Source organism: Meleagris gallopavo, chromosome 2 (assembly GCF_905368555.1).
Source record: "Meleagris gallopavo chromosome 2, MGAL_WU_HG_1.1, whole genome shotgun sequence".
Taxonomy (NCBI): Eukaryota; Metazoa; Chordata; class Aves; order Galliformes; family Phasianidae; genus Meleagris; species Meleagris gallopavo.
The window spans coordinates 76,575,646-76,717,379 of record NC_139405.1 but is presented as its reverse complement, the minus strand read 5'-3'; the positions used below and the strand labels follow the sequence as shown (position 1 = coordinate 76,717,379).

At 39.8% G+C, this 141,734-nt stretch overlaps 2 protein-coding genes across 11 annotated transcripts; one reads left to right on the top strand and one right to left on the bottom strand.

The window, feature by feature from the left end:
• The first annotated feature begins 34,357 nt into the window (after window positions 1-34,357).
• Window positions 34,358-45,023, top strand: MRAP2 (melanocortin 2 receptor accessory protein 2). The gene is made up of 3 exons (XM_010707659.4): window positions 34,358-34,504; window positions 39,812-39,911; window positions 44,426-45,023. Exons 1-3 carry the CDS (start codon window positions 34,378-34,380, stop codon window positions 44,817-44,819), a joined length of 621 nt encoding a protein of 206 aa, XP_010705961.1. The 5' UTR covers window positions 34,358-34,377; the 3' UTR covers window positions 44,820-45,023.
• Window positions 45,024-50,211: 5,188 nt separating this feature from the next.
• On the bottom strand, window positions 50,212-99,944 carry CEP162 (centrosomal protein 162). 10 transcript variants are annotated; one of them, XM_085217695.1, is made up of 29 exons: window positions 99,716-99,944; window positions 99,218-99,304; window positions 98,325-98,434; window positions 87,146-87,284; window positions 83,550-83,660; window positions 77,841-77,987; window positions 77,436-77,622; window positions 76,638-76,687; window positions 75,310-75,377; window positions 74,615-74,642; window positions 74,121-74,243; window positions 73,281-73,472; window positions 73,041-73,122; window positions 71,894-72,155; window positions 70,538-70,802; window positions 68,700-68,842; window positions 67,682-67,912; window positions 67,109-67,246; window positions 66,161-66,273; window positions 65,231-65,336; window positions 63,960-64,086; window positions 62,875-63,038; window positions 62,212-62,319; window positions 61,213-61,437; window positions 59,199-59,869; window positions 58,182-58,323; window positions 56,461-56,559; window positions 53,283-53,417; window positions 50,212-50,883 (listed from the first exon to the last, which is right to left on the bottom strand). In XM_085217695.1, the coding sequence occupies exons 3-29, from the start codon at window positions 98,382-98,384 to the stop codon at window positions 50,665-50,667; spliced, it is 4,335 nt and encodes a 1,444-aa protein (XP_085073821.1). In that variant the 5' UTR covers window positions 98,385-98,434; window positions 99,218-99,304; window positions 99,716-99,944; the 3' UTR covers window positions 50,212-50,664. The 10 variants fall into 10 exon arrangements, with proteins under 10 accessions (XP_085073821.1, XP_010705960.3, XP_085073813.1 ...); XM_010707658.4 differs by lacking the exon at window positions 83,550-83,660; XM_085217687.1 differs by lacking the exon at window positions 83,550-83,660 and having other exon boundaries at window positions 76,641-76,687.
• Between the last annotated feature and the right edge of the window lie 41,790 nt (window positions 99,945-141,734).

The following is a 141,734-nucleotide window of genomic DNA, read 5'->3' as shown; positions in this document are numbered from 1 at the left end:
AACGAAAAAGTAAAATAGCTGCCACCGTTCTAGATGTACCAGTAATATCTATTTTCAGATTGAATACCAGGAAGAATTTCTTCTCAGAAAGAGTGGTGAGGCAGTGGCACAAGCTGCCCAGGGAGGTGGTGGAGTTACCGTCCCTGGAAGTGTCCAAGAACTGTGTGGATGTGGCACTGAAGGACACAGTTAGTGGCATGGTGGGGGTGGGCTAATTGTTGGACTAGGTGATCTTCGAGGTCTTTCCCAACTTTAATGATCCTGTGATTCTGAAAAAATGGCTAAATATTTTAATAATAGCAATTATAAAGGTTAAGTTGCCATCTGACCATGACTGGCTATCCTAAAATGAGCTGCCATGTTTTCAGTGCCCTTTCACCTATTAGACTAGAATTTAGAAAAGGATTGGCAGTCATTGCCCATAACTTATGTAAGTGGTACTGTCACTATTTTGTCATCTAGAAGGATGAAAATGCTTTGTTTTCATTCTGCAGTGTTGCTTATGGAGAGATGCGCTGCAATGCCCGGTTGCTCTGAACAGGTTTCTTTTTCTCTGAACAGAAACATCAGTGCTGTGTTGGAAAAACAAAATTACTATTACATTGAATTTTATAGCTTTTTCTCTTACAAATACAAGATTACTGAGTCAACATTAAAAATTACAAGTTGCATTGCCAATGGCATGCCTTTTCTGCTCTAATTGTTCTTATCTGCATTAACTTGAAAGGACAAAAGACACTGTTTTGGATGAGCAGCTGTTGTGTTACTTTACTTCAGTGATTTTTATCATTTGAACTGAAGATTTAGGCTGTATCTGTCAACAGGCTGTGACTTTCCGAAGGCTTTGTGCAGTCCTTCTGGTGCTCATAAACTTGGAACTCTATTAGAGTAGGTGAGGTGTAATTACTGTGAATGATTTCTACTCTGGTGTACTGGATATAGTTGCTGTTTACAGTTGCAGTTCAAAGGAGGTTTTGCTCCTATAGATCTCAGGACTATCAGGAAGGATGAGGAGGCAGACCTTGACAAAATCAGTTATACTCAGAAGGCAACCACGCCAGAAGGTGTCAGCCAGCGCTGGAATGCAGGTATGCTAGAATATTTTTTGGGAACTTCTACAGTGTTGGAATTCAGAAGTGTTTTTGTTTATAATCGGAATGGAATACGGGACATGCACAGCTGTGTCAGGTTGGATCAGGCCCTGGGCAACCTGATCTGTCTGTGCGTGTGTGTTCATGGCAGGGGAGTTGGACTAGGTGATCTTTAAAGGTCCCTTCCAACTGTAAGAACTCTATATTTCTATGATCTAAGTCTGATCTATGTATGTATGAGGTGCAACATACTGAACATTAGACAGTGAGAGTTTCAGTTTTCTTTTGAGGTGAATGATTTGACTAATTAAATTACCAATTTTAAGTCATAGAAAACTAGTGTTCTTTTGTGGAGTTTCATACTTGAGTGTTTTGGCTATCAAAAATTCTAATCATTGAATTACTGCGGGGAATTCAATTTATTCTCATTTGTTTGAAGTGTTTGGTATTGGGTTTTTTTTTGTGTTTTCTTTTGGGATGGGGAGGGGTGGAGGGTGGTGTTGATGTATCTGCACTGAGTTTTGTTGTGGCAACAAGTTCTCAGAAAGTACCTCCAGTTATCTTGTAACATCGATGGGTTTACTCTATGATTAATAGAAAGGAAGAGATGAATACTGAAGTTTAAAATATATATAGAATAAGTATAAAATTAATATCTAGTATTAGTAATTGATATTCCCTAGATGAATGGTCAGCTTATGGCATAGTTTTATATGCTTGTATTTTGTGCATATCTCTGGGAAAGCAACATGTTAATTACCTGAAAGATGGGTTTTTATTATTTTTTTCAATACTTTAACACTATTTTGATGATACGGTTTTGCCTTTGATCTTCCTATGATCATGCAGTTGGTTAAATTGACTTTTACACAGTGCTCCAAAAAATAACAGTACCCAGCTGCAGTTGAAGCTGGCTTGCAGATTCAGAATTACTGGCTAGGAAGAGGAGAGAAGGAGTGAGTAGGCTCTCATATACTCTGCAGAAATTGACTGTAAGAGCTCCATTTTCTTAAGAAACAAGACTTGAAATGGAAGATGACACTAGAAAGAATATTCTCCTCTACTGCTTTTTATCAGTTACCTGGCTAATGTCTGATAGACAGTCTCTGAAATTGATGCTGCTCTGTACCATCTCTGAATGGTAGTTTGCCAAGAAACAAACCTGCTTTTGTTTACCAAAGGGAACTTTGAAACATTGATCAGAACATTTGGACTTAATTACTGTGTTGTCAGTCTCAAATAGGGAAAATTCTGTGGGAAATCTTTTGTGGGGAGAAAAGGCCATCTGCAACCTCTCCTTCTTGGGAATTTGTTCTTGACAAGACCCGTCATGCAATTCTTGTTTACAGCTGTACATATATGTGGTGTGATTAGAAAAGGAGCTCGAATAGATAAATGCTTCAGTGCCATTTATTAATGATGAGTCTGCCAAGAGACTATTCATAAAATTCCTTCTCATCCATACAAGTAATGCAAAATGCAGTAGTTAATGTTATACAGTATTTTATATCATAGTTGATTGTCGAAGATATTTAGATTGAAATCCTAATTATACGCTGTAATCCATTGGTGTTCTATAGTTAGCTGTTGTGTACTGCTGATTGTGGAAAGGAATGACAAATTGTAAAAATAATTTGTCAGTTGTATTTTAAAAATTCAGCTGCTTGGCTTTTATTGCCTTGGTACATGTGAAGAAAAACACATGTACCATTGCTTAGTTTTATAGGAAAACTGGCTTGCAAAGAAATCAATTCTAGTTCTGGAATACTTGTATTATTCAGAGTTTGATTAAAACAGGTTCTGAGGAACCAGCGTGAAGAGAGAGAGTTGATTGTTGTGCTGCTCAGGTGTTTGTATGTTCATTAGGAGATAATGGTTTATTAAAACAAACAACAACAACAACAACAACAACAAAAACCACCTTAATGAAACCAAAGAGTAAATAGAAGGAATTTGAAGAATTTGGGCATTCAGTAGGTCTTCATTAACAGCAATAAAATTAAATAATAATAATACTGTTTTGCTTATTCTGTATCAGTAATTCTAAATGTTCTGGAGGAGGTTTGGTAAGGCAGAAAAAATTTGCTGTTATTTCCTCCCACGCATTTTTTTCTGAGCAAAATTGAGTTTCAGGGAGAGCCCCAGAAAGCTGCTATGTTGATGGGTCTTTTGTCATACTGAACTTTAGGCATTCTTCTAGAAAATTCCTTTTTTTGAAAGATAGTCATACATTTTATAGTTGCATCGATGATCTCAACATCAGAGGCTCACCCTACATGCTCTTGAAATAAACAGTTTGCTACCCTCCTACACAAGGAGACATATTACCAATATCTTGGAAGTACATCTTCTGCCTTTTACCTCAGATTGCTATGTCCTGGTTTTGCTGTTTTAGACACCAACCAAACACTGCACGGGTTTGTGGAAGTTACAGCTGTGAAGTCTACACACTAAAGCAGCATTTGAATGCAGAGTTTGAATGGAAATTTTCAGAAACTTTTCATTATGAGAGTGGTGAGATGCTGGCACAGGCTGCCCAGAGAGGTTGTGGATGCTCCGTCCCTGGAGGTGTTCACAACAAAGTTGGATGGAGCCCTGGGCAACCAGATCTGGAGGTTGGTGGCCCTGCATGTGGCAGAGGGATTGGAACTTTTGATGATATCTTTGAGGTATTTTCCAACCCAAGCCATTCTATGATTCTATGAGCCCACTTCACAAGATAGTGTTGTAGAATAAGACGTTTTCCCACTTTTATGCTTTTCTTGCATATAGTTCTGTAATGTTGTCCTCTGAGCTGGGTAGTTTGGAAAAAGAGGAACAATTACCACATTTCAGTTCCATCTGCAGTCTTCCTGTGTCTTATGAAGGATAACACGATAAAGTCCCAACAGTGATGGTAGCCCTTCTAGACTATATCAGGGGAGCCTCTTTAAGCATGGCAAGCTGCATTTCCAATTTGGGAAACACCTGTTTAAGCATCTTTTTGGGACCACTGAAATCCAGATCAAGCCAACTACATAGCTGCAAGTAGTCATAATTCAACATCTTCACTGATATGAAGGGATGCTGGTTTGCAAGTGGGCTTAGATGAGCGGAGTTGTTCCTGTCCCCTAGGATGGGCACTTGAAACTGAGGGCACTTCAAGGACTTCTGCAATGTAATTTAGAATGAATTGTCATAGTTCTAAAAGCCTCTGATTTCCTTTGTAGTTTTGAGTAGGGCTGATACTACTCATAACCTGCTTTGCAGAGTAGCCTAGCAACAAATGGCAACTTGACGTTATTCCAGATTTCTAATGTACACATGCTACTGTGTTAAAAGTGGCTGAAGTTTAACTTTGAGTTTTACTTCTATTGTTTGAATACTTGAAATACTTGCTGCAGATTTCAAACTTTATAATAAATTCCTGAGGGAATGAACATTGGTCTGAATATCTAAAACTGAGATTGATTTCTATCAAAAATTGAAGGCAGCGATGCTCATAATTTCTCTGTTTGTGCCTAAATGGTGGTGCAGGTTTTTTTTGCCTGTTCAAATGGTGCTGCTGACAGGCTAGTTTGCTTCTTTATTTTTACCTTCTTTATTGCTGATGATGTGGTCAAACAGCCACATTCCTGGAACCATTCCATTTTATTGTGTTGGCTCATGTTCAGAAATATTTAGGATTTTTTTTAATTGTTCACAACTCAGGCCATTTTCTCTGTGTTGAAAGTAATAGAATGTAGGTGCTGGTTATGTATGCCTGAAAACTACAAAACGCTGCTGAAAGGATTTTACAAGAGGAAATCCTAATAGAGCAGAACTGAATGATGAGAGATTATAGAGAAAAGCTGCAGAGACAGTAGTAAACAAACAGGATGGCTGGAAAGAAATACATTGCTTTGTTTGAAATCATACTCTTATTATAAATAAGGGGAGACAGCCTCATTAGCAAACTCACTGGCCTCAACTGAATGATTTTCCTTTACAAAATTTCCTTTGCAGTAGAGGGCAAATGGTGCATGCATTTGTTGAAAGATTAAAATCAAGGTGGTCATTAGTAGGAACCCATGGCGATTCGCTGCAGCAGCTGAGTGCCTGTGTTTGATGCAGGGGCTGAGCTGGGAGCTGAGGGGGTGTTGCTGTCCATCTACTTGCTGGCCAGTTGCTGGCTGGGTGCTCTCAAAAGTCTTTGTGCTGATGGACCCTGGAATGTGGTTCTGCTCACCTCTTGTAGTGCAGCTGACCCGTGGTCCCATGTGAATACTTTACAACATGGTGCATTGCCACTGAATATTTGCAGTACGTACAGAACATCTCTTACAATATTCTCTGCATGTTTGTATGTTCCTTGGTCTAATGTTGCTGTTTCTTTAGGAACAATTTCTATTAGCTGTTGACAAATGTCTCACCTATGTACAATTTGATTGATTCTGCAGCAGGGACCACCCTGGATGTTAATCAGTGCCTTTCAGAGCAAAAACCCAAGTACAGCTCTCATATCCTGCTCTGCTGCAGGTGAGCAAAAAGTGAATTTGATACTCATGCTTAAAACACAGAACTGAAGTGCTATAGCTCTTGCCACCCTTTGCTCACATTGAACCTTCCCTCTTGCCAGCAGCTGATGTTTAGGCAAGATGCACTCCTCATCTGAGGCTTTCCCAGCCACAGGGCTCTGTGGCTAAATTCTGTCTGATCTGTCATGAGTTGGGCAGTGTTTAATTCCCAAGGCGGCAAAAAAAAATGGTGGGGAGACAAACGCAGTGCATCTTTTGCTCTCTTTTAGGATGAGAGGTGATGGCCTCAGGTTGTGCTGGCGGGGGGGGTGTCAGGTTGGATATTAGGAACAATTTCTTGTGTCTGCAGCTGAGTTTCTGAATTCCCTCTGCAGTCAGACCTCCAATCCATGCAGTCTGTGCAACCCTGCATTGTGTCTCAGCTGAGCATCTTCTGGCTGCGGAATTTAGTGTGACCCAGACATATATATAGGATGGGCAAATACATCACAGAGCAGCTGGGAGGCCTTCGTCTTTAGTCTAGAGTGGCTGCTGGAGGCCAGGAAGGCATTTTGGGTTCCCACAAAGGCACTGAGCCACTGTGCCTGCTGCTGTGCATACAGAATGAACTGCATTGCCCTGTGGGTGACAGTGGGAGTGCAGACACCTGAACTTTGGTGACTTGTGCTGGAGCTGACTCAGTGTGCCACCAGGCACAGAGTTAATCCAATACAGGATACTTTTGCCAGAGGTGTGGAAGCTTTGTGATCTTTCATTTTTAATTCACACATGCCTGCCAGGCAATGTTTTCTACGCATCTGAAACACAGTTGGCTACCTTGGAGATTTTTATTTTCCTCTGAATGTACATAAAAGCCCTTCTGTGTGGGGAATGCAGTTTTTACAGATTGACCATTAGAGCAATGCAGTGATGCAAAACTTGTGAATAACTGTGATTGCTGATCCGAGCTACTCATATTTGAGACCTAACCAACCGACACTTAATTCCACAGATTTTTAGGCTAACATGAGCAGTCCTGGGCTATGGGTTTACTTCAATTTGATTTGGGTTTTGTCCTTATTAGAATCGAGCACAGATGAGGGAGGGATGTGTTTGAGATGGAATGAGCTATCAGCTTCCCCACATATTTTGCTGTCTTTGACAGAAGAACTTTTCAAGGCTATCCATAACCTGGTGCTGAACCTCTAAAGCGGGCATATGGCCATCCCCCACGTGTGCATGCGAAAGTTCCAGTGTATGTCACTAAAAACCCTGTCTCTTTATTTAGATCTTTCTGAAGCAGAGTTTTTTGCAATTGTAGCTGTGGTCTGGATTCATCTCCTTGGAGATTTTTTTTGACAACTGTTGCGATTACTGTCTTTGAGGCATTTTTTTTTCTGTATATTTTTTGTATAAAGAAACATGCTACTAAAAGATGGACACTTTTGTAATGTTCTTGATCTTATGGGATGATCTTATTAACGTAACTTTTCACAAATTCAAAAGCAAGAATAACCTTGCTTCATTTTATTCCTTTCTAAGCTATTAGAATCTGCTTTGGGGCTATGTGATTTTCCTACGTTGATTGGAGAAATTCAGATTTAAAATCTCTACTTAACCCAGTCTTACATCTCAGCTATTCAATCAGATATTGCAACTATTTAATTTGTTGATAACTGGGAGGGGGAAAAAATCTCAGTTCAGGTTTTAATAAAGGTGCCTTCATGCTGTGGTAAATGACTTATTCTCATTAGTCCAAATTCAATCAGTCATGGGCCAGAGTAAATGTTCTTAGCTTGTCAATACTACAATGGTATCATATACATTTGTAATACAGATTCTCTTCTCTGTTAACAATCTGCTTTTCAGATTTTCCTTTTTTTTTTTTTGGCAAAATTTCATGTTTTAACGAGCAGAAGTTTCGAGGCAGGCCTAGCTGCTTTGTTCCTATGGAAACAAAAGGCTGTCTTCAAACAAACTGAGTTGCCGTGGCAACAACAGATGGATACAGAGGTATGCTGAGGTAGTGTGGGGCCATCCTCTTGCATCTGGTGGGAGCCAGTTCTGGATGCTCCAGGAGGGAGAAAAGGGTTCCCCGGGAGCAGATAATGGCACTGAACACTTAAAAGTTCAAACACATCTCCAAGCCCCAGCTTGCATCTCCTTTTGCTTTTAACCATGAAGCACTCTATTCTGTCACATTTTGTCACTTCTCAGTAGATTTACTGAATCTGTTACTGATGAGTGGCTTTGAAGAAGTTAAAAAGGAGTTCTTATTATTTTTAAGTCAGCTTGCAAATATTTCTGATCAAAACACATGTGATGGCAGTTTTAGGATAAGATGCTGGAAAGTAGCCCTGTTGAAAGAGATTTGTGGGTTCTGGTTGACTGCATGTTGAATGTGACCCAGCAGTGTGCCCTGGCAGCCCAAAGGGCCAACCATGTCCTGGGGTGCACCAGGTCCAGCAGTGCCGCCAGGTGAGGGGAAAGATTGTCCTGTTATCTTCTGCACTGTGTGGCCTCACCTCCAGCACTGGGTGCAAATTGGGTGCCACAATGAAGAAGGACATAAAACCATTAGAGAACATCCGAAGGAGAGCTACGAAGATGTGTCTGAGAGTAAGGTGTATGAGAAGCATCAGGTTGTAGATTAGAAAAAGATTCTTCACCAAGATGGTGGTCAAGCAGTGGGCACAGCCCTAAGCTGCCAGAATTCAAGAAGCATCTGGACAATGCTCTCAGACATAGGGTTTGAATGTTGGGTGATTCTGTATGGAGTGAGGAGTTGGAATCAAGCAGCTGGTCATGAGCGGTGTTCCCCACGAGTCGGTGCTGGGGCCAGTCCTCTTCGATATCTTTATTGATGACCTGGATGAGGGCATCGAGTGCATCCTCAGTAAGTTTGCAGATGACCCCAAGTTGGCTGGAAGTGGTGATCTGCCTGGGGGTAGCGAGGCCCTACAGAGGGATCTGGACAGGCTGGATAGCTGGGCTGAAGCCAATGAGATGAGGTTCAACAAGACCAAATACCAGGTCCTGCACTTTGGCCACAACAACCCCAGGCAATGCTACAGGCTTGGGGCAGAGTGACTGGAAGACTGTGTAGAGGAAATGGACTTGGGGGTATTGATTGATGCTCGGTTGAACACGAGCCAGCAGTGTACCCAGGTGGCCAAGAAGGCCAATGGCATCCCAGCTTGTATCAGAAACGGCGTTGCCAGCAGGAACAGGGAAGTGATTGTCTCCCTGTACTCAGCTCTGGTGAGGCTGCACCTTGAGTACTGTGTCCAGTTTTGGGCCCCTCACTGCAAGAAAAATATTGAGGCCCTGGAGCGGGTTCAAAGAAGGGCAACAAAGCTGGTGAGGGGTCTGGAGCACAGGCCTCATGAGGAGCGGCTGAAGGAGCTGGGATTGTTCAGTCTGGAGAAGAGGAGGCTCAGGGGAGACCTTATTGCTCTCTATAACTACCTGAGGGGAGGTTGTAATGAGCTGCGGGTTGGCCTCTTCTCTCGTGTAACTGGTGAATAGGACTAGAGGGAATGGCTTCAAGCTGCACCAGGGGAGATTTAGGCTGGATGTTAGGAAATACTACTTCTCTGAAAGAGTGGTCAGGAATGGGCTGCTCAGGGAGGTGGTGGAGTCACCAGCCCTGGAGGTGTTCAAGGAGCATTTGGACGTTGTGTTGAGGGACATGGTTTAGTGAGTACTATTGGCGATGGGTGGACGGTTGGGCTAGATGATCGTGTAGGTCTTCCAACCTTGGTGATTCTGTGATTCTGTGACCTGATCCTTCTGTCTCCCTTCCAACTTGGGATGATCTGTGATTCTGTGGCAGTCCTGTGTGCATTTGCAGGCATAAAACAAGGTCCTGTTTGAAGTATTTTCTCCTCTTTAATGTAAAAATCCATGTAAAATATATAGAAATGATGTGGGAAAAATGTAATCATAGCACAGAATAGCAAGTAAAAGGGGAATTCTGACTCAGTTGTGGGAACGTGAAGAGAGATGTATATGCCCACCAGGAAGGAAATGTCAGGGAGGGTTGTAGCAGAGCAGCAACAGCATGCTGTGCAACCTGAGTGGGCTGTTAGTCATGCAGGAGGAGCTTTTTGTCATGCATATTTAAAACCAGGTATGTTTGATGAAGCACTATATGATGAAAATGTTCTCTTCGTGAAGTCAGAAGAAATGCCTACCTCTTTCCCTTCTGAAGATGCAAAAGCTGGTAAGTGACTGAGCAGCTCTGGGCTGGCAGAGGAAGGGAGCATCCTGCTTCCCCTTCCCACCTCACTGGCCTCTACTTTTAGCCCTGTTATTCTTGGCCAAGCCTTGAATGGCACAGGCAAACACAAAATTTGGGGTATCAGCTCCAATAAGGATAAAGCAGCACAAAACCACTTTAGAAAGGAATCATCTGCTTCTGTTGAAGTCATGATAAGTACACCCTGAATGGTGAACTCTGCAAGAAAATGTGGGCAGGAAAAGCAACAACAGTGCTGCTCAGGTGTGTGCTCAGAGGTGCCATAAGGGACGTAGGAGTTACAGCTCTAAATGTGAAGCATTTAGCAGATGAAAGGAAATAAATTATAAACAGGAAGGCTGTAATTTAGGGATTTAGGTGAATTTCAAAATGGGAAATGCCTTTACTATATTGAGTGGTTTATGCTGTAAGTGATCGAAGTCACAGATACTCTTAGACCACTGGGAGGAGAGAGTAAGAACAGTGTATCAAATATAACTGTGCTTTAAATTTTTGCAACAAGACTTTTGAAAAATAGGAACCTTCAAGTAGTTTCCTGAGTGTGGAGGGTGGGAAAGCCAACTCTTAAGAAGTACGAGTGGCAGCTGAATGCCACAGTGCCCATTAGATGAGTAATTGCAATTTGTGTCTAATGCAACAGCCATGTCCTATATCTGTTAGGGACTGATACAGAAGTGTATCCAGTGCCTCTGGTAGTTCAGACTGGAGGTTTGATGTAAGGCAGTCTTTCCCTACCCACCAGCCTCAGTCTTTCAGCAAGACAGGGTAAAAACAGACTAGGTTCTATATGGTAGCATGCTTGAGTAACTATTTTCAATCCATTTATAATCCTGTCAAGATTCTGTGCCACTCCTCCTGGGACAAACAAATCTATTAAAGGGACTTCTCTCGCACACTTGCTAAATGGACAGTGTTCTTCTTTGGTTCAGACTATCCTGTGAAATTATTTTCCTGTAGAGAATATCAAAGACGAAAGTCTTGAATAATAGATTTCCTGAGCGGAAGGGCTTCCTGCTTACACTACATATTCTTAAAGCAGAGAAACAAGCTTAATAATTTAATGTCTTCCCTATTTTTCCCCTCACAAACCATACAAAACTTGCCATCAGTGCTCCAGTTTACAAGGTAAGCTACTGCAGGGTCCTCTTTTTGCAGGACACCAGTGCTTCTTTGGAAGCAAGATTATCTCTGAGTTTTAGCTTGGATTGAAATGATTTCTTGTATTTGATACCTCTCTCTAAACACTCTCCTTCGCAGGGTGTTTGATCAGGCAATCACAACTGTGTCCTGCAGAACCACAATGATCAATGAATAAGGAAATGCTGTGTCGGATAACATACCCAACATGCCTAAGCAGTAGGTTTTGGTGAATTATTTTTCAGACTTACTGCTTATACACCACTTTGTTCAGTGAGACTGATTGCTGGTTTAGCTTACCTCATCAGTGCTATTGTCCCTAGATGTATTTCTCCACCCACTCCCTCCAGTTTAAAGACTCTAGCCACCTACTGTACACAGGCATAGCTTAGTGCTCCATGGCACTATGCACTTGTGTGTGTGTCCATCTGTGCCCTGTGCTGCTCTCACCACTCCCTCTGGCTCCTCTCTGTGCCACTGAGTTCTCCTTCCTTCTCTCAAACAGAGTGACTGATGGATGTAATCAGCTAAGATTAATCCCGTTTCTATTTCAGTTGTAAAGTTGGTGTGCCCTCAGTGTTTCCTATTTCTGTTTGTCTAATAAGAAAAATAGCATCTCCCAGCAAACCGTATCTTAAGTAAGAATTAAAAAATTAAGCCAATAATTTATCGCATGTTGAGGACATTATGTCTTCTCTGTGTAAGGAAGAGATTTGCCAATCTCTCTTGATAATGCATTGTAATGAAAATTTAACTTGTTAACTTATCCTGAGTTGTTCCCCTGCATTCTGACAGACAAATAAGAGTAAGAATTGTAATAAAATGTCAGTATGTACCTATGGCTAAAGAAGAGCTTTTCCCAGCACTACTCTAATGCTTTAGAAAATGATTTCTTAAACTTTTGTGACTAATGAAGATCTGATAGGAAAGTTGATGGGTAGAGATCAAATTTTTACGTAGTCTATTTCTGATTATCATTATAACTATTTCAAAGGTCATAATGAAGTAGTCATTATGTAGTAGTAAAGAAGAATTGAGTGCATCTCCTTTCCCTTTTCATTTTCAGAAGTGAAGAGAGCCCACGAATACTGCATGGAACTGGTGCTTTTTCAATTAGAAAAATCTTTTACTGTGAAGGTGTCTTGGGGAACCTTAGGAGAGAATACAGCTGGAACATGCCACGGGTGGTCTGCTCATCACTTAGAATGACACTTGTTTTAAATACTCCTTGCTGGGAATAAAGTCAACAGAAAAATGTTATGCTGGGTGAAACGGGACGCTGACAAGCCTGGAGTATGTCTCAGGTTGGTGAACTCCTACAGAATGAGCACATAATGCAATTTTTGTCTGTATTCTGTGCACAGTTGCACTGCTAGTGACACACGGTCTTCTTGGCACTCCAGGCAACTTCCTTAGTATGAGTGTGTTTGCTTTTATTTCCTCTTCCACTGACGGCTGCTGTGGCAGAGTTTGCAAATAAGTTTTGTTTACTTGAGGGAGTACGAGGGTGAGGTAAGTTCAGAATTTGTATTCTTGTAATCTAAGCTGTGTGCAGTGAAACCTGAAGTCTGAAATTTTAATCAATAAATAATGATTGCATACTTCTTTTTAATGCGGTGGAATCTCTTCTTTGCAAAGCCAGTAATAGCTAGTCTAATTCAAAGCACAGTGACAATAGTTAAGAATTGTGCAGAGGGATATGCACACAACCTGAATGCTAGAAGAGGAGCTGACAGAACTAGATACAGAAAATAAGGATTACATGGGGGTGTCGCTTAGTGTGTGCTTCTTGATAGGTGAGCATGTGCCTCATGAAGGATGAATCCATTATCAGGGCAGGAGTGTCTTTACAGCTACACACTGGAGGTGCTCGATATGCAGCTGTAGAAAGTCCCCTCCTGATTCAGGCTGAACTCTGTGCACACTCAGCTCAATGCACATTGGGGTAGGAGAACAGTGCTTACCTTGCTCTGCTGGGGCTGTCCAACCTCACTGTTCTGTGAGGGCACAAATGACACTGCTGCCAGCATGTTACCCTGTCACCCTCAGGACTGATCTCTTACGTGTATCTCAGATGTTAAACCTAGATTTAGAGCTCTGTTTAATGAAGCTGCCCCAGTATCTACATGCTTGCCTTGTCAATCGAGTTACTGCTTCCTCATAAAGTGGAAAATTGCACGTTAGGTCCTGGTGCACCTTGCTGGGATGCTAACAGTAAGTCGTCCCTTTGACAGAATAGGACCTTGTCAGTGAACTTCCACCAACATCTTTAGGAATGGGCACCAGGCAAAGATAGTAGGAAGACAGTAGAAAGGAGACAAGTTGGTCTCTTGGGAAAAGGGCCCTCAAAAACAGTCCTTTCCTCAGGCTTTCCCTGAGGCTTCCTGAGATTAGTTCTGTTGGCCCAAAGAAGACTCTAGATGTTGTTGCTCAGCAAAGTTGACAGTTCATTTCATGCTTGAAATGAGTGCTAAATGAGACTTCTCTATGGCAGCTGTATAACTCATTGCTCAGTATGAAGGAAGATGAGGCTGGCCCACACTTGTTTGATAGTGTTTTTTCAGTGTTTTCAGATCCTGGCCTCACATGGTTTCAGCCTATGTTTCTTGTACCTCAGCAGAAGCTTTGTTCTTGTGCTCTTGGAAAAGCAAATTGAGAATAATTGGCGTAGTTCTATGTCTGCCTGTCATCCATCTCTTTGGAACTAAAAATGGTTCTTCTGACTGTAAGGTTCAGTAAGCACGCTAATTTTGGTAAATTTTTTTAGAGACACATTGTTGTATCTGTGTATGTTTGTGCTGACACTGAATGTACTTGCCAGCCTGTCTGACAGATAGTCTGATACAAGGATTGCTGCAGTGCACTTGTCTAAGGTTGACATAGGTTCTTCTGTATCAGTCACTTAGAAAAATACTGCCCATTGTCCTATTACTGGTTTAGGGTAATTTCATGTGTTGGACAAAAAATGCTGCATTTCTCCTCCTTCTCCTCCATCTCAACCTTCATTGAAGTCCATGAGTGACAGCATAACAAGGAATAAAGATACTGAGGAAAACATGAACTTGACACAAATGGCAATTTCAGAGTGCTTCAGAGCATTTCTTGAAAAAATGCCAAGCTCAAAAACCAGAGAAAAGAGCTGAGATAAATGTAAATGCTTTGACCAGTGGGTGTTAGTACACAAGGGTGTTTGAAGACAGGAATATGATACCCTAAGAAGTGTTTTTAAAATAAAATAAAATTGGCTTGTAATTCTGTAATGTGCCTGCATGGATCAAGGGGTGGTGTCAGATGCTAGCTTCTTTGCTCCTTCAGTTTCCATAAGACTGAGTTCAGCCTCAAAGGCATAATCTTTTTTGTCATCTGGGTCTGCAAAGGACTGATTTGATGAACGTATAAACATATGTCTTTTACCTCTCCTCTTCTCACTGGGGAAAATCATTTTTGGCATGGCAGAACTTATTCAAATGTCAAGTTTGTTTGAAATCTTCCTTGTTTCTTTTTTAAGACTGGCATTTTTTCTTGTCTAGGTCGGTCTTGAAAACAAATATTAAATATGGGCTGTAATAAAATATTACCTCGTCTGTGAAAATAATCTGTTCTGTGTAATTACTGCAGGTGCTGTCAGAATGGTATAATTTAAGTGCTATTGGTTTTGATTTCTTTTTTCAGTGGAAGAAAAGGAGCTAATCATTATAAGAACTCCCATTATTTAGGAAGTACACTACTCAAAATGAATTCAGCTTTTTGATGACAAGTGATTTCTCTCACCCCAAGGAGCATTTCAGAGTGTCCACACAACCACCTGCATGAACCCCAGGAGGTGAAGGTATGGGACCCTCCTTTCAGCTGTGGTACAGGTAGGTGCAAGGATCTGAGTCCTATTTGCAGTATTTGCAGAAAACAGTCCTTATAGAATGGTTTAGGTTGGAAGGGATCTTAAAGGTTATCTATCATCTTCTAAAACTGAGTCTCTGAGTGAATTGAGATCATAGTAAACTCTGTTCAGCTGGAGAAGAAGCACTCAGCAGTTTAGAGCCACAGCCCCTGTCTGGTAAGGTGTAGCTGGGGAGAGAGATGGAAGATTTCTTCCTCTGGAATAGAGATAGAGAATGTTCTACTTTACTTTGCCTTTAAACCAGTTTTTCAAAATGTTATTTCATTGCTTCTGCTAAGAAAAAGCTACCTGTTAAAAGTTCTGGAAGTCAAGGTAAGTACTTCGTATGTCCTTTCTGCCTACACTGTTTTTTGTCTCACTTAATTTCATCTGTGTTTCTGCAGGAGACAAGATTCCAAGTGTCTTTACTCTGCAGTGCAGTCACAGCTTCCAGAAAGCTGTCTTATGTTTATTCCCACTACTCTGCATGACTGAGTGATTCTGCTACATTTTTCTCTCTCAATAAGATACTGTAATCTTAACAGATTTGAGCTGTTAAGTAATGTTCTTTGCTTTTGTAGCCTACTGCCACATCTTTATGGCTGGTACCATGCACCTCCCACTGCCTAATAACAGTAGGAGGTATGCAAGAGACTTTATGAAAGACCAGCTTGATATTTGTATTTAAATTGCTATATTCAGCAAGCAGATGAAGAGATAACTGCTGGTTGTTGTTAAAATCAGCAGAAGATCTTTGTGTATGGAGCTAGTAGCTCAAAAGACAAAAAATGTAAAATTTAAGTATCTGGGCTAAACTTGCCTCTTGTGGGGCAGGCAAATAGGATAGGTTACTCTTATGAAAGCAAAAGTTTAACAGAACTGCAGCTTCTTTTTGTTTATGTCTCAGAATCAGAGAATGACCAGGATTGGAACGGACCTCAAGGATCATGAATCTCCAACCCCCCAACTTAAGCCTCAACTTAAGTCTCAACTTAAGAAAAAATTTCCCTCGTACTGGGAGGGGGAAATTGTAAACTCTGCAAAATTTCCTGTTCTATGACAAGTGCTATGATGTCCCTAACTGCACTACTTTTTCCCTTCTGGCAAGGAAGATTGAAAGAATCATAGAATGGCTTGGGTTGGAAGGGACTTCAAGGATCATGAAGCTCCAACCCCCCTGCCACAGGCAGGGCTGCCAACCTCCACATTTAGTACTAGACCAGGCTGCCCAGAGCCCCATCCAACCTGGCTTTGAACACCTCCAGAAACAGTTAAGCATATTGTAGGAAAGAATATTTTCCCACCCCTATGTATATGCTTTTTTTTTTTCTCTTTTCAGTAGATGGTATTATTGCCCTGCCACAACAGTTGTTGTTTTGCCTTCAAACAAAGCACCAGTGAATGGAAGGGTATTCTGTCTGTATATGTAACTGGGGCTGATGGAATGGTGAGAGGAATTATTCACCTTCCTTAACTATTTAGATGCCAATTTCAGGTTTCCGCTAAACTCTGCTTACAGTTAAGGGACAAGAGATGGGAAAGGGCTCCTGCAGAGCATGTTAAAACCAATTGCAGAGGCATTTCCTTTAGGCATAAAGCCTCATGTTTCCCTCCACTTTCCCTGGAAAGAAAACCTGGATGAACCATGCAACTGTTTACCTAACCGTAGGATCTAGATGAACTCAATAAAGAATAGAGAAGTATTACTGCTTGCTAAGCTCCTATCAGTTTTTGAGAAACTTAATCTTAGAAAAATATACACTTCAGAAGTTAATTATGCATTTACATTTAATTCAGTGTTTCATTCTCCTCTTTGACCTTTTTTAGGATGAGACAGTAAAACAGAAGTCAGAGGCACCCAGTATGGAGAACAGTGGGCTGGCCAGGACAACATGTGAGATCTTTTGGTAGACTAATGTTAAAAAGCATCCTTCTAGTAGACTCCCCGTAAGGTAACAATCATCTCCCAACGGAAGAAAACTAGGCCAGTTAGACACACATTCACACACTTTTTGTATGCAAGCCTTCCCCTGTCCCAAATACTCTGTCTGCACACTAAGTTGACCAGAAGTCATTTGGCTATGACAATGTAAGATAGCAGCTCCAAAAGTAATGCCTCCTATTTTTATTACTTTGGCCCACAGTGTCAGAGGCAGATGCTTGGGTATGGCAACAAAGCTTGAACTTCCTGCCAGCGTTCTTTTCAATTTTGTTGCTGTGTGACAGATGGCAGCAGAGGGGCATGTGACAGAATAGCACCTGATGTGGAAGTGCATATGAAGCAATGTTGTGAAATTCAGTTCCTCCGTGTGGAAAAAATTGCACCCACCGACATTCATTGATGCTTGTGAACATGGCGCATTTTAGCAACAACGCTGTCATAGCAGCTGTGAAACAGTAGGTCAGCTCTGCTTGTGCAGATGTTTATGAGCATGGCATGCAGGCTCTTGTTCATTGTTGGCAAAAAAATGCAGAACTAATAGTGGTGACTGTTGAAAAATAGTGTTTAGTAGCTGAGAATTTGCTCAATCTAATAGTGTTAGTGTGCTCTTTGTATCTATTGTAATTTCCATGGAAATAAATAAGAGGCAACTTATGTATCAATAGACATGAACTGGTATCTGTAAGGAAGTATGTATACATACCTTAAGTGATTAGCTCATGTACAGTCCGCAGGACAACATTTAGCATGGACTTGAGTCTAACATATCTATCAATAGTAAGACCTAAAAGCAACTCTAGGTATTTGTTTGCAAGTACAGAGACTTTTCACAGTTCTGAAGGCACCTGTAGTCAGCAGGGATACAGCCAGTTACAGAATCCACAGAAATATTCTTGCACTGAGACATAATCTGAACTTATTCTCTTTTTCTTTACCTGCATCTTTTGAGATAATATTTGGGATCAGTGTTTTCAAACCTTGCTTTCAGTGTCATAAAAGAAACAAATGTAGTGGCTGAACTGGCAGCTCTTGGCTGAGAATTCAGTAAGCTATGGTGGTTCCTCAGTATTCCTATCCAGTTTAGCATACTCTAAGGTTTCCAAAATTAATGAATGATATCAGGAAAAATGTATGAAATGAAAGTTATTCATAATCAAAATACTGGACAACAGTCAAGGAAGATGGATAAAAGGTTGTTGAAGCTGGGAAATGCAATGTGTGCTAAGCACTAAATACCCAGAGAGTGAAGAGAGAAATCAAGTCAGAAAATAAATATGTGGTAGGTGGAGCCATAAACAAATTTAAGCAGAGAGATAGTGAAAGCCATAACAAATTTAAAAGAAGATAGAAATGGATGAAATGAAAGTGCCAAGAGGCTGGACGTGAAATACATAGAAATTAATCAATTTAAAATAGCCTTCATGTAAAAATGAAGCCACAGGGGAAAGAATTTATCAATGTATATGGGGGGGAAAAAAAAAAAAGGTCTTTATACTCCCTCATTCAGCATGCTATTTGGGCAAGTTTTCTTCTTCTTCAAAGCATAGAAGAAAATGATCTGTTGCTATGATGTGTATGGTTATTTGAGCCTTATATTAAACTTTCCTCTGCCATGGCAGAGGAGCAGATATGGTACTGAAGAACAGATTTGGTGTCTTGCTCAAGAAATCTGTGGCTGAGCCAGAAACCAAAACTAGATGGCACTTGAGGGCATTCTTTCTCTCTCCTGGCCTCCATATTGGCATTATTGGACTGGCCATGTCAAAGCAGTTAGCACTAGAAGACCAGGGCTTTGAGAGTCACTGCTTACACATCTTCTAGCTGTAGGTGTCCCTGTTTATTTCAGGGAGTTGGACTAGATGACCTCTAAGGATCTCTTTAATTCAAACAATTCTATGATTCTACAATTGTTAGCTTACAGCTGTGGGTGGAATCCAGAGCTAGGCATGTATGCCTGTGCCCACTGTTTTCTGGAGCACTGTGACTTTTATCAATGGCAGATATTTTCTACCACCTTTGAAATGGTGAGACCCAATTCTATAGGAATTGATTGTCTTAACTGGTGAATTTTTTGGTTTGTTTTATTATTTATACATGCTCAGGATTAGTATAGCATCAGATGCTGCAGAGATCATTGTTAGGTGTGAAATTAGTTACCTCTGGGACAGGAAAGTCTTGCAGCTATGTTGGTATGGCTCTGTGTCAGGAATAATGAGCCTTGTAAGAAATGTGGCTAATGAATCAGCTCAGTGCCACTCATACACAGCTTTTGGGGAAATAAACTAGCACTACTTGTAATTACTATCTACTTATAAGGGATACTAGCTGAAATATGCTCACAATAGGCATGACAAACAATGATTGAGGGCTCATAGATCAGGATCAACATTGTTAGCTTCCCTATCCTTTCTAGTTATTTCACTCATTGTTCGTGTACAACCAGAGCTTAACACACAAAGCTTGACTTCAAGAGGAAGCTGCCATTTCAATACAGCCATGTTGATGGTGAAAGTTCAGGTGAGGATTTGACAGGATAGCCAAAGTTTTCATTGTCCAAAAAGATGCTTAAGGGAGTTTGAGGCAACACTTCAGTTGTGGAGAATAAATGTCTGTGACCTCAAACCTAAGGTACCTAATTTTCCTGAAACATCAGGCTTGGCCGGCAGCAAGGGTAGATATATTTGCCAGCATTTGGATGAGAAAGAATGAAAGGATAGTTTGTCTGCCTCCAAAGTCTGCAAGGTGTTGTTGATCATAAGACAGTGCTGGTATCTTTAGCTTTATGTCAAGTTTTTGTGCCCTTGTGTCAAGTCTTGTTTCGTTAAAAACAAAACAAAGCAACCAAAGAAACAAAGAACAGAATCTCATCAACTTAATTTGGAGTTGCTTAGCTCTCTGTTCTTGGATGTCAGGGTTTTTACTCGATGTTGTACTCTACAAGCTCAGAGAACACAGTCAGTTTTCATTATCATTGTAGCAGACTTATTAGAAGATAATTACTTATTCACTGGGAACTCGAATTGTAAGAACAATTTAAGGATTTTTTCTGTTTCATTTTGAGTCCCTCTCATGCAATCCAAAGACTGTTCTTTCTCAAAGATGCATGAAAGGTAGAAGAAGTTAATAATAAGTTCTTGCTGGAGAGAAGCACTTCAACAATAATTGTGTCTTTCAGGAGGAGACTTCAGGCATATAGTTTCCACCCACTCTGTTCATTAAACCAGCACTGAATTGTTTCGTAGTTGCATCCCCATCAGATTGATGCCTATTTATGACTGTTATGTTCTTTTAAGTACTAAAATCTGATTTTCTTTTCATGAATACAGATAAGGTCTTTTAGTTTTATTATGAGATGTGTAGTATGATTCCATAAATCTTCCTATTATTTATATTATTTGAGCTGTTTGAACTTCAATCCCTTCTCACAAACCAGCTCAGTACAAGAATTAGCCTATCACGGTATCACTGAAGGATTTTTCATGTCTGACAGCTTAAATGTACTTGCATTCTATTTGTAGCTTAGTCTTCTAAACCCCACACTTGGCTCTAGTGTGTTCTCGTAGTCCCGGATGTTGTTTTGCTCCTCCTTGGGAATAGCTGTGAAAATGTTTGTCTGGAATACAGAAGGCTGAATTGGTCTTGAACCCTGTGGCATCTCCTTCTATCCACTCTTTTCCACTCTGTTAAGGTCCAGTTTAGAACAAGTTGCCATTAAGCACCTCAGAAACAGTATTGACTAAGAAACACAGACATGGTGTTTTTATTAGCTCTGGCAAAATCAGCAAACCTAAATGAGCTGAACAGAAGTGGCTTTTCCCTATCAAAGAAAGACCTTGGATGGATACAAAATCTTATTGGACTTACAGATTTCATACTTGCATAGTCTCTGATTAAAAAAAAAAAAAAGAAGAAGATACTTTAACTGAAATAAGGCTGCTTGCTGCCTATTGCATAGGAAAGTTTTCAGTTCTTTAGGGCAAACTTTTCTAAACTGTGAAATAATATTTGTACAGTTGGATGATCGCAGTGCCAAATCTTCAGAGGAGAAAGGCCTGCAGGTTAGCCAGTTAGGTCCATGACAGGACCTGCCTTTTTCAAAGGAGCAGGAACAAATACTCCCCACTTAGTTAAAGGTCAGAAGTTCTGACTTTCTGCCCTTGTACTGACCAGCAGGATCGTTCATCCCTGTTCTCCATGCTGTCCTCTTGACAAGATTGCTCGGCCTTTGGTGAACTCTGGTTTCCATCACGCAGAAAATAAAACATTGTAGTCCTCTCTCTGGCACAGCAGGCAGCTTAAAAAAACTCTGCTGAACTCAAGAGTCAGATCTGAACCCATCCAAAAATCCAAAGCCTTCAGACTTCAGCATGTACTTTAATATTAAAAGCTGTTTCTGAGAACTATCCTAGTCCAAGCTGAAAGATTATTTCTTTGAAGAAATATGACTCACAAGGATTAGAGGCTAAAACCCCTATCGTTGTGGAAGAATATAAAAAGTTTTACCAAAGAAAACTTCCAGAAGCTGAAGGTGGCTAACAGTCAAAACGTTACATTCAGAACGTGGTGAGCTGTGGTATTGTATCAGATGAGGATTTAAAATATATATATATATTTTTAAACAGTAAAGCTGTTAGAAAGCAATATTTTCATTGGAGGTGAAAAGAGGTATGAGTTCTAAGGTTATGTTTGATATTTTAAATGCCTAAAATAAATGAAAACTGTTAGCAATTTAGGAGTCCCTATCAATCACCTTGAGGCAGGGAGGTAATTTTTCCCCTCAAGAGCTGTTTCTTTCTTTATAGATTCTGATTCACTTTTGCATTTTTTTTTTCACGCACCTGCCAGTAGAGTCCAAGATCACAAGTGCACATAAACAGGGATTATTTTGTAATACAGAAAATGGTATTTAAGGGCCTCCCCAGAAATATATTTCCTTCCTAAATGAATGTAATCTTTGCAGTGCCTGCTCGTAGTGTCTGTAGTGGTGATGTTGGCCAATTGCTGTTTTTGTAGAAGTGGTTGCGTGTGAATGCGTATGAATTTTGAGGAAAACAAATTGCCACTGTGCAATCAGTACAGAACAAATACCTGCTTATTGTCATATTGTCAAGATTTTCACAAAGTGCTCCTTTCACTTCCCTCCTGACCCTCAAGGTATTTACTACAATCAGATGAGTCTGGGAAGTGTAGTTCATAACTGTGCTGTATACTGAAAACCACAGACTGAAAAGAACATTGGTTTTGTGGTATATTACTGTATCTGCCTACTTCCTGTCCTGGTTTATCCCTCAGAGATCTACAAGAGATTAACCACTACTTGCTGGTTGGTTTTTTTGTTTTTGTTTGTTTGTTTGTTTTTGAGCTACCAACCTTACAGCCTCATCCCTTTCTAATATCAATCCCTACTTCACAGGTATCAGCCACCTTTTTTCCTAAACCATTTAACAGATTAATATCAGTCAAAGTAAAATCCTGCTCAGCTAGTCCTTAACTTTGAGGATATAGCTTCTATTTCAGTCCAGAAGCAGCACTTTGTGCCTGTTCTGATGATATCAGTTTATCTAACAAAATAAATTCTCTCTTTCACCTAATGATGCCTCACAAAAAGTATTGTAATGATTTTTTTATGGTGAATTATGTAGTGGTTCAGCTATTTCTGAGGATGCAATTTCTATGGCAGTGAAGAGGTTAGAGTGGATTTTCTATGACCAAACACATTTCTGACAGGGAGTGATACCTGTTGTAGGTTATATGCTCTCCTCTACTAAGGAGGAGTCAACAACAATAGCCAGCAGAAAGAGAAATACTCTAGATTCTAGGCTTCACTGAAACTTCACACCCTGCCTCTAGTAAGGGGTGACTGGGAAATGACAGCTTTTTTTAGAGGACCAACAAATGAATGAATGAACATAATCTCTCTCGTGTCTGAGAGAATGAAGAAGCATTTTCATCTCTTGTCTTTGCAGTGATCCATCTGTCTGAGAACATTCCTGTATATCCTCCAGGGAGAGAATGTACCACACTCAGGCCTGTCTGAACTGTGATCTCAGCTGCAAGAGACAGAACAAGGACTGAACAGGGAACTGGGTGAAATAAAGTCAACCTAAACTGATGGGTTAATTAACACCTGCATGGCATGCCAATATTGATGTGCCAGACAGCCTTTTCCATCAAAGTGCAGAATGTGGATCTGTGAAAGGAGTACAGAGAGCTGCAGAAAAATCTGCGCTCAGAAACCTGATGATACTTCCAGTGGAAAGATTTCCTTCCACCAGCTTTGGCACAGACAGCTTCAGGGACACCTGAATATCAGTGGCGCATTCTGTGAGCCTGAGCTGATGTCTGAAGGCATATCTGAAGTTAGGGTTCCTGATACCTTTCCTTTTTAGGGAGTTCTGAATCTGAAAGATACAATGGCTTCAGATTCTACTGCAGAACTGGTCCTCTGCACACCACAACAGATTCAGTACAAAGTGAATCACAACAATGTTTATCTGATTCTCAGTTTGTAAAATAAAGCATGAATAACCTGGAAGAGCTATTGCTTAGGGCAGTTAGCCACGCTTGTGACTTTACCAGTTATTGTGGTGTATCAAATACAGAGGGTGAACATGACATTCTGATAAGGCTTTGAACTATATGCTGTAGCTTATAAATTTCAATGCCATGGAGCATATTTTGGTGCTGTTGCAAATTGATGCAGTGCTGTGCGGGCATCACAGATTATTTTGTTGATGTATAACAGAATCATAAGAACAAACTAGGGTATAATGCTTTTGATTCATGAATAGTTTTGTTGGAATAAAGCTTCTTCATATCAAACACAATATTTAGAAAACAATGCCTAGGATTTCTTGGAATGAAATCTTCTCGTCCATCCCCTCCCTCTTTTACATGGAAGAATAGGAAACTATTGAGGTTTTTTTTTCCTCTGTTTCTTCAAGAAAAAAAAAAACAAAAACAAAAACTGTGACTGGAACAAGGAAAGATGCTCCAAAAGTTTGGGTGAAATATGCCAGATGGAAAGATTTTATGCTGTGACCAATATGCCAAAGAAGAGCAATGTTGTGCTAACAAATTAAGAAGAGGTCTGGATGAGATAATGTAGGCTAGATAGCTTGCCACAACTAGGCAAAAGACCATGAAGGCAGTACCAGGACTAACCTGGCACAGCATTAAAGCACAGACTGTAAGTATCATGGGCAATTTATTCTTACTTTTCATAATTTGAAATTGACTGAGAGGTAACTGCAAGTGCTGAAGATGAGGGAGCTGTTCAAGGATTCAGTTATGGATGTTTAATGTCTGTCAAAGAGAGCCGTATGCTTCAACTACTGACAGTAAAAAGAGATGCTGGTTTCTTCCAAGCTTAAGCATCGCTAGAAGAATATTTAAAGAAAGTAGGGTAATTCAAACAACTGTATTTAATTCTTAAAATTCGATTGCAAATTTGGTGCTTAAATATAACTACAAATTACATGTAGTATTTGCATTGTGTTCATGTAAGAAAATTAATCAAATTAAGATGCCAATGATAATTTAGACAGGGTCAGAGCTGGTTCAAATTTTAAGCAGCTAAGAGTGGCAAACTGGGCATGACATTACTTGATGGTCTTTTTAGTTATTAAAAGCTAGTTCAGAACATTCAGGTTGCAGAGAGAGCACAGAATGAAGGTCATGCAAAGAAAAAAGGAATGCATGCTAGAAATTTATTATTCTGGATAAATTGTGGAGCTTGAGGTACTTTGAGAGAAAAATGAAAACAATTTTTTGTTGACCTTGAAGCCTTGAATTTGCTACGGTTGGCCATCAACAACATTGGAAAGCTCACTAAGGCAGCCTTTTCACAGATCTCTCTGAGAACTCTGAGAAGTTTTTTGAATGCAGTACAGAAAAAAAAAAAAAAAGAAAAGAAAAAGGTAAATATGTTTAAGTTTGTTTCTTTATAACTTGTTTACAAATATAGAAATACATCCAAACAACTTTATTCTTGCAACATAATACTAATTGTAAGTGATCCTGGCAAGTCCCACTGTTGCTTTTCATTTAAACCACCTGAGAAATGTGAGAACTACAAGGCTCTTCCTCAAGACTGCTTTTTTTTTTTTTTTTTTTTTTTTTTTGAAGTGGTGGTATCAAGTCTGATTAAGTTCCAGTGTTTTTGTTTGTTTGTTTGTTTACTTGCTTTTTAGGTGGCTGCTAAAGCTCAGGCAGCTACTGACTACATGAATCTAAAAATCTGGCAAGCAAGGACTGGTTGACAACCTATCTGCAATTTGTTCTTTAATTGTAAGTGCAGTCTCTTGTTGTATATACTGGACTGATGCCACTGTTGCAGAGCCAGAAGAGTGCAGATGCTGCAGATAAAGCTCCATCCTCATTCTGGTCAGCCACAATCTGAGTGCATGCAGATCTCCACTTTCTCTCAGAAGAATTCCTTTGCCTTTTAGAAAATCCCATTGGTTTATCTTCACTCAAGAGTTTGTGCCTCCGGAGTTCTGCATCTCATCCAGAAAGAGAACGTTTATTTTGTTGCTGTTACAGAAAAATAACAAATTCTGTATTTTCACCAATAGTAAGAGAAACTGACAATAAGAACATGAGAAAATACTACAAATCTCATTATTTATCATAGAATCATAGAAATCATAGAATGGCCTGGATTGAAAAGGACCACAATGACCATCCAGTTTCAACCCCCCCGCTATGTGCAGGGTTGCCAACCACTAGACCAGGCTGCCCAGAGCCACATCCAGCCTGGAAGTCTAGATGCTCTTTCATGTTGTTTGGCATCTGCTGCATTTGGCATTTAGATGCCTCTAATCTTTCCTTGAAGGACCAAATCAAAGGAGATGAGGTGGAAGTGAGGCATTGGCTATGTGGAGCTTCCTTCCTGGAGGAGAAATTGAGTGCTGAGTTGTTTTTAAGCCTAGGAAATACAACAAAATCCTGAGTCATGCCGCCTTTTAAATGTCAATGAAATCAGTAGAAGGGAGGTTCCATTGTATTTATTCTATTCTGATAGTGATGATGCATAAGCATTGTTTTCTTATTTCTGAGATGAAGATGACAGAACTGTCTGAGATCACAACTTTGCCTGGAGAGAATACGAGATGAAAACCTGAGGTTTCACCAATGTCCTTACTTGTAGATAACCTGTAGTGAAGTGCAGGAAGGCAAATGGATCTGAACGATAAAGAGCGGCTGGTGCTAAAGAATAAATGCCTGAACACTTGCAAGGACTCACTAGGAAGTTCAATGGCAAGTACAACAGCAGGGTGAGGGCTCTGCTGGACTGCCGTGCAAGACCACTCGATGGCTGTGAAGATGATTAAATGCCACAAAGATGGAGCAGCTGATGTCTGAGGAGAGGCTGCTTAGCCTGGAGAAGGCTCTGAGGTGCTTACTGGTGTGCCCTTACCGGTGGAGGAAGAAGGAGCCAGACTCTTCCCCATGGTACCCAGTGACAGGACGTGAGCAACAGACACAAACTGAACTACAGAAACGCCCGTCAAGTATAAGAAAAACGTGTGCCGCCCCTCCCCTCCTTCCCTCGACATCGCGGCTCCCGCCCATCCGGCTGCCCGCGGCCGCCCACGCGTCGGTGTGGGCTCCGCGCCGCAGCAAGCACCTAGGACAGCTCCCGCCCGCGCCGCCTATTGGTCCGGGCGCGTCACGTGCCCATGCCATGCCGCCGGGGGGCCGCGGCCGCTGCTGATTCATTGGCTGTAGCGGGGCGCGGCTCGGATCGGCTCGGCTCGGTGCGGCGTTGCAGCTACTGCCACCGCCGCTGGGCGGCGCCACAGCAGGTAGGGCGGCGGCGGGGGCTTCTCGCGGCGCTAGCAGCTCTGTGAGGGGGCAGCGCTGCGGCGGTGGGGGAGCGTGAGGGGGAGCCTCCGGATTACTGCCTTCTTCTGTGCAGAAGGCTCGGGGCAGCTTCGGCGCTGTGGGATGCGTTGGCTGCGGAAAGGCTGCTGTCTCGCTCCTCCAAGCGGCTCCTCCAGAGCCCACGTCTGGAGAGGGAAGCACCCGTTGCAAACCTACCGCTTCCGTAGGAAGCTTTACCGCTCGGATGGGATATAAAAGTTTTGTCCTTCGTACTGATGAGCGTGTGAGCGAACTTTAAAATCTTACCTAGAATGTTTGCAAGAAAGAAAGAGAGGGAAAAGAAAGTTTTCTGGTCCAGCAGTGGCAGTGCCGTCAGAGCGGCCGCCCGGCTCTGCGCTACAGCACCGAGCAGCTGCTCCGGGCGCTTCGCAAACGGCTGCTGTGCTGTGCTCTGCTCTGCTCGGGAGCGGTTCCCTTTGCTCTCCTCCGTCCCTCAGAGATGGAGATTTACATAACCACGGCGGAAATAAATCGGTGTTTTGCCCAGCGAAGCTGTGGGTGTCCCCTCCGTGGAAGCATTGAAGGTCAGGCTGGATGGGGCTTTGAGCAACCTGGTCTATAGGGAGGTATCCCTGCCTATAGCAGGGGGTTGGAACTACGTGATCTTAAAGGTCCCTTCCAACACAAACCATTCTGTGATTCAGGTTCCTAATCAGAGCATTAAGTCAGTTTTCTACCGCAGGAGCCAACCCCTGGAGGCGGTCAGGCAGGCAGCAGACCTACAGGCTGAGGGCTTCCATCAGCCTCAAGTAATGAGGCAATCCGGTGCATCAGTTGCAGGCAAAACGGTGTTAAATACATCAACCAAAAAATCCAGTGTGTGAGAAGAGCTGGGCAGAGTTCTGTGCTTATTCTATCACTGTTCATCTACCACACTTGTCGTGGTAGAAGAGGTTTTAAGGTTAAGCTCAGATGACACTCTTGCAGTTTAAATCAAGTTTCCAATCCCCAATCCAGTGGTGTGAGCCATTACCGGCGAGCTTTGAACACAAATAAATTAAAGCTCTGTTGTGCATTCTCACTGCAGTGGTCCTGGCTGTGCTGCTGTTTCCTGGGGTTCTCGTTGCTTGTTTGTAGCCTGGTGCATCACTGGGATGTGATGGGGAGTAGGATGAGAGTGTTTGGATGTGTGCTTGGAAGTATTTACCTGAAATTATATTTGTATTTGAGGAGTGAAGGGTTAGATATAAAGGCAGGTAAAAACAGTTCTGGCTTGGAAAAACTCCGAGCCAGTCTGCCCTTTGGAAACATTCCATTTCAGTGGCTGCTGGAAATGTTTGCTGATTGCGTTGGTGGTAAACTGCAGGAGTTCAGAACACATTCCACATCCCAGTGTGGAAGTTTACAAGAGAAGCTGTGTTATTTATTTTATTTTGTTCTTGAAGAAACATAATACCTCAGTGACTTTTCAAACTGAGAAGCTCAAGCACTGCTTCGCATCCCAGAGATGATGGCTTTAGAGACCCACTCTGCTTTTCAGCTGTGGTGCTTCATTGATCTTTCTTACTGATGCACAACCAAGACAGAGCTCTGAGCTGACGGTGAAAATAAGCATTTATTAGGAGAAAAATGAAGACTTCTTTGCTAAGTGAACTTAGTTTTGAAAACTGAGGAAAATAATGCTTCCCAAAAACAATGCATTCAGGGCAGGTCCTCTGCAGCCTTCCTGCATGGCTCACTCTGACCTCCTTGTTGGACATGCTAGAGTTGTTTTGCTCGAGGCTTTTCTGTAACAACTCAGTCTGGGACCTCTATCTATGATATTTACTGAAGGGTTAAAGCCAAACAAGTTGTAGTGCAGAAGATTAAAAGTGAGCAGAATTCTAAGCTGCTGAGGGACTGGCAAGCTATCCTTTCAGGGAGGTGTTGAGCGACTGTACATTTCTGTCAGCATTTGTAAAAATGTAGGAATGAAAAGATGTCAGTGATTTATAGCTCCCTGGTAGGGCTTTTCCTAGTCTGACTAGTGTTGAAGAACTTCAGATTGTGGAGCTGCCATATGTGTAGGACTGAGAGGATGGGGACACAGGTGGACCTGGAGCTCTCCTCCAACCACAGCTGTGCTGTGTTTGTGAGTCTGCTGCTCCTGGTAAGGTCAGTGCTGTGCAATGGTGGGGTTTGGCTGTCAATGAATAGCTGAAAGGATAACCCTTGCTCTTTACAGCGGCTCTGAAATTAGAACCTGCTGTTCAGATATAGTTTTCTTTCTTTAGAAAAATAGCCTTTGCTTAGAAGGAAGATTTAGTCTTGTTCTACTGTGACTAAAACAGCTGTCAAACTGTGTGTTTTTTTGTGGAGATTTATTATTTGGGTGGAAGTGTGAACACTTGTAATACTTCATTTTGGCAAAATCTGATATGGTTTTTGAACTCAACTGAAGCTAAGCTTTGTAGCCTGAAGATAGATTGAATGTAAAATCCTGTCCTGGCTGCAGGAAATACATGGAATTATGGCTAGTATCTCTTTTTTTGTTGTTGTAGATAATGCTGTCTTAGAATTGTCTATTCTGGCTGTAATTTTTCAGGCTTTTGGTACCACATTTAAATTAAGCTAGCTGCTTCAATGCGTGCTCTCTGCTAACTCCCTATACCTTTATTATCAGCTCAGGATTGAACCTTTTTAAGACTAGAAGGAATATATAGCTTTTATGATGTCTCGTTAGGTACAATTTAGCTTTCTTCAAAGACAAGACTTAAAAGTGAGCATGCACAGTATGAACTTTTTCTCAAATCCATTAGTTGCCTGTGAGGGCAGCGCAATATGATTTTGTATGTTTTTTCTGCTCATCTTCAGGTGGCCCCTACTGAGCTGAACTGATAAATGGGCACTGGTGTTTGCATATATGTTTATGATCTTTTAGGAAAATACTTAGCCAACTGTTTTTGTCTTTTATATGTTAAACTTTACTTTAAATTCATACAGTAATTGCTTTTAAACTAGGCACAAACGGCAGCAATGCAATTTGCATGCAAACTGTACACAGCGGTGTGGAGGCCTCCTACGCTGCAGCAAAGCTACACAATACATGAAGTGTTCAAGGAAAACTAGACGTATTTGTTGGTAATTCATATGCATGTTCTATGAGCACTTTTTTGTTGGAGTCTAGTTTACACTTGACAACAGTAAGGATATTAAAATGTATGCTATGTGAGGTATAATACAGCAGTACGCGGTACAGATGTCTGCAATTTTTCATTTCTTGTCCTTAGTTCCCTGGATAAGTGACTAAAACAGTGATTTTCCTTACCATTGTTAGAAAGTCCTCCTGAGATGAGTCCAATACCATTCTTACTGCTTTCATGCAATAGCTCGTGCAGATGATGCTTTTCATGAGCTATTAACATCGGTTCATTTCCTTCAAAGATAAGTCCCAGGTGCTGTGCACTTGAGATTAGCACTGATTTCTGATTGTACAGTTTTCAATTATCTTGGGTTTTTTTCTTACTAAATTTTGAATTTTTATTGCTTGCTTTCTCCTCTTTTTGCAGGCAGGAAGATTGGATATTTCTCATACAAGACCTTGAGCTGCACCTCAAGTCCTGCATGTTTAGGATCTTGTGAACTGGCAAAGAAGCACAGACCATTTGGCTAAGTATTTCCTGCAAACTCCTTTCTCATCTGCACTTGAAAGTGGCACAGCTTGCTCAAAACAATAGCTATAGGTTAGGGCTGTAGAAAGCTGGGTTCTGCATGTTTTAGCTCATGCAGAGCAGAGTCACTAAGTTTGTGCTTCATTTCCTCATTGGCTTCTTTGTGATTGCATCTCTTAGATCTTGGGCTGGAGTAAAAAGCAATGCAGTGGTGGTGATGGCTGGTTCCTTTGCCCCCCAGAATATTGCTGTTATAATGGGGACTCGGGGCACAGGAACAGCCTGAGTTGTTAACTAGTAGCCAGCAGCTTTTGGTTTAATTGCACTGCCTACCCATGGAACCGATGTACCAAGCTTACTTAGCCTTGAACTGCTCAGTTCAAATGTTGCTGCTTTCTGTGCCTGTTTGGCTTCTGGGATCTTATTTGTTTGCAAGGGGCCAGCAGTTTGTTTATTCTATGAAGTCTATCAAGTTTTCAGACTCTGCAGCAGTAAGCAGAATGGAAACATGAAAAATTAATGTAGTTTATGATTGAAAATGTGCCTCATTTCTTGCATCTTCCTCATTGGTAGTTTATCTTGCTTCAGATATGAATAAGTAGATTGACCAGTCTGCATACATTTGCTGTTGTGTGTGCAGGTCAGATTTGGAGGTGGTTGTTGCTGGTTACATACAAGGCCAGTTCCAGATGTACACAAAATCAGATTTGCCTTGGTGGCCCCAGTGGCAGCTTAAACCACGAAACTGTGCTTCAGATATGGTGTGTGTCCAGTTTTTCCCTTAGAGAATCTTGGTGTCAGTGTGAAAGGTAAGTGGTTGTGCAGAGCAGATTTGCTGATGATATCCAGAGTGATGCAAATAGTCCAGCTGCAGTTCAGAGATGTGGATTTTGTGCACAGATAGACCTGCAGAGTTGAAATAGCTTGCATGAGTACCACTGGCAGGCAGCTAAGACCTTACAAACTTCTAGGCTCTGAACAAGTTCTCATGAAGGCATAACTCAATTCCAGGAGCTGTAGCCACATTTCTATGGGGAGTGTCTGGGTACTTGTTGACATCCTTTAGTCTGCAGAGAGACCAAGCCAGTGCTCCAGAAGGCCATGAGGACTTGCCCTTTTTACTGACAGGTGACTAACCTGCTTTGATCTCCTGGTTGGTGGCACAGAGCATGGCCTCACTTTGGGTTTCCTTGAGAGAGCAAATGAAGCTTTTTACTGCTCCTGAAAGTAATGAGGCAGGGTGAGGGAAGGCTGCCAGCATCCATACACACTGAAGGCAACAGAGGGACTTTGGTGTTTGCTTAACTTCTATGGCCTCTCCAAAAGAAACAAAACAAATTCAGCAAGAGCACTCAGAGGAGCTCCCTGTCATGCTTTGGAGCTGGGGGATGTATCACTGCTGTCCACTTGGGGGAGAAAAAAAAAAAGCATTTCACTGTTTCTTGGGGAAATTCCTTCTTAGAATCCCTTATCTGGAACCCAGGTTCCTTCCCTGTCCCACTGCACCTTGCAGATGCACGAAGCAGGCTACTAGCTCACCCTGCAGATTACCCTGGGAGCTGGTGGCCAAAATTTCAGTTAGCATCTCTCTCTCTGATAGTGGCTTAGTGCTTACAACAGAAGTAAGCATAGAAATGCTTTCAGCCAGTGGTGATACAATGAAGCTATTTGTCTGAACCTACAGCTAAAGCAGAACAAACTTTTGGTGTTGTAGAAGTGACTCTTCTCCAATTAGACCATAAATGGACAATAGTGATTAGTTGGAGAGGGAGAGAGACCTGCATATGGCCCAATTAATCCAATTTGCTTGTGTTTGAGGTAGAAGAAGCAGCATTTTTCTGACTCTTCATATAAGCTATGCTGAAGTTTTCTGACTGCAGATTCTGGTTCAGCTTTTATCATAATACTAAAAGAGAGGAGGTAACAATGAACGAGCCATATGAGAAATGTTTAAATGAAAGACTTCTCTAAAATGCTGCTAAAGAGAAAAGCAGGCTTACACAGAATGCATAATAAACTTTGGCAAGAGATGCATCATTGAGAAAACGTTGAGGAGAAGAGGAAAGGATGATGGGAACCCTCAGGGGTCAGTCACAAAAATGAAATGCAGAATCTAGCAAGAGACAACTGTGCTGAGAACAAATTAGGACAAGAATCATAGTTTTCCCTTTGTGCCATTTGCTTCTCCCAGAAAGCAGCAGCTAACTTAGCTGAATTTAAAGGCAAATCTAAAGCTTGATTAGATATTCTTTTTTGTTCCAGAAAATAGGGGAAGTTTTTCAAGTGACTGAGAAAGCAAGGGAAGAACTTCCCTGGTTAACACAAGCACATAAAAGTGTTCACTTTTTCCTGTCACCTTCCATCAGACATATGAAGATGCTGGGCCATGAACTGGATTGTCCTTTACAAGCAGTAATCTTTCTTCATTTCTGGCCTTCTGTGTTTCATGCTATTTAGTCCATCTGGGGGCTTTCTTAGTGGCTGAAGGAGGATGAGGATAATGTGAAACACTTTGTCCTTATACAAATAAATGTGGAGTGAATTGCCAATGCTGAAAACTAAATTGGTTTGAGTTTGAAAACAAGGCCTATTTATTGCTTTATTTGTTTTTCCACTTACTATTACAGAAGGAGAATCCTTTTTTTTGTTTCTCTTTAAAGAGCTTGGATGCCTGCTTGTATTTCTTGGGTGAATATGCGTTCCTCACTTTGTCCTCACTTTGTGCCCCATTCCTATTCTTTATACGTGTCCCTTCTAGCATTTGAACAATGTCCTTTACTTGTTTCTCCAAAAAGTTTTATCTGGATTTGAAGTTGTATTCTGTGGGGTTTCCTTGTCCAGAGAACAGCTAACTGCATTAGTCTTCATTCTGCTGGGTTTTAACTGAATGCAAAATTACCCAAAGCTCAATTTACTTTTAGAAGAGCACTGAACAGTTTCTTATGGAATGCTGTTTTATAATAAAGCTATTTATAATAGATATTCTGATTCCAGCTGCTGCAGCAAGTGTTGTGCAAAGACGTGCTTTCCTCTGATATGTGTAGAATTATCTAATATTTTGAAAAAATGCACATTCCTAGTGCAGTGTTGCAATATTGTAATGACAGAATGTCTATTAGGCTAATTTTAATGATGATGATAAGTGTTGGATTGCAGTTTTGTTGATCTTTGAGAAAAATCACTCCTGTCTTATTTTCCTTCTCTAGTGGCATACTGAAACGCTTCTCACACAGAAAAATCTAGGTTGGAAGGGACCTCTGGTGGTCATCTGGTCTGATCTCCTGCTCAAAGCATGTTCAATTAAATCAGGTAAATTTTTCCTCATATCGAACTAAAATTTCCCGCAAATCAACTTGTATCTGTTGCCTCTTGCTCCGTTGTTATCCACATCTGGTCAATCTACCCTTTGACTGTAACTAAGGTCTCCCCTGAGCCTTGTTTTCTTCAGGCTGAGCAAACCCAATTCCCTTGGCCTCTCATGCATCCTGTGCTGCAGCTCCCTGACCATCACGGTGGCCCTCCACTGGACTTATTCTAGCATATGGCCATGTCTTCCAGTTACTCAGGATATGGTACCTCAGATGCAGTCTCACTGGTGCCGAATAGAGAATAAGAAATGCTTCTCTTGATGTGCTGACTGCACTCGTGTTAATTCAGGTTTCTGTCAGCTGAATTCTCCAGCTTGTCTGGGTCCCTCTCAAGATCAATCCGCCCTTCAGCATTTTGTCTGTCCCCAGGTAATCCATGAGCTTGCTGCCAACGTGCTCTGACTCATTGTCTGGCTCTTTAAGGAAGATGTAAAAGAGTAATATCCCAGGGTGCCAGCTGGACTTTGTATGAATGATGTAACACTTTGAGCCTGGCATTCTAGTCAGTTCTCCACACAGATTCTCATGACAGTGTTCATTGTAAGCTGCCAAGGATGGTAGTCTTTGGGATTCAGTATTTTTTCCAACTATAAAAATTATATTCTGAGAAGCCTGCTTTTGATACTTTGTATGCTTACATGCATTGCTGCAAAGACATGATTCTCTCTAAAATCGAAGATGTGTTAGAAATATGTGTTCTTTACTAATGCATTTCATATCCATAGGTATATATTTATTTAGGAGCAAAATGTCTGCCCTGAGGTTGATTTCTAACAGAACCTCCCAGCAAGCCTTGTCTAACTCTGATTACACCTGGGAGTATGAGTACTATGAGTATGGACCAGTGTCATTTGAAGGCCTGAAGGCTCATAAATGTAAGTTCAGTACAGATGCATTTTATTTCAGCTGTGCTTTCCCACCTTAAAATTCCTGCTCTTCACTTATAAGTGATTATTGTGCTGAAATGTCTCCAATTTTTTTTTCAACAAATAATTTATTGGATTATTGTAGTTTTTCTTTTTCTTTTTCTGTTTTTTTTTTTTTTTTTTTTTTGACTGCTTTCCTTATGTATAGGAACACTATGAATTTCATGCCTGCATTAGAAATTCATTATTACTGGGGACTATCACGCTTGTAGGAACTGTTTATAGCAGGAGGTGTTACATCTTGTTACTGTTTGCTGTGATCCATGTTGTTCCGTTCCTGTTCCAATTAATGCAAAAAAGGCATTAATGGGCAGCCTTACTGCTTTTGATTTTATTTCCTAAAAAATAAGTTTCAAACTTTCAGAGATTTAAAAGAAGAAAATTCTTTTTTCTGAAGAAACTTTTATCATTAAGAATTTCTTTATGGACCGTTTGTGCTAAATTCAGTGTCATCCAAATGCTGAAGCTGCTTAATAACTGTACAAGTAAAAAGTGGAGGACAGAGACCAGAGAGATGAAACATATGTGTAGAAATTGAGAGATCATTTAGCTGGGACAAGCTAGTGCACAACCAGTGTTTAGTTTGAACCTAGAGAATAGCTTTGACTTCTAGAAAATCTGTTTTTTGAGAGGGAGGGAAGGAGCAAGGGAAGGGAGGTTAGTTTTTGCTTTTAATTAAAAAACAAAGCAAAAAAAACAACCCCCTTCCCTCCCCCCTCAAAAAAAAACAACCAATGACTAAAAAGCCCAGAAACTAACTCAAAACTATGGGGCGCATTGCAAGCGCTTTGCCAAGGAGAAGCAAACCATCTTGTTCCACTGCTTCTGATCTGAGTACCCTGGGCAAGAGTTTGAGCACCAGTCTTTGAAGTGGTGAGGAAGGGCACTGGAGCACTGGTCTGGGGTGGGGTGCACACTTCCTGCTCCTTCACCGTGATGAGGATTCAGACTGGGGAAAAGGAGTGCTTGCAGTGGCAGCTGGTAGCCCAGGAAGGCCTGCCTGCCTTGCTTCTGCACAGCTGGGGGGGTTTTGTGGGGTACTTGGAGAGTCAGGAGGAACTTGCTGAAGTTTTTAACGTGCCTGGAAGGCAAGAGCTGGAGCAAAAGTTGCTTTTTGGCCCAAATTGTAGTTTACCTTTACAATTTTGGTTTTTACAATTTACAAAAATCTCTGCATTTTTACAAATGTTAGATACTTGAAAAATGTAGGTTAGCTTTTCTCATGTTTCTAATTTTATATTCCTTTCCTCCACCAAATCAGAGGCCAAACTCAATTACAAAGATTAGCTGATGTATGTAGAATCATTGAATTCTTAGAGTTGGAAGGGACCTCTGAAGGCCATCTAGTCCAACTCCCCTGCAATGAACAGGGACAGCACAGCTAGATCAGGTTGCCCAGGGTCTGATGCAGCCTTGCCTTGAAAGTGTCCAGTGACAATGTCACTGGTAATGTCACTCCAGTGACAGTGTGGGCATCCACCACATCGCTAGGCAACCTGTTCCAGTGCCTCACCACCCTCACTGTAAAAGATTTTTTCCATCTAACCTAAATGTGCCCTCTCTGAGCTTCAAAACATACCCTCTTTGAGCTTGAAGATGTATAACATCATCTTTTCAGCTTTGTGTGTCAGAGTGGGATAGGATGAAAAAACACAAATGTGAGTTACTTCTGGCTTGCTGAAGGTCTAGTGGCAAACCAAATCTTGGATTGCTATTGAGCTGATTGCCATGCTGGGCATGGTAGCTCAGCTTTACTGCCTGTCTGCTGTTTGTGGAGCAGGAGGGTTCTGGACCACGTTTATTATTGGGACAGACGGAACAATTGTTTTTCAGGTGGAGTGTGATACATTTATGAAAAAAAGAGGCTGACAGAAGTATTGAATCAGTGACTTTTTACTGATAGGTTGGATTTATGTTACTGCATACATTCTCAAAGAGGTTGATATTAATTTTATAAAACTGTGTGAGTAAATACATTCTATGCCTGTGTTGATGATGATGTATCAATAAGTTTCTTGCTCTGGATAACTCCAGCTGAGTTGGGCCTGTTGAGGAATTTGGAAGCAACATGGTGAGACATTTAATTTAATAGAAATTGAAACCTGTGGAGGAAGGAGGAGAAGAGATTATGTTAAGATAATCATGAAGACTTTGAATACTGACAGTGTTTTTTTGGTGTTTTTTTTTTTTCAAACTATATAAGAAATCTTAAATCTCATAATATTTGGAATAGCTGTGTGCAAGGTGATTTTCAGCATTTGCTGACAAAATCTTAAATTCTCTAGAGGCAGGCACCACAAATAGCTATGTTGGGGTTTTGTAGACATATTCCCACTAAGGAATAGTCCATCTTCCTCGCCTGTGCTATTCTAAGTTTTGCTGTAATGATAGAATCAAAATCAGTGATTAAAAAACTGATGTGAAAGCAATGAGAGAGGCTCTGCTTTGGTGATCTGGCTTACAGCGTGAAGTTAAAAGGGTGCTGTTGGTTCATCTGTGTGTTGTACAGTGAGTTGTTGGTATGGAGGTGTGCAGTGTACAAAGAAAATACCTGTGGTGCCATTCATATAGAAAACACCAACTCATCTGGCCTGAAAATTAGAAATGTCTGAGAGCCCTTCTTATTCTTCTGCCCTGAGATCAGGAAGGGCATTCATGGCAGAATGGTCTTTGAATGTTGGTGGATGTATGAACATGAGTTCTACCAAAGTCTAGAAAGAAGTCTACAAGAAAAGATGCCACTCAAACTAGAGAAGGGATGTTAATATATGTCTGTAACTTATGCTGGAAAATTGAAAGGAGTATTGACTACAGTATAGATGATTCAGGCTGGCAGTGACACATAGCTAGCTGTAAAACATAGGACAAGGGGGAATGGTTTTAAACTGAGACAGGGGAGGTTTAGTTTAGATATTAGGAGGAAGTTCTTCACACAGAGGGTGGTGACGCACTGGAACAGGTTGCCCAAGGAGGCTGTGGATGCCCCATCCCTGGAGGCATTCAAGGCCAGGCTGGATGTGGCTCTGGGCAGCCTGCTCTGGTGGTTGGTGACCCTGCACATAGCAGGGGGGTTGAAACTCAGTGATCGTTGTGGTCCTTTTCAACCCAGGCCATTCTATGATTCTATATAAAAAGGAATTCAGAAGCTTGTTTTTGGAAAGCAGAGAAAAACTTAGGTAAAATGATCAGTGGAGATAAGTATTCAGAAAATAACCCAATACATAGAAAACATTTCTTTTTAATACTTTTTGTTAAAAAAAAAAATGCATCTGCAAACACTGAATACAGACTAAACTTGCAAAATGATTCTGAAACTAATTCAGGGTTTATAATGCACAGAATTGCAGAAATAAACTCTTACCATTACGCTTGAAGCTAAAAGGATTATTCCAAGCTTTTTTAAAAGGTGTGCTGAGTGTCAGCATGGGGTGATTTTTACCCCACTCTACTTTTTATTCATCGTGAAGACCTATATCTGAATCGCCCTTCAGTTTCTTTATAAAGATGTTGAGTGGGAAGGATGTGGAAAAGTATAGATGGAAAAAGCCTTGCAGTGAGAGACCTGATGCTAAACCTTCTTAGTGTACCAGTAAATGATATTAAGGAGTGACTTGATTGTGATAAAGTATTTTCATGGGGAGACAATGTTGAGTCACAGCAGGTACAGTTCTACTTCACATAGAAAGATCAAATGGTTTGAATTGATTTCCAGTCTCCAGATCTTCCTTTAACGTGGAAGGTGTTTCACAGTGGGTTCATGATTAACCACTGGGGCTAAGCAGCAGACAGGATACCCAATTCCTGTTTTCTGGAGTCTAGTTAGTCCTGAGGGCGAGACTGAGTGTTGTTTTTTGTGTGCTCTGCCTGCTGCAGTGGGGCAAGCAGATCTGTGACGTTCAATAGCAGCTGTGTAAAGAGAGATCGTCCTGACTAAGACTTTCCTCTGGCACGTCCCTACATTAATGTTTTGAACTTTATAGTGACAATTTGCATATTTGCATAAACTAAAAATAACCAACTGAAGGACAGGTGAAAAAGCACCTGCAGGCTGTGGGTCCTGGACCAGGCCACGTTTGGCTTCATGCTCTGTAGATCTGGGCTATGCTTACTAGCTGATTGTTGTCTGGAAATGTTTGTCCCACTTGTACCATCTCTTAATCCAGTTACTAAATGTTTTGAGGTTTGTTCAGAAGCAGCTCTAGGTCTGCTGTGAAGTCATAAGCAGACTTAGATATGTTTTACGTAGTGCTGGTGATTTATATACAGATCCATATGCTGTAAATGAGAACAGTAAGTATGTTTTCTGCTTATGGACAAATGCTGCACATTTTAGGGAAGCCCAGGAAGAAGCTATAGCAAACTAGTTGAACTGAGTGTGGGATAAGATGCGATGGGCTTTTATTAGAGCAGGGGAGGCCTAATTGGACATAGGAAAACAGTAATAACAGCAGTTGGGCTGGATTGCTGGTTGGAACCTTCCTTGTGAAGGTTTTTTAATGGGCTAGACAACTATTTCTCTAGAATGGATGAATTGTGTTTTATCTTGCCATGAAGCAGGAAGGGATGTACTAGGTTACTCCTAAGAAGCTTCATTTCTGGGTAACAGTCAGACTGCAATTGCATTTGTATGAGCTATTGCATTTTAATTGATTTTTTCACTTTTTGTCCAAATTCATTTGACTCCTTCGACACTGTGTTACAGTTTTCTGTATGAAAGTTAGAAACTCAAAAATTAGATGTTCATTGTTGATATTTGTTAAGGTAGCAAATAGCAAATTCGTGTTTCCATTTGCTTTAGAAGCCTCTATTTCACCGCTGAAAGGAAGCAAAATCTTCCTAGGCCCAAGTGATCCATCAAAAACTAGAAGCCTTGTGGTCTCAGAAGAGAAATCATTCAGAATAACAGTAACTCAGTGCTACAGGGACAGAGGTTTTTGCTGAAAATCAAATAATCCTCTAATCTGTGTGCTAGTACTGACATTGTTTCCAAAGCAATACTTGAACGTGGGCCAAGGATAACAAAAGGAGCTGCTCTTAGTTTAACAGCCGAGAGAACCCAGCCCCTTCTCTCTTTCAGCTTGTTTCTGGTTTGCCTAGACAGAAGTAAAATTCAGGCTACAAAGGAGAGCTTCAGCATCCTTCCCCTTTTTTCCATCCAGGAATAAGATGCAAAATCTGTTGGAATTAGCAGTCAGACTGCAGACTTTCTGCAAGTGCAGGTGAAATACTGATCAATTGTTTTCTCTTTTTTGACAGATTCCATTGTGATTGGATTTTGGGTTGGTCTTGCAGTTTTTGTCATCTTCATGTTCTTTGTTTTGACCTTGCTGACAAAGACAGGAGCACCACATCAAGAGTGAGTCTGAAAAGTGAATGTGGCACCTCTGGTTTTCAGCAGTCCACGAGCAACCAGTGGCAGTGCTGAGGTTGCACTGGATCTACACTGCCCTTTTCTGCTCCATTCTTAGGAAAGGCAACTGTGTGTCTTCGTTTAAAATGTTTTTTTGTTCCAAGCGTCTGTAGGAGAGCAATTTTGTAGAAGTACATGTTAATGCATTCTCTATTTAGCAAGTAGTACGCAGTACTGCAGTAGCATGCAGTAAAGAAATTGGAATTACCACATGGATGCACTTCAAGGCTGAAAGGAAGTCAGTGGGTAGGCTGCCAACCACATGTGGCTTTATATGACTGCTCCCCACATAACAGGGGTAATTCAAACTAAGCTCACCTTATGATGGAGTGCAGCAGAGAAAAGTGGCTATTGGCAGAGAGGATACAAATAAAATGCCATGCAGACACTAACTAGTCGAAGTCTGGAAGGTTTTATATGCTTAAGTCCAAAATGTGGTTATCAATTGAGTTAGCAAGATGTTCCCTTAACCCTGTAGCTCACAAGCTTCCAAGCATCTTGATTTCTGCTGAAAAATTGCAGTAGATGCTGAAGAACAGATCCAGCTCCATACTTCTTAACACCAGAGTCCTCTTAGTCACAATCTAGGTCTTTTTCCACTTCCTTCTGGCTGCTAAGTATGTGCAGACCATATCCTGGCTCAGCCATTTATCTGCAAGTCTCATACTTAAGGCAGTTGTGCAGCATGCAGCTGCCAGTATCCCATCTGAACTCACATTTCTTCCTCTCGGGTTTGCTTCTCATCAGGTAGAAAAAAAAAAAAAAGGCTCACTGGAGGGTGAGAGGGTCTTACAGGCAGGTAGTAATCATGAGAAGCTGATTGTGAGAGGCAATTGCCTGTGGTTATCACAGAAGCAGCCTGCCTTTCTCTGCCTATCGAGGACCCAGTGTTATTTAGTCATAATGTAGGCTGTGCCTGAAAGCTTGTGATAGCAGATCTCTAGAGGCAGGACGGTGTTACGGAAGACCTGCAAGTATTCTGAGCTCTGTGCATTGCTGCTTCTGTGAGAAAGAAGCAGAGACATAAGAATTCAGCTTTCCAGCTCTGACTTACTGAATTTTTTAGCTGGTATTTTAGCTTTCTTCATGCATTATTTCAAGTAAAAAAAAAGATAAAGCCACACCATGCTACCAAATATATTTAATTTATGTAAATTCTAGCTCTTTTCCCTGGAGATTTTTTTCCTCAATAAGCATCTGAGTCTATATCTCATATGTATAATACTAATGGGAGTGGAAGTGATGAAATCAAATACACGATAATTTTACATAGATATTATTCAAAATGATTGTTTGCTTTTAAAAGTGGATTCGGAAGTAACAGAGGATTGCTTGATATCTTCTGCACTTCTTACTCCATCAGTATTGTTGGAACAGATTGTATAGAGAGTTTGTGAAACCTCCATCTCCAGTCAGCTTCTGCATCTAAAGAAGGCCTCAAGCAACCTGGGCATGCCTTACTTTCATCAAGGCATTGGACTCAAGACCTCCAGAGTTCCCTTCCAGTCTAAATCTTCATGCTTTTCTTCAGCTCTTGAACAGACCCCACTCAATTTCTTTCTACATATATTTTAAAATTCCTTTGCAACCTTGAGAGCTATATGCTCGAATATTTTCCCACTTACTACATACTCTAAATTGGCACTTTGAACAAACTTGAGCACTGTTTTTTATTTTTCAGATTTGGTATTTATAGCCTACTACGTATGGTACTGCAAATAGAGCGTCCAAAAATAAGCTAAGAGTAGTGAGGTATCAATGCCTCTTGTTTTTGCTACACATATATAAAGACTGGAGAACATAAATACCTGCCTGTAAAAACAGAGTAGACTGTGGGTTTGTTTTGCCTGCATCTTTCTGTCTTTAGGACAGGCTGCATTCTTTATGACTCATTGCTTCGTTTGTGGCCTGCCTTGCAGCTGTCCTTAAGAAATAGATATTAATGGCATCCCTGGGTCTCGGGAGGAAGCCATCCTGATTGATAGACACGTCTCTGACTTCTGTAAGTCAATTTGGCTGTTCTTTAAAGTAACATTAATGTGAGAGATAAATGTAACGAGATTCAGATGGATGGATCCAAAACAGAATACTCCGACTTTTCTAGTAAGTCTCTTTTCTTGGCTCAATATAAAAGGGTATGATAACATACACTTCTTAAAATTATACAAGATGTTCAAGTTTGGATACATCCTCAGCCCAGGGGAAAGGTTCAGGGCATGGATGAGGAGAGGCAGAAATGTAATTAGTTACAGGAACATGCCTTTAGCACTCTTCTTCTGTTCATTTGCATTAGTAGGTGCACAATACAGCTTGTGCAAAAAATAAAAAGCATTTTTTCTGTATATCTGCTTAATACTGTGTCTAGCAACCAGAGCCTGGCATTGCAGGCTGGAAAATTCCCAAAAGGGAGCATAGTTCCCTGTGTTATTCACTGCCACTGAACCAACCATTTTGAGTGGTTTTCAGTACCTATGACACTCAAGATGGTTGGCGTTCACCATCTTGCTCTTGCTGACAACTTCTGGGACTCAGAAGCCCAAGTATTCAGTAGGGATTTGGTGCCCAAGTGGTTGTCCTCCCTGCTGTGGTCCTCCAAATATAAACCTGGGATTTGAGACTGCTTTTCTTGTTTTACGAGTCTTCTAAATAGAACACACTGACGTATGTTTGAGTACTGTAATGGGAAGGACTATAAATGTTTCTAGTCTAGTAAAAAAAAAATGTTCCTCACAGTACAGAAGGATACTGTATGTGAATTTCAGAATCTCAAGAAATGACTATATACTAGACAATGTGTTCCTTATAGGATTATTCTCAACATTTAATAATAATAAATTCTCAACATTTGGGTAATTTTAAAATTTATCTGCATTTTCTATTCATCCACTGAGATCAGACTGCTGTTGCCAGTCCTGGGTGCCCTTCTGTGCAGCGAGCCTTTACTCCTTCACAGCTTTTAGGGTTATAGAGGAATTTCCTAACTATAAATTTGCTTTCTTCCTAAATCATTTCTTTGTGAGCTTATAATGTTTCTTCTTAATGTGCTTGCCAGCTCTGTCACAAAACCATAGAAGCAACTCACATTCAGAGTGGTGCTTTATAAATACATAACTGCAGTTATTTGTTCCAAAGGTTACTGCAGCATTGTTCTGTCCAATTTGATTCCTGCTGGGTTTACAGTAGATTTTTGTCTACTTCAGTCTTACATCAGTTTAAAAATTATGCTTCTTCTACACGCTTCACTTTGAAATGCAGAATGAACCAAGACTGTTTCCACCAGCTGGAGTGCTGTTTTGATTTGAAGTCTAATGTAACTGCTTTTGTTAGGCTCTAATTCTCACATCATGTAATGAAAGTAAATTAGCACTTGGGGGGAGGGATCTCTGTGATTAACTCTGAGTGAAAGACTGATGGTGAGCATCCTTTGAACATGAAGACTTTAGGAATAGATTTATGAAGGGCCAGATGAGGCTTTCAGAAGCCTGTGAGCTAACTCTTCCAGCAGACTCTAGAGTGTTCAGCCTGTGTCAGTAAGTGTTGCATGCACCTTCAGGAGTCCAAATATCTGGCTTCAGTGGCATCTGCTACTTGTCCACATCATAATGGTATAATTTAGCAATGATTACTTAGTAAAATAGTTCTATCCTGAGAATGTTTAAATTTTTCACTACTCATCTCTGAAAGCCTTTACTGCCTTTCAGATGCAAATAACTTGCTTTTGGTGATGACAGCATATAAAGCCGGCTGACAGAGAATGTACTGCTATCTGTAAAGCTTCATCATCTACCTCGAGCTTTCCTCACCCCCAGCTGTTGACGGCCTCTCACAAATCTGTGTAGATTGCAGCTGTTCTGCAGAACTAACACTTCCAGAAAAGAGAGATGTCAAGATGTCTTTCCTGTGCTATGTTTCTGAAATTTTAAGCCATTCAGTCCTTACAGCACTCTTCTAATTTGGAAATCTGAATGTCAGTGGCTGAGGTCAGTGTGAAAGCTGGTTTGATATCTAGACAATCGACCACCCAAATCATGTCTTTAATGACAGCGGTGTTGCCTATGTCTCTGAAAGGTTCCAGCTATCAAAGATTATTCTCACAGCCTTCTATGAAACGTTTATTTTAAACTTCTACTGCTTGCCCTACGAGGAAATTCTGTAGAGTAGTTCTGAGCTCATTCAGTGGTGTGAGCTGATTACTGAATTACACTGATGACTAAAAGTGCCATTAAAGAGTGCTGGCATTTGTAACTTATTCCCATGGAAAATTACCACTCAAATTCGGGGCTTGAAGTAGCTTCAGTGGAAAATAATAAACAGTGCTGGCTTGTAACTCTCATAGATGAGCTGAAGGGTTTTCTTTCTTCCTAGTTAGTTATAATAGCTGCTGAAACCAGACATGCTGCTAAGAATGCCAATAATTCTAAATTCATAGTCTCACTGTACTTTCATTTTATTTTCCCTAGAAATACAGAATCTTCTGAAAAAAGATTCCGGATGAATAGCTTCGTGGCAGATTTTGGAAGACCTTTGGAGTCGGAGAGGGTCTTTTCTCGTCAAATAGCCGAAGAGTCCCGGTCACTTTTCCATTTCTGCATTAATGAAGTGGAACACCTTGACAAAGCACAACAGAGTCAGAAAGGTCCAGATCTGGAGAGTAATACCCACTTCCAGGAAGTTTCCAGGAGTGGTGGAACATTAGAGGAGGACCTAAATTGTCTTACAAAATTTAACATTCCTAACTTCGTGAACACTGAGCAGAATTCTTCACTAGGTGAGGATGATCTGCTCATCTCAAAGCCACCTAGAGTTTTAGAAAGCAAAGTGGCCATGCAATCTTCTCATCGGATCCTTGACTGAAAATTTCTTAAGGTAAAAATTCCTGTTGGAAGCCCTTCTCCACCTTCTGGCTATTTTGGTAGGAGGTATTTCAGGCATGTGCTTTTTTTTTTTTTATTGTATGTAAGAATGGCTGTGCTGACAGAACAGTCCACGTGATAATTAAAACACTAAATGTTTAATTCCAGTGCCTACTGTGGTCTAAGCCTCTTGTCCAGTGTTAGGTTTTCTTCTTGTTGGGTTGTTTGGTTTTTTTGGTGTTGTTTTGGATTTGGATTTGGTTTTAAATGACTGCCTACCTCCAGCTTCTGACGATACCATAATCTGTGGGCACTGTGAAATGAAAGCTGGAGGCTGTTTTTGGGGATGACCAAGAAAACCGTAACCCCAAACTGAAGCTGAAGCAACTACTAAGCAGTCTTGGGGAGCAGCTTCTGCCAATCCCAGAAAGACATCTGAAATGGAGCAGCAGAATGGACACCTGCATGGTATTAGCTCCCGCTGCTAAGTCCTACCTGCTTTTAGGTACAGGAGAGACCCAATGTGCAAGCTTCCTGGGGGAATACCTTGTATCTTGAATGGATCAGTAACAGGGTTTACAAACTGATGACACCACCTGCTGCTGGCTAGATAAAGCAAATTGTGGTCTGCAGTTATAGTACTTCAGTGTAACATTCTGTCAGTTGCTCAGCGATGCTCTGAAACCACTGATCTACACACAGTAATGTGATTTTTATTGTTGATGTGAGATTCCAGTTGGATTAAGTGCAGAATTCAATTGTTAAGTCACAGGAAATAGGATGAAAAATATTCATCCGTTGCCAATAGAATTAACATGCCACCACCATCACTTATTTCCATGTAAGTTGTGCTTTGCTTATCAGCTGAGCCTTCAGCTGCTTTTCAGCTCTGGGAAATTCCCTTTTTCGGCTGGACAGCCAGTGAAGGACCGCAGGGAGGCTCTGAGGTAGTTTGGGGCCAGCTTTAAAGTCTCACTGTACTGTTCCATCTTTCCCTAGCCTGCTGAGTGGTACTGCAACCACAGCTGTTTTCCCAGGTAATAGGTATAATTTCAATCCTTAAGTTCATTTTTTAGAGAAGGAATAAGGTTCTAAACCTTAGCCATTAATAAATGTTTGAGTAGCTTGTTTGCAGAGTTGGTTTACTAACAGCCAAATGGTTTCAGAGCAAGCACACTGAGCACAGAAGAGGTTTGCTGAATGTGGAGTAACAGGGCTTTGCAGGAAACTCCTAGGTCACATCAAACTAGAAGAGTCAAGATCATTTGTGTCATTAGGTTTTTCTGAAAGTAATCTGCTTTTTATGTGACACCTTTTTGTCCCAGTGAAAATGTTGCAGTGGCCTTCTGGTAGGTTGCTGAATTCAGATGAATTAAATTCTTTTAGATTAGATGTCAGGAGGTTTTTCACTCAGAGGGCAGTGAGGCGCTGGCACAGCTGCCCAGAGCACTGTGGGTACCCCATCCCTGGGGGTGCCCAAGGTGAGGTTGGATAGGGCCCTGGGCAGCTGAGCTGCTTTGGGGCAGCCCTGCCAATGGCAGGGGTTGGAACTGGATGGCCTCTTGCAGTGCAAAGAGGCTTCCATTTACAGTAAATACTTAACCAGGAATAGAAAGGCTATGCCTGTGAGCTTTCCTTTTTTTACCCCCCAGTCCCTTTCTTCTTGTCCCTTTCTTTATCTTTTTCTCAGTGTTTTTTAGCTTCTGCAACAAGCTACTGCTTAGGCACTGCGCAGACAGCCCTGATACTTCATGTGTTCAGAAGGCGTCATGGCACAAATTGTGCTATCCATCTCCCCCACACAGCTCTTCTTAAATAAGTGTTCTTCAATGAAGTCAGAAAGTCTGCCAAGAGTGTGGGTCTTTGGATCCCAAATATTTTGAAGTGAAGTTACGACTGAAGCTAAAACTTTTTATTGTAGTCTGTGTACATGGAGGAAAACTCAACTCTGTCAAAATCAACTTAACTAGGCCAATCTATCACCTCCTCTGCAGAGAAACTCTACGTGGTTCAGCAGTAAAATTCATCTTCACTTCACCACCTGAGGGCAAACCACCGCCTTCCGAATGCAGTCCTGCTTCCTCCTTAGGCTGCTCAAGTGTCTCTGCTGCCTAATGGTAAAGCTTTTGTCTGAACTGAAGCTCAAATGTGATAAGAGTTCTTGCTAAACGCAGCTTTTATTGCCTTTTTCTGGATGAGTGAGTTGCTTTCAATGACATTTGATATATTGTTTGCCTTTTCCATGCTTGAAAACAGAAATGCTGCTTAAGTAGGGAAAAAACCTGTGCAAATGGAATTATCCATCTGTTTGGCTATTGAGAAATGAAGCTTGCTTTGAAAGCATTTAAAGCTACTTATCAGTCATGCAGGCTTCGCTCTAGTAAAAACAAAACTTGCTCTTTGCTGTAGTCTAACTGAAGCTTTTCTTCTCCCACCTTAAAACTTCAAATCTTAGGTGCAGAATTGCTACTTCTGGAGAGAAAACTATCCATGTGACACAATACCTGGATGAAAGGTATTTAACCAAATGATCAAGGGCTAACACCAATTAAGCTAACTAAACTACATATCTAAACTGCACTCCTGGTGTCCTTCAGAAGCAGGAGTTAACCATGTAGGGGTAATTAAGCATTCAGTTCCTGCTTCTGTTACTCTACTTTTTCATCTTGCCACCCTTCTGTCTTTGCAATGCCCTCACACTCCTTTTTGCAGCAGAACAGCCTGAGCTTTGCACTTGCTCTTGTGTGACTTCAGAAGCACTGTGGCACCAATACAGCTCAATTCAGCTTTTTGCCTCTACATCAGGGCAACAGTCAAAAGCAAACGCAGAAACTTTCTACAGTCCTCTAAACCAATAATTTTGAAACCATTCTTAGTTTCATTGTCCTTTTTAATAATTAATAGACAAGGTGTCTGTCTCATAGGGAAGGGTACTGGTATAATAATCAATCTTGTGTATGTTTAAAAAAAAAAATCAGCATCAGGCAAGGATATAGTTTTGAGGAGGGTCGTCATGCAGAAAGAAGGATTTGTCACAATTTAATGATGTTGCATTCTCCTAGGACAGAGCTGTTTTTCTTCTAGTGCCTGATATGATGCTGTGCTTTGGTTTTAGCAGAGAAACAATGGTGACAACATGCTGGTGTTTCCAGTTGTTGCCTATTAGTGCTGTACAGAGCCAAGGCTGTTTCAGTTTTCTCAGCTTCTTGTACTGTTGTACCAGCAAATGAGCTGGGAGGGAGGGCAAAGAACTGGGAAAGGGACCAATCAGGACAGCTGACCTCAACTGGCTGAATGGATATTGCACACTAAGGGACAGGGTTTAGTGGGGAAATACTGGCAGTAGGTGGATGGTTGTTTCCTTTTGCACAACAGGGATGTAGCTAACAGTATGAAAGGTTAGATGTAACACTTTGCAGGCATTCTTGGAAGCAGTGTGGAAGGATGTGTTTCCAATCACAGAGGCTCCCCCTCTGTGACCTGTCCTTATGTCCTTAAAGGCACCGTATTTACACACAGCTGGTATTTCATATACATAGTGTTGTATTTACACATTTTATGAATGTAGACTAATACATCAGTGTCCAGTCTTTTGACTTGCATGGGCTGCATTGAGTGAAGAGGAATTGTCTTGGGCTGCATATATGTGGGCCGCTCTGAAAGGAATGTCTCCTTTTTATTTCTACAGAAATTACAACCGATACAAAGTGCACAGTAACACCAGCTGATATAGCAAATTCTCAGCTACAAAATGCTCTTTTTCAACAGTCACCACTATTAGCTCTGCATTTTTGCCAACAACGAGCAAGAGCACCAGCAGAAGTGACCCATTGTCACCACTGCTGAAATGTACCACTCACCACCTCACTGTGCTCACATCTACTATTTGGCCTCCATCAATGCTCAGCAAGTGTTGACAAATGTCAATGAGTGCCATTTTTTTCTACATGGAGGAATTCAATGACACATCTTTGCTTCATCCATGTGCACTTTCACGTCAGATGCCATCTTGTCAGACTGTCCCTCTACTGCCATCTGTCACACGACAACACCATGTACCAGAATGTTGGTGGGAAGGTTCAACCTCTACTGTTGTACCACTACCAACAATCTCATGGGCGACATAATAAACCAGAAAGCATTACAGTCAGAGCAGCCCTCATAAAATATATAATATAGTGAATATGTAAGTAATACAACAGTTTAATTTTTATTATTTTTTATTAAAACATAAAACAAGAGAGCAACGGAACTATAAAAATAGTGGGATATCTGACTTAGTTTTTGCAAAACTAATGCAATACCTGGTTTGATGGGAGTGGTTTCAATTCTTAGTGAGCTCTGAGGGCATTCCGCAGAGATTTTTGAGGGAATTTTATTCCTCCCATGCTTCACCCTTGGAAACAGTTCTTCACAAACATGTGAACTGCCAAACAGCAATGACACCAATAAGGCAGACTGTGAAGTGAGGGATATTTCTATCTGGGAAGAGAAGACTTATAAAAGTCTATTAGAGAGACAGGATCAGAGTTTTGAGTTGAATATCTGCTTGCAACTTTATACATTCCATTTGAAAACCTGCAGGTCATGCATTCACATTGACTGAAATGGAGTCACGAAGATACCAAAAGAATGATAATTTTTTGGCAATCTTGGAACTACTCTCAAGTCCCTTTAGCAGAATGGAAAGCATGGCTGTGTATTTTTCACTGTTCACAGGGTTGTGTTTAGCCAATGCATGAAAGTATTTGCCATAACTTGAGTAGGCACAGCAGTGCACCCCATGCCCTGCTTTCAGCCCAGATGAGGTTAATAGTGCACCATTTGGTCATCCCTGACCAATGGACAAACCTGGGCAAATACTTCATCATCTGAGGAGAAAACATTTATAATTATTTTCTGCATTTTTAGTAAATGTGAAACACCCAGAATTAGTATATTAGTACTTTACCACCTTTTACATAAATATATATACATACACACATATATACACACACACATGCATACAGACATACATAATTGTGTGCAGTCAAAAAAAATCTTGCACTGTTAATTACTGCCTGTGCCTATCTGATATAAGTGGTACTATTTGTGCTTTCTGCACACTCATGCACACGCATCTCTAAGTCCAAATGCATGGTTTACTGCTGGTCCCTAATGAAGTGAGACATAAATACGTACAACCCTGAACAATTTCACTTCTGACTTAAATTTTAGCTTCATAAAATAAAACCAATGATACAAAATACAGTGTAGAAAGCACAGAATTACAGGATAGGAGCTCAGGAGCACATCCTGGCCTGTAGTTTGTCTGTGGTCTAAATTGGTTGAGCTAAAATCTCTGTACATGTGCTATGTAATTTTTAAGGACTTGCAGTGCTGAGACGTCAAACTCATAATTTACTGGTTTTATTGTTCAAAAATCTTACCCGCCCACAAACAGAACAAAGAGGATCTCACCCCTAACTGCATGAACAGTACTGGTAACAGCATACACTAAAAATACAACCAAACGTATTACTGAATTTGTTCAAAAAGGACCTGATGTAACACAAACCATAAATGACAGTTAAAAATGTTCAGGTGTGTTCTACAGGATCTGAATGGTAACTGAGTTTACAGAATAACCTCAGTGTTCCTAAAATTTAAGAAATTATGAATTATATCACTAACAAAATAAGACAGTTTAACTGGGGTGTAGCTTAATGCTCTACTTTTGGACAAGTAAGATTTCAGATCAGAATGTAATTCAATTTATAAGGACTTCGTTGATGATTTTCAATAACATTTCCTATCCATAAACTGAAACATTCAACTCCTGCTCCTGTGAAACCACTCATGTCTAATCACGTCTTCCAACAGTTATCTGTTACACAGAATCCACTGGAATTAGGCGCTGGAATAACAACCCCCTGTTTCTGCAGTTCCCGTAAAACATCCAATATTGAATCCAATTCCACTCGAAATCTCTCCAGCTCTTCATTCTTCCTCTGTGCCAGCTTACGCCACCTCTCAGCTTCACAGCTTTGCCTTCCCTCAGTGATGTGCTGTGTTGGCTGTGTTGCCTGCAAATTACAAGCAAGTCAGCGTGGGGATTGGGCAAATAGTCAGGTCTGCCCCTCTGCAAAAATAATCCACTTAATTATATTTGATGCTCAGTCTCAAAGCCCAGTGCTGATGCTAAATGGGAACAATTTGTTCTAAATATTACAAAAATTGTCGTCGTAGCAATAAATGCCTTTAAATATCTGCACTGATGACAGAAAAGGAGAAGCCATTATTGACTAATGATCCTCAGGAGAATTTGACTTTTATCCTCTCCAATGCAGCAATTAAAAGTTTGTGTATGACAAAGCTGAGCACATAGTATAAAGCCTTTTGCAATCACAATGACTTTCTGAATTGCCATTTAAATGTGTTAATTAAAAGAACACTGCAACAGAAAAACAAAAGCTGAATTATATATTCCCTGCTACTAATGTGCTTTTAAAAGCCACCACTTGTAGGAATTATCAGAAAATATCCCATATGAAGGCTGCTGCAGATACAAGGTTCACATGAATCCGTGGCACAGTCCTATGAGATTATCCAAAACAAACCGTCACAGGAAATCAGAATCTGCCTGCCACTAGGAACTGTAATAGCTTTTTAAGGGAAGCTCAATCACTTAAAGGCCACTTGTAGTTTCCTAGTTCAGCAGTCTTTATGTTGCTGTTTGTTAGTGTTCAGTCTGGGGACTGTTCACTGCCCCATAGCAGATGAGTAAGGGTGCAAAACCTAAAGCTGAATGCACAGCAAGGCTGTGAAAGCAAGACAGATGACACTATTTAGTGGAGATTGCATTTCATAGTATTATTTCTACTTTTTTAAGAAACATTACAAAATATCTCAGTCAATATTACCTGTCATATAAGGATTTCAGTGGAGATGGACTGCAGACTAGGCAGCAGCTGCTAATTTCCTACCATTTCTGTCAATTATCACAATATACAAAGCAAATGAACCTTGTAAAAAAGGAACAGCATTACAGATGCCTGGTAGAATGCAAACAAAAACAAAGTCATCAGCAATAGCAGATTCCTAATCTACTGGCTACTTATACGCACAGTTCCTTCTTTGGAAGAAAATCAAGTACCTGATACAGGAATGTATGAAAGTATTCCACCATCAACAATTCTGTAGGTAAAAGTAAATTTCTTGAGATCTGATTCAAAACTGCAGAACAAGCTTCACAAACTAAGAACTGCAGCAGGTTTGATCATAATCCAAGGGATGAACACCTCTCTTACAAGAAAAAGCTGAGAGAGTGGGGCTGTTCTCTAGAGAAGAAAAGCTGCGAGGTGACCTGATAGCAGCCTTTCAATATCTAAAGGGGAGCTACAGGAAAGGAGGAGACAGACTCTTTAGCAGGATCTGTGGTGATAGGACAAGGAGAAATGATTTCAAACTTAAAGAGGGCAGATTTAGGCTGGATATAAGGAAAAAGTCCTTTACAGTGAGGCTGGTGAGGCACTGGAACAGGTTGCCCAGAGAGGTAGTAGATGCCCTGTCACTGGAGACACTCAAGGTCAGGCTGGACAGGGTTCTGAGCAACCTGATCTAGCTGTAGGTGTCCCTGTTCACTGCAGGAGAGTCGAACTAGATGGCCTTTAAAGGTCTCTTCCAACTCTAAGCATTCTACAATTCAATTTCAGTCCAGCTGCTCTTCTTTGACTTCAGGGATTCAGGCAAAGCCAAAGCTAAAACACTAATGAGCAACTATTAAATACCAAAGTGATGAAAGCATTGAGAAAATCCACAAGGACCGAAGCTCCCCACATAGAAAACAGATGAGGGCTATGTAATCAAGTAAGTTTTAAAAACAAAATACATAACTTAAAAAAAAATGCAAAACTTTTACTCACTGAAGTGATACAAAAGTTAGATACTAAAAGCTGTGTCAGAAGAGCCAACTGTCAAACAACCAATAGAGAACTATCAAAAAGTGCAGTTTGTAAAGGACAAAGGTTATTGTTGTTTTGGGTATTAAATGTGATAGACTGCAGGAAGATGTTTCTCTATTTTTAATGCAACTTTCCTGAAGGGAACTTCTAAGAACGAGAAGTAAAATTATTATTTGAGGAATCTATCACAGCTTAACCAAATTACAAACTCATCACATTCTCAATAGCAAGCATCCATGGTGTAACTGAAATATGAAGTCACAGATAGATAGAAATATGAGACTTCTGGATGTCACATACACCCACTGTCTGCTAAATCAGGGCCTTCTTAGATCACGTTGTGAGGAAGTTACACAGGTGTTAACTGGAACCAGAAAGTGACCAAGACAAAACCACAGCTGTATCAAAAAGTATTTACTCCTTTCCAGTGTGGGGTAAATGAATCCATGCTCATCTTATAAAGCTACAGTTCAAGTGATAAATTGCACTTGAGAAGTAAAGGCACATGTGGCATGAGGTACCTTTAGAAGTTCTTGTTCTCTTACTGCATGCCGGGTCTCAATATGCTTGATCTTCTTTTCCAGGCACAAGAAATGTTTCATTTCAGGACTCTGGCTTTCCTTAGCCTCTCTCAATTCTTCCAACAATTTTGCAACCTATGAGATAATTGATGAAAATTGTTATCACAGTGTTAAGTACTGTATAAAACAGATGCCTTTCAAAGTGTATTTGTGTTGTTCAATCACTCTATTCAAAAGCTGCATAAGACTTGAAAGAGAAATTTCCTTTATTCAAAAGCTTAGAAAAGGCTCAAGGACTTAGATTAGGATCTTTCATTTGTACAAAGAGGCCTGAAGATAGGAAAGTCTGGTCCTCTTTGATAAATCCTATCCCATTCATAATGCATCAAGAAGTGCTTATTCAGTCAATTTTTGTACTTCTAAACATACTCAAAAATTCATAGAAAATATGATGATTCAATGCTCTTACGCTATCTCTTCTCCTCACACTTACTGGACGAAGATCAAATACAAAACTCATCAGTGAAGCTCATTTCTACAGAATGTTTTAAGAAAAGACACACTGCTAACACACAGAGTTACCAACCCTTCGGTCTAATAACTGGCGGGTGAAATCAACTCAGCAATGGCCTATAACTGATGTCCTAAGCCTCCAGAAATCCAGGTAAGTTTTCTTGTAAAGCTCTTGGTTTATTCTCATTCTTTTCCCATTTTAAGGATCTTGGTATTTCTTCATTCAATATCCTAAGATGTTTTTTGTGTTTTTTTTTGTTTTTTTTTGTTTTTTTTGTCACACTCTTACTATGAGCAAATAAACTGAAGTGAAATCCTTGCTGTCTTTGTCTTTTACCATAAACCTCAGCTCCTTTTATCCAATATCTGAGCTCTATCAAGCATTATGCTGTCCTTGGCTCGCTGCTGCCAAATCCAAGCAGCTGGAGGCACTGTGAGAAGACGCTGCTGTTGTTACTCAGAAGTGACTCCAAGATGGCTTACTATTATTTCCACTTTTCAGCTTGAATTTCTGCAGTAACAAAGCCTATGTTACTCCTTTTTTTGCCTGTCCATTTTTCCAGTAGCTTCGATCCTGCAGGCCATTTTCGTCTAAATTTGTCAGAGGAGCACAAGTCTTAATATTTTCATAGGATCTCTGAAAATGAGTCACTGCTGCTTGTCTGCTCAGTTGTTCTAGTGAAGGAAAGAGCTGATGGGTGACTTCCAGCACATCATTAAATACAGAATTCATGGAGGAGATATGTGATGATGGAAAAATGCCCCTCAAGAATAAATGGGCTCCATGCATTTTGCCAGCAAGAGAGCTATTTGTTAAACACAGAATTCTTCTATGTGCAAGCTGTTAGCAGAAGTATACAGTTATAGAAAACATCCCTGAGCAGCATTTTTGCAATTAGTATTCATGCAACAATCTTGCTGCAAACCTCAGAACAGAAGTGAGAGGGTTTCTCCTCTCTTAGAGAAAGGAATCTCAATTGTGTTAGGCAGAATTGCTGGCATTTCTATCATGACTTCCTACATTTGAAGTTTTAGTTGCTTTCATTTGCCAGCATAATTTACTGAACCATTTAATGCTTAAAATGTATTTTCAAAGCAGCATAAACAAAGCAGTCGTGAGAAGGCGAAAGCTAGACTTTGCTTTGACATTACTTTCTGCATAATCATGCATTGATTTTCATAGCAAAGGCACTCTATTATATTTTCTTAAATGTCAGCACCTGAAACTCAACCTGAAAAATACAGCTCAGCTATGATGATCACCCTCTTTTAACCAGTACCGTCAATAATTCTCAAAGCAAACATGCAGAGAACAAATCTATGGAATAACATTTGTCTCACTGTATTCCCACTGTATCCTGCTGGGATGAAGCATTATATATACACACTGAAATCACTGGCATGAAACAAGATTTGTAGCAAAAGAAAACATGTATCATAACATTCATAATATAATCACAAAGTCTGGGCCTATTTTGCAACAGAGTTTGTTTGATGAAAGATCTTTACAAACCCTCACTTTTCTATAAAGGCTTCACAAAAGAAGTGGAATTTTGCATGACTAAGATCAATACTGAATGAGTTTTTTGAGATAAAGATTAATTATATCAAGAATGTACTACAAACATACTGGAATTTCTTTCCTTTCTTCTAAATTTGAACAGTAAAGAAGATGGAACATGTGAAGTTTTCTCAGTCCTGTATTGAAAATAATTCTCCTTTTCTGCAACTCTTGCAGGTTGACTGCTGTATTGTCAAAATGAGGAGAAAATTAGCAGTGTTCATCCATTAAACAAAGGAAAAGAAAGGGAAATTAACCGTGGGCATGGTGCTCAAGGTGTCTATGTCATCCTGAAGAAGAGGTGAGAGAAGTAATTTTTTCAGTACCTTCAGCACCAGACAAACGCAGCCAGTAAGACAAAAAAAAAAGTTGAGCTAAACACAAACTGGAATTTTACAATGTTAATCTCCAAATGAAACCACAAACAAGTGTGATTTTTACATATTATATGATAGTAATAGAAGTAGTAGAAGATCAGGAAAAAACTGAATACCTCTCAAAAAACATAGAAAGTCAATTTCAGAAGAATGGTTACAACTTCTCATGAAAGACCTCAAATTTCTTAGATACCAACATACAGGGACCCAGAAGATAATAGGCTAAGTCAATTTGTGGGAACAAAGGATTTATCTGACCAAAAATTTTGAATTCAGTAATAAAATACCCTCTTGAAGAAGAGAAAGTCCTGTGTTCTATTTGCTACCCACCACAGCTTCCAAAGAAGAGGTTACAAATGCTTGACCTAACTTAGAATCATAGAATCACCAAGGCTGGAAAAGACCTCCAAGATCATCCAGTCTAACCATCCACCTGTGGCCAATATTTCCCCTTACTCATCAATTTTCATGAAGATCTTGGATATTTCTAACTAATTTTAAAAAGGAGAGATTGAAGTTCCACCTTCTGTACACTGTGTTGTTTTCTTGTTTATAATAGAAACATACATTGCATTTTCAGACACTAATTGCTGCAGGAGATACTCATAAAGATACTACTAAGGTTTATTTAATAATATACAATTTGAGGCATTTTCATTACAAGAATGAAAGTGAGAACAAAAACGATCATCAGTATCAGGTATTCTAAATCTAAATTTAAACATGCCTCTTTTTGCAGGAATTCCTCTCGCATTTGTGAAACTAGGAGGGCTTCCTGATGTCTCTGGTGTTCACTGATTTGTTCTTGCAGATGTTTTATTAAAATCTGTAAAAAGATTTAAAATATTTGTCATTGACATATTCTTGTGACAACATATGAAAACATATACAGGAAAAACGTGCCAGAAAAATAATCAGTATGGTAGTGCTGCAGTTAGATAGTGATAGATATATTAACAATACTTTCAGGTGACCTCAGTTGTTAAACAACACATCTTTTATATATACATATATGTTCTTTAATAACACATGTAAACAAGTCTCACTCTTCAATTTACTCTCCTCAGTTAAAAAAAAAAACAACAAACAAAAACATACATTTGAAGACAATCTGAATCTGTTAGCACTTCCTATCTTCATTCACGTGTGCATTTTCTCCCAAATTTTACTGCAACAATGTAACTGCAGGCTCAGATCCTCATGGACAGCTTCAGTCACCCCAGTATTTGCTAGGCAGCATAAAGCAATCCAGAATCTGCCTGGAGGCCACTGACGATGACTTCCTCATCCAGGCAAGAGAGGAACTGATTAGGAGAGATTTTCTAATGGGTCTCAGACTCACAAACAAGAAGGGACACATAGGGGATGTGAAGGTAAACAACAATGGCAGCAGTGATGGTGGAATACAGGATCCTCCAAGGAGACCAGTAAATATGGGTAACCTGGGGGTTAATACTGGGTCCAATCCCACTCAACATCTTCAACAATGACTTGGACAATGAGGCAGAGAATTCTCCACAAGTTTGCTTATGTGGTACAAAACTGAGTGGTTTATGATTGTGCTTTCACCAAGTGATCTGGTCAGGCTGAAGAAATGGGCCAAACGGGCACTTCATGGAGGAACACAAATAGTTCTGTCCATGGGACTGGAACAACCCCAGGCACCAGGTGCTGGGGGCCAACCAGTTGGAAAGCAGCTATGCAGTCCTGGTGGACTCCAAGTTAAACACAAGGTGACTAGTATATGCTGGGCTGCATTAGGAGTAGTATCACCAGCAGGTGAAAGGAGGTGATTCTTCCCCACTGCTCAACACTGGTGAAGCCACACCTAGAGTATTAGGTCCTGTTCTGGGCTCTCCAGTATGAGAAAGGCATGATAGACTAGAGAGACTTCTCTTTAGTCCACTAAAGATGACAAAGGGATTTCAGTATTTTTGCTATGAGGAAAAGGTGACAGCTGGGACAGTTCAGGCTGGGGAAGAGGAAGCTTGGGGTGGGGGAAATTTCTTAAAAGTTTATCTATACCCAAAGGAAGGGCATACAGAAGAGGGAGTTGGGGTCTGCTATAGTGGTGCCCAATGGCAGGGCAAGAGGCAAATGGAACAAACTGAAACACAAGATATTCCCTTGCAACATCAGGAAGCACTTCTGTGCTGTGCATGTGACTAAGAACAGGCCAAGAGGATGTGGAGTCTCCTCCATAGAGCTCTTCAGAAATCACCTGGATATGGTCCTGAGCATCCTGCTCTGAGTTTCCCTAATTGAGCCAGATGGGCCCAGAGGTCCCTGTGGATATCAGGCACAAGTGGGAAATTCTGTGAGTGCTGTGATACAGGTCTATTTTCGAAACAATATACATCCTACTTGAAAAGAAAATAAAAGCTACAGTGCAAGAAAAACAATTTTAACAGATATTTTTGTGTAATTAACATATCTACAGTGTCTTACCTCTTGTGTTGAAATTCTGCCATTGAGTTCAGCTACTTTGGAAGCAGAATGCTCTTTTGTGTATTGAGAAAGAATTTTCTCTACTTCTCTTTGATGGGAAGCTTTCAGAGCTGCAACATATTCTGCTGTGTCTTCCTGTATCCTGGACAGAAGAAGAAAATTAGATGCATAAAGCAACTACAGATATTTCTTCAAAAATGAGGTGAATTTTCTTACTTGAACACATAAAATATGAAGAAATGTTAGGACAAGCATGCATTAGAAATTTCATAAAAATTTGCAAGAGATAACACCATCATTACTTTTGCTGCCCTGGAGGAATGACAGGGAGGGAAACCTACATTCACAGAATCACAGAATGGCCAGGGTTGGAAGGGACCTCAAGGATCATGAATCTCCAACTCCCCTGCCACATGCAGGGCTACCAACATTGTTGGATATGCGTTTCATTTTACTAGAGGCAGCGAAAATGTTGAAAACTCAACCAGTCGTCTTTATAGGGTCCTCTTATGAAAATCAAGGGAGAGAATTAGATGCTTTCAAATCGTGGTTAAGCTGTGCTATTTGAGGTATTTATTTTAGAATAAAATGGATCGTAATCTAAATATGCCTATCACCTCTACCTTGAATATGAAAGGGAGCTAATGGAAACTATGTGAAGGGTAAAGTTTCTACTGTTGGTCAAGTAACTTCCATTGAAAGCATGCCCCAGTTTGAAGGACAGTATATGTACCAAATATGAATACTATACAAAGCATTTAGGATTGAATGATTTATACCAAAATCTTATTACTGAGAGCCATGACAATTTGTAGCACCGATAAAAAGGATTAATACAGGTTTTCCTGTATGAAAAACTGTGACTGTACACCATTCTGAAAAATCAAAAGAGAAAAAATGACATTTACAGAGAAGATTGCCCAAATATAAGGTAGCTTCACACATGCATGATCATAGTGACTCATCAGCCATCAGCTAAACAAGCAAGTTTTTTAAACGAACACGTTGAGCATTTACCTTCGTATATTATTTTCAGAATAAGCCAGTGTTGCCTGAGACTTCACCCTCTGCTGGTTCATTTCCAGAGACAATTTTTCTAGCTCCTCCTTCAACCGTGTGTTTTCTTGTAGAACTTCCAAGACATTAGAATCAGAAAAGGTACGCGGCTGGTACATTTTGTCATTGTTAAAAATGCCTACAGAGGGTTCACTGTTGATGGAATTCCTTTTCTCTGTTGCTACGATATTCTTTTTCAAGATCTCTTGACAGTTTTCCTTATTATCAGTTTTATTTCTTAAATTATTATCAGACAACATTGCCATCCTTTCTTTTTGAAGTTTCTCTACAGTTTTTGTAAGGTCTTGTATTTCCCTATTTTTTGTGATCAGTTCTTGATTTAGTTTCAGCAGCTTCTCTTTTGTGTTACCTTGTTTCACTTGCCAATCTGTTGACTGTAAGTCTTTATTATCCTTTTTACTTCTGAGTTTTAGTTGGGAATTTTGACTCTTGAGGTTTTCAATTTCTGTCTGGAGGTTTTCAACAGTAATCTGATGGGTCCTCTTCAGATTCTGAAGCTGCAGTTCAAGTTCAACAGAATTGGCTTTATCACTGTTCAGTTTTGGCGATTCACTCTTCCATTTGTAAGCAAGTAGTTGCTCAAGCTCTACAAGTCTTTGCTCATACTGCATCTGGAGAAGGGATGGGGAAAGGGGAAAGGGGGAGGAAAAAAAAAAAAGCAGTTTCCTTAACTATACATTACTAGCCTCTTTTATTGTTCTTTATGTTTACTGTAAGTTTGAAGCAAGATTTTATAAGGATACAAATAAGTATTATTAATAACACTACTCATCCAGTACAAAAATTAGTGAAGTTTAATGAGTTAAAAAAAAAAAAAAACCCTACACATATATATGATATATATATGCAAAGCAAACCTAAGTCTGCTGCAGAACAGAATTACTCAAAACATTTACTATGAATTCATCCTCTACCCAAAACAAATACAGTTGCTATGGAAATGAAAATTAAATTGACAAGAAACTATTTCATTTTTAGGTAATTTTGTTCTGTTCAGATGATACTGACTCAGACAGGCAAATTAGCATTTTACTTTTGTACAGCAAATCTTTATTTCTGTTAAAACTGCCATTATATTTGCCACGTTTACAAATATTGTCTTATTTCTCAAAACTGCACTTCATGTTTTTAAAATTATCTTCAATTCTAACAGGACAGACTTCTACTTTCATGTATTTATTTAAATTATGTTAAGTATCAATTCAGAGCTACGGAATTTTCCACTGAAATAAGCTGAGGAAAATCTAACTCTTAGCCCAGATAGCTTCTAAGGAAAACATAGCATGTTACTCAGGTTGGATATCGGATATTAGGAAAAATTTATTCTCAGAGTGATGAGGCATTGGAACAGACTGTCCATAGAGGTGGTGGAATCACTATCCTTGGAAGAATTCAAAAAACACGTAGATGTGGCACGTAAGGACATGGTTTAGTGGGCATGGTGGTGATGGGTCAATGGTTGGACTAGGTGATCTCAGTGCACTGTCTTTTCCAACCTCTATTATCCTACGATTCACATGAAGAAGAGGAGGAACAACAGATCATCAGTGCTGTACTTTCCTGCTCACTAAGAACACATGCACTTCACCTTTCCATGAAGTGAAATGCCAGATTTTGGTGCTTCCTAAAATAATTCTTAAAGAGTTGCTATCATATCGTTTTACAGCTAAAATGTTTAGCTGGCAGGAAACCACACTACTGTGTCTACAGCAAGTACAGCTAGGCCCAGGAACTTGTCCTCCCAGTTCTAATACTTGGTTGCACAATTTTATTTTAAATGCTCTTTATACCCTGTGCTCCAAAACCACTGAAATTCTGATTATAAATTCTTCAAATGCTTTTTTGTTCAGCATAGTCTTTGATTTCTGTTTTCATCACTGGTCTTTGGTAGAGACCGGCCACCTTACAACCATTAATTGCAGTGCAGACTACTCAACAAACTTCCAACTTTTACCTTTATCTTTTGAAATTGCTGTTCCATGGCACGGAGACTTGTTTTAGCTTCATCATCTTTACCCTCAAGTTCTGTTTCTAATTTTTTTATTCTTCTTTCCAAAAAATCAATTGTGTTTGTTTTAGCTGAAAGTTCATCAGTTTTCTCAGCACTAGCAGCAGCATAAATCAAAGCAGGCAAAGAATTTGGATAACGTCTTTTTAGAATGCCTTCCATTTCCTTGATCTATCAAAAAGAAAATTGACAGAAGTCAAAAAGAAGAAAGTTCTAATGAAAAGTGAACTGAAATAAGTGACAGAGCATTAGCAAATACAATCCATTAAGTTTGATGAAGAACAACAAATCAAGATGCATTTACCTGAGAATTTTTGTTACAATGATTTTTTAACCGTGTATGTTATTGCTTACAGGCAATTAAGACTCATCATCACTTACTGACTGACTCCTTATACATCATCATATTGCTCTGGTCTTCAGACTCAAGCATCTTTTATTTACTTTCTAAGCATTTAAGCTGCATAGGGCTTTCAATGCTGCTAAAATATTTGGTTTTCTTATAGACTTAACATTCACACTTCCACATTTCACTCTACTTTTCCAGTTGCTTCAGAGAAGTTTCATAACAGGAATTTGAACTCCTACTCTTGAAACAACATGGCTGAAACTGGTCAGAAAATTAAGAATGTACTGAACAGAGACAGTGGGAATCCCAGAAGGTAAACAGAAAGCAAGTGCTTTTGCCCTTTTGCTCCTTTCCTAGAAACTGAACAGTACTTTAACATTAACAGATCTTGAAAGGGTATAATAGCTTATTAGAACACAGCAACAAGAGAACCCTTTGTAAATGAGCATTTACAGCTGTTTCTGTTGAGTATTACATAATACAAAAGTTCCTTTCTCATAGGGCTTCATTCAGTGCTTTACTCTTAATAGTGCTTTTATAAGGATAAGTGACCTTATCTGAAATAAGTTAAGTAAATCAGTTATATTATTACATACTTGTCGTTCAAGGTCCTGAATTCTTCTAGCATCTGCTGCTCTGTCTCTCAAACGCTTCTTCTGTTGTACACACTGATGATCTCCAGCTTCAGCTCTGAGCTTCTCGACCTATCCAATTTATGAGAAAAAATGAATTATACACATTCAGTGATGTTTTCCAGTAGTACAGAGGTAAACATTTCAAATGAACACAGTAACAGAAGTATTTTACAACTTAATAACTGGTAATACCCAGCCTCAGGCTGGATGTGGCTCTCTAGGCTGGATGTGGCTCTGGGCAGCCTGGTCCGTTGGCTGGTGACCCTGCACATAGCAGGGGGATTGAAACTAGATGATCTTTGAGGTCCTTTTCAACCCAGGCCATTCTATGATTCCATGATTCTACGATTTCTACAAAAGTAGATTATGAATTATATTATTTTTGTTTCCAGAAGAATCATCAATAAATCAAATGCAAGCAGAACAGGTTTAAGCATTTTGCATTTGCAATTCTGACTGCATATAAATTTATATCTGTTTTGAATATAAAGACACTCACACTTGATTTAAAGGTTACGGTTTTTCTTAAAAAAGGCATGAGCATTATGGAGAACAAAATTACATTGTATTCATCAGTAGAAATCATTAAGTGCCAGCACCTTAAGTTAAGCTAAATATTATCACCTCTTGTTTCAATTTTTCAATTTCTTCTCTTGCATCTTTAAGACGGGCTGCATCTTTATCTAGAAGATCTTGATTTTCTGCATACCAATGAAGCCGCCTTTTTAAATGAAGAATTTCCTGTTTGTATGATTCTTCCATAACTTTAAATTCATAAGACTTCTCACCTACAAGAATAAAACTCTTATAATTATGTGTTGAAAATATAATACATAATTCAATATATTTGAATGTGTTGGATAATGAATACTATTTTCAGCACATTTCGTACAAGAGCAAAATCAGGATTCTAAATGCAACAGTACTAAAGAAAACAAAATCAGAGAATAATAATTCTCTCATATACAGTAATAGTCAATAGTTTGCAGTTTACCACAGAAAGTACTTAAAAAGAATCCCTGTGAGATCTACTATTCTATACTACAGTTGTAGTATATTTTCAGTAATATGGATGACAGAATATAGAATGTATCCTTTGATATGCATTAACTGTACTCCTCCCACTGAGCAATCAAGCATTTTGAGAAGAGCTCTTACAGCTCGTAACAAGTGTGATGCTTGATATGGGAAGTTAAAAAGGTCCAATTTCTGGGCCTCTTGATGGCAATCTGGAAAAAGTTTAGAAATGGAAAAATTCACAAGGCATAAATTTGGGGTAAAAATAGAACAAAATTTAATGAGCACATCTAAATGGCAGAGTAAGAGTCAACACAGTAAATCTTTCCTTAGGAACAGAGGTGAGATAGAAGGGGAATCGTTTTGCCCACTGAGAGATGGGCAAGCAATCAAGCTTAATAAGCAACAAAGAGTTTGGCTGGATACAAGAAAAGTAGAGTGCCAAAGATACAGTGGCCTCTCCTTCATTGTATGTTTTTATTAGAAGTTTAAACAACATTTGGAAAAGGCCCAGATCACAGAATGGCCTGGGTTGAAAGGGACCACAACGATCACCTAGTTTCAACCCCCAAATACATACATTAGATACATTTCATTAAGTCATACTATACAAAGTAACAAGTTTTAGTCACATATTTTTCTAGTGAAGTAAAGAACAGGCATAAGTATTCAAGAAAATAAAGGTGTTTTACTTGATGTGGATGTAATCTGGACTTTTGCTAGATCTCTCTCTTTCTTAGCTTGCCCCAGGTCTAACTCAAGAGCTTGTTTATCTTGTTTAAGCCGTTTTACCTCTTCTCGTAATTTAGTTTCTTCTTTCTGAGTTTTAGAGGAAACAATAATATGAGAAAAAACACAAATATACACACACAAAAAACGCTGATCGTGTTTTTTCACCATAGAATGATTAAATTATGTTTGTATTGAACACATACTAGTTTTGGCATTATTCTCAAGCCTTGCTACAGCAGAACTTAAGTTAAACACTATAAAATAAAGGTATACCTTTAGGAAGTTTTGTTTTTAATAACTGTTGCAGAAGGAGATAATACTACAGATCTGCTTTTTTGGAGGCACAATAAAGTAGATGGCTTTATTTATTTTGAAGACTACAGATTGCAGTTTAAATGGATGTGTGTACAGTTGACATGTACTGACAACAGCTTATCTTACTACATTTATTTTCTTTCTTGATGTTTTCTGTGTGTGCTCTCTGTTCAGTTTGAATATGTGTGATCACTAGCAAACTTCAAGACTGAGTAGCTGGTGAGTAGGACAAAAGGTGTCCAGAAAAGCCACTCTCTGGAGATTGAGGCCCTCAGTTATGGGGAGCAGCAGCTGGGATGAGGGAGTATGTGCATCAGATTCTGGGCCCAGCCATTCTTGGGTCTACACCCAAGGCTAGGCCCAGTGCTAGCTCCTAGTGGGACTACACGTGTGCATGCATGTGTGTTACTGCTAGCAAACCCTCTCCTGACCTGCTGAATTGGAGAAGGACATCTGCACTGCTTGTGCTTCTGTGTTACGAGCAAAGACACTGGTGTTAAAGTTGTCCAGGCTGGACTTAAGGATAGGAAAGTGTAGCAGCAGCACGTATGAGGTTAAAACTAGGGCAGCTCCTGGAGTCTTAAGAGCTCAAAGTCAGCTGTATCAGACCAGGAGCAATGCCACTGGTCCTGAAGCTCCCCGTACCATCTACTTAATCAGTTAAAAAACAGAACAAAACAACAACAACAAAATACCACCACAAAAATAAACCAAAACCCACTGTGGTAACTAATTAGCACTTTAAAAGAGCAGCATGTTCAGCATGTTCAACTATTTTCATTTATACCTACAATATGGTGGTTATATGTTGTCTTTTGGGGTGTGTGTGTGTGTGTGTGTGTGTGTGTGTGTGTGTGTGTGTGTGTGTGTTTTTCTAAATCTGAACATTTGAAATACAGCTTTGGCGTACACCTACCCGTGCTGCTCGAAGCTCTGAAATCAATTCTGTGAAACTTTGATTTCTGGTTGATTCAGATTCCTGCACAATTTGTGACTGGGTAGTAGTCCTTTCTATCTTTTCTCTAAAACAAAAAAAAAAAAAGAGAAATAAGTCATGCAATATGGTGACTTGTGTCATGCAAGGGGGTGACAATGGCACCAAAAACAAGCAAAATATGCTCAAGATGATACTATAATTTGTGGAGGTTCAAACCAAAGAAAGAAGCAACCACACGACACATCTCTATACAAAACAGGAAAACAACAACAACAACAACAACAAAACAAAACAGCTGTAAGTTGGAACCTGGTAACCTTGCACAAACTTTTTTGTTGGAACTACATGAAAGAAGGAAAGAAAACCTTCTCTGCACCAATGGAATTCATGTTTCCTTGGCAAAGACACCAGAAATGCACACAGTTAATAATAAGTGGAAAAAAATTAGCAACACTGGACACAAATCTAACAGGATCTACAGAGCAGTGAATCTAATGGTTCTGCAACTAACAAGATCTGCTGTGATTCCTGATCTACTGTCAATGTTTCAATTGCAACCAAACATTTTGACATCTGAGCAGAGACAAAAGCAGAGCAAGAGTAGTATATGCATGAAACATTGTGATATGAACAAAAATATTTGAATTCTAACATTGGAATATTTCTCAAACAGAAGGCTCTCACGTTCTCATAACTCTCCAAGATCAGCAGGAAGACAAAGAATTAAGTATCCATAATCAATGTCAAACTACTATCAAAAAAAAAAAAAAAAAAACAAAACCTACCAAACCCACCAAACCAAGAATCACCACAAAACATGCATCCAACAAACTCTTCACTGATTCTCTTCATAAACAAAAATAGTAACAGTAGCTGAAAAATCTACATCAGATGTATAATTTAGCCTACCTTAGGGCTATTAACTCAGACATTAAACATTGATTCTCCTTAAACATTTGTTCCTCATTTTTTTTGTTTTGGATTTGCAGCTCTTTCATTTGTTTGTATAATCTCTCATTTTCCTAAAATGAGATAGACAAAGTTAACATACATAAACAATGAAATTTCATAAACCACTGTTTTACCCAGTTCAATCTATGAATTGCACAGTCTGCCTTCTGAAACACCAAATGTCTCACTATCAAATTTCCAAAAGGTATATCTTTACGCTGAAGTATTTTACAGTGAACTCTAAAACTTTCTCCAAGTGCCTGCTCCCTTTGAATAATTAGTCCTCCTGGGTCATCTCCTTTGTGAAGCTATCTCAGCTGTATTCTCAAAGCATACAGTGAATGAGTGCTGATAGATCAAAGCTCAATCTTCCCGTGTCTGATCTGGGAGCACAGATGGTCACTGCTTTGCAATGCCTACAGCTGCACCAACAAGCCAATGCACGCAAGCCATACTAAGAAATGCTGAACAGCACCTGGAAAATGGTTAAACTCACATATTTTATTTTTATTTATAGTTGCAAGTATTCAAAAGGATCAGTAAGTTTGCATCATCTATTTCTGCATTTGACTAAGTTTATAAATCAGGCATGCTAAAAAGCTTTCCTTGCAATCAGCTGCTCCAAATCTATGAAAAAAACTCACATCTTAAAATAGAACCCTCTGGGCTTCCAATAATACTTAAAACCACACGTTTTCTACTACATTTTGGGCAAAAAGTTGAGCTCAAACTAAACATATGCAAAACACTTTTAAAATGCACAACATATCTGTACCCATCACACCTACATTTCATCTATGTTTTAGATAACAAGACAGCTATTTTCAATGGAATAGAAGTAACTGCTTGATAGCTTTTTTTTCTGAGATAGGCTAGAACACAAATAGAATATGCTGTGTGGTATACCTGTTGATAACCTTGAATAATGACCTCTTGATCTTCCATTTCTTTTCTTATTTGTGACAGTTTTTCTTCAGAGACAGGAACTGGTGCTGTATGATGGATCCATCTCTTCTCCTTAGACAGCTCTTCCACACTTCTCAACTTTCAGAAGGAAATAGACAATATGACACATACTTAACAAACAGTATCCCAACATAAAGTACTTTCCCACTTTTCAACATTTAGTATCCATTACTTTCTTATCCATTTTGTTTTGTTTTGTTTTTTTTTTTTTTTAAACAGCTATAAGAGCATGTTAAACTTTTAAATACAAACATACAAACACAGGAAAATTGCTGAAGGACTCTTATAATATTAAAAGATAAGTGAACTCTGGATAATGTAAAAAATGTTACATCCTAATCACAGTAAATGCAGCAGTGGGTAAATATTTGTAAATATAAATGTAAATACACTATTAGTTTCTATGTGTGGGTTTTCTCCTTATTAACAACTCATCTGAAGTAAGATGCATTTAATTTTCAGAAGCAACCTTTCTCACCTCCTATACTAATGGGACACAAAATCATAAAGTACCTTGCTCTGAAGAACATAGTTTTCTTGACCCAGCTGAGAAAGCTCTTTTTCATAGCGTGTTTTCAATTCTACTATCTTTGTCTCCATTTCTTTCTCCTTTTCTGAAACTGTGCTGGTTAGCTGTTGAATCAAATCACGTGCACTGTTCAGGTCCTCCTCAGCAATTTGTGCTCGTCTTAGCAAACGTAGTTCCCTCTCACAACTTTTGACAGGAGAAACAACTGGTAAATCCTAGCAAAGAGAAATTCAGAGAACCATTCATCAACATCAAGTTGACTATTTACAGAAAATTCATCAGTTTTACTTAACCGGCTTGTCTGGCTCTTAGAAACCATATAAGGCACCTGAAGAGAAAAATCCCTTCATTCTAAAATCAAAACATCCTACATATTTTTCCTTTAATGAGTTACTTTCCAATTTCTTAGATATGTGTGAGGAAAACAAAAGAAACTAGAAACAAACAGTTCTCATATGAGGGCTATTGTACAGCCACTGGAGTTACTCATCCATTTTCTAGAAAAGCAGTAACAACTTAAGCATTCAGTAATACATTTTTATACAGTTAATAAGGAAGAAAGAAAATCCATCATGGCACTGCAAATTCAGTCATCCTGGAGAAGTGAAAATTAAATCATCAGTGCAACCCAGGTAGAAAAAAAATAGAAGTACCGTTTCAGATTCTTAACAGAGTAATTTTTAATAAAAATTTTACTTAGAAGTATGCCCATTTGTACAATAAAATTTTGTTTTAGAAATCAATAAGCATTAAAAGTACATAGAACTACCAAGGCAGTAGAACTATCCAAACAACTAAAAATCAATCTTAAACTTACAGATTCTAAAAGTATGTTACTTCTAAAAGTAACAAGAAATATTTGACTGAAGAACTCTTTATTAAAATATTTCAGCACTTCTCAATCCTGTTAATATTACTAAGAATCTTGACAAGTGTGTGTAAACAGGTGTGTAAACCAATCCGTATACACTATAATTGGGAACATCATTAATTACTACTTACATGATGATGCTGTCTGCAAGAATCCACAACTTGGTGTCCAAGATTATGAACAACTGATTGGTCAGACATATCTCTGTTAATACCCTCCTTAAAAGTCTGTTCTTTTGCTGCAGATCTTATTGTCCTTGTAGTAAATAAGGCTTCTTCATTTAAGCAAAAAGCAAAATATAACAAGATTAAGTTTAGAATTCAGCGTCCTTGATAAAAATCTATTCACGTGATTCACCCATTAAGCATGCAATTCAAGTGTTTTACAACTTGTATTTCAAATTAAATATAGAAACTTCAGTATAATCAGACAAAGAAAATGAAGAGATCATCAGTTCTTTACACATGTATACGGGAACTGTTGAGTCATGGCCTGAACCACTGACCCGGGGAAACAACCAGGTCAGCCCTGGGAGCACAGATGAAGGCAATTCAGCTATGTGACCCAAAGGGGTAGAGCCTGGCTCCACCTTTTTTAGACCTCATTTTAGGGCTGACTGCCACTGGGGAAGGATCTTTTTCTGGAGATCACTCCCTAGTGGAGCTTTTCTCTGTGAAGCTGGAATCTTTTGATACAGCTTTCCCATCCCTTATAGAACCTTTTTATCACGCTGATCCTCCTATCGTATTGATTTGCCCAATTGCTACAATACAGAAAAAAAAAAAAAAACAACACTGCTACCACAAAAAATGCAGAACATAATGAAACAAAAATCAAAAGAACAACTGAGATAAGTAGCTGGATAATAAATCCTTCATGAAATAAGATTTTTCTTCTGAAAAATAGACATTAGCTGCAATTGTCATTTTATTTCTGCCTATAACAGTTTAATTTAAGAGCTCCTTCATCAGGATCTTACACAGAAGCAAACAGTAATCATTTTCAAGATGAAATAACTTTTACAGTGCTTACACCTCATATAGGTGCTTCCTTAGCACTGGCAGTTAGGGAGCTCTGTGCTTCAAAGCCATTCTCTTCCTAGCCTCTGGGGCCTCCTGTCGCGAGTAACTTCTGAATGTACCAAAAATTGCCTTGGATAATAGTACAGATACAGAGAAAAGAGTATGTCTGAGTAAGGCTTAGTAGCCTCATTTTCGCAGGACTCGTCTCTCTTTCACTGCCTCCATCTCCTTGCACATCTGCCTCATTCTCCAGCTCTGCTGCAATGCTTTAAGGAACAAGGGTCCCTTGGTTTGATGGCTGCTATTCAAGCATCTCCCTGAGATGGGCAACATAATCCTACAATGGTTTTTCTAACACTACTTTTCAAAAGCGTAACAAGACAGAAGTGTCCTAAAACCTGGGCATCTGGAAAGTTATTTTCCCATGCCTCACAGACTGGAAATATGACTTGGTGAAAGATGGTCAGCTTGCAATTTGACTTTCACTGTCCTCACTTTACTGTTCCTTAAAGGTATAAGAAGAGACACAAACAGAAAAGAGGACTTTATTTTAAAAAGTGCTTGTTTTGTATTAATGAAAAACAAAAAGTAAATGAAAGAAGCTGAGAATAATAATTAATCCAGCATCACATGCATAAGCATGTCAGCAAATCTTTGCATTTACTGTAATGAAACGTAATATATAAGTACATATATTGAACATACTGGACAGCAGCATCTACTGTTGTTTTCATCATATTAGTGAACAATAGATAAGTCTTAAAATAGTGATAGTTTATATAGAGAAAAATAGAGGAAAAAATAGAGAAGTACTCAATCACATTTAGTTTTAGATTTCTTCTACACCACTTCAAAATGGAAATATATGCATGTATAAATGTGAAGTATGAACAGCAAAGCTCTCTGGCTCTTACAAGTAAAATTCAGACCTCTTAAGATAGAATTACCTTTAGATTTTGCTCTATCTGCAGGACTTCTAGATTTCATAATGTTTTTTTTCAAAGTTTCTTTTGGTATTTTCCTTTCAGTAGCTGGAATGGACTGTTTTGAGTATGAAGTGGATTTCCCATATCCAGAACTTCTAACCACTCCATGAGGACCACATGAAGACTTCTTTTTATGTAAAGGTGTTGTACTTCTGATATTCTTGTACATTTGTTTAGTTATTGTTGATTCTGATTTTTCATTCTTCAAGCAACAAGACTGCAGAACCTATAATAGAGCACATCTGTTTAGAACAGGTTTTAGGGCCTACTGTGATCTGAAGTTAGATTTCACTATTAGAAAAGCGTAGAACCAGTTTCCAGAATTATACAGCAGTAAGACTACTGCTGTATGAGGGGACAAAAACAAAACAATGGAAAATAACTATTTTTAGCCAAATGCATAACTTTAAATTATGAATAATTTATTATGCTTTCCTACTTCAGAAATATACAAGTACTTTGCACTGGTTCTGTTGGATTGTTCTGTGAAGTTGCATTTTATTACAGGATCTCTAGCTTGCCAAAACAGGTAATTTTTCAGGTTATTTGACTGAAAATTAAATCACAGTGAACAGAAACTCAGCAATGAAGAGAGGAAGAGCAGCAGGCAGAGGAACCCTCCAAAACTTCATCATTTAAAAACTAAGTGTATGACTCTTAAGATCAGCAAGTGAGAAAGTTTAGCCTGTTGGCACTGGTAGAAAATCCACCAGGATGAACTAAACAAACAAAGCCCCTCCTCAATGCCCTGGGCTGCCTAAAGGAGTGTGGGCTTAAATTAGGGGATGCAGGGAGAAGAGAATTTGGAGACCGTGGAAATTCTGTACTGCAAATTAGGTAAAGGTGAGAACTAATTTGTATTAGGCAGAAATAAGTGTAGAAAACAGACAGAAAAGATTAGAAAAGCCAGCCAGGGTTGCTGGCCAGTATGTTAGTCTGACTAAAAGCCTACATTTGATCAGTCTAATCTATGCTCTTATTGAATTGTATTTCTAACCACCCATTCTATAGATATGGTCTCAGTTCTGAGCCTTGTGTGTGTTCCCTTCAGTTAGAAGACCATAATCAGAACTAGCTTGAGCTGGGGATGTAACTGCAGCAGCTTTGCAGCTTTAAGGCTGAGATTCTTCATGTGAAGATCCCAAATTCCACTGCATGTGGATAACTCTAAAAATAGCAACATGAAAATTTCAAGAAAAACAGCAACATTCTTACTTCCTAAATATCAGTGCATAACCAAATAATAGGCCACCTAAAATTTTATACATTTTGAATGTATTTTCACATAAAATAATATCAAACAGATTTTTTTGTTACCTGCTCAGTTTTGCTGCCTTGTGAAAGCAGACAGTCTTGTATTATGTCTTCACTTAGCACATCAGGTTGTACTTCACTGGTCTGAATTTCTTTCTCAGTCATTCTCTGAAAGCTACCTTCATTTGCAGCTGTCTGTAGAAAGATGCTGTCTTCTCTGTTAAATTTTTCAAGTAAGTTTGTCTCCCAAACTGAATTTTGGTGCTCTTTATAGGGTAAGTGATTGACAAGTTCATTTACCATGCTGCCTATCACCTTCACAGGACTACAAGAGAAAGGAAGAGTCATTTATGTATAAGATTTTTGCCCTTTGCCTTCCTGCCGCTCTGGAAAAAGCAGGCCATTTTCCCTTCAGGTAGGATCTGTAAAGACTGCTCAAACTTGAAAGAATCACTAGGCTCTTCTTAAGAACAACCATGCAGATTTAGTTATAAAAACAAAAAAGACTAGGCAAAAAAGACACTGTGAGAAGACTGTCTCTTGTTCAACAGAGACATTTCCCAGCCATAACTGTTTTTGCAGAGGCACCAGATTGGGCTGTAAGATAAACATCTGCAAGCATGCAGTCAGTGCTAGTAAAACAATGAATGGTAATTCCTGCAGAGTACACTTGCTTGTTAAGTTCCCAGAACCAATTTGCTAAGCAAAACCTGTTTTTGACAGCTCCAAGAGCTCTACGTTATTTGCTACACACAAGCTGGTCTAAAGCAAAAGGAATTATGGAGCACAGGTTAGTAGGAATTACAAGAGTAAGCAAGATAATGTGATAATGTGATCTTTTCCCAGACAGTAGAAGTTGGAGAATTGAGATAGGATGTGGGCTGAAACCCACATAGAGGGAAAGAGGCTGATGAGTAGAGGCCCTTAACAGCCGAGATCTTATTTGTAACAGTTGCCAAGACTGAGAAAGTCTCATCCAAAATGACTTGGCAAACATTGCTTCTTACTGCCTAAATAAAGTTTGGACATCTCCATAACCAATTAACTGTATATTCATTTTACAGTTCATTGTAAAACATCATAATGCCAATGCAAAGCATAACGAAATTTCAGTCTTTAACTTGGGGAAAAAACAGGCAAGTTATTTCGTAAGCTGTTTATTCCACTAACAGTTAATGAGCTTAAGTTAATATAAGTCTGAAATAAATACCTTTCAGGTTCCAAATCAAAACATCTGGCATTATAGGGATCTCCTTTAATAGGTCTCATAAATTCTTCCACAGTAGGTAAATCTAATTGGTTCAAAATAATGAAATCATTTTTAAAAGTTTAGAAAATGCATTTGTAAAAAGGACATTTAAATATGTTTCATAAATCTAAGTATTAAACATATTAATAGCTCACTTATTTTACATCTTGCAAAAAATATGCTTTCCATTGAAGTATTTACCTGACTCAGTAGTTGATGTGTTTTTTGAACAGAGATCATGATTTTGTGAAGTAACTTGCACTAAGCATTTTGAGATGGCCATTGAAGAATCACGTATTTTTTGCTCATCAGTGTCTCCCAAAGACTGATTAATGTGACGATACGCACGGTGTAAGGCTTCAGTGTCACTGGTAGTTTGTCCATGCAAAGTGCCTGTGGAAAATGCAGTCTCATAACAGATACTATAGGACTTTCTGATTGGGAAATAACACACCACAGTCTGTTTCAGTAACTGGCTTGGACTATTAAGTGAGAACAGTGCTTTCCATTTTGGGAGAAGAAAAAATCTTTGCTACTATAAAAATAAAAAATTATCAAGTTAATTAGTACTTGATATTATTGACTATTAATGCCAAATAGCCTTATCTGCAGTTTGCATGCCTTTCCTGCCCCAGCCCCCAGTATTTTTTTTCCCTCTAAAATTGATAGGGTATGTGAAATGACTATTTTAATAGAAGCTATCACAATGTCATGCTCTGGATATCTCTTTGAGTACAATCTCAATATACTGTTTATTTTACAGTTATGTTAAAGATTGACAAAGTAAAATTTTAGCCATAGTGAACCGAAGGAGATTATATTTAAATCAGAATGCAATGCAGAAAGCAATTTTCCAGTAATCAAGGGTCAAGAGGTGTGTTTCTGCTAAGAAGGCAGATTTTTTTTACTGAAACAGTTCCTCCTCCTCTCAAAAATAGTTAACAAAAGCCAAGGGCTTCATAATGACTGACAACCTAAAAACAAATGAAGATAATAAGGAAATTTTTGTTTGTTTGTTTGTTTTTCAAAAATAGCCTTTACCTGCTTCATTCATTTCAATTCCACTAACTTCTTGAGGCAGATCATGTTCACTTGGAGCTACACCTGATGTTTCAGCAGCTTTCTGAAGTTCTGTAGTTGAATCTTGTGAATCAAGTAGTACAACTAAAACCAAGAAGATAAGAGTTACAGAAAACAATTTTCCTATTTATAGTTTATCTACACTATAAAACATTATCTTAATGCTCTAGGTGGGCAAAAAAATACCACACAGATAACTACAATGCTATTAATGCTATAACTCTGAATACCAGCATGAAAAGTACTAAGTAGAAAAATAAAACTTGGTTATCACTTTTTAAAATGTTGGTTATCACTTTGAAGTGCTATTAGATTTATTTTTGAGCATTCTGGCCCAACAGATTTCCAGTAGAACACAGCAATATTAGGCTTTAAATATCAAAACAGTAAGTTCAGATAAAGTATCAGAAAGGTAGAATTTAATATTCTTCCACTGATTAAAGATTATATTTTACCTTTAGCCAGCATGCCAGCATTTGGTTCCTATGAAAAATAAACAAACAAAACAATAGTACTTTTTGAATTTCAGGAAAAAAAAAATCCAGACAAACTTCAAAACCTGCTCCAAAATCTATGAACTAAAGCTGCTCTCGGTGCTTCAAGCATATGCACTTTGCTAAAACTCTCCTCTCTCAGCATCCTGTACTCTAAAAGCCCTCTTAGAAGTGACTGGATCTAAACGCTACTCTGCATAAATGAAACAATATTTTTTTCACCTTCCTGGCTCACTTCTATCAGTGTAGATTTTGTATTCTCTGTCCAAATTGCTTCTCCATACAGATCTGAGGGGTCTGCATCATCTGCTGGTGCACACCACTCTAATAGGTCCAAGAGACAGATTCCTCAATAGTCATCCTGAGGCTCCAGCCAGAGCTAATTATTTCTGGACTCTCAATACAGTTCTTAATTCAAAGGAGCAGTAAGCAGGCAACTCTGAGGAAACTAATGCTTATAGTGACATGTCACACAGAAGTGTATATCCTTAATAAAACAATATAGACCCATGACCATAATATTGTTTTGGACAGTACACACAATATGAGTTTAATATATTAATATTGCAGAAGTTTTATGATTCATGAATTAATATAAACATTTGCTATGTTACACTTTTCTTGAGCACTTAAACTCCTGACATATTTTGATTTACCTGACTTTCTTCAGTTTTAAAGGCAGGATTAGCATCTGTTTCTTCTTCAAAATCTTCACTGTAGCTGCCTGAAGAGTAAAATAAACATCAAACAGATGAAATATCCAGGGATGATAGAGCAGTATGGGAAAAGCTATTTCCCTTCCCCAGTCTCGAGGCTAAGAACATCTACTGCTGCTATTACTCTTTTTGAGAAACAGTTTTGATACTGTGCATGGTACAAAATCTACAGGAAAAAAAAGTCACATGTAACATCTCCAAATTAAACGGAAGTTTGTCTTATGACCAGATATACTTCATCTCCGTCCCCTTGTGCCCTACCTGAATTGACCCTTTTTTAAAAAAAAAAAACAAACAAACCATATTCTCCTACTTTGGGATAAAATGCTGCAAAGCTACAAAGTCGCCGTACCGTTTCTGCTGTAACTACCATGACTCCTTGCAATCTACAGAGAAATCAGGCTTCCAAGGAGAAAAGATTTCCTATGATTTACAAATAAACCCTCTTAACATTCAGGAAAAGTAAGCTCTATCGGAATCTCTAAACAAGAGATAAAACTTAGATGTGTACAAAAATATGTAAGCTGACAGCTAAAACACCGGAGTACCTCAAACATTAAGAGCCATTTCAAAATCAGGGCCAGGTGTTATTGTAAATCTTCGATGGACAGATTTATTCCTTTTTCCTATTTTCCTTTCTGGCATAGTTCACAATATATTAAAAGCCATTTCAAAAATATATATATATATATATTTTTTAAAAAGTCTAAAGTAAATCCCAAAATTCACCTATCTGCAAAACAGCTGCACAGACATACTGTGCAAAGCTGATGCAAAAACTAGATAAATTCAGATCATTAATATGAAAATTACATTAACTTTCATATCAACCATAAGCTTTACCCACAGCAGCAGAGAGATAGGGAAACAGAACTAGCTGGCTTACATATCACACTGAAAAAGGCTCACAGAAGATGCTGGCCTATCCTGTGAATCTGAAACCTAGCGAGTGCTAAGCTATTCTCTGCATAGTAGGACAAGGCAACACTGAAAACAACACAAGCTAAAAGGCTGTAGTACCATTTCCCCTTTCCAGACCTTTAAATTATATCCCACTATATATTCACATATATAATATGAAAAGCGTGTTTTTCTCTGATGTCCTGCTATGAAGACTTCACATTTGAATAGCAGTATTAATCCACAGACTGCATTGCTGCTATTGTTTAATGAAACTCTCATAATTAATAGCATACACAGTAAAAAAGATAAAAATAAATTTTTTTTAAAAGCAAGATTTTTTGAGTGAACAGCTTAGAAACCATTACCACATTTCTCTTCAGGTGTGGATTCCACTTCTTTTTCACTCCTTTCATTTCTAAGAAACAAAATAATACCGTCTCTTTTTGGAGAACAAGAATATATGCATATCTAAGTTATAAAACTTTACTGGTATTGCTAATTCTAAGAAGTATCAGAAACTTGAATTTGTCCATCAGATTAAATTACTGGTAAGAAAGGTGTCAGCAGTTGTTAAAAATAAATATTTATATTTTTACAACACTCCATATTTCAATCCAATCCAATAAAGCAATCCAACCCTTTAAAAATTACTTCCTTTCTGCATTCCCTCTGATATCTAACATCAGATTCTCAGATAAAAAATTATCAGATTTGCTTCTTGCTTTGACATGGTAAATCTGTATTACCAAAAAAAAAAAAAAAAAAAAAAAAGACAAAAAAACAACCAATGAACAAAATACAAAAAACAAATGAACAAAAAACATTCTCCTTTCTTTCCCCTTTCCAGAACTCTGACCTTCCAACTGCTGGAGTTCTTGAGTTGTCATTCATTTACTTTAGTACTACGAAGGTTAAATCAACTTATAACTATTGAGCTGTACTGAAGATGTATACCTTCATCCATCTCCAAGCCATGCCTTACTTCTTTCTCTTATTTATTGAGATCACTTCTATCCTTGTATTCAAAAACAAAAACCACTACCTACACCCAAAGAAACCCACACAGGATCTTGTCCCACAGAATCTCAGTGGTCATCGTACTCAGATACCCAAGTCACACATGCCCACAACACAGTCTACAACTTTTCTTCCCTCCCAATTACCGTACAAATGGCGCTAACATTACAGAATCGCTGGAATTCAGCTCTTTATTTAATCTTGAATAATCAATAGGTGAGGAAGCTTCTTGTTCAAGTTTAGCAAAAAAGATCTCTTTTTCCTCTTGTTCTTCTAAGGTATCCAATCCAACTCCTGTATTACTTTGATTAGGAACAGAAGCTACAAAGGAATCTAAATGTGAAAACACAGAATAACAACAGTTAACTACAGACAGACTCTTAAAAGCTTACCAGTATCAAATTATCACAAACTAGTTTAAGGAGTCTTCATAAGATGCTGCAGAGAGAAATGAAGGATCCCAACTTGCAATAAAATAGAGGAAATTGTTCATAATAATAACTTAGATTTAGACCTAACTAACATGAAACAGTTGCACTCTCAGTTCTCACCATTTGTTTCCAGGCTGTCTCTACTTAATGAGAAAGCGACTCCATTACTCTTCTGAAGCTGCATCTTTTCTGGATGCATGTTCTCATCAGACTCCCCTGAAAGCTGCAAAGCCTTCTTGACAATGCTTTCGCTGGCTTCAAGGATTTCTAAAAGAAAAGTTGCAAAGTTTCTGACTATCATCTAAAAGCTGTCTGTATGACACTTCAGTCATCTTCCAGAATTGCTTTTTTTATTTTTTTTTATTTGGGATCTTGTTACAGCTACAAAGATGCTCACAGGTCACGTTCATCTAGCTTCAGTTTCTATTATACATAAACCATATTTAATTAGTTTATCAGTCTATTGTATACACAGGATAAACAACTGTAAAAACTGATTAACAGTACTCATGGAGAACTGTTAATATTTATTCTGGGTAAAAAAAACCCAGAAGCTATCATTGCTCTATTAAAAGTCTATTAATTTTCTTTCATCTACTATCCCAGTGAAAGTGTCAGACTTCGAAAAATTGCAGCCATTGCTTTATGAGATACATTTGTTGCAAAGCAAATGTTCTAGAAGAAAAAAAACAAAACAGTTTTTTAGAGTTCACTGACCAATACACAGTTCTTCCATTCTGCACACTTTTGCAACTGCAACATGCAGTTGCTCTCCTTACTGTAACTTCACTTCTGAGAGGGTTCAGCACCACTGTTATTACCTTACGTGAAAATTCTGCTTTCAAACAGAATGCTGACGTATTTCATAGAATCATAGAATGGCCTGGGTTGAAAAGGACCACAATGATCATCTAGTTTCAACCCTCCTGCTATATGTGCAGGGTCACCAACCACTGGAGCAGGCTGCCCAGAGCCACATCCAGCCTGGCCTTGAATGCCTCCAGGGATGGGGCATCCACAGCCTCCTTGGGCAGCCTGTTCCAGTGTGTCACCACCCTCAGTGTGAAAAACTTCCTCCTAATATCTAACCTAAACCTCCCTGTCTCAGTTTAAAACCATTCCCCCTTGTCCTATCACTATCCACCCTCGTAAACAGCTGTTCCCCCTCCTGTTTATATGCTCCCTTCAAGTACTGGAAGGCCACAATGAGGTCTCCCTGGATCCTTCTCTTCTCTAAGCTAAATAACCCCAGTTCCCTCAACCTTTCTTCACAGGAGAAGGTTTAGGAGTATCTAGTTCTTTATAGAAAACTAAATGCTAAATATTGCAGTAAATTACTAGTTAAATAAGCCATATCAAGTTTCTTCTGCTTGACCCTAAAACACACACTTATAGGCTTAAATTCTTAAAGAGATTCTCTTAGGATGTAGGAAGAAAAGCTGCTCATGTATTTTATGAGATGACTTCACAGCTCTCACAGAAAGGAGCAGAAACCGTATCTGTCTTTTCCAACGTGAATCCCCAGTCAGCAAAACAAAAAAGGAGATGCATACATCAATAACTTCAGATCAAGACCACTACACAATTCTTCCACGTGCTGATCAAGTGCTTCAATTCTAAGTTAATCACTCTGCGCTTGTACAACTAAATTATTCAAAGAAATGCCATATTCATCTAAATGAAAGACATCTTGCTACTACACTGAAGATGATAAAATGGAAAATTCAAGGTGTTGTACAGAAGATCAAAGCACAGACAGTCCACCTCCGATAGCCAAATGCAGTAATTTAAAGTACAAGGGCTGCTCTTAAAGTTATATCTCCTAACTTTTGATGTTGGCCCATGATGACAGAGGTGGATGTTGGTGGTATATGACAGTGAGGCTGAACCTTCCCACTAATACTCTGCTACATTTTGTTGCTGTCTGACAGATGGCAGCAGAGGGGCAGTCTCATAAAATGGTGCCTAGCATGGAAGTGCAGATGTAGCAAAGGTGCATCACTGAATTCCTCCGTGTGGATAATACAGTATCTGCTGAGATTCATCGACACTTGCTGAATGTTTATGGAGACCAAACAGTGTCTGTGAACACAGTGAGGTGGTTGGTGATGTGTTTCAGCAGTGGCAACAGCAGGTCACCTCCTTGGGTGCAAATTCTGATGAGCGCAGCATGCAGGCTCTTGTTCATTGTTGGTAAAAATGCATAGCTAACTATGCAATAGTTAGTTTCAATAGCTATTGAAAAATAGTGTTAGTAGCTGAGAATTTGCTCTATCAAACAGTATGATAGAATCATAGAATTGCTCAGGTTGGAAAAGACCTTAAAGATCAAGTCCAACCACGACCTTACAATACTACCCTAACTCTATTGTTGCGCTCTTCATCGTAGTTTTCATGGAGACAAATAGGAGGCAATACTTTAGGAGCAACCCATGCCATCTACCCATATGGTGCTTTATTCTAGTTATCAAGCAAATGGGAGTCTGTTTTCAGGCAGCTCACAAGTTGTTTTACACAGCTTCACACTAGCTGCAATCTCACCAGATCTCCAAGACCCTATATTTCAAAGAGAGTATGTTAGCAGAGGCAAAGATAAGCTGTCACAGATCTTCTACATAAGATTTACATGAAGAGAGACAGGAATATTCTTCAATTACACACCCAAAAACTTTACAAATGGAACAAAATTTTAAAGAAAAGCATTTTCCTTAGTTTTATTTTAGCTGTCTTAAACTCAGTGAACCAACAGACTTGCACCACTCTTTTAATTATATTTATAATATATAATATATATATAATATATATATATATATAATATATATAATATATATATAATATATATATATAATTTAATTATTAGCTTCTGTAAGCTAATACATTGAAGTATTTTTCTAGTTCAAACCAGATCCGAACTTTTTGGTGGAAAAGCACTTTCCATTATTATCTGAAAATGAAATACTGTTTTACAGCCACTGAATTCTGTAACTCAGCCAACTCCCAGACACGTGTGCCATATTACATAGGGATACATTCGACTGTTGCTACTGAAGAGAAGCACATCTTTTACTAGCCCTACGCAACTGGAACTCTGAGAAATCTACCAAATTTGGAAAAAATATCAACTTAGTTGGATTTCAAAGTCTATTTTTTCACAGCCATTTTGAGCTGTTTGTATTTGTTTACCCTTGTGAAAATCACATTTTGGAGCAGCAGTTTCATATCACTACCCATATACTTGTGCTTTCAATTCTTGCACTATTTAGTCACACTTATAATATGTGGTATTCTTTAAATTCCTGCTCCCTAGAGTCAATTAAGATAAAAACCTAAGTTGCACTTAGTTTCTATTTCAAGTTGCACTTTTTTCTATTACATTTACAAAGGAAAATGTAAGAACATAAATACCAAACACACAAACCTTATATATAACAATAAATGTACATTTAAAATCTAACTTTTAATTCTTAAGCTGAGCAGGACTTACAGAATTGAGCATTTTAAACTTTTTAATATCACATAAAACACAATAAATTTGTTACCCTTAGGACTGTCAGAACCATCAGAAGTGAGGCCTCCTTCTTCTTTGTTTAAATACGAATCTTTCTTGTTGTTATGAAATTTTTCCAGCATTTTGAATTTAGACAAAGCCTTGCTCCGAGACACACTGGAAGAAGGTTTAGGGGCAACTACTTTTAAGCCATTTATGAGTTTTAATGCACAACGGACAGGGAATACAGAAACATAAAGTGTGAGAATTCAAATTGCTATTCTGAAAAAGTAACAGAACTCAGTTTTTTGTAGATTGAATTATCTACAATTTTGTAGCTATATAAAAATACTTATCTATTCTGAGACTACAAGTATATTCTACTCTTTAAACAAAGTAAGCAAAAAAACAACAAATTGCTAATTAGTTCTTTTTCCATACATACTTTGCATTCAAATAGAGTGTTCTAGGAGTTCAATATGTACATTACTTGAAAACAAAAAAAATCAACACAACTATTTCAACAGCACAAGTTGTATTGTACTACAAATCTTAAAGGAAAGCATCTAGATCGGTTAAAAGAAAAGCAGAAAAACTTAGGTAGATAAGATGTGAATTCTTGCTCCCTTTACTCAGGCTGCTAAAAAACTGCACTTGCCTGCTTAAACCCATTGGAGAACTTGCTTAGCCACTAAAATCAAATGCCTTCCATTCACATCACCAGTAATCATTTTTTACATATCAATACCAATGTTGAAAACTCTGCTTTCTCATGAAACTTAGATGACAGTCACACTCTACACTTCATACATCTTAGACTAGCAAGGTGCACAGTATGAGACTGACTTACCCAAAATTTCTTGGATAAGTACTTGGTGGGAGTAAGCTTATAAACTGGACAATTCAGAGAAAGTTCTTAGTTCCAGAATTAACAGAAATAACTCTTAATACAGTTATCTTGACACAAAAGAGAGCAGAGGCTGCCTGCAGAATGTAGCCAAGTACTTCTGTTGTCTAGAAACAGGATTGTGGGAAGATATGAACCATGTAGAATGGCCTGGGTTGGAAGGGACCTCAAAGATCACATTGTTTTTCTGACCAGAAGCTAGCACAAATCAGAAACAGATAAGATGACTAAATGAAGTTGGTGAGCATCTGGTAGATGCATGGCAAAAGTCAACATATAAAAAAATGTAGAAAAACACTTCCTGATACAACACCTAGGTTATTTATTCCCATGATTGATGTCCACTGTGAGGCATCACTTCTCTAGCTTCATATTCTCTCATATCAACTGAGAAACCAGAAGGGCTGACAGCACGTAGTATGTTGGAAGCAATGAAAAAACCCAAGGCCTTCCAAAGCAGTAATTTGAAATAAGTGCCAAACTCCTTCTACGGCTCATATTTCAAATATTAAGCCTAATTCAAGGCATAGAGTCAATTTTTGTGTTTATCTCCCAGACCGAGATGCTTTATACATATTTTGTGCAAAGGAGACTTAGGAAAACAAGACATACGCTCTAGAAAGGTAACATAAGGAAAACGTTCTATAAGCTACAGTCACAAACATCATCTACAGATCAAGTGCCAAATATTTCTTTGTCATGGTTCTCCAGAGTATTATTGAATCTTCTTGAATTCAACACCAAAGCTGTATTTAACCTTATACATCACACTAATTGCTACTGTACTTTACACATAAGTATTTCACAGAGCAACAATTATAATTCTTAATTATTCTTTGGAGTTTCTCCTCAGATAGCATAAAGATAGTTACTTAACATAACAGGTTGAATGTGATAATACATCAATTAAAATAATCCTGCAAATTAAAAAAATTGAATTTGTCATTAAGACACCAACTGTACTGTTTCCACTTCAGGGCACCACGCACAGAACAACCCGCTGCTCAGCAGGAGGAAAATAACCATATCAATAGAAAGTGCATATAATACTTATGCAGATTGGAGTCTTTCAGCTTAAAGAAACAGAACAGTGAATATTAATATTCCTCCAATACGAAACACAGAGAAGATATTTTCTATTTACTAACAATACCGATCTTAGTTAAGACTCTCAGTTACTTTCCTTCATTTCCTTATATTCAACACTGTCTGTCTGCCTACATCACTACTGATAGTGATGTACGATGCAGCAACAGTAAAGCAGAACTTCACACACTTACTGGTTTATTCAGGAAATGACAAATAAATTAAGTGGCAGCTTGCTATCATGAGAAAACTACGGCCAAAAATTCTGCAAAGGATTTGCTACGGGAAAAGCACTAGTAATATAAGGCTGATATTAAATTAACTGAACAAAGCATATTTAATAAAATACCAGACTGGAAATCTGAACGAGGAATCTTTTGTTCACTATTCTCCACTACTACATCATGGATCTCCATCCTTTCCTTCTCATTTCTCAGTTTAACAAATCTTGTTTGGAAATCTTGAAAAGTGAGACAAACAGCAAGAAGAGACAGGCAAGCGTTAAGACAGGACAGGAGTTCTGATTATCCAATTTATCTTTATCGTTTAAATGACAAAAGCAAATAGACATTACAGTAGCTAGAGGAAGGTCTTTAACTTCTCAAATATGGAAGACAGTATCCTGAATCATAATTTATACATTTCAGCCTAGAACTGAAGAACAGACTTCAAACGTGTCTAGGATAATAAGCAGAGTTATTTGAAAATGTATTTTATTCCACTTAGCTAAATCAACAGAAGTAGTTTACTCAGGTTACTATCGAACTACAAAACTAAGTGAAAACAGGTGATTAGTGTAAATTTCTACTTATTTTCCAGCATTTCTGCAATATGTGCCTTGGAAAAATCAGCCAGATAACAAATAAATACATAGTATATTTAGTCCTCCAGTCACTTGTACTACATCTTTCTGGAATGCACAGTATAGGTACTAAAGTAGCAGAAAAAAAGTAGCAGGAAGTAGGAGAAAATGAAAACCCCAAAATAGAGACAACCTTGGTGCATCATTCAAGCTGGTTAGCCAGGCTTTGTACCTTATTAACAACACAGTATCTCTCCATGTTGTAACCCAACAACATGAGCTCATATGGAGCTAGCTCACGTATTTGTAATGCTACACTGCAGTGAAGGAGAGATTCATACATTAAATTTGATTCAGGATAACAAAACACTTTGAGAATAATATTTATTAACAGGCTGCCAGGTAACGTAAGAGTCTTATCTGCAAACCAATGCGGAGGTTCAAGCCTGCAAGAATACACAAGGATTTGAAAAGTTTTGAAGAATGCCAATTTTACACTATTCAGAATTTATATCCAGCTTATGTCCTTACTTGTTATCACCACAGCAATATTATTGCTTCAGTGGGACAATTATTTTGGTATTTAGAGCGCATTTAGTAACCCTACAAAAAGCTATAAAACTAGATCATCTTCTTCTCAGTTCAGCCCTTGCATAACTTATGTTGCAATGCTGCTGTGCCTAATAACTAATCCACTATCCATATACCTGAGCAACACACTGCACAACATTCAACTGCTAAAGAATATTAGACTGAGAAAAAACTGACAAAGCATTAAAAGCATGCAATTCACAGAATTCAGTAGACACACACACACAGTATTCAGAGACAGAAAAAAACAAAAAGAAGCAGTTCTAGATGTCTATCCACACTGAATTCCTTGCAGCAACACAATCTGTCAATTCAAACCTCTGCAAAAATTATCTACACAAATGAAAATCATAAAATAGCTTGTAGTGTGTACACACACAGAAATCAGCCCTTTATGTAGGGGAATTTATCACTCTCAACTTTAGCCACATACAAGCTGTCTACTTTTATGACTGCAGAGAAAAACTGAGCTTATAGTGAAAGTGCCCAAATGACCTCTGCAAAGTGAACTCCGTTGCAGCCAAACTTTAAGTCGCATAAAATGGCATCTCTTATAGTGCAGGCTACTTCTCTGCTGTGCAGTTCACAGTCTACCACAGGTTAATGCAGCTGGTACTATTTGTGAGTGCTTAGTGTGACAAACATAGCCCTCTCCCCATGAGATGACACAATTGGGAGCTATGTTTATTTATGCCACAGAGATATATTCTCTTTTGGAAAGGAGCACCAAAAAGGTTTTCTAGGAAAACCTGAAGGCCGCTCTGTTTTAAAATTCTGAAGTACTAGGTGGCACATGGCTTAATATACACGACCCACAAATGCAGATATCAATACCCAGGAGGAGGACAGATGTGCAGATAAAATAAAAACTATCAGGCTGGCAAAGACAGTGTTCAGAGGAGAGTTCAGTGCAGAGATCTACCATATTTGCCTTACACTCATAAGTAATCTCAGTTTTATTAAGTCCAACAGCCAAGACACATTGGACATCTGAATCAAAACCCATTATACACAGGTTACTTATGACTCCCTCTGAAAAAATAAGCCAGCCCCTCAAGAAAAACATGAATATGAACATGCCTGCTTCTTCTGCAGGTAAATGGATTCCATAGTTAGAAAACTGGGTAGATTTCTCTTTAAATATTTTCATGTTGAAGGAGAAGCTTGTTTTAAAGAAACCTTAGAAAGTTTGCCAGAACTGTATGTTTTATATGTTAACAAAGTGCAGATCAGGCATGCTTCCATTCTAGTACCTCTAGTTAAATTACAGGGCCTCTAAGATATCCTTGGCTTAAAAAATAAAACCAATTGAGTTGGTTTGGACAGGAACAACTTGACATTATCACATAACTACTTATGCTGCTTTGTAGTTACACTTAAACTGTACAAGAACTGTCCTCCAAAATGTCTAATTACTCTGCCCTTAGAGTACCTATTCCAGTATTTCTGATAGAAATAACTGGAGAAACATCAGAGTGCTTTGTGGGCTGCCTCAAGCATCTCAGAAAAGATGGAAGAATGCTAACTTCTAGACACCTCTGAAAATTTTCATTTATAAAAAGAAGAGAAATAAGGTCATTCTAACCTCTTACTTCTACTCTGGCCAGCAAGAACACTCTGACCTTCAGTTTCTCTGAAAAGGAGTAAAAAAATCCTACCTCATAACCACCATAACTCCCTTGCACTGCCTGACAGGAGCTCTCTCATATCCACTGGAGTTCTCCAGCAGTATCTTAAAAGCCAGAGATACGTAGATTCTAGATAACATCTATTAAAGCTATGCCTAGATGACACAATTTCTGACTAAGATTTGTCTCTGAGTTACAGCAATGCTAACAGGACAGAGCTCTACTTAAAATTAGAAGACTTTCAGTGATACCTTAACCTCGTCGTATGAAAACATGATTTCTGGGACTGTTAAGCTCCAGTTGCAAGTTATTCAAATCATGAAAACAAGAAGCCACTAATTATTACAATAACAAGATGCAATCACACTGTGGAAACTCTGTATTCACGTAGTTTATTACCAAAGAGGAAAAAAATGATGGAATGCAAACCTAGAGGTAGAAAGACTGCAAACAATATTTTCTTCTATAACTGCATGATCAAGTAAATACTGAACCAGCAGCCATGTTGTCACAGCCTTTTTTCCCTTAAGCTGTGGTTTATGGCAAGGGAAATGCTGAGTACTGACAGCAATATGTGTTTTAAACAGCTGCTGTTGTTATTCCATCTTTATGAGGAACAGGTTGGTTACAAAAGAAATCCACAAATTTCCATTGGATTCTTGAAATTCTAAGCTATATTTTCTAATTAGTATACTCTATTTACTCCTTACAAGTTTCAGTAACTTGAAAGCTTCAAGAAAAAAAAAAACAAAACCAGCAGAAAGCTTTCTTACAGTTGGAATATGATCTCTTTTTGAAGAAAGATGTGATTACATTTGAGTTTTATCATTTGCAGCACAGTGTTCCAAATAACGACTCCATTGTGAAAAGAAAGAACTAGCCCGACCCCCTGTGGCCAAAAAACTACAGAACTATGTTATTTACCACCATCATCCAAATCTTCCTCACATAGCCACCACGGCACTGCATCCTTTTGCTTTGTTTCTTTTTTCCTGAGCTCTCCCAGTGTCTCAAGAATGCTGGACTTCTTTTCTGAATTTCCAGGTGAATCGTCTGAAAGAGACTGAGTCAATTGCATACAAGATTAAAGACAGTTTTTACATTTTCTCACTATTTAACTGTATTTTAGCCACACTGTTCTTCAACGTCAGAGTCTAGCTGTCTTTACTCTCTACTATCTGCCTTTTTTGCATATGCCTAAAAAAATGAGTAAAAAGACAATAATCATATTTATGTGTATGAATACTGCATTTAATACAGTAAGTTCAATGCCAGAATCTGCAAGTCTTAAAAGTTAACTGCTTAGTAGAGTGTATGTTCCAATGAACTGTATTCGTATGTTAGTTCAATATACAACAAGCAGGCAAAATCCTGCCTACATCCCTAAATATTAAATAAAAAGCATGGGGAAAAAAAAGATACGGTAGAGTAAAACCCACTTTGCTTAGCCAGGCTTTTTACATGAGCATTATTAATATTCTAAAAGTGAACTTTCACAAGCAACTTCCCAGCTCCCTGCAAATTGAATTTCAGAACTGCACTTTGTGCTTTCTTTTCCTGGAAATTAATAGAAATGCCAGAGCTATTCCAAACTGATTGCTATTAAGCTTTTGCATGCATTTTTCAATTATCTATATTGATTCCAAATGATGGCTGACTTCAGTGAAGAGGAAAAAAAGAAAACAACAAAAAAACCAATATCCTAAAAATTTAAATTGCAAAAGAGTAAGAAGAAGAAAATATGCTTCATAAGACAACAACACTTTTCTGATATGATACAACTTTAAGAAAATTAATAATAATAATAAAAAAATCTCTGGTCCTCTTCCTTAATAAAGCTCTCTGTGGTCTATGGCAGTACCCCAGTTAGCAGTCCAGACATCCAATATAAAATATATCTGTGCAGAAAATAAACCTTAAGCTACACAGGAAGCCTGACACTTCCAGTCTTTTCCCTTCCTTGGCAGAATCCTGCTTTCTCTCTCTACCCGCACTAGCAGCTCCAAAGATTAAAAGAATTACTCTAGCACACTGCAGCCTTTTGTGTCACAGTCTTAAATTCAGTGAGCATAAGGTTAAGGGGTGTGACATACTGCTTATTTTCAGCCTAGGTTTTTAGTCGTCATTTTCAAAATCAATTGTCCTAAAATGTCCTAGAGAACGCAGTAGACAAAGTCACCAAAAGCCACAAAGAATTCACATATGAAACGCATCTTAGGGCAAAATTTCAAGAGCTTTACTTTTCTAATAGTCACAAATAAGGAAATGTGAGAGCACAGACAATTCTAAAGCAACAGGACTGCACATGCTTAGTACGTAAAGTGAAATAGGTTATTTTAGGAAAGTAATCTTCTGTAGACCACTGACTCCTGTTGTATAAAAAACATTACTGCAAAATTACTCTGTATCTAAGGGCTCAGTGTGTATGCACCTCACAGGAACATCAATAAATCAAACATCAATCCTCCAAAGGCACTGTGTAAGAGAAAAAAGAGAAAAAATAAACAACCACAATCTGACTAATGCCTCTGACCAAAAACATTTTCAGTTTCACTGTAAGAAACAAAATGCCTGACCAAGCCTCAGAAACAAAATCTTAGTGCTCCACAAGTTGCAATGTAATGAAACAGAATTTTTGTAAATTATGAAACTGCCGTAGAACAGGATGTAGAACAGCAATTTCTTTATGTTGGCTCAGTGACACAGAACAAAAATGTCTTACATTTTTAATAAATATCCTATAAATAACAACTTCCTTATACTAGTCACTACATAAGTAGCTGTGCTGTTGTCCCCAAAGGTTTGGCTGCCTCTTGCCGGCCTCAAGTACCAACAGGTGTTTGATGCAAGCTTTGTTGTCACCTGCTGTTTCTTTTACAGCTAACCGTATCGTCTACTCTGCAGTCAGAACTTCAGTGATGCTGGTGATCCTTGGAGTATTGTAACTAAAGTAACTGAAACTCCCAGCTGTTGCTCTCAAGTTCCGGAAATTTTCTGTGTCCGGCCATATTGTCAACTGCAGACAGTAAAGCTGCAGCAGCTGGGAAAAGAAAAGCTGACACAAACATGCTACAGTTTTTTCAACATGTCAATAGTCTTAACAGTGAAACTTACACATTTATTTTCCAAAAGGAAAATTAAAGCTAAAAAAATAATAATCAAATCTTCGGACCAGTAATGGATTTTCAAGAATCAGCAAGAGGCACAGATAATCCTTATTTTCTCTCCCGTACAAAAGAACCTCTCAGCCTTTCAGGAAAATAGTCAACCGGAAGAATAAAAGAAATCAGCTGTTTAATCTAAACTAAACTAAAAGCAGAATGAGTCAGTTTCAAGAGCTGGAACAACTGTAGGGCAAAAAAAATGGACCTTACCACCTCCTACAGACAAGAAGAAACTTAAGAAAGTAGACAAGCAAAGGCAGAATTGGATCCAGAACCTAAGACCAGTTGTCCTAACTATTTCATGAAAAAGCCTTGTTTCGAGTCTGCTCCAAATTATGGTATTTTAATATATTTGACCTTTTAATAAAAAATTAAAAACATGGTTAAATGTCAAATATTACTCTTCTGAGTATAATTTGACAGATTTCCCAATTAAGGCAATACAGCCTTTCCTGTGATAGCCTTCTATCTCAGCTGTTACCACATACTATGTGGGATAAAAGCCAGCCCAGAAGTCTAGAAGCAGATAATAGGTGTTTATTTTTTTCCCCTATCTGTGCATTGCTTGTGTCATTAATAATTGTTTATGAGGGTGGATAGTGATAGGACAAGGGTTTTAAACTGAGACAAGGGAGGTTTAGGTTAGATATTAGGAGGAAGTTTTTCACTTCCTCCTAACATCTAACCTAAGATAGATATTAGGAGGGTGGTGACGCACTGGAACAGGTTGCCCAAGGAGGCTGTGGATGCCCCATCCCTGGAGGCATTCAAGGCCAGGCTGGATGTGGCTCTGGGCAGCCTGCTCTGGTGATTGGTGACTCTGCACATAGCAGGAGGGTTGAAACTGGATGATCACTGTGGTCCTTTTCAACCCAGGCCATTCTATGATTCTATGAAATACGTCAGCATTCTGTTTGAAAGCAGAATTTTCACGTAAGGTAATAACAGTGGTGCTGAACCCTCTCAGAAGTGAAGTTACAGTAAGGAGAGCTATACTACAGAGACTCTATTATCAAAAAAAGCAAATAATAGAAGCACTGTGCATGAGAAAGAACTTGCATAGCACATCTTAAGGAAACTTCAAAACCAACGATCAGCACACTCACCAGCTATATCAAAATGACAGATGATACATTGTCAACGGTTTACGGGCTGGTTCGGCCCGGTTCCGTGACTAGAAGGGCGGAGGGATCCGCGGATCCGCGCCCCCGGAAAAAAAGGAAAATAAGGGACCCCGAAATAATTGAAAACAGTGGCAACAGAATTTTATAAAGAGAGAGAATGTGAAATTGATAGTGGATCGGCCTTACCACAACGCTGAGATGAGAAGCGCAGGCAGAGAAGCGCAGGCGAGAAGCGCAGGCAGAGAAGCGCAAGCGAAGCAGCGCAGGCAGAGAAGCGCAAGCGAAGCAGCGCAGGCAGAGAAGCGCAAGCGAAGCAGCGCAGGCAGAGAAGCGCAAGCGAAGCAGCGCAGGCAGAGAAGAGAGCATCAGGTGACCTTGCCGGGAGTTATATCTCCTCGTTGACCGCAAAGCCCCCTGGGGAAACGTAGCTGCTCTTCTCCTCTGGACAGGCACCCGGAACTTGAGCATCAGCAGTCAAACCCCCAGTGCATTGCATGATGTTATGATGTGGAATACCGATAATGAAAAATCATGAAACCATGACATTCCACCCCTTATTCCACATCACTACATCATGCTTAATATATACAAACAAAATATAAACACACGCACTAGGAATTACTGACTGCACTCCCTCAACATCAAGTTCCCTTGCGGTACACATTGAACATCCCCGTTTTCCTGCATCACCCACCAAGTGGACCCAGGTCCCTGGGCAAAAACAGTTCCACGAAGAGGTTTGTCCTTCTCAGAGGCTGGAATAACCCAAACTGCCTTTCCCAACATATTCTTTACATGTACAACAGGGACTTTATCTCCCTCTACGGTATGTAGGGAGCTGGACTGGGTTGGACCACTACGATTGATAGATCCTCTGGTATTGACTAACCAGGTGGCTTCTGCCAAATGCTTCTCCCAGTGCTTAAATGTACCGCCTCCCATTGCTTTCAGCATAGTTTTTAACAACCCATTGTATCGTTCAATCTTACCTGAGGCCGGTGCATGGTAGGGAATATGGTAAATCCACTCAATACCATGACCTTTAGCCCAGGTACCTACAAGAGAATTTTTAAAATGAGTCCCATTATCTGACTCAATTCTTTCTGGGGTACCATGTCGCCACAGGACTTGTGTCTCAAGACCTAGTATGGTATTTCGGGCGGTAGCGTGGGGTACTGCATAGGTTTCAAGCCACCCAGTTGTTGCCTCCACCATGGTGAGCACATAACGCTTACCATTACGAGATCGTGGCAAGGTGATATAATCAACCTGCCATGCCTCCCCATATTTGTACTTTTGCCATCGCCCTTCCTCCCAGAGAGGTTTCATTCTCTTGGCTTGTTTAATTGTGGCACACGTGTCACAGTCGTGAATGATTTGCGCAATAGCATCCATAGTTAAATCCACCCCTCGGTCTCTAGCCCACTTATATGTCGCATCTCTCCCTTGATGGCCTGAGGTCTCATGGGCCCATCGGGCTAGAAATAATTCACCCTTGTTCTGCCAGTCCAGATCTGTTTGGGCCACCTCAATTCTGGCAGCTCTGTCTACCTGATGGTTATTTTGCTCTCCTTTTTCAAAAACTTCCTTTGCTGTGTTGCCCCACACGATGATGTCATCAATATACTGTAAGTGCTCAGGAGCACCTCCCTGTTCCAGTGCAGCTTGGATCAACCCATGGCAAATGGTTGGGCTATGTTTCCACCCCTGGGGCAAACGATTCCAGGTATACTGAATGCCCCTCCAGGTGAAAGCAAACTGTGGCCTAGATTCTTTGGTCAAAGGAATGGAGAAAAAGGCGTTAGCAATATCAATGGTGGCGTACCATTTGGCTGCCTTTGACTCCAATTCATATTGGAGTTCTAACATATCTGGCACAGCAGCACTCAATGGGGGTGTGACTTCATTCAGGCCACGGTAGTCCACCGTCAGCCTCCATTCTCCACTGGCTTTACGCACTGGCCATATGGGGCTGTTAAAAGGTGAGTGAGTCTTGCTAATCACTCCCTGATTCTCTAGTTGGTGAATCAGCTTCTGAATGGGGAGCAAGGAATCCCTGTTGGTGCGGTACTGCCGTCTGTGCACCGTTTTTGTAGCAATCGGTACTTGTTGCTCTTTCACTCGTAGCAACCCCACGGCAGATGGATCTTCTGACAGGCCAGGCAAAATAGACAACTGCTTAACACCTTCTGTGTCTACAGCAGCTATTCCAAAGGCCCATCGATACCCTTTGGGATCCTTAAAATATCCCCTTCTGAGGTAATCAATACCAAGTATGCATGGAGCCCCTGGGCCAGTCACAATAGGGTGCTTTTGCCAGTCTTTACCAGTGAGGCTGATTTCGGCCTCCAACATAGTCAGCTCTTGGGAACCTCCAGTCACCCCATGAATATAAATTGATTTTGTCCCTTGGTGACTCGAGGGCATTAGAGTGCACTGTGCACCAGTATCCACCAGGGCCTTATATTTTCGTGATTCTGATGTGCCAGGCCATCTAATCCACACAGTCCAATAAACTCTATTATCCCTTTCCCCCCCCTGGCTGGGGGCAGGGCCCCTCTATTTGTTACCTTCACTGTCTGCAGCAACTGGAGCAATCACCTTTTTAGAGAAGTTCACCTTGGTGGTTGATTTGTCTTGTAACTCTCTTACCCGTGCTTGAAGTACAGGAGTAGGTTGTTTATGCCACTCCTTCATATCTTCTCCATGGTCACGTAGGTAATGCCACAAGGCAAAACGTGATGTGGTCTTACTGTTGTCACTTGCTCGAGCAGGAGAACGTCTTCTTTTGATAGCTGAGACATTAGATGCTACCGGCTGGGAGGAAATCAAGTTGATCAGCCCCTCCAATAGGCTGTTTTGGGGATTCTGGTCCCCATTTGATGTATCCGTTACCTCCATGGATTTATCAGCTTCAGGCACGGTTGATAGTTTGTCTATTATATCTTCTTGTTTGTTTTCCATTCTGTCCAGCTTTTCAGCTACCTTTGTAATGGCTGAAACACAAGCTCGCAGAGGGCTTAAATGTAACTCAAAGTCTTGAAGTTTATTAACCAATTCACTTATAAGGGGTCTTCTTTCCCCTCTGCCATACATTGCTGCAAATGTGCTGGCGTACCTTTCTGGTGCGGTCTTTGTGAATGTACGCCACATGTTTGGTGTACACCTGACTCTCTCGGGATCATGCTCTTGGTCTGGCTCGTCAGGAATGAAATCGGGGCTATGTAGCATTTCCACCACAGCATATTCTCTTAAATAACAGATGCCTTCTTCCATATCAGCCCATTTCTTTTTCTCAGGCATCAGATCATCTTTGAAGGGGTATCTTTCTTTTACAGCTAACAACATCCGCTTCCAGAGGGTAAAGGCCTGGTTCTGGCATGTACTAATACCTCTGTCAATGGCTGAGTCCCTAGCAACGCCACCCAGTTGGCGAGCTTCTCTACTATCCAGCCACACACTGTTGGCCCCATTGTCCCAACATCGAAGTAACCAAGTGGCAATAGGCTCATTTGGGTGACGTGAAAAGTCTTTTCTCAGACTTCGAATTTCATTCATTTTCAGAGATCGATCAACAATAGTAACGATATCTTGCTCACCTCTTACTCTTTCGGGACTTCTTGTTGCCCTCATTGGCGCCGGTGACCGTGGTCTTACTGAGGGCCCCTCCCCTGGACTTAGGGGTGCTTCTTGTGGATCTTGGAGCCACTCCTCTGGACCTCTCTCCTCTTCTTTCTTCTCTTCTAACTGAGTCGAGATTCGTTTCATTTTCCGTCCTCTTACAGGGGCAAGTGACATCAATTGTGGTGCTTCCTGTAGTTGATCAGGTTGGTCAGTTCCAATGCTCTCATCCTCCAGTTCAGCTCGGAGCCTGTCTCGTTCGATTATGAGAGTATCTAGCTCAGATTGGAGGGTGTCTTGTTGAGATTGAAGACTGTTGAGTTTGGATTGCAGGGAGTCTCTCTCAATTCGGAGGGCATCTCTCTCAGATTGGAGGCTGTTTCTCTCGACCAGGATACTCTCTCGCTCATTTTGCACTGTTTCCCTGAGACTCTCCTTTTCAATTTCACAAACTCTCTCCCTCTCCAGGATAGTATTGAATAAGGCCCGGTAAGCATTAGCCAGGCCCCAAATAATTTGGGCCTCCTCAGATCTTCCCGAGCCGCGACATTCCTGTCTCAAATATCTGTTTAAATTTTCAGGGTCTTTCAGGTGTTCTGGAGTAAAGTTCCATGACACCGAAGATTTCCATCTCTCTAAAGTCTCACCCAGGCCTCTCCACATTCCCTGCCACTCAGTATTTACTGGTTTTGGGGCAGACTTCCTCAAAATATAATAAATACTAATAATAAGTGAAATGGTGAGCAGTACATTCACGGAGATTAATAACGTGATCAGGTGAGCATTGAAAATCCGCATAAAGAATTCAAAGGAGAGGCTGGAAACCTGCTTAAAAATCCCCAACCCTGTAAAATTAGCAGCTCCCTCTGGAATGGTATGCCACATAATATGCAGATGCCACATAGTTATTTCCATCCATGTTTTCAATTGGCTATATATACCTATTGCTCCATAGAGCAAAGTGGTGAACTTAATTAAGGCCCAGTATGTTTTTAGCATTAAGAAAGAAGAGACAGTGGCATGCAGCCCCTTAAAAGGCAGTTTCAGTAGAGAAAGCATTTTTTTCTCTTTTTTTTTTTCTTTTACAGAAACAAGATAGCAAGGCTCAAAGTTTACAAATATCCTAGAGTATTGGCCGTCCGCCTGGACTTTTCAAGGTCACGCTTTCAGACAGTACTGGTGAAACAGATAAACTTTCCCAATGAAGCTGTCTGAGAGCGGAGAGAGAGATTTGTTCAAAAAGCTAAAAAGCAACTGTTGCCCGCATTCTCCACCAAGAATGTCAACGGTTTACGGGCTGGTTCGGCCCGGTTCCGTGACTAGAAGGGCGGAGGGATCCGCGGATCCGCGCCCCCGGAAAAAAAGGAAAATAAGGGACCCCGAAATAATTGAAAACAGTGGCAACAGAATTTTATAAAGAGAGAGAATGTGAAATTGATAGTGGATCGGCCTTACCACAACGCTGAGATGAGAAGCGCAGGCAGAGAAGCGCAGGCGAGAAGCGCAGGCAGAGAAGCGCAAGCGAAGCAGCGCAGGCAGAGAAGCGCAAGCGAAGCAGCGCAGGCAGAGAAGAGAGCATCAGGTGACCTTGCCGGGAGTTATATCTCCTCGTTGACCGCAAAGCCCCCTGGGGAAACGTAGCTGCTCTTCTCCTCTGGACAGGCACCCGGAACTTGAGCATCAGCAGTCAAACCCCCAGTGCATTGCATGATGTTATGATGTGGAATACCGATAATGAAAAATCATGAAACCATGACATACATAAGGAAAATGAAAGTGACAGTAGGGTAAGTACACTAAAGCTGGTGGAAGGCAGTGGGAGGATCACAGCTACAGAGACAATGAAGGAGGAAGAGTTATGGATGAAACATGCTGCTCTAGAAAGTATTTTGGAATAACTGTGACCTGGCAGAGGAATCATTAAAGGGATAGTTCTGCTTGCAACAATTGCTGTTACAGACTTTTGTTTCCTTTTGTGTAATGAAAAAAAGCCTAGAAAATCCACCTCACTGCTAGTTTCTGACTTTCAGTGCATACACCATAAGGTTTCTTCAGTTTAATCCTCCTACTAGACCTGCATCATCCTAATGTACCTGGTCTTTCTTTTGACTTTGTTTCCATATCAAACATGTATTTTCATCTCAAATCCTTCCCAAACAATAGTTCCATTAAGAGCAAGAGTTTTTTAATAGGAGAAAAATACCCTGCTGCCTCTCTTCCCTGAAAAATTTGCTTAAACAAATCTTCTACCAACTACTAAGAAACAGTTTTTGCTTCTTCCTCCACTTAATATATTCAACTACAAATGTCACCTACACAGCCATACATTCCAGATAACAGACCATACCAGTTTCTTATTTTTCTAACAATAAAAGGCTGCTTGCTTTTAATAAAAGCTAAAAAAAGAAAAGGGAAGGATACAGTGGAAGATACAGGTACCTAAAGTAACAGTGTAGATAAAGTCATCATTATTTGGGTCTGTATGTAGCGAGTGAAACAAAAACCAATACATACTTGCAATGACTGGAATGAGAGTACACACTTCATAAATAGCATTGGTTTGAAATGCTAAAAAATACATACAAGTTGCTAAAAATTACATGCTTTTCCTAAGTGCTGGATGCCATTTAGGGGAAAAAAATTAAATCGCAATAGCTGTACTGAGTTATCCTAACTCAAGAATTCTCTATCTGAGCAATAACTAAAGAGCAAGAAGAGCGTATCAAATGAGGAATGAAACGCAAGGAGTGATCACATGCAGACTTTTGTCAGATAGGCAAAGTAAATAAAACAAAAGAATAAATCTCTTTTCCTCAAAGCAACTTCACAGCAATAGTAAAGCATTTTAGATGAATGTCCAAAGTCTACTTTCCTTTCCTTTTTTTCTTTACAATAATAATTCCAGCAAATTCAATAATGTTCTATCAATCATATTAAAGGCCAAAATATATCTTTATTTGTGAATCTTAATATTCAGATGACATACATACTCTCAATTTAGTATTGCTCAATTAAGTTACATTTATATCGTAATTAGAAAAGTACCTCACTAGTGGCACAGTCAAGGCAGAAGAAGTGTCTTATGTAGGGAAGATAAAATATTCATGAAAAAGAAGTCTACTGTTATTACAGTTCTCTACTGCACAGTACGAAGTGCTATTTTTATAGAAGCTACTACCTACATTTTTCATAAGTAATTAAATTGTGGCATAGCCTCTGCATCAAAAAAAACTTCAAGCATTTATTACTGATAACAGAATCACAGAATCAGCAAGGTTGGAAAAGATCTACAAGATCATCCAGTCCAACCATTCACCTATCACCAACAGTACTCACTAAACCATGTCCCTCAACACAAAATCCAAACGTTCCTAACAGATAACAGAAATCTCAAGAGTAGTCTGCAAGAATGGTAACCATTAGCTATGCTTACATACTGTAATTTCATTCAGCAAAGTAACCATTAGCTATGCTTACATACTGTAATTTCATTCAGCAAAGGCCTTATGCATGTGGCTTCTATACCTTACTGCACTGTGTACCTGATAGATCAGAGAGCGAACACTAAAATTACAAAGCCACATCCAATGAAGAAATATACCAAGTCAGGAAATTTTGACCACGTCTGATAATTCTGAGCTTAAGTCATAACCCACAGATCTGCATGATTTTTCCTGTACTCAGAGCACTGTAAGCAATTCAAAAGTTCAAATAAAAATTTCCCAATCCCGACAATGTATTTTCTTACTAGTGAAATAAGAATTTTTAAATGCAATGAAATCAGAATTACTCAGAAAAATAAGGACATCTTAAAACACCCCTTGCAACTACATAGAGAAAAGTATTTTGATCTCATTACCTCTATTTTCAATTAAATATCAATTTGAAGACTCCACTACAAAATAACACAGACACACAAAACGAAGCAAAACCAAGAACAAAGGGCTCTTTCTGAAGGTTCAACCTAGCAGTGACAAAATGCTCGTATTTAAATACAAAACCATTTTCTTGATTTCAATCTAAATTAGGATGAATTACATTTAACTATGATGCTGCCAAAAGCCACCCATTAGGCAGCTGTGTGCATGATATGATAGAAGCAAAGCCATGCATTCTATCTCATACTCTTCCACACCCAATTTTTCTTCTGTGTTTTAATGAGGAAAGTAGATGTGACTTTGTTCTGAAACATACCTCTTTCAGAAACTCTTCAAACTGCTTATCTAATTCTTCTTTTGAACACTGATGAGCCATGATCTGCAACTGGATGTTAGCTTCTAAACAACTGTCTTTCAATACTAAGACTTAAAATAAGAATAGAGTTAATTAAAAGCATTCTAAAATGACACGAAGCCAAGCAATTTGCTACTTTAACAGAACTATAAGCAGAAAAACTTCCAGAAAACTGCCAAACTTATCCCTCCCAAGCCAAACACACAAGTTACCCAGATTTTCTATAAACAAAATATTAACTTCATAAACAATATATTCAGCATTTAAATTTTGAAGGATAAACAAAATGTATCTTCATTGCCTTTACATTTATTCTTCAAAAATAGCTCTTTTAATACTCACAATTAAGAGTTTTATCAATGATCAAGCAGTACTGCAGTAATAATTCCTACCCATTTTTTAAGGGCTTTTAATTTATTCTTACGATTTCTTTTCTTTCAGAGTTAGAGACAAGTGGCATTATAAGTTTTGTTTCATAATCTCTGCCGTGCCTGGGACTCAGAAATAGATGAAAGTCCTCAAGACTGGAAGATGTTATTCAGTTTGATGTGTCCTGACACAGAAAGCCCATAGCAGTTGCCCACAGCACTTTGCCAAAAGTCTTTGTTGATTTCTCAGGTATAAAATATGCCCAACACTCAACATGCCACAAAGCTTCTGCACATCACACTGCTCAACATTCATGGCTCCCTTCTAAGATGTGTATGCATGGCAGCATTAAACTACTTCAGCACCTCCAAGGCTGTGAAGAGCTACGCAAACCTAAAAGGGCTCAACATCTGCAGAAATGGTTTTAGCATGGAACAAAACTTCTCCCAGCACCAAGCTCCTCAGTACGCAGGGCTGTTACCTACCTGGTAAAGTTACTTTGACAGGTGACTGTGAGAAATGCTTCCTGCTTTCACTCCTTCTCCATCTCCAGAACACTCGATGCTTTGCCTCTGAGAGGTAAGAAAAAACATCACCCAATAGTTTGAGCAAGACAAGTTAGAGCAGACTGCCTGTGCTTCGAATTAAAGCAGGTATCCTTACATAAGCACCTGGAAACATCTCTGAACACACAGTAAGGAGATTAAGGACGTTACCTCTGAGGACGCACATAATCTTTTATATCTTTCCATCCAAGGATGCTGCAGATACGAGATGCTTTAGCAGTTTAGGTGCTGGCTACCCCAACTGCTTCAACAAACGGGGAGTACTTAATTCTAGCCGAGCCAGAAAAATAAATTCATTCTTCTGGTACATCTGCAATTACATTTACCTTAAAACTGCTTCCCCCGAAAAGCTAACAGAATAGATCCTCGCTTTTCAAAAAGACGAACACACACAGCCATCACCCTTTGCAGTCATACCCTTAAAAGAGGAGGCTTAGCAATGACGGAACACGAAACGCTCCTTGCTGGGATCCGCGACTGCCAAGGGAGAGGGCTCGGATTTCTGCTCCTCCGGCTCCGCGGCCCGACGAGCGCTCCTGAGGTTGGTCTGTGGGACGGTGTTCAAACGCCGGCCTCGGTCCAGGCCTCTAGCTCGCTCGCGCGTGGCCGCAGTTGCCAAGGAAACCCTCCCGGCCACCGTAGCGCCCGCCCCGGGATGGACCACGTGACCCGCCTCTGAGTTACGTCTGGCGGACACGTGACGGGGGAGCGTGAGTAGGATAGGGGAGGGAGAGCCGTCTCCAGCGGCCATCACTACTGTGGCACACGTCGGCGTGTGAGCGGCGGGCTCCGCGCCTTCACGTAGCGTGCGGAGCGGCGCCCCCTGCTGGGCGGCGGACGAGAAGCGCTGGCGGCGCCCGGCGGAGGAGGGCGGGCTGCGGCGCACAGCGGTCCCGCCATGAGGGGTCACGGCAGGACGGCACTCCTTTAGCACCGCCTGCCTCTAACGGCTGTGCGTCAGGCTTGGCAGTGCTCAGGAAGCCTTAGGGCAATGCTTGCGATGCATCGTAGAATCACAGAATTGCTAAGGACAGAAAAGATTTCTGTAGTCCAACTGTCAGTCTATCGCCATTGTGCCCACTAAATCGTGTCCCTCAGTGCCACGTGTACATCACAGAATCACAGAATGGCCCAGGTTGGAAGGACCTCAAAGATCATGAATCTCCAACCCCCCTGCCACAAGCTGGGCCACCAACATCCTCATTTAATGCTAGACCAGGCTGCCCAGGGCCCCCTCCAACCTGGCCTTAAACACTTCCAGGGACAGGGCATCCACAATCTCTGGGCAGCCTGTTCCAGCACCTCACCACTCTCTCTGTAAAGAACTTCCCCTGACATCCAACCTAAATCTTCTCTCCCTCAACTTAAAACCATTTCCCCTTGTCTTGCTGTTACACGTTTCATGGAATCCATTCTGATTCCATTCAAGATTCTGGTTTCAACATTATTTGCTTAAACATGAACGTATTAACTAATATAACTAATAAATGTGGAGGTATTAACTATTTCCTGCTTAGCTCCTGAGGTGCCCTATGTGGAGCCAGGAGTTGGTCACCACCTAGTGGATCCCAGCCAGGGCGGGATATTCAGTGATGCTATAGCGTTGCTGAGGGCTGTGCTTCAAGAGAGAGCTGAAAGCGTGTTGCTTTCTCTCACAAAAGCCCAAACAGAACTATTCCTTCTCACTTCTCCTCAGAAATCTCCTTCTAAAGCTTTCCTCAAGCTTCCGCACGCCAGAGATGCACTAAGATGTATTAAAACCACGGCAGAAAAGCTTTTAATACATTCTAGCGCATCTCCGGCAATGCTTAAAATATGCAGAGAAATTAATGACCCCTGCTTCCCTGACCGGTGTCTCTCAGGCACCGCGGAACAATTGCCGTCTGTGCTTACATGTGCTGTCCAGCACAGGGCTGCCAGCTCTGTTTGTTGTGAGAGTCACGTCGCTTTAGGAATTTGTACGCCAGCATTTAGGAAATGGCAAAATAAAACGAGCTCACTTAGGAATACAAATGAATATTGTTCGCACACACACATTTGGGTTCTCTGTTGAGCAGACTCAAAATGAAAAGATTTTGAAAGGAAGCTTTCTTCAGCCAGTCTTGGATGCTCATCGCAAGTGAGAAAGTAGTTAAAATTTGATTACTGTCTCTCATTTCCTGTTAGTGCAAGAGATAAAGACCATGCTTCCAATATGGCCTTTATATATCCCAGATTGTTTTATGCAAGTATAAATTACAGTTTATATTCAAAGACGCAAAGAAATATGGACTCTGTATTTCCCATTGAAGTCTGTAGAAATTACTTTGCTGAAGGTGCCATGCACTTCCTTCAATCAGGCCTTTTGTCTGCAGATGGAGTATTGTATTTCCATTTGCAAAATATGGGTCATTTGTTTTGTCCTCATGTGCAAATTCTCCTGTTGTCTATGGGAAATGTGGGAGCTGATCAAGGATAAGATGCTCATGTAAACCAATATACTAGAACGATTTGTTAGGCATGACAGCCTGAAGCCGGTGAAAACATCAGTTTCCAACATTTGCTCTTTTTTCTCGTCTCGGAAAGCAGCATGGAGCAAGGCATGAGCATCTGAAGAGAAATATGGAAATTAATTAAGAGATGTCAGTCTCATGCTGCACGCCTTGATCCTGTTCACATTTAAACCAGTGCAAATTTTGCTATTAACTTCAAAGTGATAGCCGTGACATCACTCATTGATCATGAGAGTTATTTCATATATAATCAAATAATCACATCAAGGGCTCAGTCGTCCTGCAAGCTGTTAAAAAACTGTTGCAGATTGAAGCCTTTCTGTCTGCAGAAGTGTGTTCAAAGGGGTTCTTACAAAGTATAGAAAAATGTGCAGAGGGATCAGTGCTGTTGGAAACCTCAGTGCCCATATGGGAGGAAAAAAAACAAACCACTCTTGATGACTGTTGTGGAGAGGAGGCATTGCCTAGTGTTGAAATGTCATCCAGTGCATTCAAGTGACATGCACAATAGCCACTTAAAAGATTTTTCATTTCCTTCTAATGCCAACCATTTGTAGCTCTCAAGAGCTCTTAACAGTGAAGCTTAAAAAACTGAGAGCAGGAATAGCCATGAATTTTAGCGAGGAACGTGGCCATAAATGCAATGCGGCAATTAAAGCTGAAGCATAGCTGCAGGTTCTGAAGTTGATCCTGCTGGGTAGAGCCCCAGATTATAAGGTAAAATTCTGTTTCTGCTGACATCAGTGAGAGGCCTTTGTTGACCTGTGTAAAACTGGATTTTGCCACTGTAGTCACTGGTTTTTCTTTCAAATGTGGCTTGTGTACACTTAAACATTTTTACTTCAGATTGTTAAAATATAAGGCTTTAAATACATGTATAACAATTTCAAGCTATTAATGGTAAAATTAAAAGGGATAAGATATCCATACTTCTGTTTTTGCATGTCTTATTTCAGATTCATATCATCCGTAAATGTCAGTGGGGAAAAAGACATCAAATAAAAAAGAAACAAAACGTCTGCCACATCCACTTTGGCTGAGGCACTGCATTAGATAGTATTTCAGTACTGAACTTGCAAATATGTGAAATATGAGATTATGATAATAAATATTTAGCCATATTCTTGGTTATGTTTTTTTAAAGGTTAACAGTTTCATACTGAATGAAAAGCAAACAAACAGTGGTGAATTAAGAAGGTTCTTTAAACTGCATTCTCTGTTCATGCCTACTGTGATAATACTTCTTTACATGACTATGTACTGAAAATCCTTTCCACTATATGCATCTGATAAAAGAAGAGCCTTCCATAAGGCTCATAGGAAACTGAAGAAGTATGTGGAATTGTTTTTTTGTTTGTTTGGTTGGTTGGTTTTTTTTTTGTTTTGTTTTGTTTTGTTTTTTTCCCAAGGAAAAAGAAAAGTCTAGCATTGTTAAATTGGGATCAGTGATAAAATAGTTCACCTAAGTATAATTTCAGATTAAAATATAATTTTTAATGCTTTCCTATTGTGTCACTGCACATCTTATTTTGCTCCATTGCTGATGAACCATAGTTCTCAAATCCCAAGGGCCAGATTTAAAGTGGACTGTGTTACAATAGCTGAACTTGACTTAGCATCTCACCCACCAAGTCTTTTCCATCATGCAACTTCTCCACTAGATGACAAGTAATCTCTGTTTGGTGTTTTAAATTGCTCCAGCAGCTTAAACCCATTGCTAATCTTTCTTCAGTTTTGTACTTGTGTCCCTCAAGCTGAGCTGCAAGATTGGAAGCTTTCACGTTGCTGGGCATTTCAAGTTTTGTGTACATTAGCAGACACAGTCTACAGCAGTGTTTCTCAGACTTTTTGAAAATGAATCATCCCTTTTACTCGTTTGTGTAAATGCTGAATTGCCTTAATGCTGTGCTCTGTGCTGCCAACGTTTTGATTGCTCTTGAACAGAGGGAGCACCAAGTTGCTGTAATTGTTAGCTGCAGGAGAGAAAGCTGCTACTGCCGGTAGATATAAGCAGTTAAAAGTTCCTTCAAGGGGATGAACGTCTGCAGTCGGTAATTGCAGCTGCTTCTCACTCTCTCTATTTAAAGAAAGTGCATTTGCTAATATCTAACACTGGTTAGTAAAAGCTGATTTATTAACTATCGTTTTCCAATCCTCTATAAACTCTATGGAAAAAGTTGCTCTGCTTCATAATTCAGTCCATCGAGCAAGATGCTATTAAGAGCTTTCACTTTCAACAAATCCTGGGAACATTACTGTGCAAAGACAGATGCGTGCATGGTTGGTTTGACAAACCCTCGCACATTTGAACAGCCCAACAACCTATGCCTTTCTCACATCCTTCTTTGCCAATAAGAGTTCTCCATGCTTGGCATACCTTAGACTTTTCACAGGACTGGAGAAACAACATGGTTTGCTTTCACCCCAAAGTTATTTGAACTGCAAATCTTCATCTGGTATGAATATTCTGCTTTGTATACAGAAAGCTATAATAATTTTTTCTCTTTGCATGAAGATCTTCATTCAGAAAAAAAGTAAGGTAAAAATTTTTGTAAAAAATTCATAGTGGCCTAGCAAAGATTGAGCTCAGAAAACTCAGCAAGGAAAAAGTAAGTGTGCTCGTTTATTAATATTACTCAGATCTGTAAAATGTCTTGTTAATTCTGCCAGCATATCTTCTTCACACTGGCAAGAATATTAGCTTTGCATTTCAGGTTTTTGCTTGGTTATTTTTAGTTCTTCTGAAGCCTGGGAAATAAGAAATATAACCGCTTTGAACAGTCTGAAAGAGCCAACTCTAGCAGGGCCTCTGAATCTGATTAGATAAAACAACAAAGAGGTTCTGTTAGGGCAAAGGCAGGAAGAACTAAGGTGGGTGGCAATATCTGTCATAACTCAGGGGAAATGTAGCCTCAAAGCACTCAAAAGTGGGTGAAAAAAATAACATAAGCAGTGGACAACTTTCCCACATCTTAGGTCACTCTACAAATGCAGTTGGAAGAATTTTCTTTGCACTCAACTTTTTTTGTATTTTTAAAGTACAATAAACAGCACATGCATGTGTGTTTATCTTAAAAAAAGCTTATTTAGGGGAACATCATCTCTGCAGATAAGTGTTCGAAAAAGCTCAGCATGGCAAGTGCAATTTCATTTGTCAGTACAGACACAGGATAAAATCTTAAGTGATGGGTTTGCAATTTAGACACTTCCCTTTGAAAGAAAGGTAGCCTTAGGATTACCAGAGTAGATTTCTCCCCAGAATACAGCTAGCAATAACATTGTGTTTTGCCCTACTGATTGAAAAAGGATCAAACAGTTGTGTTTAGTGCACCTGGGAGGTCTTCAAGATTTTGGGGAGGTTGATTTAAAAATGATCTGTTATTAGAGTGGTGGGAACTTGGAACACCCACTTTGCCAAAGAACTTATTTTCCTGCTTTCTGCACAGGATGGCTGCTTTAGGTCAGAGTTTCTACTGAAATGAACAGATAAAAAGAAAGATTTGTGGAGCTTCTCAGGAAGATCACTGAATGTTTTTGACATCATTATGTATCCAAAATGTTAAGGTTTGTCTCTGTCAGAACTGCGACTGTTTCTTATTTGAAACCAGCAGCTACACATGCCCACACCAGCAATGCCTTCACTTTGCTTTTCTCCAGCTGATTCTTTACCTACCTGAAGCTGCTGGCATGTCTCCCATAACTACGTGTTTGTCTTCCCTAGACAGACATAGGGCATAGCAGCAGGTGTGTACGTACATGACAATTCATGCTAATCTGAAACCAGCAGTTCTGCCCTATCTGGGAACGTGGCTGGAAGAGCTGCCTCCATGCACAATTGTGCACCGGCAGCATGGCAGCCAGACAAAACCTGGCCACAAAAAAGTAGCTGCTGGGTTGCCAGTGGGATCATAGAATTATAAAATCATAGAATATCCTTATTTGGAAGGAATACACAAGGATCATCAAGCCCAACTCCCGGCTCCAAACAGCACCACCCAAAATTCAAACCCGATGTCTGAGAGCATTGCCCACACACTCTTTGAACTCCGGCAGCTTGGTGCTGTGCCCACTTCCTTGAGACACTGTTCCATGCCACCGCCCTCTGGTACAGACCCTGTCCCTAGCCCCTAGCTGCCCCTCCCCTGACGCAGCTCCATGCCGTTCTCTCGGCCCTGTCGCCGTCACAGAGAGCAGAGCTCAGCGCTGCCCCTCCGCTCCCTGTGAGGAACTGCGGCCACCATGAGGGCTCCCCTCAGCTCCCCTGCTCTGGGCTGAGCAACACAGGGACCTCAGCCACTCCTTATACACCTTGCCCTCAAACCCTTTGCCATTTTTGCACCCTCCTTTGGAAACTCCTTTGGATAGCTTTATGTCTTTCTTATATTGCCCAGAGCTGCACATGGTGTTCAAGGTGAGGCCACACAGCACAGAGTAGATCAGCTTTGTGCTTTCCGTTATTCCCATAATACTGCATAGGAAATGTCTCACTTCAAGGGCTGAATTTCAAGGTAATTAGAGCTTGAGAGACTTAGCACCTTTCACAGCCCAAGGCCAGGCTAAAGATTTCAGCACACTTGCATGGCTTTTAGTACTTCAAGCACTGCAGGTCAAGCCTGATGCCATTTGCTATTGAATCTTGCAGCTCTGCTGGATTCTTTGTGGTTTCTGGCAAAAAAATTTGTTGCAATTATGTTATTGAGGTAATTTCATTAAATAGCGAGTTACCGGGCAACATTCTCTTCTGCCTTGGAAGGTCATTACTTTGTTAATGGATCACTTGCTTTGCTGTATACTAGCTTACATTTTTAGAAAGAAAATTTGGAATGAATATTTGCCAGGGGTTTGATTTAACTATTTAACCAATAATGTATTCCACAGTTTTCCTGCGTGCCTGTTATAAACAGCATTCCTGTGAAACTTGTTAGCAGTGTTTCTATGTTATTTTCAGGAGGTTAGCAGTAGTCGTAGCGTGCCTTTGTACAGAAAGAGTGGAATGTAAAATTTATTCCAATTACTTTCTTTTTTTTTTTTTTTTTTGGTAAAGAAGGCTTTAGGTAGGGATATGACCTGTCATTACTTAGAGATTTTCAGCAGCTGAACATCTGATGTCTGTCTGCCACCCACCAAGTACCAAAATGCCACAAAGAGATCAGCTTGTTGATCTACCAAAATAGGCCTTAAAGCTTAGCCTCAAAGACTCATGACACCTGCCTTCCTATGTCTTCTCTTCCTCTCCATTTCTATCCCACTAATCAGCTATTAGCTCCTGAGGTGCCAAAAATAAACACTAGCAGCCCAAAGGTTCAGACAGTGTATATTAAGACCTGTGAAAACTACCTTTTTCAAGCATTTGTCTTGAAAGTAATACCTAGCTTAAGGATTTAAAATCTAGTGAAGTTTTTTGTTGTTTCAGGCTTTTGGGAAGTGGTCATTTTCTTAATGTGATAAGAAACTGAAACGTTTTCAAAGAAAAGAAATTCAGATGTGTGGCCTACATGTATTAGTAAGACTGGAAGCTGCTGTTGCGTGAATCCCTTAATTACGACAAACCTTCTCTGTTCAGCAGCTATGTTTACTTAATAGCACATTAAGCTTCAATTTTTACATGTATACTGAAATTATTTAGGTGTCACTGTTTTCTTGCAGTCTAATAGTATTTGATTTGATTTATTTTAAGTTTAGATAAGCTTGGACTTTTGTTCATTTCCTCCATGTTGAGGGATGAAAAATAGCCCGGTGCTAAAGCCTTTTAAGATTTGACAATACTGTTCAAGCTTGGCATCTGCAACTAATAATAAAGACTATGCAACTTTGAATGAAAATATGTCTAATTATCGTGGCAATGGGAAGATGGTTGACTCATCTTCAGCAGTTTGGATTACATGTGTGGGATTGTGTTTTGGATGGAGCAATCCAGAATAGCAACACTCCATCAAAAACACAATCATGCACCTGTATTCCAAATGGCTGAGTAAGGCAAAACACATGTCATAGGAACACTGTGAATCAAATTAAAAAAAAAAGAAAAAGAAAAAAAAAAAAGAAAAGAAAGCTGGAAGAGAAATAAAGACAAGTACCATAACGTTGGTGTGTGTGAAGACTTGTTTCTCTAAGGCTCCCTGAGTGATTTATTTATTGCTAAACCTCTGTTCACAAGCCATGTTTGATTTTCCTTGATGCTGATATAGACACTGCAACCGGATCTTAAGGAAAGGGCTGCCAGCAACTGTTTGATCCTGATAAATTACAATAGCAGGCACGGTTTACAATGAGAAACTATTGCTGCTCCTGGCCCTCACGTGATGAGATTTGAAATGTGGTAGACTAAAATTCTCCTTACCCTGTGGCCCCCTTGGACTGCTTACAGAGGAGTAAGAGAACCACTGAGCAGAAGAAAATCACATTCACAGCAAGAGTCAGCCCCAGCTTTATATCAAAGGTGAGCATGTGCATGTATGTGTATCTGTGCGTGCTTGAGGTGAAAGACACGTGGGGAAATGAGACACAAGAAGAGTCCATAATTCACATGTTTGGAAACTTATGTGTTAAATGAGCAGTCTATTCTCCTGGTTTCGTCTGCATGAGCACACACACACCAGCATTTATGCCTGCTCTGCATATGTGTTGTGAATATTGAAGGATTCTCTTTGGAAAGTTAATTGATGACTGGCTGCTTATTTGATCTTCACAGTGTCAAGTTCATAATGTAATAAGCTATTAAAAAAAAGCAAACACTCAATGGCTGAATGGGGAAAGAGGTGCAAATTCAGGAGGGGATTGAAGTGATATGAATTAGACCCCTCTGTGTATTTTCTTTGCAGTAGCATTCCAAGACACCTGCCCCTGATTTCAGCAATATATACAAGCCGCCGTCCACACCCAGAAGAGTAAAGCCAGATTTCTTCAGATATTTCATTGCCTGGAAGCTTTTGATAATTCCCTCAGATGCCTTCCTGCCTTTTTAGGGAACTAAGAGTCTGATTAGATTAGCATACACAATCTTACTGCTGTGCTAAAATTCATTTCTTCTGGAACTCAACTGTTAATCCAAGAAAAGAGATAGACTAAGGAGTGGACTGAAATGAAAGTGAAGTTGCAAGGAAATGAAGTATAAGAAAAAGTTATAAACAGCATATTTAAAACTTTGTGTTCTTTGAGGAACTTATATTTCTGGTTCCTCCTATGGAGAAGCGTACAGAGGCAGAAGTGACAATTTCATACTTCTGTCAATAAAATGCCAAGAAAAAATGTACCATGAGAGAAGCTTCAGAAAGTATCTGGCAAAGTGCCACAGTCAATAGCTCTGACAAATAGTTTCCTAGACTTCTGAAAGACTAATACACACTCTCCTAACTCCAACCTTCAGGATGGGTTAAATGAACCAAGTCTGTATGGTAGCTCTTGCCTGACCTCATCTTCTCTTGCTTGTCTCATCCAGCTGTTGTCATGCTCACAGAGGACACGTCCAGAGAGGATCAAGAGATTTCTATTCTATCTATTCACAACAAAATTCTCCCTTGTCCCAATGGATATATGCACTTCTATGCACTGACACGCAGAAAACGGAAGCTGTCCTGAATTCTCTTTTATGAGAACATCCTCAGACCAAACTTCTCCTTGCTATTTGCCTTCTATAGTCTTTGACAAACAAGCTGTGCCATTTTTTGGTTTCTGCCCCCCTCACTTCCCAATTGAATATATACATATATTCTACTGTTCCTTTTTTCTTATGAAGAAATATACCTAAACATGCACGTATGACTTTTGCTCTCCCCAACTTCTGCATAGGATCAGAATCTCCCATGCTGTCTGTTGGAGAAAAGCAGGCAGAACTGCTGGAATATTTGAAATGTAAGTGCATGCGCATGAATGTACATCAGAGTCACATGCATTCATGTATAGGTACCCCCCTGTCTCAAGAAGTGATTGATTTTCTCAAGGAGAGTGAACCAGGAGTGGTGAGAACCAAGTTGTAACTCATGGAGCACATGAGTTTGTGCGGAAAACCTTAGAGAAGGTCTGGGAATGGAATACAGGTCTAGAATGCAGAGAGGACTGAGGACAAGAGAGATTTATGTTTCTGTATTTCTGTACGAAGACCAACATTTTATGCCAGCATCTACCTTCTGTGTATGAAGGGGCAGACGACCTGAAAAACAGAAGCAAAGACTCATGGTTCAAGAGGTTCCCACTTATACTAGCTGTTCTGCTGGAAACCTGAATGCTGAAAGTTAGGTTGGAGAGTTACAGGCTAGAAGCCAAGGTTATACACTTATTAAGGGAGCATATAATAGAAATTAAAAATAGAAATGTCGAGAGGATCATATAAGAAAAAAAAAAATTTGAAGACAAAGTGCTCTGAAGGGGGAATCAGCTTGAAATGTATAGTCATGGAATTAAAAAGTGGCCTGAATATTCAAAATTAGGACACTCAATTGAAAATGCCTTGCATGAGTCTGTTTTTTCAGAGCATGACCACTCAAATTGCCAGAAATTAACAGACTTAAAGAATTTTTTCAGCAAGTAACTGTAAAACTGAAGCATTTTTCTCCGCCCCTCCTGCAAATGTGTTCCAGAAGTTTTTCCCCCACTCTTGCACCAGGGAAGTGTTGAAGTTTTGTGCTAGCGTGTAACTGAACAGCAGGGGAAGTGCTCTTCTTCCTCCCTGCAGATCTGAGTCCCCCTCACATCCCGTGGAGGAGGAACAAGTGTCACCATCCTCTTCCTGCACTGCTGTGGAGTGGGAGCAGAATCCACACGGGTCTGGGGGGTTTCCAGAGCATGCAGAGTGAAGAACGTCACGCTATGTTGCTTCATCTCCTGTCAATCAGGAATATTGTGGGACTGAGACTGGGAACTGGTTTAACCGTGATCTGCTTTCTAGGAAAGCAGCCACAAAGACATCGCTTCCCCTAGTAACTGGTTCTCATCAGTAACAATGATTAATCCTTTTGTTAAAAGCCCACTGAATTCATCACTTAAATGTTTGGCTTGAGCCTCCAACTTGTTGAACCATTCCCTGTTAGATTAAAGAGCCCCGGAGTATTCTCCACCTCATCTCTACGGCAGTACTACCAGCAAAACCACTTCTTAATCTTCTTTTTGACAGTTGTGACTTGAAACAAGCTTCATAAAACTACAGAAAGATACTCAATTCTGTTCAGCGTTTGAAAACAGTGCCTAGGATAATTTAACAGCAGGGTGTGCAAGTGGCTGGGGTTTGCAGTTCCACCTGTTGGTTCTGACTCCCGCTAGCAAGCACAGATGAGAAAGCAAACGACCAGAGACAGTACAGTCGACCACATGTGGGCCCCCAAATGCCAGCTTTGCCTCAGCCGGGTTGGCGTGGCCGTGTGTGGTTTCGTAAGTAGTAGAAGAGAGATTTGAGGCATCCCTGCTGCCTGCTCTGTCCGACAGGCTGCAGCCTACCTCAAGCTGTTCAGGTTTCATTGCGGGTTGTGTTTACTGAGTTGTCAGAGATAAGCCCGGCCCTGCGGGCAAATGTTAGCAGGAGGAACAGAAATGCCAGCAGTGAGCACATATGGCACTGTTTGTACTCTTAAGTTTGAAAGAACTAAACAAGTTAACAAATACAGATGTTTAAAATCAGTAAGAGTGTTTAATGAAAACAAACAAAAAATTGTAGTCTATAAAGCAAAACCTGTTTTTCTTTTGCTTCTTTTGACCAGCTGGGATTAGTGTTTTTTTGAGCTTATGCCCTCCTTTGACATATGGGACGTTTTTGAGGGACATTAGTCTGAGCAGATGCTGGGTGGTGCTGGGGTGGATGCCTCTGATTTTTGGTTAGTTAATAAATCAGCTTTTACAACCATGTGTATCCTATGATTTAACACATGCCTAACAATAATACTGGATTAGGAAGAACAAATTGTTTCTCTGAAAAGGATATTTTATTTCTTAGTACTATTGCATAGAATACGAGCTTTTCTGTAAAATAAACAAAGGATTCATGCTATTTTTTCATTTAGCCGGTGCTCTTCATCCCTGTGGGTCAAACTGTGCTCAGAATTGCATTAGTACAAATGCAGAGTACCTCCGCTGAGTTCAGTAAAACTCTTTCCATTCACTTCAAAGGGCACTGCTTCAGACCTTATGGAGGCTGCTTGCTTTAGGCATCGGCAGCCACTTCCTGCCTAGTAAACTGCCTAAGCAACGTTCCTTCAATTAAAATACTTGCGTAATGCTTTACCTAGTCAGAAGGTTAAATACAGTGTCATGTCAGTTTCCTACAGAAAAAAAAAACTTGTTTTTCTTATGAGCCTTGCTCTGTTGTTTCAGCGAGAAAAACTTGCTTTTTAATCTTCAGGCTCCTACTTCAGATACGTGCAAAGCTACCAGAATACATGACATCATCCTTGGCTTCAGCCTTTGAAAGAGAAATGGTGTTAAAAATGTGAAATTCTGGTAGCAATGTCACACCCGAAGTTGAAGTTTAAAGCAAAACTGACAATAAAATCAACTGTCAGGAAATGGACTATTTTTTAAATTAGACGTCTATCATGTCAGCCTTGAGTTAATCTCTGGAGCCAGCTCAAGGATGGATGAGGTAATATTTGCACATGTTATGGATAAGATAGAATGAAAATGGATTTTTTTTTTCCTTTTGGCTAATGTGCTACAGAGATTATGAGCCTGATGGTTGGAATCATACGAGCTGCCATTGAGGGGTTATGTGTGAAGCAGCAGATTAGAATGGTTTTAATATGTTTCATGATGGCCTCTGAAAGTCTAAGGCAATGTGCGAAGTGTTATGCATAGGGCACTTGCAGGAGGCAGGAAGATAAGTGATAAGTGGAGGGTTGACATAATTCTGGAAAAAGCTCTCAGAGCCAACACACTGAGTGGATAAGTTTAAGGACCTAGTCTGATTGCTTTAGTTATGAGTGTCAGAGACTTGAGGCTTCAGCAGGGAGCCAGAACTTGGTGACTGAGCCAGCAAAAAGATAGCTGCATTTAAGTTATAGCGCAAGAAAGAAAATGAAGCACTGAATCATAAGCTGCTAAAATAACAACCACTTTTGCTATTACGGAAAGTATCTGAGAATTTGTTTTTGTCTGTATTAATAGTATTTAAAATGCATGTGGATTACAGCTGGGGAAGGGATTCTATGATTTCCTATTCTGTGTGCTTTTTGCAAAAGTTTTTCTTAGCCTTGTCCAAGCAGTTCTTTACAGCACACTCCTGGCAAAGACTAGCATTTGATCAGCATTTGCACCAAACTGTCTGTGCAGAAACTCTGAGAAGCAAAGCTTAGAGAGCATGGGTCTCAGGTGGATTTTAACTATCCTCTTCCTCCTTTTTCAGTGATCTCCACTGTCTTCTGCATAATCTTGGTTGCCAGGTTCCATCCACCCTTCCCAGGAGCCTGCCCAGGGATCCTGCTGCAGCCTTGTCCACAACACTCTCCCCAGACCTCCGTCATTGCTTGGAGCTTGTGGAAGGCCCCGTGGAGTAAAGCCTGTGGTCTGTGTGAGGAAACGTCCTTTGGGTGCACCAAAGCCTTTCAGGGTCACTTTGTGTTTTCTGGCTCCTCCTGCTGGGGCTCCAAGTAGGCACTTACATGCCCCTGAACATTATCAAACAGCTATAAAAGGCTGGTCTTTTGATCTGTGTCTCCACACCACTGGTGCCATTTTGTAGAAGAGTCAGAAAAAAACTACAGGGTAAGTTTCCACAAATCCAAAAGCAACAAAGTGAGTTTTATTGCACCTTTTGTGTTCGTTTCCCTCAAGGAGGGAAAACTGAAGCACGTAAGAGGAGGCAGGGAGAAAAAGCACACATTCCCTCCGGAGCTGAGTGTCAGGGAAGTGAAAGAGACATGCATTGCTTTCTGAATCAAAGAAGCAAAAAGCTGTTCAAGAGCCATCTCTGTTTCTCTTGAGAGAGGTGCAGACAACAGGTAAATTTAAGCCTGTAATGTCAGGTTTGCTATTGCAGGAGCTGAACTTTCTTCCAGATGTTTTTGCCATGGGTAGCTGTGAGTTCATTACAATCTTCTGGAAGCTCCATGGTCAGGGAAGCAGCAATCTTTGTTTTCAAATGGCCATTACAGATACAAATACAGCATTTATATGGGTGGTGTTGTGTTCTGGACCATGGAAAACATATCTGATGCTCTGATGTACTCCTCAGAACAAGACACAACAATGCCAATAATGATGTTCTTGTTCATCCTGCCCTACTACCTTCATTTGAACCTATCAACTGAGAAATAAATTAGAACAGTTTGCTTTTAAAGTTACTTGCAAGATTATTACCATTATCACAAGAGATTGCCGGAACTCCCCAGACAGTTGAGGAAAAGTGAGAGTTAGTCCAGACAATGACATGAATGTGGTCCACATTTTAACATCAAGAATATGAATCCTAAGAATTATAAATCTGCTCTCTAGCTAAGCAAAGGGTGAGGAGCAAAGACATTGTACTGCCTAAAAAATGCCAGGGGATGCTCACGTGAGAAGCAGCAAGAGAGAAAGGACTTAATGCTAGCCCTGGCTGCCACTGCAACCCAGCCGAAGAGCTCAGCTTTCCCTGGAGAAGGCCACATTGAAACTTCCTAGAGGACCACACAGAATAGGACACAACACAGACCATTTTCACAGCTGGCCGATATTCTGCAAATGGGTAGAAAAGTAAAATCATAAATAAAAAGGGCCAGTGGTTGTGAAGTTGTTGGATTTTTCAATAGAATATAAAATGAGTACACAATATTCACTAGTTTTGAAATAGAGTCATTGGAGAAAATACGGGTCTGGAGAGGAATGGAAATGAAAAAGTTGTTTAATTTTTTTTAATTACTCTTCTCTGCTTCTATTTTCCTAAGAGTCTTGGTTTGTTGTTTTTCTTTCTTTTTTCTTTTTTCCCATGCATTCATTTTAACTTGTAGAAAACTGTTTACATGTTATTTATGCTGTATGCATCTCTCTGAAGAAAGTTACACAAGATATATGTTAGTCTAGTCAGGTGTTTATAACTGCAAATGTTACTTTTGTAGTTTGCCAAATGGAAAATATACCCAACGGCATCTTCTTGAACCTGTAAGAAAACTATTTTCCAGAACAGCCATCAAGCACATCATGAAAGGAAATGGTAGAACAATTCCACTGACAATAGCATGAGAAATATTAAGAACCAGATGTGAAACAATGCAAACATTAGTGAAAAGAATACTTTCCATCTAGCTGAGCATGACAAATCTTCAGAAAACACATTGATACTGATTGGATGTGCAATGAAAATAAGCATGTGATGCTCAGACTGGAACTGCAGGCTGAAATTGTTCTGGATGAGCTTGTGAATAGCATGTTTTCCATATTAACACCAACCAAATGCCACTCATCCCTTCCACAAAGTTTGAGATCTTTTAACACATCTAGAAAGCTTCCCATAAGGAAGAAGAGATGGCCATCCAGTGGAAGAAAGGTTTGTCAAGCCCACAGCTACTCTCTGCTCCTCAGCCAAATTCTGGAGAGCCTGATTCCAAATTTTGGCACATACATACTGCAGACAAAAAGAAATCAATTCAGTGCTTCAAACTTTGGTTCCTTCCACTCTTAGTGATACTGTGGGATGTTCTCACAGATGGATGGATACAGGAGGGCTAGGATAGGTTATCTAGGCAGGAGGGGATGTGGAGTATGGTGGGTCCTGCACCACATCTTTCAGCTCTTCAGGGATGTCTCAGACATGTGGGGGCATTTTGAAGGTCACTAAGACCTATATTAGGCAGTTAAATCATGCCTTGGGTATCTGTCATATCAGGAAAATGTTGCCAGCTTGCATGTGAATTCAAATGGCGATGCTTCACTATGGGTTGTGGGTAAAGGTAGAAAATTGTGTAACCCTGGTGTTTCAGAAACAAAGGTTAAGGTTTCACTCTGGAATTTACGAGGCTAATTGTGCTAACATGTATATTATCCAGAATAATAACATTTTATCTATTTAACTAAGTCTAAAGCTCTTCCTTATCAACAAACTATTTATCAGTTGATCAGGCTTCTGTTGAGACTGGTTGAGGATAAACTGATATGATTATAATGTGAAAGTTCTTTATTTACCACTGATGCTTCATGTGAGAACTTCAACAGCTCATCTGGTCTCAGCTGGTGATAATATTATTTCAAAATAGCCACATGATCAAGTATCATTCAAAATGTGAAATGTTTATAAAACAATATAAAAAAATATTTATTATACAAATATATAACCCCATTTCAGTTCACACAGTCCCTGCCATCCCACCAAAATTGTGTCACATGAGCTTCTATTCTTTTAATAAAAGGAGATGTAAAGTCATGTGGCCATCCTATCACAAGCATTTGCCAGCTGTAAACCTCATCACAGTTCCTGTAAAGTACATTTCCACAGATCAAGTTACTGCCAGGGAAGACTTTAACAATCTTCTACCCTACTTTCAACCAGCAACAATTAGTATTAGCAAATGGTTCAGGCCACTGCCTGGAATCACATATGATTTCCATTCAAGAAAGACAAACTTTTATTCAAACCAGACCCATAAGCTAAACACATGAGTTTCCCTGCTTAAAATAATGAATCCGAAGTAGTTTCTATCATTCATTTTAAAAATCACTCTCACATTTGAAATCAAGTTGGCTATTTTCCCTTGTCTGTATTAGCCATCTGGTAAGGGTGATTTTCTAACACTGGTGTCTAGGGCTAGGATTTGTTCTTAAAAAAAAATAATAATAATAATCTTTCCCTTCCCACCTTATTTTTTCATTTTTTTGAACCTTGTCCTTGTAATATGGGCAAAACTCATCCTATCTTTGAAAGCAGGGAACAAAAAATAACACACATGGCATAACTTCCTCTATAAGATTCTTAATATATTTTACAGTCAGAATGTAGTTTTGTATGTGATGATTTAAGAAGGCACACACGTGCTTTCAGGTCATTAAAGTGCATTGCAAAAATAATAGAGACACAAAGGGCTTATTCTCAAGAAACGATGCACACCCTCTTCTCAATGGAATATTGAAGATCTGTTTCATTTTTCAATATAAAGCAAGTTCAAGATGCTATTTCCTTACCACATACCTCAGCGGTGCATGACCCCAGAAATAAAAAGTGAATAGATTTATATACAAAAGAAAAATCTTGGCGCTTCTTAACATTTTACTCCTCTTCCTAAATAAAAGACCTTCAAGAACATATCCTCTTACTGAAGTTGAAAGGGGGGTTGCTCTATCTGGCAGCATACACCTATTCTCTGTAGATGTTGGACAGAATGAGCTGAGAAGTTAGATATTTCTTTGTAACAAGAACTAGGGAATTAATAGGTTGTTAAAATTGCACTTTATCCATATCTGATGACTGACAATCCACAATGAGAAAGAATATCATGCACACACATAAAAGCAAGTTGTTACTCTTCTGAAAAGTGGTAAAAAATACAGAGGAGTATAGGAGTATAGGAATATAGGAGTATATAGCCTCTGAACTAGGTAGCACTTGGAAGACAAAATGGAACCCAGTGTGTGGTAGAAGCATGTTGCATCTCCCAGGAAGAAACACTTGGTGTCCACTGATTTTGCTCAACGATTGACTTGACTCTAGACTGTGTTGAAAGTAGCCAAATAAAAGGCCTGGAGACTCCTGTGTGCAGAGACATGCGACTCGAAGATGTTCAAGATGCCTAAAATCGCTATTGATGATCTTTTTTTTTCTGCTGTTGTCACATGGGAACAATGGTTTTGCTAGAACTCCAAAGTCTCAGTGTATTCATAGGAACTTCTTCACCCTCTGGCATTAGATCCACTAGCTTAACACTGGCACTTTGCAGAGCCAAACTGTACTCCATCGTGTAGGACTAGCTGGAGAAAACTCCTCCTCCCTATCGAAAGGAAGATAAAAATACAGATACAAAAAAGAGAAGAGACAAAAGCAGATCACTGAGAAGAAACTGAGATGCCTACATAGCCGTGGAAAAGATGTATTAGTGATGCACTAGCTCTGAAAAAAAATGAAAGTAAAAGCCGAATCAGTTCAATCAGGATATTGTTCCAGTTAAGTAGAGCACGAGGCCTCTTAACCCGTACATTTTGGCAGGAAGAGGCTAACTGTATTTTTTTACCTCCTTTAAAAACATAAAATGGAGATTTCAGAGAAATGGAGATTGGTACGCTGCTTCTCCATGGGAGTATAACATGCATGATATTTCTGATAGCAGTTCTCCTAGGTTTATCGTCTGTTCTTGCAGTAGTTCGAGTCTGTCCTCTGTGAGGATGTTGGTGAATGAGTGAATGGAGACTAATTCCACTTACGCCATGTTACACATCACCTCACCCTTTATTCTTGCCCTATTAACAGCAGATTGGAAAGACAGTTTCTGTGTCAGGAGCAGAGCTAACCATGTTACCTGGTACAAAAATGGATTTCCATGCCACAGGTGGGATATGAGCAGACTAAAGCTTCAAGCAGGAGAGTTTCGCTCTGGTTTCCAGCTGCATGAGGACATCATGTAACTAACATAGGTTTTTAAAGCTGGCCTTCTGATCAGAATAATAAGGCACTGCTGGAAATAGCAGTTGCAGCATTGTGTTCAGTCAACAAGGCAAGCTTTGCTAGGGAAAGCAGTATCTTTTATTGCACTAGTCAGAAAAGCAGACAAGCTTTCAGCGCACAAACTCTTCCTCAGGTCAGTAAAGATATGCCTAGAGAGCTGCGAACATTTTGGTTTTGTATTCACATTTCTGGATTGAAAAATGTCCAAAGACATAATAAAATTCAAAGCAAGCTGAAATTGCACAGTGCCCTGGAATGCTTTTCTGTAACCTTTACACTATGTATTGTGTTTGGAGAATCTGAAATCTATCATTGATTTAAAATCTCTCAAGGATCTCTGATTTATGTAACAAACTGTTAGTTTACCAATTAGTGTCGAGCCTTCTGTATTTAAGTGCATACATTAAATATTTTAAAACTGTTTATAAACATTAAAAATGTTGCCAAAAAGTGAAGTAGCAAATAGACAATGCTCATAAAAATAGATGTGCTAAGAGAAGGAGAGACAAGCACTTGCCATCAGTGCTCTTGAGCTACACAATAGTTCTTTATGGAGCAGCCATTCCTAGCTATGCCAAATTGTTTATTTATGATGACATAGTACAAGCATTCCTGCAGGACGATGCTCTAGGACTGTTCTCACCATTGTTACTGGAATTTCAAGCTCCAGAGCTGTCACAGATGGGAAGGGAGTTGAAGAAGATCCATCCAGTGCACACCCCTAGGGAGAGAACCCTTCGCTGGCTGGGACTGCTGGTCCAGAGCATCACTCCCACCTGCAGGGAATTATCTTCCACACTGCAAATCTATCTGCCCACATCCTCTCCCATGCTCCACTCAGACCTGCGCTGAATTAGGAGTGCAGGGCAAACGCCATCAAGCACAATGGCCTATTTTCAGGTGTAGCTGTCTAGACTACTTCCTTGTGGCTTTGGCTCAAGAAGAGTCTTTTCAGTGCGATTGCTGGAGCGTGCACACAGAAACTCCAAGCTTCCTGCGAGCGACGTTTCACAACTTGGGGCTGTATTGTGTGGGATTCTCAAGAATTACGCGTGGGGATATTTCCACCAGAGTCCTGCTCATTTGTACTTTGCTGGGGACAAGAAGCCTTGCTGCTTGCTGCAGGGTGAGGGGTTTAATAGCCGCAATCCAACCATCACCCTGGTCTGGGTGGCCATCATCCTACCTCGGGGCTGCTGCCTGTCAGCAGAGGGTGCTCCTGCAGCAAGGCAGCCCACTCCTGTACTCCTGTGCGTTACACAGTGTGCCCAATAGGAAGCATTGGTTTATAAATTATTAACCGCAGTCCTCTGACACACCGGCAGACTCACATCTGTGGACATTTTATGTAAAAGACAAGTAATGGGAGAAGGTGAGATCTTCAAAGTGTCTTGTAACTCAAGAAGGTCTGTACTATATAAGCACGGAAGGCAGCAAGGGATTACAGTAAGTGGTGTTTGGGCTACAGCGTGAAGCTTGGGCTCTTAGGGCTGCTGTTTGCTAACCCTGGAGGGAATATTTCAAAATCCTTTTGGGTGGGCAGATCACATTCAGCCCATGAATCCTCATGTCTTGCCCATGTGTGTAGGGACAGAAGGAGGGCTGTTGCCTAGTGGTGACACAGCCAAGGGTGGCTGTGAATGTGAGTGCACCAGAGAAGAGATGGATGAAAGCAGAAGGAAAAAGCAAAAGAATAAAGGGAGGAAATGCTGCTATGTCCCCAGACACCTGCTGGCTTTGCTGCATTTTTCATTTCACACTGTGGTTGTTTTTCCCAGCGCTGTGAAAACGCTGTGCATGCCTGGTGTGTGCATGTGGAGAGGGGGCCATACGGATGCCTTGCAACACAAATCCTACAGCTTGCTGTGCGGGTACAAGACTTGGAATGCTTGGAACTGACTTCACCTTGATGACCTTAAGATCTGTATTAGAATGTTGGATTCTAGGTACTTTGTCATCTCATTCAAGCCAGTTGATATGTTGGTTGGACATCTCTTTCTAGGTGACATTTTTCTTTGTTATTTGCTGGTGTCCGAGAGGTTGGCAGTTAGGAAAATGAAGTTTTTGTTTCTTAAATAATTTTTGCCATTAAAATTCACACTCAGCATGTTCTCCTTTTGTCGTGTTGAGAAAACCTAGTGCAATTACCAAGCATTTGGGTGTAGGCAATAAAATAAAGTAAAATAAAAGCATTTTTGTACTATCTCACATTGTTAGAACCCAAGGGACACTCTCATAACAATGAGGAGGGAAACAGACATAAATTCAGCTGTAACTACAGCTGACTAAATAACAGCCAAAGTTTTCCTCAAGTAAATTGTTCAATTAATATTTTTGCTGTCTTCAGCAGGAAGAAATTACTTGACCAACACAGTTTTGTTGTTGTTGTTTTTGTTGTTGTTTTGTTTTTCTGCTATTGAAAAAACTGATCAATATGGTCTCTTTATCCTAGGTTTCTGGCCAGCTCTGCCTCTTTTAACTACTCTTAAAATATACTTATCCTAAATGGCTTATAAGTCTCCTTTTAAAAGAGGCATATACAAATCAGGAGAAATAGGCAGCCAAACCAGCTTCCAAATCCTGATAATGAGCAAAGCTTATTCTGCTGCACTTTTATTCCCTCTGTCCTCGACCCCTCTCTCTGGCCCAGGGTGTTTCTGAACCTTTCTTTTGCTGCTCTGTGCCCTGGGGCCATCTGCTCCTCCTGCAGTCTCCTGACTTCAGGGGGACACAGGAGTTTGTGTGAGAACATGCATCTGCTGCTGCAGACAGCCCTCTTCTTTGAAAGCTATTTCAGTAGTGACCTTTCCTTCTGCTTGACTGCAGATCCTCCAGCCCACTATTGGTGCTCTGTGAGCGGCAATAGCCATATGCAACCAAACTGGGATAGGTCAGCACTGATGTGTATAGCATGTGTGGAAAAGTATCTGTAGGTCAAAGAATATGTGGTAGTTTGGTAAAAACTGAGCTGTCTGGTGGACATGAGCACCCTTATGTCCACTGTATCCATTGCTGTTGACAGTCTTTATAAGTGCAGAGTTTTAAAAAGGAATAACAAGGTGTAATGTCAGCTATCCATTAACCCAGGAACATTTCAGCCTCTGTTTATCTCTGAAATTTTTTTGATTATTTTTACCAGTGACTCTATTAACTTATCCAGCCTTCAAACAACAGCAAATCAGAGCATTTCCCCAGACCTAATTCCTCTGGATATTTCGTTATCCAGATGAGCCACACTACGTGAAGTGCCTTTTTGTTCCCTGGATTCTCAGGATTAACCAGAGGAATGTGTTTGGGTGGATTTAGGAGAAAACAGCATTTTAAGCCTTTGCAAGCATGTGATACCTCTAACTTGACTCACTCTCATTTTACTCCAGTGGGTCTTAATGTAAAACAAATCCAGGTTTGCTCTGGAAGATCTTAAGGGCAGTTTGGACATACCACAGCTTGTATGCCCCGTAGGTTTGTGGCAAAGGGATGCTGAAACCACCAGGTTGTTGTCATGCTGCCAGAACAGTGCTGAGCTATTTGTTCCTCAGGGTGCTTGGCATCTTCAAAATTTGTCTGCATCTGTCAGGAAAGAGACACTTACAATGACTGTAATTACAACATTTTAAAGTTAAAATGCACATTTTGCACATGGAAAATTTTCCTTTTGCAGAACAGAAATGCCAAGCTAATCACACTTGATGCCTACAAGCATTTTTTTCCCTGCTCTGCTACAGAGTCCTCCTAATCTAGAAGAACCCCCCACCAGTGGAATTCAATGGCAAAACTCCCATGTACTCAACAGGACAGAACTCCTGAAACCCAAACTGCTTAGTTGCTGAAGTATTCCCACCAAATCCAAAGCTACTCACATACACTGAGACTTGTTTAATGGACTACATTAAAGGACTACTATGTGTGCTCAACAAATTGCAGGATCAAACTGCCTGCCAAATGACTAACATAGGACTGCAGCTGCTTGACTTGGCCAAATTTGGAGTGTACTGAGAAAGGTTGCTATTATATGGCTATTCTGCCCTGGGGACTCTTGGGGCTCTGGCTCAGATGCAGCAGAGGATTAATATTGGATGGCTGAGATGGCTGCTGCACCAGCCATGTGCTCTGGACAGCCGGTGGGGATATTTCCCTATGGGATGAAGCCACAACTGATGTGTGGGCAACTTGTACCCCAGTCCACCCCAAGGTAGGCAGAAATTCATGCTGGTCCACCCACAGTGCATCAAGTTGCAGTGGCAGTGGAATAGCTGCTTTGGTTGCAGAATGTGTGTTGGGGTGGGATGAATGATTTCAATGTACAGCCATTTCCAGACCAAGATAAAGAGAGATGAAGGAGAGACTGCACTCCTGCCTTCCTGTGGTCTGGAGAGCTGCTTAAGTGTCACTTCCACCATAACTGCAAAACAGCTCTGCTTTGCCACTGCTCTCAGGCTGAGGTTTGTGACTGTTTTGTCTTTCTGTTGAGTGCTTCTAGGGTAGATGATCTGTTTGTAATTTGGGGGGAAAAGATCAGGTTAGCCTAAGCTTAAGGAATTCTGGCATCTTTTGTGGATAGCACAGTTAAAACCTGAAAGTTTAGGAACACTTAAGGGTCAGGGAACTTTTTTTAACAATTCGTTTTCTAAACAAAAGGAAGAATATTTTGGAATGGCATCTCCTATTTTAACTGTTAAAAATAAAACTAGCAATTATAAAATACCTTTGTGAAAAGTTAGGATTTTGTTTGTTTGTTTGTTCTTAAACATTTCCCAAGCAATAATCCATTTCTTAGAAGTAAAATGTATTCATAAACTATGCTGATGATATCAAGTCCACATTTATGCTAAAATATAGATAGATAGATAGATAGATAGATAGATCAAGTAAGTAAAATGGAGAAAAAATCCCAACTCTTTTATTTTTTATTCTAAAGTAAAAAGGAATGCTACAGAGCATTTTAGTGTTTTTCTGGTAATAAGTCCCTGATCCAGCCCCAAACTAAAATGTATACTTCTAGCATTAGCCATATATAACATAATGACGTTATGTAGTTACAATGAAGCACGCAAACACAAGGACATATCTTTATAGCAAGGATGTGTCTTTATCTATGAATTCACTGCTGATGAATAGAAATTTTAGCTCAAATCTAAGGCGGATTTTTCTTGCAATAACTACTTTGTGCCCAGCCTGTAACCTGAAGCACATTATGTCAGCTATGATACCAAAGAAAAGAAAGAAATTAACAGTCAAATCACACTCGGTTAAAGGAACATTTACAAATAGGAAAAACATCTAAAATTAGTAAGTAAGCTGCTAGCTGTAAGTACACCAAGGACCTTAGTGTGTATGTTCCTCTACAGGCCTGGAAGAGGCAGGATAGCTTCAAAACCAACAAGCCTGCATCAGATATTCATGAAAAATGCAAAACCTTGAATTTTATTCAATTTAGGTTGAATTAATATCTATGGATTGATGGGAAAATATTATTTTGGTGTCCTTTTTTTTTTTTTTGGTAAAGTTTAATTTAGTGCTTATCTAGTGTGGAAGACAGGAACCCAAGTGAATTTGAGTTTAAATCCATTTGGCTGTTAGTGAATTTTGTCTCCTGCCAGTTGCAATTCTGAGTGTTTGCATGCTCTACATGAAATTGGCCATTTTACAAAAGACTTATACAAATCCTAGAATTCCTGGCTTGCAGATGGACTGGAATGAATTATGACCTTTTCCATAATAGCGTGTCATCCTAGTTGTTGTGTATTAAATTATCTAAAACCCCAAGTATAGGAAAATGCCTTCAGCAAACCCTTTTCTGCTACTAAAGCTCTCTCTAAGAGATCATATTAACTGTCTCAGCTCCTTGATCTTTCAAGAAATGTAGTGCTTTGCAAAGATCAACAGATCCTCTGATTAATATAAAAGCCTTGGTTTTGTGAAACTGGGTTCCTTTTGTTTTAGGAAAACAATAGAAAGGCTTCAGCATTCCTTTTCTTTTTCTTCTTTTTTTTTCCTTATCCTTTTCTTCTTCTTCTTCTTCTTCTTTTTTTCTTTTTTTTAAATTATTTTATTTTTAATGGAAAGATTCTCCTGGGCTAAGCGGTTGATGCCTGTGCAGTTACATCACAGTCAGTAGAGCCCAACTCAGTGAAAGGAGCTGAGCCTATTCCAAGTATAATTATTCCTGGAGTGGTGATATGGAGTCTCCGCATGTGGGAGAACTGAGGAGTGACTGCCATAGAGCCTATGTGACACAAATGAAGATTTGGACGCTTGTGTCAAAGGACAGAAGAAATTCCTATGTTTGTGGACAAACCATAACTGACCAGAAACATTGAATAACTGACCATTAGATGCACTGTGTAGATCGAGTCTGCATTCTGGGAAATTGCTCTTACCACAACAAGAGACTCTGTATGTATTCCTCAGAGACTGAGGGAAGAGCTGGGGATTATGTATCGCTTAAAAGTGCCACACACATTGTCTCCAAACACTCTAGTAAAGAGAAAAGCGTTTTCTAAGGTCATGGCTTCCCTTCTCTTGACTGAACAGTTTTCAAGAGAAAAAAAAAAAAAAGAATGAAAAATTAATAAAGGAGGAGAATTTTTACATGCTTCACGTTACCTTTGTTTGTTAAGCTGGAGTATGATATGTGGAAAAACTTAAAATCTTCAAGGCATCTTTTAATATTTTAGTTACCTGAAATATTAACTGATTTATTAGGTTCTATGATATTGGATCCAGGTCAGTACAGGAAATACTCAGCTGCAGTGAGTCTCTACAAAAAAATAGGTCAGACTATCCATATATCTTCTTATATTATTGGGAAATTGCTTCCCAGATAGGACTGTAAGTAGAAATGTGAGGGTTTTTTGGATCTCCCTGAATCCCCAGTGGCTGCACTGTGACTTCCTGCACATGCTTTTCCAATGCCCCTCTGTCCTAGTCCATAAAAGAGATCACTTTGTATTCCCCAGGATATCATGAAATATAGAGACAGCGGTATTTTCCAATTTGAGAGCAGAGCGCATTGTCACATTTGGGGGAAAAAATAACAGTGACCAAACCTTTTGGTTATACTTTTGCAATGTCTTAGTATCTCAAAGGTGAAAGAGCTTCAAAAGCTTTCTTTGTAGAGAAACACAAATATTTTCGAAACCACCATATATTTATTGTACTAAAAGAATGCAACTTAAATCCCACTACAGAATTATGTATTTGTCAGAATAATTATATGGAAAAGACTGTACTATTTGCTCCAGAACTTCTCAGTTTTATATACGTGTGCATACATACAAAATCAAGATGATGAGTGAAATTCTGCAGTGTCAGATGTAAAATGTTGTGGAGGTGCAGGTGAGATCTGTTATTTCAAATGCTGGATTTTCAGGTTCTGTTTAGTTTCCTTAGCCTTTCTTAGAACATCTGACAGATATATATATGGACATTCCTCTCATTTTACTCAGCTGAGACTGCAGCTTTCTGCCCAGTATTGCAGCCAAAATTGAGTTGGATACAGAGTGAGAGAGCTGAACGCTCTACTGAAAGTCAGGTGTACTATCTCAGGCTATTTGTAGGAGGTTGTTATGCAGTTCCTCTCAACTGAGACAATTTCTGCCCATCTTGGTCATGCTGCAGAATAAAATGTGAAACAGAACTTCCAGAAATGAAAACTTTGTTTCTCTCCAATCTGTTGTGTTTTTTTTTTTTTAGTGTTTTATATTCCCTTGGCATCTATGAAGGCCTTGAGCCATCTACAGGGCCCTATAGACCGGGAATTGTGTGGAACTGGGTTGCCTGAAATTGGACCAACGAGATCTGCTCATCTTAAGGAAAGCTGTTTTTTTTTTTTCCTCTGGATTATGAATCAAGTTCAAAGCCTGGATTCCTGTTTTCAGAACAAGCCATGATCCGAGCTTAGGCTTTCTTAAGCACTGGCTAAGATATCTGGGAGAAAAGACCATGAATGGCTGCTGAGTTTAACTCTGAAGGTCCTGATGGAAGCAGGGATCATCTAACCATCCATAGCTGACAGATGGGCACAACCAGTGTCCATCACCCTTCCTCTTCAACATACTCATCATATCTGTGTACCCAAAAAGCAAAACCCCAAAGGAAATATCAAAGCAACACAAACTACAACAACATGCATTACTCATGGAGTCAGTCAGACACTTAAAGCAGTATTATGCTAAGAAAAGAGTCTTGCATACTTGCATAGTTTGTTGTGATACAAGTTGGGTGGAATGCAACAGGTAAAGCAGTTTTTCTGGTCTCTAAATCCAGAGCAGCTGCATTTTGGGGAATTACTTTCTTGAAACCCTTATTGTGACCCAGGAAACTTTGTGTTCCTGTTGCGTTTGCACACTGGGATGACCTGGCTTGTTGTTAGTGCATCACTATCTGAAACACTTGTTTATACAGTTTTAGTTATGATATCACAGGAAGAGGATATAATTTGTCTATTTCTAACAATGCAGCATGCAGTAATCTGAGGAACAGTGCGTCTCAGGGAGACCGGGTGATAAGAAAAGGTTATAAGGCTCACTTTTTTTTTTTTTTTTTTTTTTTTTCCCCTCAAAGGCAAGGGAAATTTTTTGATATAGCCTTGGTTAACAACTCAAAATGATTAAAAAAAGAAAAGGTGACAGTCTACTACATTAAGCCCAAATGTAGTTTCATAAAAACAAGTAGGCATTGTAATGCCCAGGCTTTAAACATTATCTAATAAGTATATTAGGGTTTGTGCTTATGGAGTATGGTGCATGGGTCAAATGCCTAAGAATAAAAAAATACAAAATCCAACGGGCTGAACCAGAGCCTTGAGAATTAAGTTGAAAGAAATGGTGAAGAGATAAGTATATCTTAGAGACATAACCTACTGTGGGACTTCAGTTATTGACGCTACATTTGCTAAGACTTGTAGACTTAAATGCCCGTGTTGAGTTCACTTCTCTCCCTGAGGAACATTTCTATTAACTGTATTATGGTTAATGTCTTCTAGGTGAGATGGTGACTTCTGCCCAGAGAAGCTGTGGATGCCTCATTTCTGGAGGCATTCATGGTCAGGTTGGGTGAGCCGTGGGCAGCCTTAGCTGGTGGGAGCAGCCCTGCCCATGGCAGGAGGTTGGAATTGGGTGGGCTTTGAGATCCCTTCCAACCCAACCTATTCCATGATTCTATGATTCTATGACTGCTATGGTAGGTCACTGAGGTTTGGAGGACACAGGAATGACTGCATGCATGATGTGCTCTTTTTATTCCATAATCTTCTTATCTACTCAGCATACAAAATCACCTTGTCATGCTGCTCATTCTTTTGTCTTTCCACCTTTCCTGTTTAAGTACAACCTGTTTAAACATACTTTATTTAAGAATATGCTCTTTCTTTGGAAAAAGGATTGAGGCATCCTTCAGATAAGATATTCTGTTGTTATAATCACAAAAATGTTCAAGTGAGATGACCAATACCTGTTCTTGAAGATCTGGCTTGCCTCATTTTGGTATTATTAATGGAGTGGTAATGATCTCTTTTGGACAGGACAGAATGGTACTGAGAATGGCTAAGAGTAAATGCAAACAAAAAGAGTTTGCTCATTTTTGTTTTAGGTAATGGGAATTTAGCCCATTTGGCATATACAGCAACCAACCCATCAGTAATTTGGTTAAACTGTCATTACTCAGCAGTGGTGCTTTGAGTGGATGGTTATGTCATGGGTGCACCATTCAGGGAACCTCTCCAGCAACAGGATGTGACACTTGCATGGTGTCTCATACCTGCAGAGCAGCCACAGCCTTGCTCACCTTTCATCTGAAGGAGAACCGGATTCCAGGTTGGCTCCACATTCTCCTGGTGTGCCTTCCAGGGGCTGTATGGGCCTTCTGGATATGAGAGGCTACCTCTCCGTCAGTGCTGGCACGATGGTTTGCAATGGTTCCAAGATAAATGAGAACCTATGGCTGCTGGTATGAAGCCTTTCCCTATAGGCTACATCAAACAGATTTATTTTCCAACCCATATGTCTCTTAAAAAAGTTGTCTCTGAATCAAACACCAAGAACACAAATAGGTTTTTTTTCTATCTTTGGATGGACACATAACATATCTTTATAGACAAAAAGCCTCTATTTCCTCTCTTTCACGTTGCCAGTCTTCCTGCCGTTTTATTCCTCGTGAGCACAACAGCTGTCAGGACCACGCATGCGTTTCACTGCAGTTGCATCCACAGTGACAACAAAAATAATACAGGAGGGAGATAATTAACATATTGCTACTTTTCTCTTTGTACTGTGCTGCTTACACATGTATTTACTAACATGCTGCTTTATCATGGCTCCCATTAGAGTTATAAAATTTTCCTACATATGGGCTTTAAGCTTTTCTAAGCACAAATTTGACTTTTATTAGAGAAACTTGATATAAGACAGTAATTTCAAAACTGACTTATTGCATACTTATTGGCTCAATTTGTGAAGTTTTATAAGATGCCTTTATTTAATTCCCAGAGCCTGCTTACAGCTGCTGCTGCTCTTCTTGGAACACCTTTTTCCCTTGGCAAAATTGTGCGCTATAACCCCCCTCTGGTTGGTAAACACACAAACAGACCATTGAGCTCTGAAACAAAGTATTCTGTATGCTTCTGTAAGTGATCCCAAAGCCACTTGGAGTCAAGGCTTTTGAAAAGCAGATCTTGCTGTGCAGAACCACCCCAGCAAGTGGCTCCCGGACCAAGACTGCCTGTGGTGCCATTGGGATGGTGTGCTGTGGACGCATGCAAGCTTTAAGCAAGATAGCTGAGACACTGGGAAGAGGCCAGTGAAATCCAAGGGAGAGGCTGGCTATTTATATGGACAGTCAGCTGACTGTGCTCTTCACACCTCCATGGACATCTGTGTTGCCCCTGAGCTTCTCAGTGGTGCAACTTGGTGTTGGAGGATGAGGAGGAGGAAGGGAACCAGGAACATATCACAGAAAGATTCAGGCCAGCTTCCACAACACAGGGCATTGCACCTCATGTCTTTTTCCCTGGGGCAGCAACAGCCAAGCAGAGCAAATGTCAGAGCTGTAGGCATTTTCTGCACTATACAGGGCTCTCTCCACCCACTACTTTGACCATACTGGTGTCTTGCCATGGATCAGCAGGCTGGTGAGATGAAAGCTAGTCCAAGTGTGTCCACATGTCTCTGCTGAAGCTCCCAGACAATGGAAAACATTTAGTAAGGCTGGACTGGAGTGGAGAAGACTGTGATAGGTTGTAAATGAGGAGTGAGTAGATCCTCACCAGGATGTCTGTCCCATGTCCAAATTTTCCCTTAGTTTAGCATCATTTTTAAAACTTTATCCTATGTAATATCTCTAAGGCTGGAGTGCTCCTAGGAACACTCATTTTAATCCTTTTTTTTTTTTTTTTTTTTTTTTTTTTTGTGGACGGACCTGAACTAGGCTGTGAAGAGGCTTAAAATTCTTTTTGTTGACATCAGTTTGCAGCATTTACAAAGGGATATTTAATTACCATAATCACAGGATTTTTCTGGAATTGCTTCCTTTGAAGAACTGAGCAAGCATGGCTCAGCATTACACTGTTTTGGGCTGAGGCTGTTTATAAGGAAGGTGGAATGCCAGTGGCTATCTAAATCATTCTGGCTATTGGCTAACACTATTTTTGATGTTCTCCACCTATATGCAAGGAACCTGCAACAGTGACTGCTAGCTAATTTTTGCTGTAGCTGATTTTCCTTTCCATATGTCTCAGCATTCCTACATCTGGTGCAAGAAACCATAACAAAGCTAGCGAAACCATTACATTGCAAAAACCAAATGTGAAATGTTCTCGTGTGCTCTGTGTATGCGTGTATTTTAAAATGTGGCCATTTAGAGAGGTGTAAGAAGGCGGAAAACAGCCAGACTCATTTCAGCAAACATGTGAAAGGGTGCTTTAGCTCAAAACTGGTCCAAGGAGCTCCTTTGCTCTCTAGGCACCGACAGCTCCATGCTCCTCTGGAGGGAGACAGTGAGCAGGAGTCTGGAGCCCGAAGTCAAGAGCTCATTTTGGAGCTATCTCACTGGGACCATCCTTGACACAGGTTTTTTTCACTTGGTGAAACTAGAGTGAAAGTGATCTGATAAAATGCAATTTCAAAGTAAAGGTCCTGATATAACTTTGCACTTGCATTAACATGAGTGATTCACCTTTGTTGAAACATTCAAACTTATTTCATTAAATATACACATGTACGGAGTGTATACCCAGGGTAACCTGAATCTCTTGCTGCTCTAAGGGGAACATACCTTATTTCTGAAGCTCAGGGTAATTTCCTCTGTAGGCTTGCCACCCTTCCACTAGCTAATAACTAAAGTATGCTTGAGATTAAAAACATTGCTTAAGATACTAGGTGATAATTTGGCAATGCTGCGATGGGATCATGAGTTTTCACTGCTTATTCATTTGTTTGCTTTGTAGTGTTTCAGTCAGTGACTTTAACATTTGAACTACATACTTGGCAAGATGTCTGGTAAGTCGCTAAGCTCTCTGGAAGATGTAAACGTTGTCATTGTGGAAAGTTGAAGATCACTCAGATCTTGCTGCTAACACTGGTTGGCAGCAGGCATGTAGTGGCAGAGTAGTAGTGCAAGGCAGTTGGAGCTTCACTTGTCTTCCTAACCAGTGTAACTAACCTTCCATAAATCTGTCTAATTTTTCTTGGCCTGTGTAACTGAGATGCATGCCATGTGAAAATGTACTTCCATACGGGTATTTTAAGCATGCACATATTTCACAGAGTGGACAATGGCAAGGGTAGGTCTAAAGATGCATAAAACAATGCATAAAAATTTCCTTTTTGTCTTTGCCATGCCACTTACAATGCTATTGATCAATCTGTAGTCTCACTCTTATGCTGCACTTTTACGAACCTAAGACATCTAACCTAAGTGCTCTGGTCATGAATGGAATATACTGTGATTGTGTAATTGTCCTGGCAGTCAGTATTTCCTTTAATTCTAGTACGCAAATTCACAGCAAATGAGGATCTCATCCAAACATGTGCACTCAACCATACATTTGAAATGAATATGCATGACAAAGCCTCACATTTTTACTTGACCTTATTCCACAGATGTGTTGTTATCTAGGCCTGTGTAATGATTGATTAAATACTCTAGCACATACATGCCCAATCCTCTCGGTTCATGTTTTTTTTTTAAGTTCTAATAAAAAATACTAAAAAAAAGTTTTGTTACTTACATACACTAATTATATTATATATATTATATGCAGCCCAAGACAATTCCTTCTCAATCAGTACAACCCAGGCAAGCCAAAAGATTGGACACTCATGCTATATCAGATAGTTTTTCATACAAAGTGGACAGTATATTTACAATGTAGAAACAGAAATGAAAGACGCGTAAGGGCACAGCCAAGTAATCTGCTACCAATTGCTTTTTGGCCTAACTTGTTAGCTGCAATTTTATCTCTGAATTTCATATGCAGTTCTCCCGCAAATATAATCCAAAATGAAACCTTTTTGCAATGCAAGACTGGATCTCCACTTTATATGCTTTATTGTGAATGCCCTTGCTGTGCAAAAAGCACTGCGACTTTTTGAAGCCTCCTTGTCCATGAGTCTGTCCTGTTTGGCCATGAAGTTCTTTCCCAGCCCTTATCTTGTTCTCACCCTCCAGACATCGCTCTGTGGGAAGGCAAGGATGTTTTGGAAAGGGAGCTCATTTTCTAAGCAAATTCAAACCCTCTCCAGGTCTTACACTGCAGTCTTCTCTGAACTGACTTTACTGGACCACTGTCTGCACTTATTTTTCCCTTCTACTGGTCGTATATTTTGGCACTTGAATGCCTACATTGCAAAACCACCATTCTCAGACCTATCCCCAGTGCTCAGTTCACACAGTGATGGTTTTCTGTGCCTATCACATTTCCATTCCAAAGCTACCTGAATGCTCAGGAAGATATAAGTCTGTTCCGAGGACTGCTTGGATCACAATTTTGTGTGCTAAATGCTGGTCTCCCCTCAAGCTTTTGGGGACCTGCACCACTGCCCCTCCTTGTGCTTAATGAGGCCTGTGGGCATAGGGCTGATTTAGTGGAAACTAACAGTCAGAGTTTAAATATGCTCCGATGACAGCTGACTTCACTTGCGAGAGCTGTTGCACAAGACTTTTGCTAATGATTAAAGCAGATGGACAGGAGGAAGAAAGCAGAACACTGAAATGTGTGAGAGGTGAAAGGGCAGGAGAATTAGCCCAGATATTTCCTGTGGTCTGTGGGTGTTTTGTGTTGTGTGCTAAAGCAAAGAATTGTTTTTAATGAATGAAATTGCTGTACTTCAGCAGCATAATGAAAGCTAGCCTCTTCCTCCCTCCATGGTGGGAATGGGTGTTATTTTAGATGTACTTGTTACAGAGTATAAATTGATCTCTCTTTATGTTTCTGGCATGTTGTTCTGCTAACACCGAATTTGGGGCAATCCTTTGAAAGACCAGGCTGTGAAATGTGGCTCACTTCTGCTGCACTGAAATGCTGTAGGGATTTCCTTTTTGTTGGCCATTGCATGGCCCTGCAAGCATCTGAGCCCCACAAAGGGCATGCTCTGGTGACTGAACACTGGGGAATTAAATCATCCCAGTGTGAAGCTCCCAGATGCATGTTTCTTACCATATCATTTCTTAAGCATGGCCTATTGCATTTCTCAATACTCACGTTCTGTATTCTGTGCCCTTCCTTTGCATTTTGCTCAGGTTTGTATGTCTTCTTTGGATTTCCTTGGATGGCACCGACAAGTAAGGGCCTCGATTCTGCTATCAGTTAAGAGTATCTATGTAACTGAATTCATAGCTACATCATAATCTCTTTTTCACTACCACAGTAACAAAATATTCTATTTTAAGACAAATTACAGTACCTCTTCAGTAGTGCTTCTGTACAGCTTCTGTGTTTACTCCAGTATATGTAAGCTTCTGTGTTTACTACCATATAGTATCAACTGCATTGCAAATTCAATTCAATGCATTCTTTTGTCAAGGAGGACATCTGCAATTCAAAGAAAAAAAAAATTCTTGCTTTGGTGAATTTTATAATTCAAGCCTGAAAGGAAATAATTTTATTATAGCCACATGAGAAAAAAAAAAATAATATTACCACCCCAAATTCTATCAGTTTACTACTTAATATCTGTTTGTTTGTTTTGAAAAGTTTGCTATGTATCTGCATTACCTTTAAGATAAAATTAAATCATCTTTTCAAATGGATTATTTTAATAGGTTATAAATAAGTCTACAGAAAAATGTCAATGAAATGATGAGGAAAATGTTTACAACTTACATTCTCTAAAACTTTTCTCACTGGAATAAAAACACTAAATTTGATTATTCCAAGTAATAGTGATTATTATGATATAAGGTAGTGCTGTAAATTTTGCAGTGCATGGGAATACCACAATAGCAAAATTGGCCCCTCTTTTCTGCACTGTTATAATGTTCATAGAACCATAGAATCACAGATTCATAGATTCATAGAATCACAGAATGGCCTGGGTTGAAAAGGACCACAATGATCATCTAGTTTCAACCCCCCTGCTATATGCAGGGTCACCAACCAGTAGAGCAGGCTGCCCAGAGCCACATCCAGCCTGGCCTTGAATGCCTCCAGGGCAGGAGCACCCACAGCCTTCTTGGGCAACCTGTTCCAGTATGTTACTTTCACTTGCCTATTCCCTGTACTTTAACATTTGGAATAGTGATTTGTTCTAATCTCTCCAATAAAACCATGAGAGTTTCTTTCTTTTTTTGGTTGAGTCTACCTACTTTAGGCAAGAAAAAGTTCTCTATTCTGGAAATATCTATTTGTTGTAGAGAAATTCATTTGAGAAAGCTATGAGAACTTCTTACATTTAGGTGAACGTTGGTAGAAAACAATCAGGAAATGCATTGTACTAAAAAGCAACACAATTTTCCATTTGTATATATGCAGAAAGGCTAAAGGCACAGATAAAATATTTTATGGATTTTGGCTCAAGATGAAAAAAGAACCAAACCAAAACAACGTTTCTTCCTGTGGAAATAAAAAATGAAAGAATAAAAGAAAAAGAAAAAAAAATACAAAAACCCCAATAACTTTTGTTCCAGTAATCTCTCTCTAACTTTGATTTAAGCTTCAGTTTCATTCAAATGAAACCACTTAGCTTTGTCTGGTTTGAGAGTCATAATCATACAAAACAACCATGTTTTGCCAAACACAATACATCAGACCAAGGTCAGTTTAAATTTGTCTCACATATTTTCCAAATTCAATAAATATTTATAGCAAGTTGGATGAAGGTTTGAGGTTTCTAATGGATTCCCTGACTGGGTTGGGCCTCCTTTGATGGTTTGATGCAGAGAGAAGGCACAGTTCTGCTGAAATCTAGAAGGTGGTGACCATGAGAGATAGATGGTCTGCATATACATTTCTTCAGATCCAGAATTGCTTAACTCATGAAAATATCTCTATAACAGAGAGTGCTCTGATGATAATTAGCCATACACGTGGTTACAGAAGTTACGAATGTTACGATGGCACCTGAAATCCCAAATCTCCCAGATGACTGAACTGTTCCTCTCTGAGTTTTGCTATTTTAGTCCTGAGTAGCACTGTGTAAAATTATGAGCAGTGTTGGATACCAGGCTGGATGTGGTTCTGAGCAGCCTGGTCTAGTGGCTGGTGACCCTGCCCATGGCAGGGGGTTGGAACTAGATGATATTTGAGGTTCTTTTCAACCCAGGCCATTCTATGATTCTATGATTCTATGACAATCTGTTCATACACAGGGTCTTGTTATTACTGTATTTCTGGATATACATTTAATTAGCTTGCAGGCAATCCTACCTTTCAATGGAAATATTTGTATTTCGACAAATACTCTTAGTTTGTTAAGGAAATAGGGAACTGTGGTGCTCATGTGACTCAGATTGAAGAATGCTGACCTGCAGTGATGCTGTGAAGTTTGTAATACTGTCTCTCATTTTATAAGAAGTTCTGCCTTCCATTCACAACTACTTTCTTTCAGCCTCCAAATAGAAATGTCTTTGGCGAGGAAATGTCAAATTCCTTGAGTACACAGAATTGCAAAATGTTCCTCATGGCAGTCTTGGGATTAGGGAGTGTTAACAACAAAATGAACCCACGTGAAAATAGCGAAGTAGCATTGACAGTTATCTGTGAAACTGAGAAAAATTGTGTATGCAGATTTAATTTCGTGTTAAACTTTTCAAGTATAAAATAATGTGTTATTTTTCTTCCATAATAAATTAAAATGATTTTTATCTTAGAGGAAAAAAGTAAAGAAATGATATTTAAAATGTTGTACAGTATGCTTTTACTTCAGTGAAGCTGCAGTTAAAGGAGAAGATGCATTTACAGCAGGCAAAAAACTATCTGCATTTAATTTCAGCAGAAAGGGAGAGTTTAAACTACTTTCCATCAGAGAGCACACAGCTGAACTATCCTCACTAGTGAAAATAAGCCCAGGCTGCTGATTGTGCGTGTTTATGGGCACTTTGATCCCTACTTTTGTACAACGTGAGAGATTCCTGCTGTATATACTGCCATGCAGAATAAGCAAAGAGTGAAGCGGAAATAAAGCTATCTTTCAGTCACATTGCACATAGAAACATATGATGGTAATTATGAAAGACAATGAGTTTGGACAAGGCAATATGAGCAGGTACTTCAAACATCCAGAGCTGGCTCCAGCCCTCCTGGTTTTGTTTAAAGCCTGTCCGTGTCTTTGCAGGGGATGCCAATGGAACCTTGGGATGGGGGAAAGATGGTGTTGGGGCTGCTGGCACAGTCTGATTTACATCCAAACCTATGCTCAGAGCTGTGCTTATGTTACTGGTTTGAGCTTAGCTCTGCATAAAACAGTAGGGGACAACTGAATGTATCCAAAGCCAAAATGACATTTTTTTTCAAGTTACCACATGAATCTATGGCTTGAGCCAGGGAAACAAGCAAACAACAACAAAAAAATGCTGATCTCTTTGCAGCTGTCTTTTGCAGCTGTCTTTGGAAGGAAGAGCAATGCAAAATGCAAAGCATTTTTTTGTCCCTAATGTTACTAAAAGTATGTGGCATTGTTTTTCTCAAATGATGTGTTTTCTCGCTGGATCACAGGTATTCATTTGTCTCAGTGGCTCGTTCTGTGTTTGTCCTTTGGGTAGTGGTTTATCTTCAGAGGTGTGTGTGTGATGTCTGTAAGGTGCATTACCTAGACAAAGAGGAGCCAAACCACTCACAGATTGTGAAGCCAAGAAGGGAATCAGGAAAACTGAGATTCAGACATGAAAAGAGAGCTCTGCCACTTCTAATTCTGGAAGTAAGGAAGTCTGTGAAAGCAGGAAGCTAGGGAAAGATGCATTATATGCTTCATACTTTATTTGATTCTGAAATTGTGTATGGATGAGCTACAGATAAGATTAAAGGAGAACAGAAGGTGCCAGGACTAAAGAGGGATCAGCGCATAAACCTCCAGTCCAGAAAATGATTTGTTACTTTGTTTTTTAATCCCTTGTTCTGAAAAGAAGGAGGGTGAAATGTGAGAGATCAGAACAGGCGGTGTGGAGGTATCAGCTCCCATGGCTTGTGAGTGTGTGAGTATGGCTGGAGCATGGCAAAGGTGTAAAGAGCCTCTGAGCCAAAAGCTAGCAGTGAGCAGCAAGTGCAGAAATCTTGAGATGGAGGTGAAGGCTGGATGAAAAGTCAAGCCAACCCAGTTTGGCATGGAGAAAAGATAATTTACAGAGGGGGAAAGGAAGTGAACAAAAACAGAATAAAGCATATTGAAGAATAGAATGTAATTTAGCAAAAAAGGGTCTTGCTTTTGTTACATGTAGTTTGAGAGAGCAAAAACTCCACGTGTGGGAGTCAGTCCAAGACTGTAAGTTAAAAAAAGGGTAAGAAAACATACCAGCAGGAGTGCTGAATTGAGATCAAGAGCAAGCATCCTTACAGGTCACTGGAAAATCAACGTCTGCCAGTCATTAACTCACTGAGACCACAGATATCTGCTAGCCAAAGTGTAAAGAAAAAACACATTAATCTCAAGATATCTCTGTATGTTAATTCTAGATCTGTGATGATATACTGATGATACCGAGTGAGATCTTTGGATCTGATGAGTAGTGCCTGAGCTGTGATTCAGGAATAGCCTGAAACCATCTGCTCCGATGTTTCGTCACACGGACGTCTGCCCCAGCCCTGTAGCCCAGCTCCCAATAGGAAAAACAGGATTTACCCTGTATAATGAGGGACAGAAGAATGCCTTTAGCTCCACAAAGAAAATGCAGTGCGGAGCTTGAGAAGCTCATTTCTGTGGCAGTTGTTGCACAGTGAAGTTCTTGTAGATCCACTGGCAGATGCCAATGGTGGGGCCGGCCACTGTTTTCTTTCATCTTGACAAAATTGCAACTACAAATCACAGGCTTGGGACAAGCTGCAAATAAAGCAGAGGCCTGGACTCCAAATGTTCTTTGTTTTATGGGGTACAGTGAAAACAATGGTGGAAGCAGTTGGCAGGTCATATTTTAATGACTGAACGTTTCCATTGTTTCATATTAATTTTTCATAAATATTCATTAATGTGACATGCAAAGTTGACTTGTGTAACAGTTTGCAGTATCTGAGGCCATTCTGTTGTCTGATTGTTTTATCACTTGCACAGCTAATATTGATAAACTGGGCAAGCTGAATGTGTTTATCCTGAGTCTCAGTCTGCTTCATTCCTCCAACAAATCCAGTCATTCCTTCCTTTTACTCCCTTTATTTCCCCATATTTTCTTCCTGTTTGACTGTCTGGTAGAAGACTAGTTGAAAGCAACTCACACTGCACCCTGGCTTCTGCCTTTGTAATCATCATAAAACTCACGTGCAATGTCATCTTTCCATATTATGCACACCATGCTTTATTCACCAAGGAATCAGAAAGCCTAATGTGTCATGTAACACCCACAGAAGAAAAGATAGGAATACATTTACTGAGCAAGTCACCTCCAGCTTCCTTCTCCCACCATTTCCTGTGGGCATGTGGCTCCCAATTCATGTTTACCTCAGCTATAAAGCCTTAAGAATTTATTATCCTTATCATCACCACTGCTATTACTATTTGGAGAATAGTAGTGGCTCAGAGCAATGTTGTCTCAGACACTGTCCAGATGAGTGATATGAAAAGCATCTCTATCCTAGACAAATTATAACTATGGTAGATGAGACAAGGAAATGTTCTGATTAAATAAACAAAAAGGTAAGGAAAACAAAGCAGGAGCATATGCTTTCCCTGAAAAGCTGTGACAAAGCCTTGCCTAGTAGGCAAAGAAGGCAGTATGAAAGGCCTTTGAGAGCTGCTGGAGACCAGTTCTTGCAGGCCTGAGTTCCTGTCAGCTCTGAGCCAGCAACCCTCAGGCTGGCACCCAACATATTGTGACTGACAAGCTGCAGAGCTGCAGCAAGGTGTGGAGATAGGAACCACCATGTTATTAAAGGGCGTCCATGAGGAGTATGGCTCCTGTCTCCTTCCATCACTAGTCTCAGCCCAGGAGGAGTCCAGAGATGGAAGCTGCTCAGCAGCACTTTGCTTCTGTAATGCACAGTAACTCATGTGGTTTCTACTGATACAAATCTCTAATTTAGGAAAGAAAAAGCAAGCCTGTCACATCTCTCTTACAAGTTCACCTGCTACAGGATTCACTGGTTTATGTCCACTCAGTCAAGCTCTCTGAAGGCTTCATACAAACTCCTTGCTACTATATGAAGCTGATAGGAGTCTCTGAGGGCAGTTTTACCTTATACCTATGTAGCATGTACATTTCAGGAGCAGGGAGCCCACAGCATGGGTTTTATATCCTATAAACAGAACAGGATCCTTCTGCCATCAGATCAACCCCAGAAAGATCTCTTGGATTGACTTGCAGAGTTGCTGAACATCTGCTGTTCTTGCTGTCTTCAGCACATGGTGCAAGAACTCAGCAAGAGCTCAGCAACTCTGAATGCCAGATTGGCTGTGTGATGTCTGAAACCTCCTGTGGTACAGAGAGGTCCAACAATGGGCTTGATGCTGACACGAGACTGGGTGTTTCAGTGTGCTGGAAGAAAAAAGCTCTCCTGCTTTGGGGCCAAGCAGGCAAATGATGGGGGAAATGCAGCAGTGGCTCAAAAAAATGTGGTGCAAACTGAGGCAATCGTCACTCCAGCACTCACAATGAACACCTTCTGGCTACATACATGGCTACATGTGTTATGCGTTAGACTTACACATGCTAACTATACCCATATATTTTTTTCCTTCTGCAGAGATAGCCAAACCCTGGTACTAACGGCCGGGTTGACTGACAGAGGTAGGATGCTCCATCAGATTCACAGGTCTGTAGCTGCAGGAGGCTCAAGAATATCCTGAGCTGCTCAGCAGTAACTTGATCTTGCATGACCGCTTCTCTGCTGCTACCATTGGATGTCCACCCTGTGCCTTTTCTGCAGTTGTACGCTCCTATCAGGAAACAATGACAGGAGCCAGGGAATTGATGTAACAATCTCCCATGAGACCTACGTCCTACTGATGAGTATTTTCCTACTGCTGACCTTATTCTTCCCTGCTCCAATTTTAGCACGCTACTGCTTGTCACTTAAAGGGAGGTGAGCAGAGAGAGATGTCCTTCTCCTTCAGCATGTTATTATTCAGAGCATTTAAAACCTATTGCCATTTCTTATCTCTATTTTTTTCCCCTGGATAAAACAGAATGAAATTTCTTTCCTCCCCTTTTTTCCTCAATCTCTGCTTGTACTTGCTATCCTTCTGTAAGTCCCTGGGTGCCCCTTTCATCACAGCATTTCTGAAGCACAACCTCCAGAGCCAGTAGTTCAGCAGAGGCCCTTAGTGATCATCGCTCCTGTTCATATCCCCAGTGTTCACCTTTTCTGCACCTCCTCATTCAGCACTGGCAGCTTCCATTTGACATCTAAATCAGGGTCACTCACAGATCCTTTTTCCATGATCCTGCTATATAGCTAGGATTTTTTTTAGCCTGCTGATTGTTGAGGAAAAAGCTCTCTCAGAACAAGACAGAAAGCCAGTGCTTTGACACGTGGTTCATTTTGAAATGGGCCATTATGTACTGAGCAAAAAAATGGAGAACACAGCACAAATAAAACTGTTCTCCCAAATCCATGGTGGGCTGTCTGGCCCGGAGGTCAGTTTGATTTAACCTTTACTGGCCCAGCTATCACAGCAAAGAAAACTGCTGGAACAATAGTAGCAGCCACGGCAGCAAGGAAAACAGAAGCAGCTAGAATTGCAGGAACTGGATGCTAGCCACACATCTGGGCAAGCCCACTGCACTCAACTCGTGATGCAAGCCCTGCTCAATACAGGCAAACATGTGTGTTTAAGCCCAGCCTACTCATAAGGTTTTAGCAATGGGAGGATCCCCTGGAGTGTCCCCCTTCAGCATTAAAGGGGCTTGTATTTCCATCTTGGAACATCCTGGAGACACGCATGGTGAGGGTAGAAGGGAAATGTTACAGGATCTGCCCATCATAAAGTCCTTCCAGCAGGCACTGATGCCTTCTCCCCTCAATTTTTTTTATTCTCTTTTTGGGCATTAGGTTCAAATTTTAATCTAGTTCAATATTGGTGAAAAAAATAATCCTTGATAAGTAATTTGAAACAGTATTTTAATTTTCACTCAGAATCAATGAAGCTGAGATTCATTCGGAATTTTAGCGATGACTAAATTGATGGGAGGATTTTGATTATTCTCCATCTGAAAAACCAGTTTGCAGAAGGTACTGCACTGCTCTGCATAAAAGTGAAGGCTTACTTTTTTCACAGCTGTTTTAAGATAAAACACACTTTTGTGATGTGACTATGGCTAAAGGGTCCTGTGCATGTTCACGCATGTGTGAGTATGTGGGAGAGAGAAGCACACAGCGGTTTTTATTTTCCTTCATTTAATGGGGCTATTTTGTGAGGCTGAAAAAAAATTGTTAAACTTGCCTTAATTGATTGTTTAAAGTACCATGGTGGATTTGTCTTTTAAACATAGCCCGTGGTTAAAGTTCCCTTTGCATTGTATTTGAAGTAGGTCCTTTGTGCTTTAAAATGAAAACTGTAAAACTTTTGGTGTTTAAGGCTTTCTGACTCCAAGTTAATTGTTTTCCTTTAATATGAGCAGAATTAAAGATATTAAAAATCGACTGTTGGAGCACATAATTGTGGCCTCCCATCTATTCTTCTTGTGGAAATGAAAGGAATATTGAAAGAGTTTCTATTTTACAATACCAGAGGTGGCCAAGCATTTACAACTCTATATATTCTTTTAGTTGAATTCTTCTAAACCTCACGCCTGGCTAGCAGTTTTTTCCCAGACGATTTTC

Coding starts and splice junctions, on each gene's coding strand:
- MRAP2 (XM_010707659.4), top strand. CDS start 34,378: ATGTCTGCCCTGAGGTTGATTTCTAACAGAACCTCCCAGCAAGCCTTG. Junction 34,505..39,811: donor AGGCCTGAAGGCTCATAAAT/GTAAGTTCAGTA, acceptor CTTTTTTGACAG/ATTCCATTGTGATTGGATTT. Junction 39,912..44,425: donor ACAGGAGCACCACATCAAGA/GTGAGTCTGAAA, acceptor TATTTTCCCTAG/AAATACAGAATCTTCTGAAA.
- CEP162 (XM_085217695.1), bottom strand. CDS start 98,384: ATGGCTCATCAGTGTTCAAAAGAAGAATTAGATAAGCAGTTTGAAGAG. Junction 77,988..83,549: donor TCGTTCAGATTTCCAGTCTG/GTATTTTATTAA, acceptor CTTTTCTTTTAG/AAATCCTTGAAGCCAGCGAA. Junction 68,843..70,537: donor AGATAGAGCAAAATCTAAAG/GTAATTCTATCT, acceptor GCTTAAATGAAG/AAGCCTTATTTACTACAAGG.